General features: G+C 40.9%; 7 protein-coding genes and 1 long non-coding RNA gene across 20 annotated transcripts; 4 read left to right on the top strand and 4 right to left on the bottom strand.

Moving 5' to 3' along the window:
- The first annotated feature begins 2,261 nt into the window (after nt 1–2,261).
- tmem151ba (transmembrane protein 151Ba) lies at nt 2,262–5,527 on the top strand. The gene is made up of 2 exons (XM_015947484.3): nt 2,262–2,544; nt 4,047–5,527. Exons 1-2 carry the CDS (start codon nt 2,404–2,406, stop codon nt 5,487–5,489), a joined length of 1,584 nt encoding a protein of 527 aa, XP_015802970.1. The 5' UTR covers nt 2,262–2,403; the 3' UTR covers nt 5,490–5,527.
- An 8,774-nt stretch (nt 5,528–14,301) lies between these two features.
- Nucleotides 14,302–17,286, bottom strand: tcte1 (t-complex-associated-testis-expressed 1). 2 transcript variants are annotated; one of them, XM_015947483.3, is made up of 5 exons: nt 17,206–17,286; nt 16,781–16,908; nt 16,115–16,674; nt 15,305–15,754; nt 14,302–14,724 (listed from the first exon to the last, which is right to left on the bottom strand). In XM_015947483.3, the coding sequence occupies exons 2-5, from the start codon at nt 16,884–16,886 to the stop codon at nt 14,641–14,643; spliced, it is 1,200 nt and encodes a 399-aa protein (XP_015802969.3). In that variant the 5' UTR covers nt 16,887–16,908; nt 17,206–17,286; the 3' UTR covers nt 14,302–14,640. The 2 variants fall into 2 exon arrangements, with proteins under 2 accessions (XP_015802969.3, XP_054604023.2); XM_054748048.2 differs by lacking the exon at nt 17,206–17,286 and adding an exon at nt 16,989–17,123.
- Nucleotides 17,287–21,229: 3,943 nt separating this feature from the next.
- Nucleotides 21,230–26,168, bottom strand: rnf8 (ring finger protein 8, E3 ubiquitin protein ligase). Of its 5 annotated transcripts, none has more exons than XM_015947479.3 (10): nt 25,915–26,168; nt 25,620–25,748; nt 25,034–25,476; nt 24,618–24,825; nt 24,125–24,187; nt 23,900–23,989; nt 23,717–23,824; nt 23,426–23,630; nt 21,850–21,885; nt 21,230–21,579 (listed from the first exon to the last, which is right to left on the bottom strand). In XM_015947479.3, exons 1-10 carry the CDS (start codon nt 26,035–26,037, stop codon nt 21,410–21,412), a joined length of 1,575 nt encoding a protein of 524 aa, XP_015802965.3. In that variant the 5' UTR covers nt 26,038–26,168; the 3' UTR covers nt 21,230–21,409. The 5 variants fall into 5 exon arrangements, with proteins under 5 accessions (XP_015802965.3, XP_015802966.3, XP_015802967.3 ...); XM_015947480.3 differs by having other exon boundaries at nt 21,230–21,576; XM_015947481.3 differs by having other exon boundaries at nt 24,717–24,825.
- Nucleotides 26,169–26,609: 441 nt separating this feature from the next.
- On the top strand, nt 26,610–30,884 carry aida (axin interactor, dorsalization associated). Of its 2 annotated transcripts, XM_015947476.3 has the most exons (11): nt 26,610–26,854; nt 27,477–27,543; nt 27,625–27,678; nt 28,190–28,244; nt 28,311–28,374; nt 28,555–28,658; nt 28,786–28,794; nt 28,916–29,038; nt 29,129–29,251; nt 30,420–30,537; nt 30,617–30,884. In XM_015947476.3, the coding sequence occupies exons 1-11, from the start codon at nt 26,748–26,750 to the stop codon at nt 30,714–30,716; spliced, it is 924 nt and encodes a 307-aa protein (XP_015802962.3). In that variant the 5' UTR covers nt 26,610–26,747; the 3' UTR covers nt 30,717–30,884. The 2 variants fall into 2 exon arrangements, with proteins under 2 accessions (XP_015802962.3, XP_015802964.3); XM_015947478.3 differs by lacking the exon at nt 28,786–28,794.
- A 2,557-nt stretch (nt 30,885–33,441) lies between these two features.
- mia3 (MIA SH3 domain ER export factor 3) lies at nt 33,442–46,815 on the bottom strand. Of its 3 annotated transcripts, XM_015947472.3 has the most exons (28): nt 46,493–46,815; nt 44,996–45,129; nt 44,821–44,907; nt 42,610–44,710; nt 42,099–42,431; nt 41,699–41,832; nt 39,854–39,985; nt 39,696–39,717; nt 39,512–39,600; nt 39,357–39,434; nt 39,087–39,197; nt 38,934–39,005; nt 38,742–38,846; nt 38,545–38,667; nt 38,376–38,463; nt 38,250–38,302; nt 38,074–38,164; nt 37,856–37,994; nt 37,609–37,771; nt 37,493–37,528; nt 37,345–37,412; nt 37,149–37,234; nt 36,533–36,646; nt 36,137–36,199; nt 36,003–36,049; nt 35,820–35,894; nt 33,895–34,282; nt 33,442–33,784 (listed from the first exon to the last, which is right to left on the bottom strand). In XM_015947472.3, exons 1-28 carry the CDS (start codon nt 46,611–46,613, stop codon nt 33,561–33,563), a joined length of 5,277 nt encoding a protein of 1,758 aa, XP_015802958.3. In that variant the 5' UTR covers nt 46,614–46,815; the 3' UTR covers nt 33,442–33,560. The 3 variants fall into 3 exon arrangements, with proteins under 3 accessions (XP_015802958.3, XP_015802960.3, XP_070399762.1); XM_015947474.3 differs by lacking the exon at nt 35,820–35,894; XM_070543661.1 differs by lacking the exon at nt 36,533–36,646.
- Nucleotides 46,816–48,328: 1,513 nt separating this feature from the next.
- On the top strand, nt 48,329–60,415 carry taf1a (TATA box binding protein (TBP)-associated factor, RNA polymerase I, A). Of its 5 annotated transcripts, none has more exons than XM_070543650.1 (12): nt 48,371–48,532; nt 51,136–51,756; nt 52,015–52,169; nt 53,632–53,795; nt 53,928–54,041; nt 54,120–54,318; nt 54,467–54,585; nt 55,976–56,134; nt 56,261–56,327; nt 56,477–56,600; nt 56,748–56,902; nt 60,082–60,415. In XM_070543650.1, the coding sequence occupies exons 2-12, from the start codon at nt 51,713–51,715 to the stop codon at nt 60,090–60,092; spliced, it is 1,311 nt and encodes a 436-aa protein (XP_070399751.1). In that variant the 5' UTR covers nt 48,371–48,532; nt 51,136–51,712; the 3' UTR covers nt 60,093–60,415. The 5 variants fall into 5 exon arrangements, with proteins under 5 accessions (XP_015802957.3, XP_070399751.1, XP_070399750.1 ...); XM_070543649.1 differs by having other exon boundaries at nt 59,491–60,415; XM_015947471.3 differs by lacking the exons at nt 48,371–48,532; nt 51,136–51,756 and adding an exon at nt 48,329–48,364 and having other exon boundaries at nt 59,491–60,415.
- Nucleotides 60,416–79,399: 18,984 nt separating this feature from the next.
- LOC129165289 (uncharacterized) lies at nt 79,400–81,685 on the bottom strand. Its single transcript, XR_008564662.2, has 3 exons — nt 81,339–81,685; nt 80,843–80,905; nt 79,400–80,728 (listed from the first exon to the last, which is right to left on the bottom strand). It is a non-coding gene; the product is annotated as an uncharacterized lncRNA (long non-coding RNA).
- A 51-nt stretch (nt 81,686–81,736) lies between these two features.
- dusp10 (dual specificity phosphatase 10) lies at nt 81,737–96,565 on the top strand. Its single transcript, XM_015947469.3, has 4 exons — nt 81,737–81,924; nt 82,758–83,588; nt 88,155–88,523; nt 92,023–96,565. The coding sequence occupies exons 2-4, from the start codon at nt 82,805–82,807 to the stop codon at nt 92,286–92,288; spliced, it is 1,419 nt and encodes a 472-aa protein (XP_015802955.1). The 5' UTR covers nt 81,737–81,924; nt 82,758–82,804; the 3' UTR covers nt 92,289–96,565.
- The last annotated feature ends 7,158 nt before the right edge of the window (nt 96,566–103,723 follow it).

The following is a 103,723-nucleotide window of genomic DNA, read 5'->3' as shown; positions in this document are numbered from 1 at the left end:
TTGTTGCAGTTGAATCTGCTGGTTTTATTTATGTTTAAGTCAACTCTTTCTGGACTTCAGTTTGATTCATGGTAATTTCCAGCAGTGCACATTCTCTAGATGTCAGTTTTACTTTTAAAGTAAACTCCAGGGTAGCAGCAAAACCACATATATTATTCAAGTTTCTTATTTTCACAAGAAGCTGCCAAAGCAATGACTGTTTATATAAATTACATCATGCTGAAAGTGACTAAAATAAAGATAAATCAATCAATCAATCAATCAAATTTATTTATAAAGCGCTTTTCAAACAAAGTGCAATTCAAAGTGCTTTACAAAATGACCCCAGATTCCCATAACAGGTTAAAAACAATAACAGACATATGCACGCACACGCACACACACACACGCACACACACACGTAAAAATTATATTTGGCTGAGCCCAGATGAGCCAAGTATGAGCCAAGTATGGTAACGCAAGGAAACGCCATCAGAGGAGCCATCTGTCCCAGAAGCATCAGGTCTTCCACACTAAGTCAGGGCGCTTAGAAATGTCTTTTTTTTTTACTTCACTTTGCTCTTGGAGAAGCCTACAATGAACTCCACAGTATTCATATAGGATGTTTTTATATTTTTTAAACACATTTTATGATTTATTTGTGTGCTTTGGCCTTCAGAGGGCTCACTTACACAGTATGTGCTGCTATTGTGAGTCAGATTAAAATAAATACAATCTATAAAATGAAAGTCCCTTCCAAAGAGACATCTTTATTACTGCCATCTGTTTTAGTGTGATCTACTGTTATGTTAGCTCACTCCACATTCTGCCAACAGTCCAGTCCAATGTCTACACTGGTATGGTAAATTCAGGCTTGTGTCAAGCAGGATTGGAGAAGAAACCATTCGTTAGTAAACAAAGACAGGGATGAAAAAAAAAGAACATTTCACAAACGGCAAATCTTTCTGGTGTTTGGTCGACTGGTCCGTCCCGGTGCAGACAGAGAAGTATAAATTACGCTAGTGTCTACAGGAGGGATTTGTCACTAAATCAAACAGATCAGCAGCGTTCATGCAGGAAATGTGCTGGAAGCAGACTGCAGCACCAGGTATGTCAGCCAAATTTTTCAAAGTCCAACATGTAACGCCCACCAGTCTGATGTTGCAAGTGCGGTATTCTGGCCACAGAGAGCGTTAGGGGTCGGTTTCATTAACCCTGCAGTGTAATTTTAGCGCACACCATCTCAAGAAAATGATTTAAAAAATACAAAAACGTTGCATAGTATGGCTTTAATCCCCAATTTACACCGAGTGCATAAGCAGGGCATTATGGCAGCGTAACAGTGTTTTGTCACAACCTCCGTGGCACGTCAGTCCCCACTGGAGCATGTGTGACATGGAGTACCCACACTGCAAGATCACAATTGCGTCCGTTGTGATTCTCCAATGCCAGGTTAAAAGCGTCAAAGTCCATGCTGAAAAATCTACTGATGCTCTGCTCAAAAGATGCAGGGATCATGACATAATGTAGTTAAGCAATCGCAAATCTGCATTTAATTTTTTTAGAAATTTACCGACAGCTTTGGGGTGACTCTCATGCACCCGGTGTAAATTGGGGGGTTGTTCTGCTGTCATAAAGTTAATGAGATGGTTACCTTGGTGGTCATAATGAGCCACTGGCAGTAGCCTTAACATTTATTTTAATCTTGGTTCTACTTACTTACACTTTAATGGAGTATATATCAAAACGTTAACACTTTGTCAAATATGATTTTAGAACTTTGGCTACCATGGCACGTTTTAAATTTGTGGACATGTTTTCATTGGTTTCTGTTGATCAATTCACCAAACTTAATGAAAAAGTAGATTTTCATCAAAATAATAAGTGTAAAATAAAATTGTTGCAAAACATTTGCAATAGCAGCCAGTTCCTGCAGAGACTAATAGGTTTAATGTTGTGATGATAGTCTATAGGGGCCAGCCTCGTGTCTGTGCGGCTGGATCTCCTCACCAGCACGAACACATGATGATTTAATGGGATGCAGGGGGAGGTTCCCGTGCAGCAGCAGCGCCTCTCTGTGTTTTAACACGGTTCCTGTGTGTGTATTTACACCGTGCTGTGGGGCTGACTGCTCACATGTGCCGCTGTCTGGCGTCTTTGTCCTGATTCACACTTTGGCTGACTGCGCCGTCAGCAGAAGGACGAGCCGCGTTAACACTCTCTGCATCCTGCAGCATTTTATTTGGATCATTGCACAGCAGGGAGAGTCTCTGCCTTTTCTTCGGCTGCACCATGAGCCTTCAAGGCTGCCCACCTGAGAAGAAAGAGACTGGAGAGGGAGGGTGCGTTGTTTTCAGCGTTTCTCCTCTGGTTCCTGCAGGGCTGGTCCGTTTTAGATGACGTGCAGTGGGGTCCTCTGTGTTTATGTTCCACCTTGCCCCGAAGGGTTATCCATGCACCGGCTTTTGTGTTATTTTCATCATGTCCCCAGCATCAGCTGCGACGGCCAGTGAGAGCAGCACCGCCACAGTCCCAGAGGAGGAGGCGGAAAGTCCCAGGGAGGAGGTAAGGGCCAGTGTGGATCCGTTTTAATCAGATTTCAAGAGTGCATGGATTCAGGAATTGTGCGTATTCAAAAAAAAAAAAAAAAAAAAAAGGGCTTTAATGTAAATGAAAAGGAACCGTTACCCTGTTAAGGTGAACAATCTGATCAGTTTGGCATCTTTCCAGGCAGCTGGTGTCATAAACAGGGCCCAAAGACCCATTAGGGGTCTTGGAAAGGGTCCAACTGAAAATGTGAGAAGAGACAACAAAGAAACGTCCTCTCAAGAGCACAATCTGTGTACAAATTTAAAAAAAATATTTATTTTTCAGCATAATTACAAAAATATTTTTCTTCATTGAGAAATTGTTTCTAGTCTTCCTAACAGCCACTGTTTCCCAAACACTCCGAGTTACACATCCGTTACACAAGAGGGCTTTTTATGTAACCTAGCTGGTCTTATTCTGTCAAGAGAAAGTGTCCATGAGTGCAAGAGGCACTTATTTAAAGGCACAACGGTGGTCTTTTCATTCCTAAAGTCTGCATGTTAAGACATCTTCCTTTTGCTGCAACAGTGCTTATGAAATAGTCTTAGTTGAACTGATTTCTAACGTAAACAGCCACAGTAAGCTCATGTTTTACGACATTGTTTTACTTCTCAAGCCTGCACACATCGTTCTTGCAAGAACAACAAATACAAAAATTCTCCAATCAAATGCCAAAAATAGCATATTAAAAGAACATCTTAAGAAGAAATGTTCGTCGCTGCTGCTTGGACAGAGCTTGTAAAATGCAACACGAACCACAAAGTGTGTCACGTTGTATTGATTGTGTTGTGGAGCCAGCACAGGATGCTGCTGGTGAGTTTTCCTCCCACAGCATCTCGGTGGGGCGGTTCAGTGTTTAATCCACTCGCCCTGTGGGATGGGACGTTAGGTTGGCATAACACTTTGGGATCATGTGACCAAGGTGGGGAGGATAATTATGGAGAAACAACATCTATCATTTAAGTTAGTCTCCTAGAGAGCATAGAGCTAACATGTTGGTTTTATTACATGGATGCTTGTTGTTAGCTATATAGACTAAAAACAGATGCTAGTTTTAATATCTGCCTGTTCTCTGTGGCTGTACTCCCATATTGGGTATGACTAGCTCTCCCCTACTGGGCTCTGCTGAGTCTTGAGGTGATCAACAAAAGCTTCAGCTTCATGATGCATATGTCTAATGAATGCTTTTGCTTTTTTAATGGGCCTCAGTATTTTCTTACAAACCGACAATCATCATTATTGTTATTATAACAAGCACAAATCAACTTGAGCGAGTTGCTTTTAGCTCATGCATGAACTGTGCAACAGCACTTACAAAGCAGAAATGTTTCTAAATATTTTATCTGCATGAGACAGTTTATTTATTTATTTATTTAACTTTACAACTATTTAGGTCATGCTAATCATATTATACTCAAAACATTTAGTTTTTTTTTGTTCTTCCTTCATACTTTTTCTTTCCTCTTTTTTTTTTGCAGCAGCATCCTCAGAAACAGTCCCTGGCTAAATCCCTGTGCCAGGAAACACACTGGAAATGCCTGCTGCTGTCCATGCTGATGTACGGCTGTGTCGGGGTGATGGCCTGGTGCCAGGTGACCAAGGTCACGCGACTCTCCTTCGACAGCGCTTACAAGGGAAAGTCTATGATGTACCGTGAAAGTCCCTGCTCCAACGGCTACATCTACATCCCTCTGGCCTTCCTGGTCATGCTCTATGTGGTCTACTTGGTGGAGTGCTGGCACTGCTACGCCAGGAATGAGCTGCAGTACAAGGTGGATGTGAGCAGCGTGGCCGAGCGCATAGAGCGAATGCAGCAGGCTACGCCCTGCATCTGGTGGAAGGCCATCAGCTACCATTATGTGAGGAGGACGCGGCAGGTGACCCGTTATCGTAACGGAGATGCCTACACCACAACGCAGGTTTACCACGAGAGAGTGAACACGCATGTGGCTGAGGCGGAGTTCGATTATGGGAACTGTGGTGCTAAAGACATCTCAAAGCACTTGCAAGGCCTGGAGGGATTCCCAATCACCAGACTGAGGTTCACCAAGTGCTTTAGCTTCGCCAATGTGGAGTCAGAAAACTCCTACCTGACCCAGAGAGCCAGGTTCTTTACAGAAAACGAGGGTTTGGATGACTACATGGAGGCCCGTGAGGGGATGCATCTGAAGAATGTTGACTTTAAGGAATATATGATTGGCTTTTCTAACCCCAGTCACCCTCCCTGGTATGCCTCCAACTCCACTTTCTGGGTGGCAGCTGCTTTCACGCTATCCTGGCCTCTGAGGGTGCTGACAGAGTACCGCACCGCCTGTGTGCACTACCATGTAGAGAAGCTGTTTGGCTTTGACTTTGCGCCAGTAACACCGTCTGAGGAGCATCCATATTGCAGACACATCCCACGAGTCAACACAATTGACAGCACAGAGCTAGAGTGGCACATCCGCTCCAACCAGCAGCTGGTGCCCAGCTACTCGGAGGCCGTCCTGATGGATCTGGCCCAGCTCTCGGGAAGCTGTAACAGCTACTCTGCATGCGGAGGCTTTGGAAGCTACAGGCAGAACTGTGAACGCTGCCACCGTACCATCAGCAGTTCCTCCATCTTCTCCCGAAGTGCTTTGAGCATTTGCAACACAGCGAGCCCTCGTATCCCCTTCAGTGCCAGCCGCTTCTCGTTAGGTCGGCTGTATGGCTCCAGGCGGAGCTGCCTGTGGAGGAGCAGCGGGAGTCTGAATGAGCAGTCCTGTCCCACTGAGAACTCTCGCTGTCTGTCCGGCCAGCAGACGAGCGAGGAGAATCCTCCAGCCTATCAGGACGCTCTGTGCTTTCCTGTTCTCATTGTCCATCGCAACGAAGGGTGCCTCAACCATGACCACCGCTCTCTGCACAGGAACGGCTCCTGTGTGGAAACCTCACTATGACCTGCAGCTGTCTAATGGGCCATTCCCATCTGTACCGGGTCGGCCCCAGCCTGGCCCGGTTGATTCCACACATCCCTGCCTTGCCCATGTGGGCTGATTCTACCCACCAATCAGAGGCTTGCTCTAATGGAAGGTGTGAATTTGTTGTCAGCAGTGGGTGTGTTGGCCCTAGTCGGCCTGAAGCAGACCCCCTCGAGAAGAGGGCTGAGAATGAGCCTTGGTTGGCCCGGAAAAATACCAGGCCACCCAGATATGTAAACAACCTACGCTACCCGGCCCGGGCCGACCCGGTACAGATGGGAATGGCCCATAAATCTGAAGAATCTCTAAAAAGACCCACCCGGAGCTAAAAGAGTATTTTCACCTTGGATGGCAAAACTTTTGTTACACCAGAGTCAGAAAGTCAGAGAGAACCAAGATACCAAAGTGTCGCAGCTATAAAAGAGTCAAATGACCAGGGAACTTCGCTCTAAACAATGCCATAATCGAGTGTATTTCTGCACTAAACATGGCCTTTGACTCAGTGGGAAACCAAGACGAGAACAGTACGCAATGTGATAATTAACAGGTGTCGAAGTGAGAAATAAAAGACACACACACACACACACACACACACACACACACACACACACACACACACACACACACACACACACACACACACACACACACACACACACACACACACACACACACACACACACACACGTGAGTTTCCGTAACTTGTGTGAATCACGAGGGAAAATACAAAGCCATCTGCTTTCTGATCAAGACAAACCTGCTTCTCTAAGAGCAAAAATGCCTCTGATGGCGTTCATGTATGTGTAAAATCCAAACGTGTGCATGCAAAAATTCTGGCTGTGTAAATTTCAAATATCACACAAATGCATTTCAAATCAGAATTCAGTGGAAAACACGTTAAACATCCATTGGAGATCCATTAAGTGGAAAACTGCTTCTCCGCAATGACATTATACGCCGTTTGCTGCCAAATATAACACAAGAGGGACGTAAATAATTTAGACCAGAGGAGCTAAAGGACACAGAATAACAACACGGTGCCACGGAGACGTGCACAGATGGTCTAAACTGTGTACTTTGTGTAACTGGCTTAAGATAGATCGACATGTCTGGTTATGATCTTAAAAACATTTAGACTTTAACATTTTTCAGTATTCTGGTTCAGCCTACCTCTTTCTTTAAGTGCCTAGCATCAGCCGTTTCCTAGAAGAATCAGCTTTCATAATTTAAATCATCCCAAGTTGGCATCTTCCCAGAAAATCAAGAGAATAGTACATATTCCTACGTAAAAAATGCACTTATTCTCATAAATCTTGTCATAATTTTTCCATCTGACAGTAAACTGGTTAAAAATGAATTTTCTGATATTAGATCGGAAGTTGTGTATTGCTGATGCATATCAGGAAGACAGCCAGAGGTCTACAAAGCAAATAAATAAATTAAAGAGGCCTGAATTTGTCACTGATAGTGTTAAATTCAATAAAATCACAAGATTACATCAAAAAGACATATAGTGGTTTGATTTTGCTGTAAAATTGTAAAACATACCGTAATAAACCCTCTGTGTGTGTGTGAAGTGGCCACTAAAACATTAGCTAACTTAGCTTCATCCTTCCTCTGGTTGTTGATTTCAGCTGAACAAGTTCAGGTGTGGAGCTCATTGTTTTATTTACAAGTCAGGAATTTAAGGACTGTTGTGGTGAATTTACTGTTTCAGGTGAGCTGTTATCTTCAGAGCTGTCTTAGCAATATTAAAGTACGTCAAAAATAACAGCAGACATTGGATTTAGTGAGAAAAAAAACCTCAAATTTCAGCGTTTGCATCTATGCAACTCTAAACTCAGGATGGTATTTAAAGCAATGTGTCTGCTTCCAGTATATCATTTCCACTTTTGTTATAAATACAACTTAGTCCATTAAAAAGAATTGCAAAGCCTAAAATTCCTCCAAAAATTCAAACACCTGAGTGATATCCTTTGCAAGAATATACCAAATTCAAAGGCTTTTTTATAAAGACACACTTTTTTAAATGTATGAAAAATGGTAAAGAACATTCATTTATATGGTTTCATGTGTTAACTCTCCCACTGTCCTAATGGGTGTGACCCCATGAGGAAAGTTGAGGTCCATGTGGCAGGGGTGAGGTGGTGCTCACTCCTCACCCCTGCCAAATGGACCTCAAGGGATAAACCATCAGTCCTGCTCAATGGTCAACTTTCCTGGAGGGGTCACCCATGAAGACAGTGGGAGGGTTAAGAAATGAAAATGATCTGATTCTCAGTATGTTCTTAAAGTGGCAGTGTGTCGTTTCCTGGCTCTAGGGGGCAGTACAAACATTTCACGGAAGTTTTACACCATATCGCCGTAACTGTTGTTAGTTTTAAAAAAACATTACAGCATATGCTGTTACCTGTGGAGCAGAAAGCATGCGACCTCGGCGTGACTCCTCAGACTTTGATGGTCCTTCAGGTGATCCCATCGAGAGAATGCAATGTAGATGGTAGTTTTCTGGTGCTGTAGTTACTGGATCTGCTCGGGTTCCTGCGCCTGCCAACTATGTCGAACTACGGCAATACCGCTCGGTCAAAATATCCTGCATTTCTTTTTTGATTTTGTTCTTTCACATTTGTTTTGGAAATAGTTTAGCAGTTTTGGTAATAAATTTGTGTTTCTTACTGCCTAAATGATTTTGAATATGGTAATTTAACTTCTGTAAGTCGTACGTTCAGCAAATCATCTAGACTAGTGACGTCCTCGACAGGCACAGTACCCCGAGCCGGCCAGAAGGAAACATGGTGTGTCCCTCAAAGACGCTAGATCTGCATTTTATGTACATCAGACCTGGTTTTTATGGTTATATGGTACAAAGTTGCCAATATTTTTTAACAAATGCACACCATTTTTTTCATTTTCAACAACATTTCGATGGATATTTCCTGAGATTAATGGTGAAAACTACACATTGTCTCTTTAAAGGCTTCAAATGTAATTTTAAAAGTAGAAAAACACTCAATTCCATCAAAAATAAAGCCAACAAGCAAAAGCTTTGTGTGGAAAACACAAAACGTCCTCTATTTGTTCAAAGGAGAAGGTGTGTGTTTGCGCTAGGGATGGGCTAACGGTAATTTCAAACTAGGGGTAACCCAATATATCAGCATCGGTCGATATACCTCCTTAGTAAAGCCTATTTAAAGACAGGCAAATCCTTGGGCAGCCCAGAGCTGTTGCTGAATTTATATGTATATTTACATTCCTGAATAACATCTGCAAAACAAATGCTCTAAAATGATTTTCAACTAAAATTTCCTTTTATAAACCAGTTTTGAATAATTAATACTAGGTCAGTTCACTGATTGTTTGATTAACATTACTTAGATGTCTGATTTTAACACTGAGCAGTGCTTAAATTTAAGATTTAACAGTTGGTTAAATTCAGTTTTCAAAAACTGATTCAGCTTCAGAAATTGTGTGCATTAACTGATGTTTTTAGTGACATTTTAGCATGAGAGTAAGGTGGAAACGACCAAAAAGGGCAGCACATATCAGCCATCGGCTGACCATGACTTCTACATATCGGCATTGGTATCGGGCAAAAGAAGAAACACCATCAGTTGACCTCTATTTGAAACAATTTTGAGTCTATTAAGGATTATTTTCAAGTTGAGTAATAACAGTTGTCAGTATTTCAAGGAATGGAGATCCCAGAAAGTTCACCTGAAGGTCAGACTGTTGCTGAATGTACCGGGAGATGATGTTTACCCATAAAGAACTGCTCTGAAAAGTACAAACACAAAAAACAAGGGGGAGGGGGGTGTTTTTACCATGCCTGTAAAATGTTTTTGTTGTATAGTGACTGAAATATTTTGGCTTGGGAAACAAAAAAAAAAAAAAAAAAGGAAAAAAAGATTTTTTGGAGACTTGTTTTCTGAAAGGAAATATTAAACAACATGCCAGAATGTGTTATGTCAGATATGTTTCCTACAACTTATACCTCCTGTCTACAAACTTGTTCTCCAAGCGCTAAAATAGTTTGTGAAATTATTTATAGAGACTAAAAATGAGTGTTGATGCCTGATGCAAGCTGCTCTCAATGTCCTTTTTAAAGCTGAGCTCATAAGCAACCTACTGAAAAAGCAGCGGTCTGACTAAAATATAAACAACCCACTGAGATCAATCAAATATCCCTGTGTTACAGCACAGATTAGTCAGTCAGTGGAGATTTGCATGTGTCATTAAACACAGACAACCCCATCCTAATCACACAACTGATCATTTATTTTTTTAAAGGTGTGGAACACTCGTTTAATCAGGACATTTGCAGTGATTTCTAGTAGGAATTAATGCCTTGTAAGTTGTACTTGGGGGCAAAAAACACCAGTGCACCATTTCTAGGAACTAGGAGTGAGCCACATCACAGCTGAGCTTCAGACGGCCGGTTTTGGAGTCTTATTCCCTGATATTTGGACATCTCACCTCTGACTGAATAACAGCAACGTTGATGTTTTATTATCAAGCCACCAATTCTGGCGTGAGGTGGAGTTGCTAATGCTAATGGTTACCTTCTACTAGTGGAGACGTTCTCTGCTGTTTCCTGGAAGCTAAACCAACAACAGCCTTCCCCGTCGTGAGTTCATGAATGCTGAGTAACAAAGTGACGTGGATCTGTTAGGATTTTCTAATCCTAGAGTTTCATCATCTATTTTCTATCAGAAGCTAATGCAGGAGATGGGTGTAGGAGACTATTTTCATGTTCCGCCTGCATAAAAACCTCACAGTGACCTATTAGAATCAGAAATAAGATTTTCAAAATGTTTTTCTGTGTTCCACACTTTAAAAACAAACAAACATTAAATTCATCTTAACTTGTGTAGGCTGAAAAAATGCTGGATTTTTGAAAATCACTCCATTAACTAATTTATCATCATCATCATCATCATCATCATCATTATCATCATCATCATCATCAGCCAAAAGGCCTTAAAGGTGGCCTCACTGTGATATTTAAACATAGAGAAACTGTTTACTGGTATAATGTTTACATCACTATTAGTGGAGGAGCAGAAATGGAACAGACACACTCATAACTCTGACTTTTCCTCTGAAGATGACTGTTAGAAGAAAAGCTTCTTTTCATGCAAAGCACTAAACCCTTTATCGTGTCTGTCAGGTGGACTATATAAAATGGCTTTGGGGCTTTTTACATTTGTATAAATCTTTGTGCAGAAATGAAGGAATTTGTACTGTAAATAAGAGATCTGAGCATGTGGGATACCTGCTGATGATAATATGTGCTTGGCTGAATGTGTCACACACACACGCACGCACAGACTTTTGAGGCTATGGCAGCAGGGAGAGCTGATGTACATACTGTACGATAAGTAGAGTTTGCTACGTTGCAGTTAGCAGCACAGTCACTTTCATAATGTTACTCACTAACTTATTTTGATATTTTAAGCTAAATGTCCTTTTAAACACAGTGGGAACACATTTAAAGAGCAAGTCACCCCCAAATGAACTTTTTTTCCTGATAAACTGTATAAATACGCGTCTAATCGTGCTGCAGACACATGTAGCCAATAGTTTTGCACTTTAGTGCATTTTAGTTAAAATTTTAATTTTCTGCCTAAAACTGTCAGTGTTGTGTCGTCGTCAGGTAAAAACTCTGCACTGCATTTGAATTTAAATCTGCCATCGCTATTGGCTAAGAGGTACCCTAGAATGTCAAATGGTACCTTATGATGTCACAATGTCATTGCGAGCCTGTGTGTGTGTGTGTGTGTGTGTGTGTATTTGTTAGCAGCTCTGCCCTCTTGGTCTGCTAGGCAACAGCATTTGTAGCATTTTTCAAACAGGAAGTGGGAATTGAGTAAGAATCTGGTAGAGGGTGACTTGCTCTTTAAAGACCATCATTGGATTTCTTTGAACATCTTTTGTACGTTCGTTATTGGATTATTCCATTGAGTTAAAATATAATGCACACAAAAATACTTTTAGTGCATGCAGTTTTAGAAAACTTTTTTTAATCAAAATAAAATGTGCACTGCTGAGAAAAAGTATTTTGCCCATTTTCAGACTCTGTTTTTGCTTTTGTGTCACACCTGAATGTTCCAGATCAGAAATACACTTCTTCTAATGATCGTTTACTTCAAACCTACCTAGCTTATTAATAACTGGGAGGAGTCAGAATAGTTTTGTCATGACTTGAGGCAAGTGCCTAACCCAAGACATGCAGAATCAGAACTCGTTGGGCAGATTCAGTAAAAGAAAAGTTCTTTATTAATAAACGGGAACAAAAATAGCACAGGGAAGTCCTGTGGGTGTGAGCGGTGCAGCTCGAGTCCAAGTAGCACTCGGGATGAATGAGGGAGGCGGGGGAGCTGAGGTGAGCGCTGGGCAGAGGGTGAACGATCCGGGATGGGTGAGGTCGCAGAGAGGGGCCAACAGGAACAACGGAGGAGGATGGGACGTGGTGTATGAATCCAGAGTACAAAAACAGCGAGAGTGAAGCAGGTTGAGTGAGGATCCTGAATGAAGAGAAACAAACACCAGGCGTAAGGGATAATCCAAAAACAGTCCGAGGTCAAAGTCCAAGTATCCAAAACGAGACAAAGCGAGCAAACAAGTATGAGAATAAAGGGCTGGGGCTACCTAAACTGGTGCAATCGTCCGGCGTAGTGAGGTGTCTCCATCCTCCTTTTAAACCCGAGTTCCTGACTGGGATCTCCTGCAGCTGCCACCCCCCTCCGCTCCTCACCTGTGGGAAATCAGCTCAATCACAGTTAGAGTGGAGATGGTGTCACTCACCTCGTCTCGGGAACATGACAAGTTTAGGTTGTTTAAATTCAGGATGGTTTTTCAGCTTGCTTAAGATCAAATCTTGGATATTAACCTTCCGGCTCTCGCAGAGTACAGACGCTTCTGCTTTTGCTCCCTTATCTTTTTTTTCCCAAGGCTCTTTGTCCTGTCTGCCCACAGAGCGCTTCTCTGCATTTCTTCTGAAAAACCCTATTTTTTAGAATGGATTTAATTAATTGGTCATTCAACGCGATTGACAAGATTTTTTCTACGATGAGAATGGAGGAGGGGGCTCCCACTTGCCCGCAAGGGACACACGCAGCACGATATATGCTCGATTCCTGGAGGGAGTGGAAGATCGTATGCCTGTCTCAGTTGTCGATTGAGGATGTCGAAGATGTGTGGATATTTGGCCTGATGATCACTGGATTTCTTCTGATTGGAGTGGGAGGATATCTGGTTTTCTGGAAATTTGGGAAGACGGGAGCGATTGGAGGGCGACCCGCACCCACGGAAAGCACCGTCCATGTGGTGACCTCACAGACTGGGACGTTACTCGAGGTGAATCGTAAGCTGGTCAATGTTCTAGCTGCGATACCGGTATTAGTGCGCAAAATGGATGTCATCTCGGAGAGGGTCACTGGACAGTGTGGAGATGTCTTGTTATCCGAATCTGATGCCATGGCAGCCTTGTGAATGCCAACAACAACCCCCCACGAAGGAATGCAGACAGATGCTGTGAAAACCCGACCTACCCCCCCGATGATTGGTGGACTTCAGCCTGGCGAGGTCATCAACCTGCAGGTGTCAATGTGCTCTGCGCTCCTCCCAAGATCTCCCTCCCACCTGTGGCTACAGTTGCTGAGCGCCATAGGGCTGCTCTCGCTGGAGAAACAGGATCCCGCCCCCCCCCCCCCCCCCCCCCCCCCCCAACCGCCTTCCTCTCGGTGTCTCATGTTGTGAATTGTTGATGTTCGTGCTTATATGTTTGAGGCGTTTTTTTGCATAGTAAAGCTACGCCCTGCCGGGAGTAACTCTGGTGTGCCTTTTTTTCTCCTCCCCCAATTTATCCTCATGTAATCCCCTTTTCATCTATTGAAATGACCGCCGTCATGGCTGCTCTCGTGGTCTGCCTGTATCTGTTCTGTCTACATGTGTGTGTGTAACCTTGGTCAGGCTGTGCTGCGGAGTCAAGTTCCTATGCTCTGGTTCGCTGGAGCGCTGGCAATAAAGCTTTTTCTGATTTTCTGATTCAGGATTTTCTTCAGTTACAGCAAGGAAACATACCAGAAACTAGAAAAATACGACATGAGTACGACTAATAAAGTCTGTATATACTCCAGTACTACCACAATGCTGCCTTTATGTTAGGGAGGACTGAGTATCAAATATCTGAATGAATGAATGAACCTGGATTAAAGGGATACTAGGCAGTTTTGTTTGTTTTTAGCACCTCCTAGTGTCCAACATTAATTCACTGTGGTTAAACAGAAAATTAAACTTATGTCCTCCCTGTGTGTTTGTCTTTTTAACGCCCTCATCTAACAGCTGAAATGTCTCCTCAGCCTTCATTAGTGTCTACAGGAGCAGTTCATCACTAAATCAAACACATCAGCTGTGTTCACGATCTAAAAACATTCAGGAAACGTGCTGGAGGCAGACTCCAGCTCCACTCCACGGCTTTCTCCACCAGCAGGAAGCGGACTGGCAACTCTGAAGTTGCAAGTCTGGTGTTCTGGCCACAGAAGGGGCGGTGTGGTCTTAGTAACATTTCATTAACCCAGTAAAGGGTCATTTTTCGACATACTGGCTTAAGGAAATGATTTAAAAATATTAAAAAGTTGCATAGTATCCCTTTAAAGTAATTCTATTCAATAAAAAGAAATGATCATTCAAAGAAATGCTCCATCTTTCTAAATTTACGAATGGATTCTCTAATGAAACATCACATATGAAATATGTATTATCCTATAAACCTATAAAGAGGAAAACTGTGTTGATTAAAAAACATTTTTTATTCAAAAGCTTGCAAAAAATGTTTTATCTTGCCAAACCTGTGGTAAAGTTTGCTGATGTAACACACATTAACGGTGAAAAACTTGGAACTTTGAAATTATTGAAAGAAGAAACATACTGTAACACACATTAACGGTGAAAAACTTGGAACTTTGAAATTATTGAAAGAAGAAACATACATTTTCTCCCAACATTCTGCAAAAATCTACTCATAAAATTAAATTAATTTCAAAGTTAAGAGTTCTGAACACTTTGAATATTTCCTTGACCTTCAGGTTTGAGACGGAGTTGATGACGGTGGAGGAGGACGGCGTGTCTCTCATTCCTTTCTCTGACCCGCCAATTCTAGTTCTTTCTGTATCTTGTTTCTGAACATCGTTGTCTTCAAACCTAAAATTCCACCCTGAAAAACACAAAGGGAATAAATCTGGTATGTCCTCCAGTCGGATGATCCTGAAACTGCTCGTGGCCGTCGTCATTGGTGTTTTGCCTGAAAAGCCGTTTCTATTTTTGCGAGGACCAGACCAGGGTCAGAGATACTGATGGTGCTGCATATTATGTTTCTGCTGTGTGGCTGACTTTTGATCCTCCGTGCGTTTTCCAGTAAAAGAAGAGAGCTTGAAAAAGATTCAGACTCGGATTTGTCTCTCCAGGGAAAACACTTAACTCTGCTCATTTTCACACACTTTCTTCATGTCTAAAAATACCTAAAAGTGATCTCTGGATGCACTGGACATTGCTGGTGATTTTTACTCTTGTAAATAATAGAATTCCATGTAAAAAAAAATGCATGTTGAATAAAACTAATGAACTTTTGTAGATTGGAGGCGTTTTAAGACAGCAACAATGTACATTGGTAACTCCCTTCCAAATAGCTGAATTATCCCTTTTTGAACGGAATTCAAATCAAGTTTAAATAAAAACCCTGGGAGTTGTGAAACGATTGTTTAGGTGGAAATTCAATGAAATATTGAACAACTTACCTCATCGAGCTTGTTGCCAGATAAATCGAGACTGCTCAGAGTTTCATTCTTCTTCAGCATGTCAGACAGAACGGGAACTGTGGCCGAGGTTAACCCATTGCTTCCCATGTGCAGGCGAAGCAGAACGTTGTTTTTCTGCAGAGCTTTGAAAATGGCCTCACCTCCTTTGTCTCCCACTTCGTTCATACGCAGGTCGAGGGACGAAAGAGGAGGGTTCTTGGACAAAGCCTCAGCTATAGCGCTGGATCCCACATCGCCGATTCTGTTGTTGTACATTTTGAGGACCTCCAGTTTACTCCTGATGAGCAGCTTGGCGATGGCACAGCCTCCGATCTTTCCAATCATGTTGTGAGATAAGTCAAGTTCCCTCAGGATGGGGAAGTCCATAAGGTGGTACATCAGCATGCAGCACTTTTCATCATTGATACAGCTTACAGGGAGCCTCAGCACCTGGAGAAGTATTAGCTTGTTGAAAAATATGTAGCTTATTCATCTAAGTATGGCATTTCCTGAGTTTTGCAACTAGAAAGTATTAATACGAGTTTTTCAGTATATAAATGCACATATAGAATAATGAATTATAAACATAAACAAGGCTTTTTGAGACCCTCATATCCCCTCAAATGTGTTTTCTTTTAAAATTCAACCAGAAAGCACAAGAAGTTGATTTTCCTGCTCCATAAATGCTGCAATCATTACTCACAGACAGTTTTTAAAAAATAACAGAGAAGTGCATACCCATCCTCCTTCCCATGCAAGGATGAGGACCTAAAAAAGAACTGCATCGTAGGGAGAAGGATCAATATTTACCTTCAGGGTTTTTGATGATTTGACTGCATTGGCGAGGGATATACAGTCTCCATCAGTCATCTCCTGCATCTTCCGTTCAAAGTTCAGCCCACATTGTTTGATTCTGTAAACCACGTGAAGCTCCTCCAAGTTTGTCAGCTTGTCAAGCACAAGGCCAAAGTCAAAGTGGTCCATGCAAGGCTCATCAAGCGACAGCTCTTCCACATTCACCTCCACCTGAGGCTCCTTTAAAGGTGGCAGCAGCTGTGAGACGCTCAGCTTCTTCACAAAGTTATCACAAAACGGGATTATTTCTAGAACTGTCTTTGGTTCTGTCACACCTGGGATGAAAAGTTCAATCACACTACCCAAGTGTCTCTCGATGTACATCTGTTTCCAGCTGTTGTCATAATCAGTCACGTCACAGACGTACCACCTGTGCTTGCAGCATTTTTCCCAGTAAACACCATCAGGGACCAGTTTGGAAGTGACATGAAGAGGAAGACTCACGGACAGTCGCTCCAGGATGTAACGTTTTTGGAAAGGTGTGACTTTTGTAAAAATCTGTTCGTCTGCAGCAACTGAAAGAATAATAACAATAAAAAGAAAACAAGTTTAAGCCATAAACGTCATAGAAAATCATCTTGTGTGTGCTAATTATTATTATTATTATTACAAACAAAATACCTTCGAAATTTTCCACTATGCATTGCAGACATTTGTGGGACAACCTGAGCGGGTCTGTGACCTGCACAAGCCAGTCTGTGTCTTCTGCAATGATCCTCCTGCTCATCTTTCTGTGGCTGCTTCAGGTTCTGGTGAAGAAAAACACAGTGAATTACCTGTAGCTCAACTAGCTAACTTAATCGTCTGTTCGGTGACAAGATTTCCTGACCTGTTCACCAAAAAGTCAGTCTGATAAGCGACACAACTGGAAGTAGAATCATTTGCTAGCTAACGTTTGCTACGAGTCAAAAACCACGGTCTAAGTATTTTTTTTTTTACTTTTTAAAACAACTGTTAGCTTAATGGGGTCAGCTCACTACTGTCTAAAACACATTTAAAGTGGAAATAAAAATAAACAAAGCAACATTTAGGAGTTTAATACTCACATGAAAGCGTTTTGCGGTTTCAAAATGAAAAAGGAAAAAACCAACGAGGATAACGTTCACCCGTTTCTATGGCAACAAAACGCCCAAACCTTATTTTGCGGTATCGTGAGGTGTTTTTATTTTGTCGTAAGGTGGCTCAGATATGTTGCAAACTGAAGTGACATTAAGAACATTATATAATTGTGTTTTTATATTTTATTTTTATTAACTTTTTATTGATTTTTATAAATATGATAAACATTTTTAAGGGAAAAAAACACAGACACCACCCCATCTAGAAGGGGTGCATAGAATTTCCGAGCTTTGCCTAAATGCAACACAGTTACATTCAAAACAATTATGTGACTATTAAAGCCACTTTTTAAAGAATAATATATTTAACATATTTAATTAATGTGCTGGAATATTCTAAAATAATAAATTGATTGCATGACTTACATACGTTTTTTTCATCATAACAATAAATCAAATCTATAATCAAAGTTAATTTGTTAACAATCGGAAATTTATCTGTGTTTTTCTGCAGGGAAGATGAAAAGCAGCAACTGAAGCCTTGAGGCAGTCCATCACTGCAATTTTGTGTAATTCTGTCTGACACGCACGCGCTTTAATGCACCACCATGACGTCAGCCATCACAGAAGGTTAAACCAGAGTATCTGTGGAATAAACCATGAGCTTTTGCGCACTCTGGGTGAAGTCACTGTAGGAGTGAATCACAGCTTTGAGAGTTTCACCATATGGGAGCTGTACGGTTTCATGAACATGTGTGTGTGTGTCAGTCACCTTTAAGGCTACATGATAAAACAAGTTAGAAATAACGTAGTAAAATGTTGAATAAAGAACAGACCAACCATTCCAAAGCTGATCCAGTAGCAATATTTTGTAATTGTTCATTTTTATTTATTTATTTATTTTACATCAGTAAAACCAAGTGTTAATATATTAAGATATAATGAAATTTCCCAAAACATTAACAGCAATCAGCTGAAATATGTCCAAAGTTGTCTTCCATCCATTCATCATCGTCCGCTTATCTGGCGTCGGGTCATGGGGCAGCAGCCTAAGCAGGGGCCAGATTTCCCTCTCTCCAGCCAATTGGGCCAGCTCCTCTGGGATAATCCTTGCATAGTCCCTCCAGTGTTTCCTGGGTCTTCCTTTAGTTCTCCTCCTGGTTGGACGTACCTGGAAAACCTCACCAAGGAGCCACCTCCACTGGCTCCTCTTGATGTGGAGGAGCAGCAGATCTACTCCAGGCCCCTCCTGGATGACTGAGCATCTCACTCTATCTATAAGGAGAGCCCAGCTACCCTGCAGAGAAAACAAATTTTGGCCGCTTGTATCCGCAAACTCGTTCTTTTGGTCACTGTACAAGCTTGTGACCATAGGTGAGGTTAGGGATGTAGTCAGTCAGTACTGATTTATGCCAAAGTTAACGAAATACAAATTTTAAATTTCTGATTCTGATTCCAAATCTCGTGCTGCTCTGGGTGGCTGCATGTTGGAGTAGCTCTGTTAACTACATTTAAGTTTTCCAGAAGACACAGGTGGGGGCCTCAACTATCGCCTGGATTAAAGACTACCTGACAGACCAGAGTTTGTGAGGCTGAAGAACTGCTCATCAAATCAGGCGATCAGTAACATTGGAGCACCACAGGGGACTGTACTCTCACCATTCCTTTTCACCCTGTACACCTCAGACTTCCAGTACAAATCAGAGACCTGTCATCTACAGAAATACTCAGATGACTCTGCAGTTGTCGGGTGTATCAGAGATGGACAGGAAACTGAGTACAGAGAGCTGGTGGAGCGCTTTGTGGCATGGTGTGGAAACAATCATCTGACCTTGAACGTGAACAAAAAGGAGATGATTTTAGACCAGAAGAAACAGGGTGAAGTCAAACACTGTTTCCATCACGCGAGAAGAAGTGGAGGTGGTTGAGGAATACAAATACCTTGGAGTTCACCTGGACGACAGACTGGACTGGAGTAAGAACAGCGAAGCCGTTTACAAGAAGGGACACAGCAGACTGCACTTCTTGAGGACACTTAGGTCCTTCAACGTCTGTAGCAAGATGCTGCAGATCTTCTACAAGTCTGTTGAGAGTGTAATCTCTTCAGCCATCGTCTGTTGGGGTAGCAGCATCAGAAGCAGGGACCTGAAAAGGCTCAACAGCCTAATAAAAAAGGTTGGTTCTGTTCTGGGGACGACTGTGGAACCACTGGAGGAGATAATGCAAAGAAGGATTCTCCAGAGAATCAAGAAAATTAGGGACAACCCTGAGCATTCTCTTCACAAGACTGTCCGACAATGGAAGAGTGTCTTCAGTCAGAGGCTTCTTCAATTTTGCTGCAACACTGACCGCTACTGGAGATCCTTCCTGCCAACAGCCATACTATAACTCTTTGATGACTTGATTATTATTATTATTATGAGCTACTACAGCAATCAATTTCCCTCTGGGATTAATAAAGTATTTTTGAATGGAATGTTGAAAATTACTAATGTGTAAGTAAAACCTTCCACATGAAAGATTAATACTAGCGTGACATAAATCAGAATAAATAAGTTGTCTTGTGAGAAAAAACTGGTTTCAGTCATAAATAATTAAAATAATCTGAATGTTTGAGAAAGTAGTTTATGCTTCTTAAACAGCACATATTAATTACCTCACATAAACAACAGACTCCATATTGGAGTGCTGGATACATGCAGCCATTATTCATGATGCCATCACACACACACACACACACACACACACACACACACACACACACACACACACACAATACACACACACACACACACACACACACACACACACACACACACACACACACAGATATTTTTGGAAGGAGTAACCACACAGAATAAACACCGTCTGTCCACATCACAGCATGAGGACCCCATGTGTGCCCACACTACAGCCTGTGCCATCATACTTCCATTTGCTTTCAGAGCCTAGAAAAACTGTTGCGTTGGTTGCTAGGCAACAGAGACAGCATTTAATCATTAAAGAGCAAGTCAACCCCTACCAGAGTCTCACTCCACTCCCACTTCCTGTTTGAAAAATGCAATAAATGCTGTTGCCTGGCAGACCGAGAAGGCGGAGCCGCCAACAAATACACACACACACACAGGCTCACGACAGCACTGTGACATCATAATGTACCAGTTTACATCTAAGCATACCTCTTAGCCAATAGCGGTGGCAGATTTACATTTTAACTAAGATGCGCTGAAGTGCCAAATTATTGACTACACGTGTCTGCAGCACGATTAGACACTTGTTTATTTAGTTTATCAGCAAAAAAATTGTTTATTTGGGGTGACTTGCTCTTTAAAGGATAAAAGGGTTTACTGCAAATGGGGAGTTTCTTTATGATTGCTATTTGTGGGGAAAACATTTTAAGCGTAAATGCAGCAAATGTTAATCTGCATTTTAAATGCAACTTTTGTTTTGACACCTTAAAGCTTGAATGCCTTCATCAACACACTAAAAAAGAGAAAAATTACTTCTCATCACTTTTTTTGCATGATTACACAATTGCCATACACTTGTGTGTTTTGAAGAGGCAGGAACAGCCAGAGCTCAGGTGACCTGTGGAGTGTTTCCTTCCAGAAATCACAGCTTGAGTTTGAGACACACCCAGGTGACTCAGCAGATGTCTAGAAAGTCAAGTTTAAGGTTGAACATTAATACTGGATAAGTCTTTATCCTCTGGAAACACAAACCTGTTTCATTTATGCTAACTTAATAGAACATAATTGTTCCCTAACTTACTTTTTAATTCAATTCAAAAATACTTTATTAATCCCAGAGGGAAATTGATTAAATATTAAAGATTAAATGAAAAATTCCAAAACAGCTGTTAGTAACAGGTTTACATATATGACTTTAAATATCAGTCAATAAGAGAATTTATTGAGTCTTAAAAATATTTGTGCAAGATTTTCTGTATTAATCCAGTAAAAAAAGCAGATCCATCTAAATTTTTTCATTTATAAAATGGACTCATCAGCGGTTAGATGAAAAACATGCAAGAAAGAAACTTTATTCCTTTTGCTGAAAAAAAAAACTCATTAACTATTTTACAAAAAAAAAAAAACATCAGCTCTTTATTCTAAACATTCCAGGAAAGCTCAAAAGTTCTTTCACATTTCCACCAACAAGGAGAAAGAATGAAAAAAAAAAAAAAAAACTGTTAATCGCTAAACTCCAAAGAGCTGTCATCAGATTCTGAATGGAGACTGCTGTCGGTATCCACGGAGACCACGGAGCTGAAGCTGCTGTATGTGGACACCATGCTGCCGTCGCTGCTGCTGCTGCTGCTGTCGTCGTCGTGGATCACCATCACCTCGGCGATGGCAGCTGCTGGAAAACACAAGGTGAGCGTCTCTTAGAAAATTATTTAACCTTTACAGCTTTTTTTTTTGGGGGGGGGGGGGGGGTATTTTTCTCGCTACACCTTTGGTGTTTCTCCTTGCTCTGCTGCCATCTTGTGTTTGAAATATTTTATTCTGCTCAGCATCACAGAGGATGTTAACTAGACTGTCATGAGTTTCATTACTCTTTAATCACTATTATTGCCTGAATGAGAGAATGAATCTCAGTGTGGAAAAACCCTAAAGTGTCTCTGCTGACCTGATCGGATGGCGTTGCGCTCACCAGTCGACTCACCTGCAACAAGAAAACAACAGCAAAAATATTATAGAGTGGGAATACAATTCAATTCAATTCAATTCAAAGATACTTTATTAATCCCAGAGGGAAATTGAGAGTTTCAGTACACACAATTCTGAGATCAGACATACATACAACGACATTGACAATGAATGACTTGTAGTTGTAGGGGGAGTGGGAGGTGACAATAAACACCGGTGCACCATTTCCAGGAACTAGAAGTGAGCCACATCACAGCAGAGCTGCGGACTGCAGGTTTTGGAGTCATACTTTCTGACATTTTACTTTAAATCCTATTTTATATATCTTTCTTTTTGCACCAAGTACCGTAGCAGTTTCCTATTGTGACTTTTTGCACATATGGCAATAAAACCCATCTGATTCTGATATTTGGGCATCTCACCTCTGATTGGATACAATCAATGTAAATCTACCACTGACTCCATTTGCTTTGCAACGTTGATACTTTATCTTCACAAATAACACGGGCCTTTAACCCAAGACCTCAAATGGGAGCCCACCATCACCTCTGTCACAACTAAAGCCCATAACAACAGAGGATGTACTTCCTGAGGCAGCTGAAGAAATTCAACCTACCAGTACAGTTGATGAGGCAGTTCTACACCGCAGTCATCGAGTCCATCCTCACCTCTTCAATCACCGTGTGGTATGCTGGAGCTACCACCAGGGACAAGAAGGAGCTGCAGCGTGTTGTGCGTTCTGCTGAGAAGGTCATTGGCTGCAAACTCTCCTCCATACAGGACCTGAACACCTCCAGGATGTTGAGGCATGCAGGTCGGTAACAGCTGACCCGACTCGCTCCCATCTGGCAGGAGGACCAGAACCTCTCGACACAAGAACAGTTTCTTCCCTTCTGCAGTTGGTCTCAAGAACGACAATCCTAGGGCTGCCCACTCCAGTCGCTTGGTTTCAGTCACATGACCCTGTGTTGTTTGTACCTGAACTGATCCGCTCTGATCAGTACCTACACTGTCTTGTATATAGTAGCCGTTTCTCTAATTATTGCCAGTTTATATTATTATTTTATCAAGATTATATTCTTACCTCCTATATTTACTTATCTCTTATTTTTATTGTTCTTTTTGCACCAAGTACCGCAGCAATTTCCTAATGTTTTGATTTCTCGCACATACGGCAATAAAACCCTTCTGATTCTGAAGCCCGAAGGAGTTCTGCCATGTGGTGATGTAGCTAATGCTAATGGTTAGCTTCTACTAGCTAACATGTTCTCTGCTGTTTCCTGGAAGCTAAACCAACAACAGACTTGTTGCTGGCCTAGCAAGGCGCCTTGACATTGAGAAGCACCCTGCATGAAAAACTCGAGAGTGACGGATTATAATCAGAAATAAGATATATATATATATATATATATATATATATATATATATATATATATATATATAAACAATGTCTGTAAGGGTTAAAGAAACGTTCCAACAGAATAAATGAGTGAAGATCAAAGATGGATGATTCATTTCTATGAGTTTGGCGTGGATGATGAGAACACACCTCTCACCTTTCCTTTCAGTGATGAGCGTCTGCCGCCGGGCCTTCATGTCCAGGCTCAGGTTCTCCACCATACGGTTGATGCAGTTGTCCAGGGCCAGACACCGGGTCTGGGACTCGATAGCCTGTCTACAGATGGGACACTCGTTTTTCTTCTTGCGCCACAACTTGATGCAGTAACAGCAGAAGCTGTGAGCACAGTTCAGGATGACCGCCTGTACAGGGACATTTTTTTTTAATTTCAGCAGGTGAAGTCGGGTTTTTGTGAGTAAGATGATCCCAAACAGGTTCCTGGCTCTACCTCGATGAAGAGCTCTGAGCAGATGATGCACTGGAGCTCGTTCTCCAGAACCTCTGTGACTTGTGTTACTACCTCCTCCTTTTGGGCTTTCGCCTTTTCTTTTTCCTCCTGGAGGAAAAAAAATATGAATCAAAGTGACAACCAAGGTAAAAATGTGTGTTTTAAAAAGTGTCTTTCAGGCACCTTTGTTTCTTCTAGTTCTTTGTTTTTCGCAGAGAGGATTTCTTCAAATGTTTTTCGAGAGTCGGCAAGCTCGTCGATCACTTTCTTTTGCTGTTTGTTGAAAAAACAGGCACAAAAAAACTTTTTATTACATTTAATCAAAAACTTAAAGAAATAAACTAAAAAACTGTTAGTTTAAATTAAATGTGTTAACAGCTTTTAATTAGTTTAATTGAACCTTCTTACTTCCTGAAGAGCCTCTTCAAGTTGTTTTTTCATTAGCTCCTCTTGCTGCTGTGTTTTCTGCTCCTAAACGCATAAAAGACAGACGATTCACTTAAATTGAAACTTTATTTTTATGGACATATATATTTTTCTAATTGTAAATGCAGATGAACCTTTTGATTCACATATGTCAGAACAAGAAGGGTGAGGAACGTGTTACTTTCCATATGTGGCGCTTTTGTTTGAAACCCCAAAAAAGATGCTCAATATTAATATGCTCTGGAATATTAATATCGATATGGAATATGATGCAGAAATGTAGCTCTTTAACAGGTTTTGTTATGTTTAAGATCTTTTTTTTGCAACGTTACCAAGATTATTTAAAGTATGGCTGAATCATTTTGAAATGTGGAGAATTAAAAGTTAAACTAACGCTGTAAAATAAAGCAATTGCGGGTTGGGGGAATGAAAATGTAACGATGTTTCAAAAAGAAAAAAAAACAACACTCCTGACCTCCAACTGTCTCCTTGTTTTACTGAAGGTTCTCTCTAAAGTCTTCATTTGACACATTTTGGCTCTAAGGGTTTCCAGTTGACCCTGCAGCTCACGGACCTGCTCCCGTCGGAGAGGATCTGCCCGCCTGGGTTCTCCTCCAAGAGATGATACCTGCTTCTGGGTGTCATCCACCTGCTCCCGTAACAGCAGGAGATTCTGGCTGTACCTGCAGGTTATACATTAATATTTACAACTTTTACACAACAGAACATCAGAATGGACAACTCCTAAAGAGTATTATTTTCATTAAAAGTAGAGAGGAGTCTGTTTGAATATGTGACACATAATTCAGCAAATGTATTAAATAAAAGCTTGTAAAGGAGCAGTGTCTTTGGTTTGATTGAGAACCTTTTTTACGAGGAGTCACACTTTACCTCTGCAGGTTGTCCACTTCACAAGGATCACTGGATCCATCAGAGTGCTGCTCTTGTTTTTGTGTGCTGGATGCCGTCTCCTCCAGGTGTGTGTTACTGAGCCGCTGCTGGCATTTCACCGCAGACAGAGGACAGGGTTTTGCAAAAGATTTCCCTTCTGAATCGCAGCGGTACAGCTTAGGCTTTGATGTAGAAGGCTCGACTTCCTCCACAGTCAACTTCCTTTTGGATTTTTTGGAGACTTGCGGCTCTTTAGCCCAAGTTCTACATGCCTTTGCCAGGTACGGCTGAATGTTTCTGAGCAGTCGCCGGATGAGGATGTAATCAAATTCTACTTTGGTTCCTGATAAAGGAACTCCAAGTCGGATCGAGTCTCCAAGTTTGAGCAGGTAAGGTTCATCGGCAGAAATCCGATTTCCGTTCACCCAGACACCATTGAGACTCTGTGGAAGATAATTAATAATAATAATAATAATAATAACTTATTTACTAAGATTTAACTTGGTATTAGCTGCTGCTGTTAATAATAGCCCCATCATCTGTTAGAGATCAATTTTAGGAGAGTTAGCTCAAGAAATAAGGCTACCTTTTTGTCTACCACTGTCCAGTGACCGTCTTCTATCTGTCTGAAGGCACAGTGCAGTCTGGAGATCATGAGAGGACTACTTGAAGACAGCAGCTGGTAGGTGACATCCAAACCACGTCCAACAGTGATCTGAGCAGTCAAAAACAAACGTCAATTTACAGTTTTTCCATATAAACAGGGTCCACTACGCCGTTAGAAAAAACTTAATGAATAAAATGGCATGCCTATTGTATGTATACATAGCACAATCCTGAAAATGATTTTTTTTAGTTAAGCTAACATTAGCAAACTGTACCTCTGCCTTTTCGAACAAACGAAGCCAGTCTGATTTTTTTCCGACTCTCATCAGACACAAGACCTCCGAGTCCGAACATTCACCGTCCTCAGCCGAACATGAATCCGCCGTTGCACTATCCATGTTAAGCCATTCTGTCACAGGCCAAACACTCCGCTGTTGTTGTGTCTTATATGTATATGTCGATGTGTGTCTTCCGTCACATAACTGCTACATGCTAACGCGGTAGCGATCCGGGAGACACCGGAAAACGGTACAATTCATTTCGAAATAAAAGCGACGGGAAACTGCTAAAATAAATATCAATGTTTTATTTATTATTTCTTGTATAACGGCACGTATCACGTGTTGTAAATCTTTTGAACAAGGCAAAATAAATAAAAAAGTATGAATAGAATAGGTTTCTGGGATACGTTACTCTTTATTTATTGACATTTTTAAACATGAAAGTAACGTTAAAAAGTAAATGCTAGTATTTTGGATGATAAATATTTTAATATATTAAATATATTTTTGCTTTATGAAGTTTAAATTTTTTTTAAAGCAATGAATTTTTTTTATCGAAAATTCAAATTAGAGCACTTTGTTGTTGTGATTTGTTCTCAGTCAGGCAACCCAGCACCCTAAAACGAGTGCACCTAACCCCGGGGCGGGACTTCCTGTCTGCACCGGAAGTCCCAGTGTTGAACAGGCAGAAAGGGCTTGGTCCGTGTGTCACCGGTCTTATCCGCGTATGTCTGGACGGGAGATAACCAGGCTGCCGAAGCTGCGTAAATAAATCTCCACCTCGGCTATGCTGCCCTGAGAGCGCCGCGAGTATCCGCCCCGCCAAAATGTCTGATGTCAACAAGACTATTCAGAAATGGCACGCCAGTTTCAAGAAAGGCACAGACTTTGACTCGTGGGGACAATTGGTAGAGGCTATAGACGAGTACCAAATGTGAGTTACATTCAACATGTGTGTCTTATTTTTGTACGATTGAGTGTAAACATCTGGAACAGCGAGGACGGCTTGTTTAGCTTTTTATTTTTTTGCTGTCTTAAAGCTTGTCAGCTCTTAAACCTGCAGAAGTTAGCCTCGGAGCTGTCAGTCAGCCCCCACAGCAGTAAATAAACCCTTCCCATCCATGACGTGATGTGGCATTGTTGCAGAGGCAGCGGAGTCCCATCCCATCTTCATTCACAGAGGGGAGAAGAACAAAAAGAAACACCCAAAGCTGAATGTCTTGTTTCTGAGCGTTAGGAGAAGAGAATAACCAATATTCCTTAGAGTGTTGGGAAACAGTCAGCCACACCCTCTCATTGTTATGGGTGGGTTTCGTGTGTTCAGTGAGGAAAGCTCTCTTGTTCTCTGAGGAGATCAGACTCCGCAAGTTATTTCAGGATGTGATCATGTTTATGTAATAATTCATTTTAATGACACGTTTTAGATTTCTTTAGTGCAGATAGATGACTTGACAGTGTCCCACGTTGACCAAAAGGGGGCGCAGAACAGCCCACTGATGTGACAAATCGTCTTGGAATTGATTGATTAACCCATCTAACTGTTCTCGTTAATCCAGATTAGCAAGGCAGCTGCAGAAAGAGGTCCAAAATTCAAATTCATCAGATTTCACAGAAGAGCAGAAGGTAATAATTGCATCAGTCTGCAGGCTAAACTCGCCTGCTTTGCTTCAAATCACAGCATCTTGTTTCTTTCTGGACATTCAGAAAACCTTAGGAAAGATTGCAACATGCCTGGAGATGAGAAGTGCCAGTTTGCAGGTTTGTGTTCTTACTTATTTCTCTTTTTGTATGATAGTGGACAACCAGACTTAGATGTGTTTTGTTGTTACTGTGAACTTTTGTTGTTATTGTGCACTTTTCTGGCTTTAGCGTCATTATTTTCAATATTTGTATGGCAGTTTGTCAGTTTTGCATCATGTTTTGTTCTCCTTTTGCAGCAGTTTGTGGTAATTTTATTTCCTGTCTGAGTTTTTGTGTTTGAGGTTTGTAGATTTATGGATTTTTTTTTCATCTTCATTGCTTTGTGATACAATTCTAGTTGTTTTTTCACACTTTCCCGTTTATGTTGCAGTATTTGATATATTTATTTTAATATAAAGACCCTTTCCAACTAAAAAAATAAAAAAAAGCACAAAGGGTGATTAAAATCCTTCAAAACTTAATTTCTGAGCATGTGGCGATCATATTCATGTATTTATTACCAAAGTAAGACATGAACGTAAATCTTTCTCTTGAGTTCTGATCTTTTCCTGTCTGTGTGTCTCCTCAGTGCACACAATCACAAGAAGAGTTCAAGTTAGAAGACCTGAAGAAACTGGAAACCAGTAGGTTTACAGCTACTCATTTTGCAGGAGTTGTCGTTAACGTTCTAACCATCCTGTTTCTTCCAGTAATAAAGAACATCCTCAGCCATAACAAAGAGTTTCCCTTCGACGTCCAGCCAGTGCCATTAAGGTAACATTTATCTTAAAGCTTCAGAGTTAAAAAAAAGGGTTAAATATTTACAGGGGAGTGTGTTGCTATGGATACAGAGGGAAAAAAAGAGAGCATATTTATTGATATAAAGGAAACGGAAAAAACAGCTTTTCCAATGATTTCAGTCGGGTGATGCGACAGGTCTTTTCTCTCCATCAGGAAAATCCTGGCTCCAGGTGAGGAGGAGGACCTGGATCTGGAGGAGGAGGAGGATGCACCTGCAGGAGCCGGTTCTACCGAAGCGTTCCCACCTAGAGCTCCCGGTACTCTCGCTGCTCGATCTCGTGTGTTGTGTCTCAAAACGTCCGTTTGACCGTGCATGTTTCTGTTCTCTCTGTCGGCGCTGTGCTGCATGGCTTCTTCGTTCATCTCTGCCTGCTTCCTCTGCAGCTTCTCAAGGTACAGATTTGTGTGAACACGAGTCCTGATTTTGTCAGGATCACGCTGTGGGTTGTAAAGCTTCTTTCAACAATCTCAGATACAATAAAAAAACACTGAAAACACTAACTTATCTGTTTAGGTACTCTGTTGCCACGGTTACCTTCAGAACCTGGGATGACACTACTTACTCTAAAGATAGAGAAGATTGGGTTGAAGGATGCTGGACAGTGCATCGATCCCTACGTCACCGTCAGTGTCAAGGGTACTGCATCCTGCTGGACTTCGGTTTCGGTCCGTTTAGTAAAAACAGTAAAAAAAAGAAATGGGATTGTTTTTGCATTCTGTCCTCCAGATGTGAACGGTGTGGACTTGAACCCGGCTCAGGACACGCCTGTGGCCACCAGAAAGGAGGACACCTACATTCACTTTAGCGTCGACGTGGAGATCCAGAGACACATAGAGAAATTACCAAAAGGTAAGCGCAGGCGCTAGTCGGGCAGAATGAAATCCGTTCAAATAAAACAGGAAATGGTTCCGCCTCTGCTCAGCAGCGGCATAGAGCCCTGAAAAATCAAAGCAAGGCAGCTGCTTCCTTCATTTATCTAGAAAATAGATGGTGATCCTTTCATTTAAGTGGCAAAAAGTTTTCACAGAGTCCCTTGAGGTGGTACTTTATCTGTGTGCACTCAGTAAAAGTTCCAGATATCCAGGTGGGACCACACACATCATATACATGGATACCCTGTGAGCTGGTGTAACAGCCGGTCGCCATCTTGAATGGGTCTCCGTTCGCCCCCAGTGCATTTATTTTTACTGAGGAATGTGTTTACACAAAAACACATTTTATGTCTTTTCACAAAACCAAACACATTGTATAGTTAAAAATATCACATAAATTGGGCTAGAAAAGTTAATAGTAATCCCACCTGTTCTGTTTTCAATAGTACGCCGGTTGTTACAACCGCTGGCTGCAAAAAAAAAAAATCGGGCATTGTTGCTAACTGCATTGACTCCAATTGGGTTTGGAGAGTGAAGAACCCACTCAATATGGCGGCCACACTGTTACACTCTTACTCACAATGGGGTGTTTATGTATACATGCCTATGGGTGGGACCTCTCTCCGGGGAACATTCGCGTTCTCCTTGTGCGTGTGTTGGTGTTTCCTCAGGTGCGTCAGTATAAAAAACAAAAACAAATCCAGACTTCTTTACTTCCTTGTCGTGAGCGCTTCATCAATGCGAGCTAGTGCTCAGATCCCTTCTGAGGGTTTTTGACGTCTTGATCTACGTGTAGAACATTCTGGTTGCGTTCCTGAAGGTGTAGCTTCCTGTGAAACTGACCGGGGATCAGATTTAGAGCTGCATGGTTAGTTTTGGCGAGTTGAAACCGAAGACAACCTCCTTAATGTTTTGACAAAGATGTTTTTTTATTTTTAAAGAAAGTAAAGAAGTCCAGTCACTCTAGGATCACCACGCCCTGGACGACTAAAACCTTCACCTGCAAGTTTGCAGGCGAACGTTTTCGATTCAAACTCAAACGCAAAGATCTTTGTGGGTTTGGTTCAAACTTTTTTCTCTGCATCAACCTGTTTCTGTAGCTTCTGCCGGTTTTCCACCAATCTATTTTTCACGGATTCTTCCAGGAGCGGCTATCTTCTTTGAGTTCAAGCACTACAAGCCCAAAAAGAGGTTCACCAGCACAAAGTGTTTCGCCTTCATGGAAATGGACGAGATCAAACCGGGACCGATCGTGATCGAGCTGTGAGCATTTCTCAAAGTGATTCGAAAAAGAAAGTAAATAAAATACGAAATAAAATTCTTATTCTTGTTTGGATTTCAGGTACAAGAAGCCGACGGATTTTAAGAGGAAGAAACTGCAGCTACTCACGAAGAAACCACTTTATCTCCACCTTCATCAGACACTACACAAGGACAACTGACTCCTCATCAGCAATACCAAATCCAGGTGGTGGTGTTTTCCACGAGTATGTGAACAAAATAACACTAACTGATCTGGATGTTCCTCACATGCAGCTCAGTAAAACCTTATAAACGCTGTTTTATTTTATATTTTAACAACTTGTAGCACATTAAAGCCGTCAAAACCACCTCATGTTCAGTCTTCCACCTTTAGATCCGATTTTTCTTTTTTAGGGACACTGGTGAGTTTTAGTTTGACTTTGCATAACTGGACTCTGGACTTTAAACCAAAAACCAGCCAAACATTAACCCCTTAGTTGCCATTTGAGAGGGAATAACCAATATTTGCACTTTTATTACAAACGAAGGAGATTTGTTTAAAATGACCCATCTTAATTGTTTGAGGCGCTGATGCCATTCAGCTGAATTTTTTTAATTAACCTTAGGATTTGTGGAAGCTAAGGGGTTAATGTCAGAGCCAGAAGTGTCCTAAACTGTTGATTTAAACGCAAACATCAAGCATTTGTCATAAAGTTCACCATATGTTCAAATTGATTGCCTCACAATGGCTTTGAATCATGAATTAACAGATTTTTAACTGGAATTCAGGTGTAACAACAGTTCATGAATGTATTTTTGTGCACATTTAACATCTTTGTATTGTTTTGCTTTAACATCTTTAGTAACATTTCTGTAGTGGCTTTAATTTATCAACAAATCTTTTTTTTATGTAAATTTGGAGGAAAAAATGAACCCATCTGCTCATTTTAACGTCATCACATCTTTTTTTTATTAAAACATTTTAGCACTAAATAATGGGATATAAATGAAGCCATCTTTTTGTTTAATTTTTTCAAACAACCATAAATACAAATGTATCACTAAACAATTCCCGCCAAACTAGTTTTTACTGGTTATAAGTTTGAATCACGTTTTTATATGTTCGTATACTGTATGTGTGTTTAATTGAGTTGTACTACATGTATTATAGTACCTTAAATCATTTTAAAGTATTTAATACTCAGCAAATGTTTCATAAATAAAATAAATGCCCTGCGAGGACTTTAATGTTCTAATTCAGTATTAAAGCTTTACGTCCTTTGAGAGAAGAAAATAAATACTGGATGGTTTCTGTTTTAATAAAATAATCAGAACAGCAGTTCATGTTGGATCTGCTGCAACTTTTCAGACGGTTTATCTCAGACCTGTGATCAGAAAGTTGCATTAATCTTTACCAGAGCAGAAATGTTCAGAACAAAGCTTTTATTGTGAAAGGTCAGGGCTGTTGATGTGACGTCAGATCGGCTTTTTAGATATAATTTTTCTAACTTAAAAAAAACCCGTGGATGTCGGATTTTTTTTTTACTGATTTAAAATTAACCCACACAATTTAAAAATTAACCCACACATTTGTTTTTAACTTCTAATAAATTAAGATAGTGAATTTTACATGTAATCCATGCAGCATTATGCACTTTTAAACTTCCCAATAATAGTCACGCCCATCTACTTCCGGACCATGGGTCCTCGGAAAAAGATAAATTGAATGAAAGGCGCTATCCTGTTCGTTATGACAGATTTAACAAACGATGTCCATGAATTTTAAAGAGATATTCTGATGTCAAGAAAGCGCCTAGCTTCGAAAGGGCGCAAACAAGAGTATTTTAAGTTTTGTGTGAAAATACGTCCAGGACTACAAGTGTGCATCACCAAATTGACGTCGTCGAACCACACACGGAGAGAAAAACGAAGAAAAATGGCTGTAAGATCTTCTCGTAAGATTTGCGAGCTTTGAATTCTTTCAGGAGGAAAAGAGAACTACCACAAACATTGCCATGTGGCAAGGTGGCAGCTACGTTAAGGCCAGAGAAAAATTGTGTGGTGACGTCACTTATGCGTCATTTTTACGTCTAATTCGTAGTCATAAATACGAATTTTTAGAAACTAAATCTCAAAGTAATGGCGACTGGCGTGGTCGAAACACACATTTACGTTTCGTTTAAATTGAAGTACAACACATGTGCGATCCCGGTGCGTAAAGCAAAGCGGATTAGCAAATAGCTCATACATTTTTCGTTCTTCTGGGGACCCACGAGCTGCCCGGAAAGGGAGGAGACATTAGTTTAAAATCAGCAAATAAAACATAACACACCTACACAGACACACACACACACACACAAAAAAAAAATGAAATTACTTCCCTATTCCTCCAATTGCTCTCAGACACGATGTTGAATTTAAATCTTTAGTTATCCGTGTAAAAATCTCACAGCATTTATGAAAATTTAATATCCAGCTGTGACTGATGAAAGCAGAAATATCAGAACATGCGAGTAAAAAAATACATCAGACTTGAAAAAAAGTGGTTTTATTTTACTTTACTGAAGCTAAAACTTCATCTTCAGTCGTTTTTGGGGTAAATTATTCATGTTTAAATTTGTAAAAATTAAACTAAATCGTATTTTTTCCCTCTAAAGCCCATAAAACAGCTGATAACACTGACATCATTTACAGTCTTTATTATTAAAAGTTTCAACATAGTAAAATAATTTATAAATCTGCCTTTCAAATTACACATTTACTTTACAACTGGAGTTCCTGAAATGCTCAAACTTAAACCTTTGTGTTTTTTAAATTTCCACAGGAAACAACATTAAAAATGTGCCCCTTAAAATTAATTTCCATGTTTAAAAAATGATGAACTGAAGTATTATTGCACAATAAGCGGTTATTTGAGTCTCCCTCTCACTGACGATTCCTTAGATTTTATTTTTAACAACAGAAATTTGAAAACCATGATGACTTATTTTTTTGGACTAAATTCTGGGTCTTGATCGGGTTGGGGATGCTGCGGCTGGTGGTGTTTAAGGCTCGACCATAGAGTCCTGAGGAGCCTCCTGCTTCATGTGTGGGTCCTGGCTGGGGCCGTTCTGAGGGCCCGCCTGGCTGTACGTGTCACCAGGGTGAGCAGGAAAGGGCGGGACACCTCGAGGCATGTCCTTCGGTGGACTGGTGTGATCTCGTGGTCCTTGGTAACGCATGTCAGGAGGGGGGACGGGTGGACGAGGTCCCATAGGCCCTCGGACTCCTAAGGGTGATTAAAATAAAGACACTCAGCTTCTTTTATTAATATGAAACTAAGCAGGTGACAGAAAACAAAACAATCAGAGTTCATTTCTGATCAACGACGGAACGTACCGGGTGGTAGATGCATTGAGGGATGGAAATGTGGTGGTGGGGGACACCGAGGATCACCTAAAGGTCCAGGAGGACCCAACCTGGGGTGGAATACAAGTCCATTGGCAGCTCGAGGTCCAAACTCTCCCCCCATGGGTCCAGGTAGGGGCATACCTGGGTGTCCGTTAGCAGGAAGAGGTGGACCGTGATAGGGAAGAGGGACATTTGGAGGAAGAGGACCAGGTGGGAGTTGGTAAGGACCTGGTCGAGGTGGTCTGTAAGGTCCGGGTGGCGGCAGGCGGACGGTGGGTCCAGGAGGGAGTAGAGGGTCATGGGGTCCAGGTGGGGGTCCTTGGACCATGGGGCCGGGGGAGTCTCTGACTGGAGACACCAGGAAGGACCCAGGTCCCTGAAACGTCATGCGAAAAAAGGTTTTTCTTTCATTTTTGTTCGAGTTTAGACGGATTAAATTGTTAAACCTAGTTTATGCTTCTGTGTCGGTGCAGATATGCACACTGTCATTATCGTCCTTGCGAGGGCTCTCCAGCAGGCTCGCGGGTACGAACCCGCTTTTCTAAACATCCGCCCGGCAAGACGGAAAACCCAAGCTTGTGATTGGTCAGGACGCCGCTTTTGTCAACAGCACCGCCATTATGCCCTCAAAACCATAGAGAGAGCCAAAGATATCTAGCAGTAGACACAAAGCAGCTACAAGAACAGCTTGCGGAAAGACTAAAAATATGAACGTTTTATTCGTGGACGGAGATGACGGGAAACCTGAGTTTAAAGGTGGCAAGTGCATGAAGAGGTGGAGAGAATGAGGGACAAAATTGTCCGTGTTAAAAGTTTCTGAAATACAAAAACACAAAAGTAATCTTGGACAGGATACCCCAAACCAGCGCTACGCCCTCTATTGCCCTGGTGGGGAATTGCTTTGCAACACTCCCCAGGAGAAGGAGGTCCAAGAGCAAAATGTCTGAGTGCATCTCTCCCTAGTAGAGAAGCATAAACTAGGCTTTAGTCGTGCAGTTAAGAGGTCAATGAACCACCAAGTTTACTCCCAAACAAGAAGTGCTTTAAGCCAGAACTCAATCAAATGAACAGGAACCCAGATGGTTGGGTGAGAAGTCAGACCCCCTTTTTGCCACACATACTCAGTTACCCCAAAATTCCACTACCTCCGCCCCGCCCCCGCCTTCCGCAGTCGCTCGCTTCTGAACTAAATTTTTACTGGTACCCGCTCTACAACGGCTCTGCTCCGGTGCGGAGACCTGAGGTGCGCAAACAGGCATGCGCGGGATTTTCGAGATCTTGCGATACAGTCCGAGCAATAAATGCGGAAGTTAGATCCAAACACCCGATGTGTGGGAGAAGCATCGAAATGAACGGTTTAATCTGCCCATCATTTGTGTTGAGAGATCAGCAGTGTTTGGATCAACAAAGTGTGACTACTTTGATAGTAGAAACTGTATTTATGGCTTACTTTGTGCATTTTAAGTTCAACCGCCATTGATAGTTGTTAAAAGTTGTTAAACCTGTGCATATGAAACAAAAAATGCTTTTTGTTTATCGATTTATTGTGAAATTACGGAAGTTGTGCTTGCTCCTTTTCCTGTTGGGCGGTTGTGATTTCTGTCCATTGACTGCGGAGGTGCTCCAGCGTCCGGCAAAAATAGAATCAATCCTATTTTTGCCAGATGGCGGAAGGCGGCCGCAGTAGTGGAACAGCTCTGATTGACTACAACGGGACCGTTTTTGCTGCGGAGTTCGTGCCGGAGCGGAGCGGAGGTAGTGGAATTTTGGGGTTACACATAAACCCACACACGTGCTGCTGCATCCGTCAGCGTCGTACGTGAAACCACAAACTCAGCCAGAAAACACTGTTACATCATTCCCAAAAACGCCTTCAGGACATCCAGGTGGAGTCGGAGCGCCTTCATACTCACAGGCTCTGGACTCTCTGTGGAAGCCACAGCCTGAGTTTCTGCTTTGATCTGTGGATCTACGTCTGTCGTCTGTTTCTGAGCAAAGACACGTGCAACTGGAATTTAAGTCAAAGCTCCGGGTCTATGGGTGGGAGGCGGGTTACTATGAATGAAGTGGTCATTTCTGATAAATGAGCGACTTACAGTTACATCCAGGTTGGCTGGAGACGAGCTCCGGGGACCCATCATGTCTGAAAGGGAAAAAATAAAAACAAAATATACCATTAAGATCAAAACAACAGGGAAGTACGGGGAAACGACTTCAAAAGGACACCTACCCATCCCAGAGATGTGTTTGTTGTCAGGGTAACAACCATGTGGATCAGATGGAGGGCGAGGACCTGAAAAAGGGACATTTATTAGGAGTCTCCATGGAAACAACCATGAAAAGAAATCAGGTCAAATGATTATGTGTACACATTCAAACCATCTTCTCCCACTTGACTCTGCTGTAAGATGGCACAAAAAAAAAGATGGTTCGACTGAGAAAAGGAAATCAGGGAGGAGGTGGGTGCAAGACACGATGCTGACAAGGAGGAAGTAAAGGAAAAGGTCAAAGGGAAATAGCTGAAAAGAAATGAAAACAAGCGAAGAAGAGAAAAAAGGTTTAAAGACGTGGAAGTAAAGAGGGGACGATGTCCAAACTGGAGGTGAAGGGATCCGATCGGACTCACCAAACGGGTCGCTTCTTCGCCCGACCGGGGCAGAAGGAGGGCGTCTGGGACCCTCGATCATTATAGGAGGGGATGGAGCACCCCCACTCACAGGAGAGGGCCCGTATGAATCACCTGTTATGACCAAACCGTCAGTTTACTCCTGACAAGTACAATTACCATCAAGAGTTTCAGAGAGTTTTGTCTTTGTCTGCAGGTCTAGAAGCAGACTCTTGTTCATTGTTTATTTTTGTGGAACCCCCTCCTCTCTCTCCACCTTTTCTCTTCCTTTCTCTTTCACCTCTGTCTCCGTGTCTGGTCGGAATTACAAAGCATTCAAAAACAATAACAATAAAGTTTTAAGTATCAGGCGTGACATTAAAAGCAAACGCTTTGATGCTCCGCCTGAGAATAAATCTGTAAGGCTTGTCACCAGCATTCAGACATCAATTCTGCTTGCTTCACAGCCAGACAGGACACGGTAAAAAAAAAAAAAAAAAAAAAAAAAAAAGTTTCAGAGAGCTCTCCGATCAGGGTTCTGCCCAGTAAACGTGGAAGGAATATAAAACAAAACCCAAAAGCTCTTCTGTCCTGTTGAAAGGAAATAAAGCACACAGCAGCGTGTTTGTGTGCTCACCTTGGCGAGGACCCGCGGGCTGACCGGGATTGGGCCTGAAGAGAGGAGCGCGGCGCTCATTAAGCTGAGAGGTGAGAACAGCCAACCTGAAGTCGCACAAACGGGTCAGAACCACTCGTTACATCCCGAGTTTGATTCCATTTGAACAGTTAGAAATAATATTAAGTTGTTCAAAAGAAAATAGAATCAAACGGACTTTTCTCGCAACTTTGATGACTCGAGCTTCTCCTGGCTTAGAGCTCGCTCTGCATTTCGAGCGTTCACCTGGAAAAAAAAAAGTGAGAAATTAGTCTGAAAAATCTGACAGAACTGGATTTAACGAGAAAAAAATCTACGCAGCTTACCCAGTTGGAGTGGGTTTTATTTTCCTGCTCTTTTACCTGAAAGAAAAGTAAAGTTCAGCCTGGGTTGACTTTTCTGTATCGGCTCTGGTTTATTTTAGGTGTTTATCAGACTCGACCTGCTCTTTATAGACTTCTTCCGTCTTCTTCATCTGCTCCTCCATCTCGTTGATGCGCTGCCGTAAGAGTTTTACCTGCTCCTCTGCTTCCAGAGCTTTACCTCCCACTTCAGACAGCAGGTTCTCTTTGCTGCGTCGCTCCAGCTCCTCCTTGGTAAGTCTCCTGTGAAGCAACAGAGAAAATCACCAACTTCCTAACACAGGAAACTCTAGTAAAGGCACCAAAACCGCGGTTGGCCTCACGTACTGCTGCAGGGCGTTTTCTTTCTGTTGGTACATCTCAACCATGATTTCATTTTTCTGCTGGAGGATCTTAAACTGGCTTTCGACCTGGCTCTTCTCGCTTTTTAACGATCCGATTGTGTGTTCCAGCTCCTGGTGCTTTTCTGACGGTTGAATGGGAAGTGTTTGTTAGCTCGTGTAGATTATCCATCCTCTAAAATGTTCTTTCAGAGACAAACTTACCTTCTAATTCCTTTCTAGACTTTTCTTCATTAAGTAACTTGGCCATAAAGCGGTCCCGCTCTTCTTCGACAACAGTGAGGGTGGTCTGAATCTGCCGAATATTGAAATAAAACTCAGTCATCCAACACTAAAGGGGAACATTTATCATCTTAATTGTGATGAAGAGCGTGTCTTACCCTGGAAACATCCATCATCTGCTTGATTCTGTTTTTTATGACCGTATTTTTATCTGTAAACGACACAGGTCAGACACTTCTAGGGAAAAATAAAGCTTCTTTTGTTTCATCTAGCCACAAACTCACCAGATGCAACTTCGCCGTTCGCTAAAACTTTGGCTTCCCCGTTCTGAAGACCGCAAGCGTCCAGGTCTACCAGAAGGTCCGACAGCACCTAAAGATGAAGTTTTAACCTTCTGTCATGATCCTGTTGCACCAGTCCAGAAACATCTCAACAGTATAAAAAAAACCTGACCTCCAGGTTGTGATCTTTCAGCATCACAGAGTCCTCCAGCTCTTTCTGGGACTTTTGGTAAACTTTAATCTTCTCATTCAGCTCTTTGTGCTTTTCCTCCCAGCTTTTAATGGTTGCTTTGAGCTGTAGAGATGATCAGGGTCAGAGGTGAAACCTCAAAAAAGGTGTTCAGTACTAAGAGAAGCGCGTCATCGTACCGTTTTGTTCTCTTCTTTCAGGGCAGTAAAATCTTTCTGTAGACTTTTCTGTTGAGCGTTTCGTGCATCTTCACGGATCTTAGCCTCGTCCAACAGAACGGTCGTCTACAACAAAAATAGGTTTTTGTATCACAAAGACAGATTATAATAATAATAAAACTAGAGTATTTAAGTTCAAATCAAAGTCTGAACCTTAGTGAGTGCCTCTTGGATCTTTTTCCTGCTCAGCTGCAACTTCTCTTTTGATTTCTCCAACTTTTCAATCTGGAAAATTTAAAACAATCATAAATCAGCCTCCTTTTTCTGTAAAAGCCAAAATAATGAGAAAAGAAATTCAACACTTACCCTACTTTCGGTTTCTAAAGAGAGAGTGCGCTCTTCTTCGAGCAGTTTTGCATATTTATTCTTTTCTTCAATCATCTGATCGTTAATCTTTTCTGATTCTGAAACTTTACTCTGCAGAAAAAGGCAACAAATATGTTAAAAAAACATATTAATTTGTGGGTAAAACTGACTCGTTACATACAAAAGCCACTGAGTTTAAGCTTTTATTCTATAAATAAAATGCTTGACCACAATGTAACTAAAATACACATTTTCGTCCATAATGCTCACCTCCAAGTCTTGAATTCTTTTCATTTTGGAACTAATATTTTCTTTTGATTGTTTCTGACTTTCTTTCAGCTGTTCAGTCTTAGAAAAAGAAAGAAGCACAAGTTTTATTAATTCATTTTTCATTGACACATACTCCCACGTACCCTGTAGCTCACCTGCTTCTGAAGTGCAGATATTTTGGCGAGAGCACTCGTTTTCTCTTTAATAAGAGCCTGGATTTGCTCTTTGAGTTTTTTGTCATCCACTTTTTTTGTTGCCCCCCAACAACAAAAACATGATAAATGAGACTTCACACAAGTTTATTTTGTGATTAAATGTAAAAATGAAACAACAACTCACCAAGGTATTCTCTCTTCTTTACCTAAAATAAAATTCAAAAAGGTCAACAATGATTTGGCACAATTACCTAATTTAATGTTGTTTTGGGCAAATTAAGCATCAAAGACTAGCATATCAATATGGTTTTGACATAAAAACATAAATATACCAACACCTACTGCCAGTATAGTCCTCCAGAAGAAGAGGATGAAGGTGAACACTCCAACAAAAGCAGTGATTACAACAGCCTGCCAGGGAACACCGAACAACGTCTCCCCTGGCTTCCACTCCTCGGGTAGCAAAGAAATCATCTGAAGAACAACACCAACTTTTACACTAAATAAAGCATGCTTACAAAAACGGTTCAGCGTTTAAAAAAAACATTAACATCTTTGTCATTTTTCTTTTCATGCACCAAATCTGAAGGACATTGTCAAACAAACAAGGGCAAATGTTAAAAGACAAAGAAATCCACTTAAGGCCAACCTAAAAGAGAACTCTCAATATTTGAAAAAACCCTTAGACTGGGATAAAGTGTATTTATGAACCAAAATGCAAACAGTAAGAGGTCAAGTAGACCTTTACCTTAATTGTACCATGATCACATCAAGCTAGCACCCTAACTGAAGCATTAGCATACAAATTACTCACAAAACTTCTAGAAAATATTTTTTAAATCCTTGTCTGTATGTCTACAGCTTCACTTAAATAACAATTCTAGTTTTTTATTATCCTAAAAGTGTCAACACCTCCTGGCCTGTGCATTTTGGTTCAGCTACACTTTTGAACCTCTTTAGACATGAGAACACTCCAGTAAAGTCCACATATTACAGTTCAGCTAACATAACACATGCAATATCCAACATCCTCTTTTCAGCATGCTCACCAAACACGCTTGAGCAAGTCCCCTTGTCCAAAACGTAACTATTAAAATGATCATCAAACTCGGAAAACATCATTGAAACAAGAAATTGAAAATATCAAATATATTCACAATGTAAATCCAGCAGCAACAAGTCTGTTTTCATCAGCCACATGCTTAGCTACACGTCAGCAGGCCAGACCAGCATTAATAATATTGAACACGAGTGCTCAGATGAATAAAATAATAACTTACATGCTGCAGCTCCCTTAGAAGGAACACATATATGTGATCTGGCTCCATTAAAGGTGGTTTGGGGAGTTTTTCACTCTCCACGCTCATGTTAAAAACTAGAGAGCAAGCCTAGAGCTTCTCTGGCAGATATTAGCTCTCTTGCTAGCCGGTTAGCTATATTCGAAGTAATCTCTATAGCTAAATTAACGCTAGGGTGTGCGTGGCAGTTAAGTACTACTTGCCCGAAAAACAAAATAATGTTCATACGAGCACTGCAAATGTTAAAGCAGCCGATAACAGATGCTAATCAACAGCAGCTCCGTAATCAGCAGTCATTCACCATTGCTAGCAAAACAAAACAAACATTAGCTTAGCTAGGAGTTCAACTATCTACGAATGTTATGGCGAATAAAGGCAGGAAATAAATAAACTATCCGACAGGCAAAATTATGTAACACGGCGGTATATTCGTAGTACTGCCTTCCAAAATAAGGCCCTCCGTAGTTCCACTAAAGCCAGCTCAGCACCGGCTGTGTTGAACTTCAGCCTACACGACGATGGTCAACTGGCAGGGGGAGGACGGGAGGCGTTCAGGGGAAATCGGAAGTTCCAAAAACAAACAAAAGCATCTAGAAAAACAGGCAATTCGATGATGCGTTCAAAGCAGATTTGTAATAATAGCTCATCAACCCTAAAGGGATTATATTTCACTTCCTGTGATATCATTTGCCAAGATGAACCTTCATTAACCTAATGTGTTTCCTTGACCAAAATCTTCTTAAACTCTAACCACAAATCTAATAATAATTCAGATAAACAAGCAACACAGTGACTCTCACCCAAAGTCAAATCACAACCATTCTGACACTTCCTGTATAAGGGCATGTTACTGTTGCATGACAAAAGTGCAAGTATTTCTCAAACTTACCACATCGGTCCACTTTGCAGTTTTATTCTTAACTACAGAGAAGAGGCAGCCCACGTAAACAATTCCAGTTGTGAACAACCCACTTTCCTCCTCGTGTGTATCACTCTCTGTCCTCATCGAATCCACGGATCCTTCTGAGAGAAAAGTTGCAGTTAATTTATGTTAGTCGTTGTATTTACTCTCAGCTAAACATTTCATTTAAAATGTTAAGAATAATCTCATTATGGCTATATCAGTGGGGGATTCAGAATGTCACATACAAGCAGAGAGCTTGGCAAAAAAAAAAAAAAAAAAAAAAACTGAACTACTAAACAAGGAAGCAGCTTTGCTTTCCTGTAAAACCAACTGACTTCATAAAAAATAAATAAATAAATAAACTAACTACGGTCAGATAACCAACCCAATGGGAAGTGTTCAGTTTCACTTGGAGCCTTGAGGGTTGCATCTAGTGGTGTCTCCACGGTGGCAGATGGGGCCTCTTGCTCCTCGTCAGGGACGGTGAACGTCGGCTGATCGTTTTTGTTTTCATTAAGGTGTTTGTGATCCTCCTCTACGCTGACATCTGGTCTTAGAGTCACTTCCTCCTGAACTTTTTCCTCCTCTGCAAGCTTGGCTGGCTTTTCCTCCTCATACGTTGCAGTGAGATTGTCATCAGGAAAGATTTCAGGGGGGTTGTTGACGTTTTCTTCGATGAGGTGGGGTGAGTCTTCTTCAACATTCAACTGAAGTTTATCTGAAATTTAAACAACATAAAAAAGAAAAACTAATTACAGGATTAATCACAAATTATTTTTCAAATCTTAAAAGTCTGCCTCCACTTAAATCTACTTTCTGACTAAATCACAGATGGACCAACCTCACAACAGCCCTAATTTACACGGAATCAAAAAGAATCTACAAAGCAGACCAACCGTGCACGTTGTCCAAAGAGATTTCTGTTGCTAAAGGTGCGCTGTCGGTTAACGTGGAGTATTTTCGTCGCAGGCTGAAAGCAAGCTCTTGAAAGTCATCAAGTAATTCCATTTCCTCATCCAAGTTACTCGTGTCCATGCTGTGCTCATCCATCTGTTTTGCATCCCGGTGATCCAGCATCTTCTCAATCTCGTCCAGTATGGTGTTTTCAGAGGCTTCCAGGATGCTGTCAAGTACGATTTCGATGTCCTGCATTGTGCTTGTTTGAGCCAAACGAGTAGCCTGCAACTCTGTGTCCAGATCAGAGAACATGGCCTCGATTCTGTACAGATTCTTTAGACCCAGAAGCTTCTGAACCAGCTCCATCCTCTCTTCTGAAAAGTGGTCTCTAATCAGAGTTAGTCTCATTATGCTGTCACTGTACTCTGGCTCTGACTCAGCTGGCTGCTTTGGTTCAGATGGGGGTTCATCGGCATGTGGGTCATCAGACTGTGACTTAAAAAGTTCATTTTCATCTTCAAGTAACTCCTCCTTTTCTTCATTATCATCCTGCTCCATCTCTGTTGCTCTGACATCTTCTTCCTCTTCTGTTTGGGATTGTTCTTGGATCTCTGCCTCCTCTACAGATAATCCTATTTGACTTTTGTTACCTTCCACAGAAATCTGATCAGGGAGCTTGTCATCTACTGCATGCTGGTCAGTTTTGACTTCCGAATCAGCAGAAGGCTCCTGATCGATTTCACTTCTGGTAACGACCGATTCTTGACCAATTACAGTGTTTTCATCCAACGAGTTATTTAAGTCCTGCTTTGCCGTAACGCTACTGCCCTTTATATCATCGTTCTCATTTACTTCTGTATCTTTTGACTCCAGTTCTTCTTCGATGTCTTTTTTGTCCTCATTGTTTTCATGAGCCGTTTTAATATCAGATTGTTCACCATCAGGTAGGCTAACAATGTCCTCTTCTGATGCCATATCCATGGACACGCTACTATCTTCGGTTTGGTGGTGCTCCGGCTCCTCGTCAGTTGGTTTTAATGTTTCGTTTAAGGCTTCTTCACTTTTGATGACTTCATTGACACTTTCATCATCTCCTCTGAGCAGGTTTCGGTCAGAGTTGTTTGTATTTTCTGGAACTTCCTGCCCCATGTTGTAAAAATGAGAAGGATCTTGGGGAGCTGGTGTTGTGTTGGCGTCTTGGGATTCAGATAAAAGTGGTTCAGCTTCTGTTTTCTCTAAATTCTCTTGGATTTCCGATTTAGTGTCCTTCAGATCCTCCTCCTCGTCGTCATCTTCTTCATCAGAACTCTCATCTCCTGCTGTGACCTCTCCTCCGGTTACAACTGAGAACATAGTATCTCCGATTGAAGTCCACAGGTTCTTCTTCTCTTCTCCAAGTGGTTCATCATCCTGTTTCTTCAAAAGATCTATTGCTGGGTCCTCCGCGGAAAAAGCCAGGAGTGGAATTTCCTCTTCATCATCCGTGACAGCATCCTGGTGATCTGCCGTGTCTTCCTTGTCCTCTTCTTGCGGAGTGACTTTTGTGGTTGATTCCTCATGAGTGACGACTGCATCAAAAGTTGATCCAAGGGAAGTTTTCAATTCGGGGATCTGCATTCCTTTAGAAACGGATACTTGTTCGTTAAAGTCGCCTCGGAGCACAGATTCCACTTCGGGTGTAGAGGGTTCTTTTTTGGTTTCGCTTCTTTCAGACACATTTTCCAGAGAAGACTCTACTCCAAAATGTTGCTGACCTTTTTCCTCTTCCACAACATCAGGCACAAGCTCTGCACCAGACTCTACGTCTCTTATTAAAGGTGATGATGTGTTGAGTTCAGCTTGAGGTACAGAGGCACTTTGATCATCAGGAACTTTCCCAACATCCTCAGAGTTATCATGATGCTCTATTGGTTTTACAATCTCAGTCTCTCGTTCTTCTGATGGCTGCATTTCTGTATCTGTGCTCTCTGACTCTTGGTTTTTGACAGATGTTTCATTATTTTCCCCGTCGCTCTTCTCCATCGACGGGGCTAAGAGCGCATCTATGTCGTAAATGTCAAATTTATCATAACCAGTCTCAAAACAGACAAAATCTGTTTCCTATGAACAAAAAGAAAAATACACGATTGTTGAATGTTTTCAGGTCAAAATTTAAAAGCATGTTTCATTGAATCAAACTAAAAATCTGCAGGTTTTCTATTTTCTCACACCTCTGCTGGAACTTCAAGTTCTTTGTCAGTATAAAGGTGGTTTACTGCAAGGAGGTCCTTTGGAAAATAGCCAAAACTGTTTCCGACCTTTAAAACAAGAGACAGTGTTGATTATTAGAACTATATGTTAATCTAAATGAAAAACACAAAGCAGTAAATATTACTGTACACTTACACTTCCAGCCCACATGTCAGCCCTTCTTCCAGAAAGTTTGTAGTAAACATATATAGTTTCAGATTTCTTGAACGAAAGGAACCGACAATCAGGTCCTGAGAAATCTTTCACAGCTCTCCCTCGACATAGAAGCACTGGAAAAGCAAAACACTGTTATTAGTAACATTAATGAAAAGGGGTGCACCGAATGCAGTTTTTGGCTGATGACGAGCAAAACCTGACTTGCCGATACAGATTTTGTATCAACTAAAAGCAGATTATGTCAATGTTTCAATTTCCTTTAATTGAGAAAACCAATATGAATACTCATGAAACAATACCAGTTTCAACTGGACATGAGGTAATGTTCTCAAATATAAATGAACATATTTAGCATTGCTGTTTGAACGACAAAATCATATTTGTTCCTTTAGACTTTAATTTTTCTAATTTTGAAAACCAAACTTTTGTACCTGTTTTGACACACTTGCTCAAAATAGATATTATATAGCAATGATTTGCTTTAACATAAACTAGCAGTGCACAGATTGCAGTTTTTGTCCGATCACTGATCTTGAAATAAAAAAAAAAAAAAAAAAAAAAAAAAAACAGCGATCGCTGCACTCCTATTAATGATTCACATATATTTTGAAAATGGAAGACCATGAAAATTAGCAAATTGTCTGTCTCTATACTGTGATGTTGAAGGGATTCTCTTTGTGTGGTTAATTAGAAAATTAAGTTTCCTTTTAGATCATCAGCTCTTGACAACATTTTTAAGGATTTAATCAGTTAGCATGATTCCCTATAGCTAGACATTCAAACAGATTCAGCACAAAATCAGTCACTTCCAGTTAAAATTTTAACTCACAAAACCAGAAAGGTGTTGGGCAAGTAAATCGCAAAAAATAAATAGCAAAAATAAACATGTAACATAAAATAGACTACTAAAAATTTGATTTAGAAATCAACAATCAACTAATTTGCTTTAAAAAGTCAGCTTTTTAATTCATTTTCTAGTCGACTTCTGATTTTGTTTCCAAAGTGGTGAAATAAATTTAAAACACACACATACAACCAGACTAAACGAACCAAAGGTGATAAATAAAGGCTGGACAGCGATTTCTGACTGAATATTAGCTAACAAAGCAGGATGAAAGTGCGTGTCACAGCAGGGGTACAGTTTTCGCTACAACACCTGCCGGTGCGGTGGCTAATTTGTTGCTAACGTTAGCTTTCGCTTCCACCACCCAGCGAGGCAGGCCGGAGCTTGCGGCTAAACATTGTAGGCACTAGGCAAACAAACGACTTTATAAAGCTAAAGTTACCCGACATTCACCATTTATTACACAACTAAACGGCCTCGGAACAACCACAGGAGGCGGTCAAGGTCGCACTTATCGACTGGCAACACGTCAAGAGATAAGGCGCAGTTTATGACTAGCCGTAGTGTCGGGATGAGAGAAAAAGATGCATCCTTGAAAATTCCCTCAATGGCTACGTAGAAGCAAAACTTACTGCTGCACTCCATGTCGGCGCATCTTTTAAAGTCGGAGAACTTTCTCTCTAAGCCCGTGGCTGATATAAAGTAACATAAAATTAACAAGCAGCCCTGTAGGTAAAAATGTTTTGCTGCCATGTTGGCAATTTTGGTAGCCTGGCTTCTTGACTCCGCCGCTGGAGCGCGAGGCGATCTCAGCTCTGCTCTGCTGCAGGAGCCAGGAGGAGCGGACACGTCAGCAGATCGGATCCGGCTGGGTGTAGACCTCAGATCGCTTTTCACACGATCCAATGAGGGGGTTTGATTTGGGTTCTTGTCAACAATCTCAAGTGCATGTGGAGATATGATTAAATAACAGCTTGTTGGTACATCTTACTACTTATAATAAATGCAGAATTTTCCGTCTATGGCCCATATGGAATTTGATGCATTTTATTTAGAAGTGTTTTCTCTGCAACGATTTAGAAGAAAAATGTCAAATGTAAAGTATGCATTAGTACAATGTAAACTTGACTTTACTTTTATTTACAAACGGAGCGTTAAGATAAAATAACTTTCATTTTTATGAGAAAGTTTCTACATTTCCATATTTTACAGGATACAGTTTACATGCACATGTACCATGTTTCATTCCAAGTGATACTTTGTGTCATATTTTACACTTTAACAAAACGTTGTTTGATATTTAATACAGAAATACTCATCCAAGGTGCAGCTAAGTATTGGTCTTTGGGTGCTGCCATAATTTTTTGTGCTTTTATTTATGTGACAGTGTTTTATTGAGGCTTTGTTTGATTTGCATTTGTTCTCATGAACTGTATCCGTATCTGTTTTTCTAAGGTGGTTCTCCCCACACACCAGGATTTGTTGGCTTTTATCCACACTTTGGTTATTTCCCTGAGTGCCAATGTGATTTTTTATTTACAGATTATTACAGATTAGTTTTCTCCCTCCAAAGGCAGGAGTTGGAGTCTTTCCAGTTTTTGGTCACACTTAATGATGCCCACATTAGCAAAAAATGACAACATTTAGACATAAATCATGAACTAATGGCCCCTTCCAAACTGGTTGATAAGCATAAAAATGTTTCTTGAAACTAAGGAGGCAAATAATGGACGGAACTCTTCTGTTTCAAGTAATCATATTTATATGTTTGACATGGAAGTAATATGCATTATTATAAAAGTAAAAAATAGTTGTTAATCGTGGTACAACTTCTTTTTATTTATTTATTTATATATTTATACATTTATTTATTATTATTATTTTTTACCTTTGTCAGTGGATAAAGTTAAAAGCACCACCAAAATAAAAAGCCAAAATGTCAACTTTTTTACTGTTGTATCTTTTTGTCATTTTCACAGGATTGAGAATCGATTGTTTAACAAGTAATTAAAGCACATCCTACTACATAAAAGCTTGTTACTCTGCATATTTTTGTTTGAACTTTCTATGATAGACCAATTGCTTGATTTAAATAGTTTTGTAAGATCATCTTTGTAGATTATTTCTCATGTTTATTAGGCCATTTTGGAACCACTATTTTTCCATTTTGGGGCGTTTTAGTCCTCCTTATGGCAACTATTTCTAGTGATTTCTTTTAAAAAGCTCGGAACATGTTTAGTCTGGCTTACCTCCCTCTTCCTCACCAACTTCTTTTTATGCTAGTGTTTATGTATTTTTCGGCCTCCAGTGTTGTTCAGTTTTATTCCTATGTTTAATCTTGAATTTTTATTATTATCTTTTTAATCAAATGTTTAGCGCTTGCAAAGCGTGTTGTGACTTTTATTTAGAAAAGCCCCAATGTAATATCAGCTCCGCCTTTTCCGGTGTAGTTAACCAATAGCATTGCAGCTTTCTCCCCAGCTTCCTTTAGCCGTACTTAAAACGTGGGTTTTACAAATAAGTCATATGAATATGTATCTCGGTTGTATACACTGATATTATAACACACTTTAAGATATTTTCCGGCATTTGTAGCTCACTTGAATTAGCTTATATAATTTGTAGATTATTCAGCAATCCTTAGAAACACCTAACTTTACTCCTGAGAGGAGGTAAGCTAACAAAGGTTTGTTTACATGTGATCCTGCTAGAGGATGGTTGATTTTTTAAAATCCTGATTGGCTCTTTTTGGATAACAAATAATTTCAATAATTTTGGAAAGTTTTACTTTAGTAAAAGAGGGGTAGATTCCCAGTCTTTCATTGACAGCTATGCTAAGAACGCTAACTAGCTTGTGTGTTAGCAGCACTCTTGAGCAGGTGTCACCAACACAGAGGGCTACCATCCTGCACATGTTAGCTGTTTCTTTGCTCCTACACACCTGATTGAAATGAACGAGTAAATAAAAGGTCTATGCAGAGTTAAGGAGATGATTAAATTACTTCATTCAGGTGTGGTAGAGCAGGAAACAGCTATTTTTGAGAAAGTTGATGATAGGTTTGGAAAATCTCTATTTGCAGATGACGGTGCCATCTGGAGAAGTGGGAGGAATTTTAAGCATTTGTTTTCTCAGACACCGAAAGCTTTAGATCAAATTGTGCAGTGGGCAAATAACGGAGGATTCAAGTTATCTATAGTAAAAAGTAAATTTATGATCTTTGGCTTAAAAAGGAAAATCCCATCTATGAATATTCATATTTATGGCTCTGTGATTGAAAAGGTTTAAGTTTTTGGGTTTGTGGTTTGATGAGAAATTAATCTGGAAAACACATAGAAAGATTAGTAAGCAAATGTGAAAAGGTAATTAATGTCATGAGGAGTTAATCAGGTAGCAGCTGGGGAGCGGAGAGAAGTACTTTACAGTTAATCTATAGGGCTATGATTAGGCCTGTTTTGGATTATGGATGTGTGGTTTTTGGGAAAGCTTCTAAATCTGTGTTGTGTAAATTGGATTATGTGCAGTTTATGGCCCTAAGAATCTGTTGCAGAGCATTTAGATCTACTTCAGTTCCAGCATTGCTGGTTGAAACGGGTGAGTACCCTTTGACAATGAGGAGGGGAAAACTAGGAGTTCATTATTGGCCGGGTTTAGTGGCAGCTTGGCGTATAAATGTCTCATAGATGATTGTCGGGAGTCCAGTGAAGATCAGGATAAGGACAGTTTCCTAAATCATATTGTAAAACTAGTAAATCTCCTAGGACTACAAAAGGAAATGGTGGTGGGGTTAGTGTGGTCTCCAATACCGTTTTGGAAATTACCTGAGCCAGAAGTTGTTTTGGATTTACTAGGATTAGAAAAAGCGGTTGCCATTAAACTGTTAGAAATGTATTTAAGTGTTCAAAGATGCTATCCAAATTTATACTGATGGATCTAAAGAAACTACATTTCATAGAGCTGGTTTTGGGGTTTATATTGTCGAGCTATAAGTTAGGTCAAGTGTTTGTGTGACAGATAAATTATCTGTTTTTTCTGTTGAGCTTTTGGCTATTTTGTAGGCAATGAAGTGGATAGTGGAGCATAAACCATCTCACACTATTGTCTGCTCTGATTCTGCTGCTGCACTGTTGACTCTAAGTAACGGGACATCTGAGGCATGGAATGACTTAGTTTTGGAGATTTTGTGTTGTCTAATGGGCCATTCCCATCTGTACCGGGTCGGCCCGGGCTGGGTTGCGTAGGTTGTTTACATATCTGGGTGGCCTGGTATTTTTCCGGGCTAACCAAGGCTCATTCTCAGCCCTCTTCTCGAGGGGGTCTGCTTCAGGCCGACCAGGGCCAACACACCCACTGCTGACAGCAAATTCACACCTTCCATTAGAGCAAGCCTCTGATTGGTGGGTAGAATCAGCCCACATGGGCTTAAGGCAAGGATGTGTGGAATCAACCGGGCCAGGCTGGGGCCGACCCGGTACAGATGGGAATGGCCCATTAAAGACGCTGAGAATGCGGGTTCTAGGGTGGTATTTGTCTGGGTCCCTGGACATACTGGAATTTTGGGAAATGAAATGGCAGATGCATTGGCCAAAGACTCCATCCTTAGAAATAGCATTGATCATCATCTTCCTCTGGGAAAAAGAGAATGTTAATAGTATGTGCATGCAGTAACTATTTAAAAAATTTGTGGCAGAAAGAATGGGAAGGGGAACGTAGAGGAAGACTTTATTTTCCTTGTCAGCCGTCAGCTCATACTAGTTGGCAACCCTTAACCTGTTGTCGTAGAGATGAAGAGGTGATTGCCAGAATGAGATTGGGGCACTGTGGTCTGGCGGCATGCTTATTTAGGATTGGTAAACATGTAGATGGGTTGTGTGAGTGTGGTAGTTCCAAAACTGTTGTTCATGTATTGTTGTCATAGCCTGGCAAGCCAGACTAAATAAATGTATTATTTAAGATAAGGATTAGCAAACTTTGCAACACAAGGATTTGGTCTAGTTCACTAGGCTATTGTTGTCATGCAGGAAATACAATAGTGAGAAGCGGCAACTTTTTTATGGGGCTGGTGGATTTGGGGATGGAATCTTTTTCCTTTTTTTTTTTCGATTAGTGCAAATTCCCAATGTGTATATAGCTTGATTGTTCAATTCCTTCATCACACTGGCATTTATTCGAGGATATAATGTAGCAGTAATATAACTGTGGTGGGCAGCATTGCACATTCCAGCGTATAGTCTGCTGGAAATTTATTATTATTATTATTATTATTATTATTATTAGAAGAAGAAGAAGAAGAGGAAGAAGAAGAAGAGGAAGAAGAAGAAGAGGAGGAAGAGGAGGAAGAAGAAGAAGGAAGAAGAAGGAAGAAGAAGAAGAAGAAGAAGAAGAAGAAGAAGAAGGAAGAAGAAAGAAGGAAGAAGAAAGAAGGAAGAAGGAAGAAGGAAGAAGAAGAAGAGGAGGAAGAAGAAGAGGAAGGAAGAGGAAGAAAGAAGAAAAAGAAAGAAGGAAGAAGAAGAAGGAAGAAAAAGGAAGAAAGAGGAAGAAGAAAGAAGAAAGAAGGAAGAAGGAAGAAGAAGAAGGAAGAAGAAGAAGAAGAGGAAGAAGAAGAGGAAGGAAGAAGGAAGAAAGAAGAAAAAGAAGAAAAAGAAAGAAGGAAGAAGAAGAAGGAAGAAAAAGGAAGAAAGAAGAAAGAAGGAAGAAGAAGAAGGAAGAAGAAGAAGAAGAGGAGGAAGAAGAAGAGGAGGAAGAAGAAGAGGAGGAAGAAGAAGAGGAAGGAAGAAGGAAGAAAGAAGAAAAAGAAAGAAGAAGAAAAAGAAAGAAGAAGAAGGAAGAAAAAGGAAGAAAGAAGAAGAAGAAGATGGAAGAAGAAAGAAGAGCAGGAAACAGAAAACTAGCAGGATGGTAGCCCTCGAGGACTGGAGTTGGTGTTCACCTGCTCTAGTTTAGATGTTTGTGTTCTACATTTAGAATTAGATACTAATAGAAAGCAGTGCCATGTCTCTCTAAAAGAATATAGAGTTAAACAAATTCTAGTAAATGGCTCTAGTGTTTAAATGTATGGAAATATTCATGTTTTAGATGCCTTTGATTATGTGTACGTTTCACACAATCAGCTTAACTGGAAAATGGCTTTTTCAATGTGTTAATTTCTTTGTGCAGGTGCCAGAATTTCATACTGAGTATGGCGGATCTGGATGACCAGGTTAGAGACTTCTCAACTGTCAAAAACCTGGATGATGGCAGTGATTCTTCAGACAGAAGCTGTAGAAAAGGGCATAAATCAACGCTTCCTCTGGTTAAACCTCTGTCTGTAGGTGAGAGGCACAGCACACTTACATTCTTTTCTTTTACATCTTAGTAATACTAATAAAGAGACTGTGCAGACGTGGAATGTATAAACCTTTTCCAGATCCGCTGATAGGACCTGTGTCATGTACTACGAAGAAGGATTAGTGGCTTATCGAGGTGACTTTAGGTTGTAGTTTGGTTAATTTCTAACTGATGCTGGTACAGGTTAGGTTACCAGATAAGAAACCACATATTGGTGTACCGCCTCAACCAATCCATTCTCAAAAAACAAACAAACAAACAAAAAAAAAAAAAGCAATCGGTTTGTAAAAAGGTGCTGCAATGGCAGCTTTAAACACACCTGGAGAACTAAGGGGTTGCTCTTCAGAATAAGATCATCAACTGACATTATATTCGTATACACTTGAACAAAGTTTTATGTTCTTTTATTTGTATATTTTAAGGAATAACTTCAGACGCATGTATTTCATCACCAGTAAACCATCCGTCCATTTTCAGCCACTTATCCAGAGGCCCAGACTTCCCTCTCCCCAGCCACTCGGGCCAGCTACTCCGGGGGACTCCTAAGGTGTTCCTTGGACAGCTGTGAGACAGTCTCTCAAGCGTGTCCTGGGTCTTTCTTTAGGTCTTCTCCCAGTTGGACGTGCCTGGAAAACCTCACCAGGAAAGCATCCAGGAGGCATCCTAACTAGATGTCTGAGCCACCTCAACTGGCTCCTCTTGATGTGGAGGAGCAGCGGGCTCACTCCAAGCCCCTCCCAGATGGTCGAGCTTCTCACCCTTTCTATAAGGGAGAGTCCAGACACCCTGCAGAGAAAACTCATTTCGGCCGCTTGTATCCACAATCTCATTCTTTCAGTCACTACCCAAAGCTCGTGACCATAGGTGAGGGTAGATTGACCGGTGAATCATTGGCTCAGCTCTCTCTTCACCACGACAGATCGGTATAAAGCCCACATCACTGCAGATGCAGACCAATCCGCCTGTCGATCCCGTGTTCCATCTTTCCCTCACTTGTGAAGGAGACCCCGAGATACTTGAACTCCTCCACTTGGATCAGGACCTCATCCCTGACTCAAAGTAAACTTTGTCCTAAAGTCAAAAATTTGTATAACTTAAATTTTCCGATTAGTGATGTCTAAAAATGTCAAAATTACTATATTTTAATGAGTACAGTCACCAGTTTATGTTAGCAAGTTGCAGAGTTGCACTGTTGGGAATTACTCTTAAATTTATTACACTAGAATCAAAATGGACTTACATTAAAATGCAAAACCAGGCTTATTTATGATGAGAATGAAATTTTTTTTGTAACCTTCAAACATCAGTTAAATAAACTCCCAAAGCAAACAGATGAGCTTGCTTTAAAAGTGGAGAAGAGCTGCAGTAAGTGTGAGTATTTTTATATTTAAAGAGCATAAATGCCTGGAAAGGGTTTTAGTGGTCAAATAATATGAATGTTTTCAGAGATGGACAAAGAAACTGGGTTCAGACGAAGTGTTCAGATGTGTTTGGAGCACATCAGAGAAGCCATGCTGCGTCATAGATGGCAAGAGGCAGCGGACTACATGGCGTCCTACCCTCAAATCCTAGAGGACCGGAACGGAGCCACAGCTGTGCTGTATAAAGAGGTGACTTAACTTTGTTTTATTATATTTGTTTTGAACCAACATTCACACTGAAGTTTTTATATACAAAATCCTCATAAAATATTTGACCACATTTAGCTTTTTAATTCTTTATTTTGTTGATCTTTACTCCAGGTTGTTTGGAGAATCTGCACCGAGATCCTTCACCATCATCCCAGAGCAACGATGGAAAGTTGCAACATCACCTATGAACGGATGAAACACTCTGGGGTTAAACTTTACCTGACGGTATGCTGGCCGACATACTTGATGCAATGCACTTTATTTAGCTTTTTTATGAAAACACCGTTTTGTCTGTGCGTTTAGATTTGCCTGGAGCATTGCTTCCACCTGCTGCTGAATGGTCAGATGGAAGAGGCAAAGCAGCAGCTATCAGTCGCCGAAAGCTGGCGATATGGGAAGGAGTCGGCCACTCAGCATCACAAGGTTCAACTGATCCAGGCCTACAGGAGCTTGTTGGATTATATAATCTGGTGTGACAAAAGGCGCACACGCTCTAAAAATAGTAAGAAGCGGCATCCTTTATGCCTGTTTGACTTGTTTGATTTGTGGTCCTATACTGCCCTCTAACGGTTAAATAAAGTAACTGCATGTGCAGCAGACAAGCTGCAGAGCTGGCTGTAAAAAAATTATTTCTTTTTTTTTTTTTTCAGATCCATTTGACTCTGATCACCAAGACTTGCATAACTATTTCAGACAAGCTTCTGTGCATCTACAAGAGATTTTGAAAAGTCCAGGAGTCTGGGATCCGTTCATTCTGAGTTATGTCGAGGTAAACGCTCATCTGTCGCAGGCGTTGTAAAACAGCACGATTGGATTGATTAAAATGCAACTGCAGTGTGTTTTAAAGTTTCATTTAGAAGGCGGCCAGAGCTAAATGATGCTAGCTGACACAAAAATAGCGACGTGCATTTTACAGATGTTAAGCTAAAATTTGTTGGTAGTCGAGTCATTCACATCAGAGCCCTAACAGATCGCATGAGTTTGAGTTTGATCTTGTTGCACCTCCTTAAGTGTTGGAGATGCTAATAAGGAGCTTTTGGCCCAGTGTTCTAACGGAGCAGCGTCCAACTATGTCATGTTATGTTCGAGGAGCTGTGAGTCAAGCATACAAACGACAAAGTACAAGGAAAATGTTTATCGACTGTGTTCATAATTTTTTACCACAAAAATGAACTGATGATTGTGTATCACACTTTTATTTTACTACCTTCTAATTCTAAACATTTAGAAAATAAAGCTTTAAAATTTATCAAATGGACAAGTCAAGGGATCGTACGGTCGTTTTAAACAAGTATGATTATCTGATGGACAAAGTGGCCTATCACATTGTCATATAGCTTAAATGTATGATCTGACAGACATGTGCTGTCAGGCGTATGCTGTAACACGCGTATGCTAATCTTGACAACGTATGGTGATTGGACAGAACACCATTTCACGCCAGTTTCTTTCCCAATTCTCCTCCTGACCATCTCAAGGATCTGCCTGATTATTGTAACAGATTTAAAGATAGTTTTATCAGATATTCCTGCCGTGTGTGGTGTGTTAATAGCTCTCTGGTCTGCTCGGAAGGACTGCAGGACTGCTCCCGATCACAAATCGGGATATTAAACGTGATGGAATGTCTTGGTCAGACATTCTGCCGGTTGGATGTGACGTGTAGCCAGTCTGAAATTGTGATCTCGATTGGTCTGAGCTAATCTTGAAATATTTGACGATTTTCTCATCTGTAGTGTAGATTTTGCCGTGTAGCCAAGCGCCAAACACTAAAACTGGTAAATGTGATTTATTTATTTTTTTTAATGCCACACGTGGGAGTCTCTTATTTTGAAAATCATCCAACTTTGGCAGTGTGAGTGTCCTGTCACAATGTCCCGCTTGATGATGCGCACTGGCTACTTGGCCAAGGGGATGTCCCTTTGGCTGACTGGTTAGAGCGTATGACTCTCACCTGGGAGTCTGGGGATCGAATCCCGCCCGGGCCCTCGTTTCTCCAGCTTGCCACACTACCAGGACCATATCGAAGCACTTACCAACTTCTGCAGTCTTTAAGTTGTTGTAATGGTACTTTGTTTTTTCAGACACATCTTTTCTGTTATGCTGACCGTTAATCCCATCGTTCGACCGTCCCTGCCTCTTGTCTCACTGTATTTTGGCAGATGTTGGAGTTTTACGGGGATCACGTGGAGGCTCTTAACGTCTTGAACAACTACGCGTTAAACAAACGTTTTCCACCCAATCCAAACGCACACGTGTTTCTGTATCAGTTCCTGAAGAGGCACAACACTCCTGAGAAGAAGCTGATCAAAGTGTTAAAGGTAAAACAGCCCATGAAACTTATATTTTACAGATGATTATATCTCATATATTCCTAAGTATTAGCACTGATATTTAAGGACACATCTGCTTGCAAAACTTCCAAAATAACCTGTTTCCTGTTGTAGAATCTCCATGTTTTAGTCCCGAGCCACGAGTTGATGCTGGAGTACAGCTACTTCCTGCTTCAGTCGGGTAAAGTTCGCCTAAGAACACACTTAAATGAATAAAATAATAAAAACACATTAAATGAGTGTATCTTTTCAGCTTTTTAACTCATGATTTTGTATCCATATAACAAATGTTTGACCATAATTAATTTTATGTTTTGTTTTTGTTTTAAGAGAAAATAGGTGACTCTCAAAAAGCTTTAGGAGTCCTCCTTGAGATGCTGGACTTTGCCTGCTGGAGGAGCAACCTGGACGTGTGGAGGTGCTTGCAGGCCGTCGTTCAGGACCTGAGGTTACGGTACGCACAGATTTATGAAACTTTTTACATTCTCATTAGTTTTCCTGTCATAAATAGGAGCTAAAGCCTGATTAATTTCCCTCTGGGATTAATAAAGTATCTTTGATTTGATTGATTATCTGAGTTTTTGCTTGGATTTTAAACCAGAGACGACTGGGAGAGAATTGTCCAGGAACAGATGGCTTCAAGACAAGATTGGTGGCCTGTTCTGCATTTCACAAGCTTCCACGCTGCTAAAGACTCAAAGGAAAACCCCCAGCTTTGGAAAGTGAAGTCATCGCTACTTAAAATCCTTTGTCCAGGTGAGTAAATGCACGTGAGCAGAGGGCCAAATGCAAAAGTCATCTTAGAAAATTCTTTAATTTTTTCATATGAGCGAAACGTCTGTTTCAAAACATCGTAAATCTTTGTCTCAGCTTTTTATTTTTATTTTTTTATTCATCTTAAAATAAAACTAACTTTTAAAAGCTGATTGCAGCATCTGATTATCTGTAACTTCATTATCAATAATCTTTCAAATAACCGTAATTTCCTTTAAAATTTCAAGACGGATACATTTTCTAACAGTTTGTGAAATTATTTAAAGTTTTTGTCTCATAAAACGTTTGTAAATAAATGCACGATGTTTCCTGCCATCATGCTAGGCAGGCCCAAACGTATCGTGAGGGTCTGCTGGGAACGTCTGGCAGAGTCTCCTGTCAGAAGGAGCTTCAATTCTCACCTCCGACAGAACTTCCAAAATGTTCCGGGGGAGGCGGGGGACATTGAGTCTGAATGGACCCTGTTCCGTGCCTCCATTGTTGAGGCGGCCGACCGGAGCTGTGGTCGCAGGATCGTCGGTGCCTGTCGTGGTGGCAACCCCCGAACCCGCTGGTGGACACCGGCGGTTAGGGATGCTGTCAAGCTGAAGAAAGAGTCCTATCAGGTCTTTTTGGCCTGTGGGACTCCAGAAGCAGCTGACGGGTACCGGCAGTCCAAGCAGAACACGGCTCGGGTGGTCGCCAAGGCAAAAACCCAGGCATGGGAGGAGTTTGGTGAGACCATGGAGCAAGATTTCCGTATGGCTTCGAGGAGATTCTGGTCCACCATCCGGCACCTCAGGGAGGGAAAGCAGTGCACTACCAACAGGGAGGGAAAGCAGTGCACTACCAACACTATCTATAGTGGGGACGGTGTGCTGCTGACCTCTACCCAGGACGTTGTGGATCGGTAGGCAGAATACTTCGAAGACCTCCTCAATCCCATTGACACGTCTTCCAGTGAGGAAGCAGAGTCTGGGGACTTTGGGTTGGCCTCTCAAATCTCTGGTGCTGAGGTCACTGAGGTGGTTAAAAAGCTCCTCTGTGGTAAGGCCCCGGGGGTGGATGAGATCCGCCCAGAGTTTCTTAAGGCTCTGGATGTTGTGGGGCTGTGTTGGCTGACACGGCGCTGCAATATCGCGTGGACATCGAGGGCAGTCCCACTGGACTGGCAGACCGGGGTGGTGGTCCTCTTATTTAAAAAGGGGGACCGCAGGGTGTGTTCCAACTACAGGAGGATCACACTCCTGAGCCTTCCTGGTAAGGACTATTCAGGGGTTCTGGAGAGGAGGGTCCGTCGGATTGTTGAACCTCAGATTCAGGAGGAGCAATGTGGTTTTCGTCCTGGCTGTGGAACACTGGACCAGCTCTATACCCTTAGGGGGATCCTGGAGGGTGCGTGGGAATTTGCCCAACCAGTCTACATGTGTTTTGTGGATTTGGAGAAGGCGTTTGACCGCGTCCCTTGGGGGGCCCTGTGGGGGGTACTCCGGGAGTATGGGGTACCAGGCCGTCTGATACGGGCTGTTAGGTCCCTGTATGACCGGTGTCAGAGCTTGGTCCGCATTACCGGCAGTAAGTCGGGCTCGCTCCCAGTGAGAGTTGGACTCCGCCAAGGCTGCCCTTTGTCACCAATTCTGTTCATAACCTTTATGGACAGGATTTCTAGGCACAGCCAAAGTGTGGAGGGCATCCGTTTTGGTGGCCTGGGGATCAGGTCTCTGCTTTTTGCAGATGATGTGGTCCTGCTTGCTACATCAGAACGTGATCTTCAGCTTTCGCTGGAGCGGTTCGCAGCTGAGTGTGAAGCAGCTGAGATGAGAATCAGCTCCTCTAAATCTGAGACCATGGTCTTGATTCGGAAAAGGGTATAATGCATTCTCCGAGTCAGGGATGAGGTCCTGCCCCAAGTGGAGGAGTTTAAGTATCTCAGGGTCTTGTTCACGAGTGAGGGAAAACTGGAGCGTGAGGTTGATAGGCGGATTGGTGCTGCATCTACAGTGATGCGGGCGTTGTACCGGTCTGTCGTGTTGAAGAGAGAGCTGAGTCAGAAAGCGAAGCTCTTGATTTACCGGTCGATCTACGTTCCTACCCTCACCTGTGGTCATGAGCTTTGGGTAGTGCCCGAAAGAACGAGATCACGGATACAAGCAGCCGAAATGAGTTTTCTCCAAAGAGTGGCTGGGATCTCCCTTAGAGATAGGGTTAGAAGCTCGGTCATTCGGGAGGGGTTCGGAGTAGACCCGCTGCTCCTCCACATCGAGTGGAGCCAGTTGAGGTGGCTCGGGCATCTGGTCAGGATGCCTCCTGGACGCCTCCCTGGTGAGGTTTTCCGGGCACGTCCAACCAGGAGGAGACCTATAGGTAGACCCAGGACACAGTGGAGGGACTATGTCTCTCATCTGGCCAGGGAACGCCTTGGGATTCCCCCGGAAGAGCTGGCCCAAGTGGCTGGGGAGAGGGAAGTCTGGGCCTCTCGCCTTAGGCTACTGCCCCATGACCCGACTCCGGATAAGTGGATGAGAATGGATGGATGGATGGATGGATGTTTCCTTCTAACTTTGTTTTATTTATTATTTGCTTCCCGACAGGTCGGACTCTGGGATATAGTGGAAAAAAGAGATGATCAAAAGACTTTCAACACATTTTTATTCAGGAAAAGGGTTCAAATCCACAAAAACTTTTGTATTTCTGGAAAAATCTCTAAGCTTATTTCTTTAATTTTAAATTTTATTTTCTACACATTAAGGTTAAAGACTGTATACCCAAACCTTCATGCAATAATCTGTTATTTTTGCCTTTAGTCTGTATTGTTGTATCACCACCAGGTGGAGCTCTTGTTCTCTTATTAAATTACTTTCTGTTAACATTTTAATAAATATGATCTGCAGCTGCTGATTGGAAGAGTTTAATCTTTTTTCATGGCTGCTGCTAAATAGTTTTGGTTCAATTTAATTTCAGTCAGTGGAAAATATTAAGTACAGCCTCTAAAAGAGCTCTGTGCCATTTTTAATTTTTGTGCCTTTTTAAAAGAATTGTGAACATCTTCAGTAGCATGACTTGACTCTGGCCTTCAGACACACACCCTTCCCCTTAAACCAGACACGAGCCCCACATTCGGCTCGCCGCGGCGATGGCCGAGCTGCAGCTCACTCAGCCATACTGTGTGTGTTGCTTTGCAGTCGTTGCATAAACAGAAGCCCGAAGCGTTCTCCCGACAACAGGAGCAGCTGGGGAAGACATCTGGGAACAAACAACACATGTTTTATGAAAATTTCCAAACTCGGGGAGCAACAAGGACAATGGGAGTCTGGATCTGGGCCCTGCTTGTGACATTTGTCACGTGTTGTGTTAAAGAGGACTTCTGAGCTCGATTAATTATCTACACAGATGTTCTCAGTCAAGTCGGTCATTGAGTCACTCCTTTGGGATTTCGGCTCAATTATGGTTTGTCACTCTTCGACACGTCCTGTTGGATGTTAATTTTTTTCTTTTGATTAAACTTTGTTTCCTGAAGTTTGTTTGTGGTGGTTTTTGTTCTCCCTGACCTCAGAGGTCTGACTTTAGATGTTGATGCAATCGCTCGTTGGAGAGCACTGAAAGTTATGAACAATAGAAAGCGTCCTCGATGACCTTTGTTGCTTCCTGAAGTAGCTGTTTGGGTCCCAGGCAGGTTGTTGGAGCTCAACAGTGTTAATAAATTATCCTAAATCAAATAAAGGGTTATTAATGAAGGCTGATCCAAAAACAAATATTTCATGAAATGGAAACCCCGCCTCCTGCACTGCAGCTAGCAAAACAACTATATTAAGATTTAAACATAAGTAAACAAAGTGATTCATGAGAAAATTAAGTGTTTATTTCAGGACAGCAGAGAACCTTCTCATTTTCTGTCATAAGTCTTTTTGCTCATCTCCTTTCCCCAAATGTATACAGGAAAACAGCTAGCATGAATCAGCTAGCCACATAAACAAATATGCTTTATTAAACCTGTTTTTTAAGTCATTTAAGTTTGTTCACACATAGTTTTTTACATCATATATATTAGAGGGATGTTATGTAGAATTTGAAGCCAAAAGGAACAAAACTACCCCAGTGCCTGGCTGCAGTGTGAGAGTTTAGCCCCGCCTCCTCCATTTAATTGATTAGGAGATGGTCCCAGCTAAAAAATAATAAAAATTAACTTCAGATAATTTTTTCCTGATTTGAATTCAGAGAGTTCTTACCTTGCTGCTACATGTTCAACCGATCATTTTTATTTACTAGCTAAAATAGTTTCTATCATAAAAAGGTGAACATGATGCCGACTGGTGACTAGTTAGGACTCCCAACCTCTGGTGTTGAAATATGACACTGATATTTGGACTTCTCTCCTCTAAATGGCTAACAGCAATGCGACTATACCACCGACTGCTTACTTTGCTACATTGATGTTTTATCTCCACAATTAACACAAGCCATGTGGTGGAGTTGCTAATGCTAAGAGTTAGCTTCTACTAGCTAAGATTCTCTCCTGTTTCCTGGACGATAAACCAACAACAGCCTTCCCTTTGATGAGCCAAGATGGATGAGTCCATGAATCTTAAATGACAGTGTGAGGTAGATCTGTCAGGCTTTTCAAATCCTAGAGTTTCACCATCTATTTTCTATCAGAAGCTAATGCAGGAGATAGGTGTTGGAGACTATAGGTGTTTCTCAATGTCAAGGAACCTCGCCTTGATGCATTGGTCCCGCCTAGGAGATATGTTATCAGGAACCGCCAAGGCGTTTTCCAATATTCATGTGCTACCGAGACCTCTGTTCTCCGTTTGTTAGCCGTTTAGCTAGCAGACCAAGGACAGACGGGAGGTGTCTTGTAGCCTGGCCTTAGTCAAAAATGTCCCACAATATTTTCAAGTTCAACCTCCAAAAATGACTAGCACATCAGACTCCCTTTCATCACTGGCAACGAGCGAAGAGGTAAATGGTGAAAGTTTTTTAACAGCAGGTCGGTGTGTTTTGTCCTCATGTAGAAGGAAACATCGTTTCTTAGACCTGCTCCAGGCCTGATTTCATATGCTATGAAGCTGCTGGGCATCATTTAATTCCTTTTCAACAACATTTCGATGGATATTTCCAGAGATTAATGGTAAAAACTACACATACTCTCTTAAAAAAAACCATTGCATGCAGGTGAGTGGGCCGGACTATGCCTAAATTCACAGACTCCTGTTCTAGAAACAACATGGCAACCCCCTCAGCAGATGTCATGCAACATGCAGTGCTCAGAGTAAATTAGTAAATTAAGAAGCCTAATTGCTCCTCCTCTATCTAGTTGAATCTCAGATAGAGGAGGAGCAATGTGGTTTTCGTCCTGGCCGTGGAACTGTGGACCAGCTCTATACCCTTGCAAGGGTGATGGAGGGGGCATGGGAGTTTGCCCAACCAATCCACATGTGTTTTGTGGATTTGGAGAAGGCTTATGACCGTGTCCCCAGGGGCACCCTGTGGGGGACACTCCAGGAGTATGGGGTGGGTGGCTTTCTGTTAAGGGCCATTCAGTCCCTTTACCAGAGGAGCGTGAGTTTGGTCCGCATAGCCGGTAGTAAGTCGGACCTGTTCCCAGTGAGGGTTGGACTCCGCCAGGGCTGCCCTTTGTCACCGGTTCTGTTCATCACTTTTATGGACAGAATTTCTAGACGCAGCCGTGGTGTGGAGTGTGTCGAGTTTGGTGGCAGGAGAATCTCGTCTCTGCTTTTTGCGGATGATGTGGTCCTCCTAGCTTCATCCAGCTCTGACCTTCAGCTCTTGCTGGGTAGGTTCGCGGCCGAATGTGAAGCGGCTGGGATGAGGATCAGCACCTCCAAATCTGAGACCATGGTTCTCGACCGGAAAAGGGTGGCTTGCCACCTCCGGGTCGGGGGAGAGGTCCTACCTCAAGTGGAGGAGTTTAAGTATCTCGGGGTCTTGTTCACGAGTGAGGGTAGGAGGGATCGGGAGATCGACAGGCGGATTGGTTCGGCGTCTGCAGTGATGCGGACGCTGAGCCGATCTGTCGTGGGGAAGAGGGAGCTGAGCCAGAAAGCCAGGCTCTCGATTTACCGGTCGATCTACGTCCCAATCCTCACCTATGGTCATGAGCTTTGGGTAATGACCGAAAGAACGAGATCGCGGATACAAGCGGCCGAAATGAGTTTCCTCCGTAGGGTGGCCGGGCTCAGCCTTAGAGATAGGGTGAGGAGCTCGGACATTCGGGAGGGACTCGGAGTAGAACCGCTGCTCCTCCGGATCGAAAGGAGCCAGTTGAGGTGGTTTGGGCATCTGGTCAGGATGCCTCCTGGACGCCTCCCCGGGGAGGTGTTTCGGGCATGTCCTGCCGGCAGAAGGCCCCCGGGTCGACCCAGGACATGTTGGAGAGGTTACATCTCCAATCTGGTCCGGGAACGCCTTGGGGTCCTGCCGGAGGAGCTGGTGGACAAGGCCGGGGAGAGGACGGCCTGGAGCTCCCTAGTTGGGATGCTGCCCCCGCGACCCGGACCCGGATAAGCGGAGGAAGACGAGACGAGAAGAAGCCTAATTATGTAATTAATAATCAGTGCAGGTTGCAGATGGATTAATTTGCTGACAAACACAAATTTAGGGGGAGAACTGTTTAATTTTTATATGAACGCTTCAGATGTTTCTTTGCTGATGTTAATGGAGTTTACCCTTCTCTCAGGCTTACTTGCTGCTGTCTTCATGCACACCTAGCAGCTGGTAACTCAAAGTCTCGCTTGGTTGCTCTGCAGGGGTCTGCTGATTTCAAACCTAAAATTCAGAATGTCTGCAGCGACATTGTGTGATATCTCAGCAACTCTACAATACATTTCAAATGTGGTGGGATTTGGGACGGGGTGTGTGTGTGTGTGTGGGTTAGAATAAGAAATAAGTCTGATAATTCAGCCATGCAATTTGGACTTAACATACCGATGTGTTCCACAGTGCTGCAAGGACGGGAGGAGATAAGACAGAAAAGAAAAAAAAACCCAGACTGAAGTCAAAGCTGCAGCTGAAAATGTGACTGAACATCAAACTAATAAATTAAAGGGAATTTTATAAAGGCCATAAATGAAAATCCCACATTCAGCCGCTTTAAGTTTCATGACGTTGGTGCAGAGCGGCCAGCGTGTAATGGGGTGTATTCCAAACCTGTTTGAACAACATTACAAACAAAGGCTTTTACAACACTGACAGCTGCTGGAGGGGAGTCAATTGTTGTAGAACATCAGGGAGACATAAAATAAATAAGTAATCCCAAAATATCTTCTCCGTTGTGTCTGTGAAGCTGCAAGTGACAAGTGATACCTTTATTCTCAGAGTGCAGCTGCAAAAATAGCTTTCAATAATGTAGTAGGAGAAAAGAAAGTGTGTGAGCATGATTTCTGCTCAGCTCTATGTGTGTGTGTGTGTGTGTGTGTGTGTGCCAACACCTGGAGCTTTCTCTGCTGTGCAACAACCATGAGAACAGATCCAGCTTGTGAAGACTTCTTGTGCTGGTCTGTTTTTATCCAGCATGAGGTGAATTAACATCCCCAGAATATACAGCTTATTCCTCCACAAACATTTTAACATAATCTCAGAATGTCCGGGGAGAATTACTTTACCAGGATGATTGGTCTGGGCTAATTTCTGGACACAAACCGCTGCTGTTGTAATGATGCTGATACGCAAAAGCGCCCTGACCAATGGAGCGTCCACCTGAGGCTGTGGCGGTTTAATTTCTTGAGTGCCTTGGTGTGATAAATTGCAAACCAAATGTTGTGACTTTCCTTCAAGCTCCGTGGAAGCCAGCCAAGTGGAGCACAAGCGAAGAAGTTAAACCCTTTAGTGATCAGAAACATTAAAAAAAGGAAAGCAGAACAGAATTCTGGGCAGTCATTAATTATTAAGGCGTGGATGACAGCCGCTTCTGTGTATCTATACGGCATCTAGAGGAGAGAGATTCCACAAAGGAAGGTGAAGCACCACTGTGAAGATGTGATGAATTCAAACCCAAGTTGCTCCTGTTGTGCTGGCATTGACTGCTGCGCAAACGTTTTTTTTATATCTTAAGCTTCCTTTACATTTGTGCACCCATATGGGACTTCAGCCAGCAACATTTGCACAAAAGGAAGCACAGATTGCAAAATTGAGAATAGTAACTTGACACGTAAGACATAAAAAACAAAATCAAATGGATTGGCTTCTTAGAGTGAAGGCAAATGGAAGTCTCTTTTGCATTGAAAACCATTACTGAGTTAATGAGTAAATGAAGAGATATCAAACATTTTGTCTTAAACGAGCACTTCCAAGCTCTTTAAATGGTTCCCTTTAGAGAATTAGTGCTAAAGACTACTCCCATTGGGCCAAGACCCCAATTGATTTCCCACTCCAGTCTCAAAATGTTCATAGCTGTTCAGGCAAACACTGTAAACATCACATCACACTGATATTAATCTATATGTTTTCAGTTAATATTAACAGTGTCCAATCTATACTACTTCCTGTTTAGTGTTGCACACTTCCTTTTTTATGTTGCTGCCTTGTGAAATGGCAAAGTTTAGTGATCTGGAAGGCTTTGTTAGCTGCTTTCAAGGACAAATAAATTTTTTAGCTGACTCACTCTTGGCATCTTTGAAAATGTGGCGAAAACTCCCCCAAAACCCCAGTGGTAATAAAACTTAACATTCTTGCTGCAAGGTAGCAGGTATCAACTGTGCTACCGTGCAGCCCTAGGAAAGAAAAGGGGCGTGTAACTGGACATGGACTCAAACATTTTTTAAGTCAAAGGATAAAGAAGTTAAAATAGATTTATGCGTTCTTTCTTTTTACTTTCTCATCTACTTAGAATAGGTTGTCATCCATTCCCATAGGGGGCACACTTGCTTTTATATTGGAATTCGCCTCACCTATCTACTTGCGGACCACGGGTCCCATACCGCCACAAAAATGAATGAGAGTCTACGGGTCTACGGGTCGAATAGCTGATCCCGTTTATTATGTGCCATGAATTTTACGTAAGATAGACAGTAATTAGCCTGTTTTTGATAAAATGCCAAGATTCCTGGAACCCCCCCAAGGTGCTTTACAACACAATCAGTCATTCACCCATTCACACCCTGGTGGTGCTGATCTACTTTGTAGCCACAGCTGACCTGGGGCACACTGACAGAGGAGAGTCTGCCGTACAGGCACCTCCGAACACCATCAGCAGGGCAAGGTGGGTTAAGTGTCTTGCCCAAGGACAAAACTTCACAGACAGGCTGAGCGGGGCTTGAACCTGCAACCTTCCAAATACAGGGCGAGCACTTAACTCCTGCGCCACCATCGCTCTGAACTACACCACAGAATGTATCGTCACGTTTGCTATTCCAGTATTTTAACTGGATGATCTGAGCTTGGGGCTGTGTGCTTTGTGCCTCATCGACGTTTCACTATTAATCAAACACTCACGGCCCCAATCTACAATTTAACCTCCTGAGCTTGTCAGTTTTCTGACAAAGACTTAAACACAAATGTTCATAACAGACTCTTGTAAAGTATTATTCTAAAGCAAAGTTCTTTTGCACTGATCATTTTAAGTGAGCATAGAGCTCCATAGCGACATCAGTGTGACCCAGCTCCAAACGCAGACGCCACAGGTTACCAGGCAAGATGAATGATTTTGCAGAAGCCTCCAGGTTAGCTGAACAAACCACAATGACTCATGTAAGCGTACATGAACCCACTGACTCACGTCGTCCCCGTTCATCTGTAGTTCTCTGTGATAAACAAAAAAACAAAACAACCAGCTCAGCCTAACCCCATAAAGCCTTGTTGTTCTCTGTCTAGATGGAGGGGTGGGGGGTACTGTGGTTGGAAAATACAACAAAGCTTGATGCATTTTTGAATGAATGTGGGTGCTGCTGGGAGGGGTAGAGGGGGGGACCCATCAGTCTGTATTTCCTTGTTTACTCACCTCTCGCTGAATGAGAACTTCCTTTCTCCCACCTTGTCTGCATGACTCTTAAGAGAGATGGTGCTTTTGACATTGCAAATTGGTCACACAGATATTTAACAGGTAAAAGCTGACAGGCTATTAAATGAATTAGTGTAAAAGCTTTTAATGTGAAGCCACATTTTAAAAAATCAACAATTTGCTATGCAGGTAGGACACATTATCTGGTCATCTAACTTCCTGTTACATTAGATAAAACAATTTAAAACATTAAAACAATCAGTGGGTATGTCACTTTGTCTTTCTTTCCATCCATCCATCCATCCATCCATCCATCCATATTTTACCATCTAGCTAGGGAAGCAGATTCAGAATGAAAACCCAGACCTCTACCCAACAGCATTTCTCGTCTCCTCCAGGGATCCCAAAGTGTTCCCAGACCAGAAAGGATAAATACTTCCAACAAGTTCTGGTTCTGCCACAGGACCTCCTCTCAGTATCAGATGCCTGGAAAACCTTAAAGTCATCCCGTACTCCAGATCCCCCCAGATAATGGAGCTCCTCTCCCTATAAAGGCAAAATCCAGACCACCTTAAGGAAGTTTATTTTAGCTGGTTGTTTCCAGGATCTTTGTAACTTGGTCATGAACTGATGACCTTTGGTCCAGGTAGGAACGTTGATGGACCAGTAAATCAAAAACTTTGCCTCCCAGTTCAGCTGTCTTCACTGTGACAGACCAAATGTTACGGATGTTTGTGTTTTTACGTGGTTTTGAGATAACTGCTTTAATCCAGCAAATGGCAGCAACGTTGACGTTTAGTAAGCTCGTGTGTTTTATGGAGAATAACTTTTCCTGCCTGATCTCACACAAAACCTCACTTTTGTTTGTATCCAGAAGGCTTGTGATGGTGTACAACAAGCTGACTTTTCACTGCTGACCTTTAAATTAGCTGTTTGTGTGTCTTTGTTTTAACTGTGTGTTAGGTCAGATTAACAAATGGTAAGGCCGGTGGCAGGCTGAATAAAAGCATTAACCAGCGAACAATGGGAGTGTGGGACTAAGCCCTTTCACAACCTGTCTGACAGCTTGAAGCGTTGATGTCATCCTCTGACTGAGGCAGTTACTGCCGCTGCTGTCACCCTGGACATTTGGATACATGACATCACCAATGACACATATCACTCTTATGTGGCTGTCTGTCTATTGTCTCTCTACCAATGTAAATTTGCATGATCATCAGCTTCCCTGCACTGTGGGTTTCCACAGAACAAAGCAAACATCTGCCCATATGCCTAAGTCTAAATGGTCCAAAATTGATCCCATTCCAGATGAGCGCCAATCCTTAACTGACCACATCTTTGTTGAGACATTTTTGTTTTTTTTCCATCCCTGCTCAAGCGCTAAGCCCACCCAACAACTCTACAAACATAAACCCTTTAGACTGGCCCAACTGGCAGGTAGACCTGCTGAGGCTACAATGGAGCATAGCTAAATCGACCTGCATAGCAAGGTCTAGGTCTAGATTTCTAGGCCAGATGGGAAACTCGTGCATTCCTTTCCCTGACAACACTCTCCAGATCTTGGACTCATTTGTTCCTATAGGCTAAAGAGGATATACTGTGCAATACCTCCAATGAGTTCTGGATCTGCTCCTGGTTCTCCTTCCAGAGGAAGGGGAAGCATGCTAATCAAATGCTAGAATTACCTCAGTGGACTCTTCCATGAGGAGAAGCAACCAAGATCTCCACGCTTTACCTCTTAAGCTGAGCCTTTTGGTCACATTCGGGTTCAGGTTGGGACTGACCTCCTTTACAACCCTCTCTTAAAAAAGAGTTTGTGTTATGAATCAATATTCAAAAGCAGTGTATCACTTTTTATAGATAATTTACATGAAAACATTTCCTGTATTTCTTTTGTGCAGTGCAATTCAAACTCCGACTGCTAGGTGGCAGCAGTTTTTATTTCCTTCATTCTGATGCAAAACTTTGATCTTGCAATAACTGGATGTGATTGGCCTGAGTTGTCCTATTTAATTTAGCCTTCCAATATTTAAAATATTGTCTGGGTTTTATCGTATCACAAAATCTCATATCGTCTTCCCTGTATTGTGATTTATATCATATCACTGGATTCTTACCAACACAAACCCCTACTCATTACATAGACGAGGGGAAAGATGTATTTATTGGTTGCAAATGGCCTTAAACTTGGAGGAGATGACTCTGGATGATGTCTGAAGATGTTCCTATGACTTCATCTTGAGGTCCTGTCAACGCCACAAACGAGTTGAAATATCAACAATTTACCAGCAATAAGAATCTTTTCAGAAAACCTTTAACCACTTGGTGGTTTGAGCCAAACTGCATCTTCATGAGTGTGAAAACTTTAAAACTAAACAGTATCTGACGCCATCTGATCAAAAACTGTTGTTCTTACTCTTCTACCCACCTGGCATTTTTATCCTCTGCAAAACCTTGCTCTGTCACACAGGAAGTGAACTATTTAACATTTTTGACAGCCCTAAAAAGTTAGGTAACCCCCCCCCCCCCCCCCCCCAACCCCCACATCTGGTCCTGAAAACTGTTGCTATTTAGACATGATTACTCCAGAGTGCCGACGGAGTAATCGTTATTTATATTTTTCTATCCTTCTGTTCAGTTTCGAGGTTGAGGGCAGCTAGTACATCTGATAACTTTCTCCGCTTGAGGGTCGGAGTGGAGAGGTGTGGCTTTATAACCTCAGAGCAGATGCAAAGAGACACTCGCTGAGGGAAGTGGGTATAAATATCAGGGGACATCATCAAAAACAGCCCCGCACCCTCCCACGTGTGAATGACATGTTTCCACTTTGGGTTAAGGTCAGAGTCAAACCAAGAGTGAAAATATGTGCTATTTTAGACATGATTAAAGCATGGGGTGAACCCAGACAGACACCGTGACACTTCCTCGTTTACCAAATGCTTCACGACTGCGAGAAAAGAAACCGAGAGTGAATGTTTAAATGATTTTATCATCAACCAAACAATATTTGGTTGTTCCCTAGTGACCGAAAGGATGAGTCACCGCTCCTCTGGTGAAGAGACATGCCAACATGAACACTGAACAGACTGGTCCAATGTGGAGGAAACAGGCTTGTTATGAGTTCAGTGATGGAGATGTTATTGTTAGGCATAAACTGAATGTCTTGTTAGTAATCTGTCACAGACGCCGGCCTCCTCACAGAGACAATGCACGGAGGAGAAAAATTCCCATTTAGAAGATGATTTTTTTCTTTTACTTTTACTGTCCACAACCTGCTAATAAGCTAGTATCAGAAGTCCTCCACCTTTAGCTGGAACTCCCCTCTGAAGTGGTTTCTGAAGAGGTGCGGCTTTTAAAACTTATAAATAAATCTCAACCATTTGGATGTTAACCCTTTGATTAGCAGGGACATTTTACATTTTGTTGTAGCGTGATTGAACTTAACTTGTAAAAAAATAACAAACAAAACCTAAAAAAACAGATTAAAAGCAAAATATTACTTTAAAATGTTATTCATTTTATTTTACCTGATCTAAATGCTTTTTAAAATTTGGTGTGGATTTATCAGACACATTTATGGTGTCACTAGGGTAAGAAATTTAATATTTTATTCCATTTTTTCAGTTAGCGTTAACCAGAAAGTCAATAAAATTCAGCGACAAAATAGAAAAACCAACCTCACATAAGTTTATAAATGCTGTTAAAATGAGCGGTAACACTTTACAATAAAGGTCCCTTCATTAACGTTACATAGTACTTTATTAAGCATTAATAAACTACTTAAGAATGTACTAACAACCGCTTAATCGTATTATGTAATGCATTACTAAGCAGACACCCCCTGGCCCTTTGTGATGAACTTAAGAACACTTAATAGTTAGCAAAACTGGGAATCTTTGTTTATTAATGCCCATCCATCCATCCATCCATCCATCCATCCATCCATCCACCCATCCGTCCATCCATCCATCCATCCATCCATCCATCCATCCATTTTCACCCACTTATCCGGAGTCAGGTCGCAGGGGCAGTAGCCTAAGGCGAGAAGCCCAGACTTCCCTCTACTCAGCCACTTGGGCCAGCTCCGCCAGGGAAATCTCAAGGCGTTCCCTGGCCAGGTGAGAGACATAGTCCCTCCACCGTGTCCTGGGTCTACCTTTAGGCCTCCTCCTGGTTGGACATGCCCGGAAAACCTCAGCAGGGAGGCGTCCAGGAGGCATCCTGACCAGATGCCCGAGCCACCTCAACTGGCTCCTCTCGATGTGGAGGAGCAGCAAATCTACTCCGAGCCCCTCCCGGATGACCGAGCTTCTCACCCTATCGCTAAGGGAGAGCACAGCCACTCTGCGGAGAAAACTCATTTCGGCCGCTTGTATCCGCAATTTCGTTCTTTCTGTCACTACCCAAAGCTCATGACCATAGGTGAGGGTAGGAACATAGATTGACCGGTAAATAGAGAGCTTCGACTTCTGACTGAGAGAGAGAGCTATTAATGTGTAATAATGCACAATGTAATGTTAACAATGAGATCCTTATTGTAACATGTAGAGACCCAGTGAAATAAATAAATTATACTACAAAACATTTACGTCCAGATGTGTTTTAAATTAGTTGAAATACTCTGTGAGATGAGTTTCTCCAGATTTAGGTGTTTTTTGTGCTCACTCTAAGAGGCTGCATATTTAATTAATTTATTTTTCACCCAACTCAACATGAGTTTCTGGTACAATCAAAAGATGAACTCATCTTGAAGTTCAGCATGAGCTACGAAAACCAAACGACCAGATAAAGCTGTGTCTAAGAAACAAAGGCCGTTCTCTGTAGCTGATTGTTCACAGGTACATGAGATTTATAGTTGAAACGGGGAAACATTACAGAATGAAAGTGAAAAAAGCAACAAGTGAGGTCAAAGTTAAAAGTAAAGTAATGATGTGAGCTTATCAGCAGATGACTAATAAACCCCAAAGTCCCTGTTGCTAAACCTGGTCAAGAGCACGAATAAGCACATTTAATATAGCTCTTGGTTATGATAATAACCTTTGCGGTACCATAAATGTTTTTTTACATTAACCTATTAGTATTTACTGATCAAAAATAAAGTTTTCTAAAAGAATTTTGATTAAGTTTTAAATGAAAAGGAGTGTGAAGTTTAAAACATTATCTGCTCTAACATGTTTTAGTTATTTTAAGATGACAGAAATCCTTCTGGTCTCTGGTATCGTTTGTCTAGTCTAGTCTAAACTATTTCTCTAAACTGAGGTTGTCCAAAGAGCTCAACAGACTTTCATTATCTGTTTCCTTTCTGCAGTAACCCACTTTAAAAGATTTCAATTATTGGAATCATCATGTTATATAGACGAACCCTCAGAAAACCAAAATGTCCCTTGAATTTGGAACTTTTTGTCATAAAAGTTTAACCCAAAGTATTACATTTAGTTAAGAGCCGATTACACTACTTATGTAGCCTAGTGAACTAGACCAAATTCTTGCTTTGCAACGTTTAATAACATATAAATATATAATATATTTATTTAGTCTGGCTTACCAGGCTACTACTTATGTGATTATAAATAGAATTTAGGATACAACCTCTAAAAATGTAATGCTAACAAAAACAATTGAAAACTGATTTTCATTTACAATGATGAGCTGGCCAAGGCTGGATAATCCTTGATTTAAGTTTGGAAATGATTGTATTAATGTGCATATCAAAGGAAATTGAGCTGCCAAGCTAGATACCCAGATACTTATAGGAGCTGATTAGTTGGCTGAAGAATCCAGGGAGAAGAAGTTGGGAAGACAGGAAAACTGAGGAAAGTTATGGTTTGATATCATGAGTTTGATTTTGCTTGTGTTTAAACAAAGGTGAAGGTTGGAGAAAGCATTTTGAAGACTGTGATGTCATCAGCATACAAGTGGATAAGAGTTCACTGAGAAAACATTTTTGACTTATTTTTTAAATATGATCATTCTGAGCTTCACATGCAGGCTAAACATGAACAACATCTAGTTCCACAGCTTTTCTGTTCTTATCTTATACACAGAGTAGCAGCATTTTGTTTTTATCTTATTTTGCTTATTTTGGGGATGAACATAGTCTTCTACCTCTTTTTACTCCATTAGCCACAGATAGAAAATAGACAGGGAAACACTCAAATCAGGAAAAGCAACACAGATCCACGTTACGTTGTAAATTTTGCATTCAGCTTGGCTTACAACAGGGGAAAGTTGTGTTGATTTTTATAGCCAGGAGAGATCAGAGCATGTCTTGACTAGTAGAAGCTAACTGTTGGCATTAGCAACTCCCCAATGTGGAGGAGCACCTTCAGACGTGTGTTGGAGATTGTTGTGACTATTTGGTCAAACAAATAATTTGTAAGCTTTTACTTACTTTTTGGATTCATCAATAAATTCGTAAATATGGAAATATTTACCGATTAATTAATTAATTTGGATATTAGAATATCCATGGGGCACCACCCCTTTCAACAGGGGAAAAACTGAATCCAAACCTCTTATCAATCTTGTCTAAATGTTCCGTGAATCTTAACGAGCTGCAGTTAAATTTCATACCACACAAACAAACTCAATCTGAGACAAAAATCTTAATTGGCAATACATTTATTAACTAATAATCACTTCAGCTCCTCCTGAAGCGTTTAGCCAATCAATATTAACCAACTTATTTTATCAACAACAATTAACAATGAAACAATGAAATGATCCTGTAAAACAATCTGACCCAATAAGTGTGTTTTAGTCTTGTGTCCTCCTAAACACTGAAAACAAGTATGTGTGTGTCTGTGTGTGTGTGTGGGTGGGCAACTTGCACTTTAAAATTTAACCGGAACACTTCAAATCACAAAGCACAAAAGGAGAATAACAGATCAAAGGTAAAATTGAATATCTAACGATCTGTTTATGCTGTGGCCACAGCTCAAAACAAATTAGATATTACAAGTAAAGAAAGATCTTACTTCAAGATGGTCTGGATGACGTATTTGGTACGGAAGATAGGAAAGCCGTTGTTCTATTTTGAAGCAGATCACGCGGTTTGATCGCTTATTTTGAACTATAGGAGAAACGGAAGAAGTTAGAGAGAAACTTTGAACGAGCTAACAGTGAGGCATCCCCCAATGTTCAATCGGCGTTCTCCCTTGATTTGATGGTTTTCCGCGTCGTCCACTTCAGCCGTCAGGCCTCGTGCCTGAGTCCGGAGCTGGAAAACGAGTGCCTCTTCACACCAGTTGAACTGGAACAAAAGACGGAGTAAAGTTTCGTTTAGCTGGGATTTATAGCTTTCAGCGGTCTGGCGGGAAGACTGTGTGGTTCCAGCACATGCGCAGAACTTGTGTTCTGGGGTTCGACGGTGACGTCATCACGTTGCTTCCGGCTCAAGGAATCATGCGAAATGAAGTCTCTTGGCACTGGGATTTATTATCTGCTTTCTCAGAGCGCAGATAAAACAGTTTTCGGAGAAAATGCTGCGTAGCAATTTTCTCATGAGGGTAGACGCTCCAGGGCAATTTTGGCACAGTCTTTTGGAGAAATTACTGCATAGTAATTTCCTCATGAGGGCAGACCCTCAACAGAGATGATTTTCATGTTTTTTTTATTATATTCCTGTTTATATATATGTGTCTTAGCCCAGATGTATTTAATTTGCTGTGATTTTTCCGTTTATTGTTCCAACTTTTTTAGCACTTTTCTTAGCTGAGATGTGTTTTATTTGTTGTGTGTTTTTACCATTTATTGTTTTTAATGTTTTACACTTTGGTTGACACTGTTGTGATTAAAGTGCTCTATAAATAAATCTGGATTGGACTGGATCGTGAATACTAATGGGTAATACTCCAAAATTCTGCCATCTTCTGCCCCATACTCCTCTAACTAACTTCTAATTCCAGAAACAGAAGAACCAAAGCATTTTCCCATATACGACTCACAAAGGCATTAATTTATACTAGCGTCCACAGGAAATGCATTGAAACAACAAGTGATTGAGAACTTTAATAAAAATCTTGAATAGTAATGTACCTAGTATAGACCCTTGGGGAACACCCATGGATAGAAGTGTTTGGAGCAGACATTACACATTTTTAGACTGTTGTCATGTCCGTTGACATACAAGGCATTTGATGATAAAATACATCCTAAGTATGTTTTCCACATAGTATTTGCACAAAGGTTTAGACAGGAAATCAAATTTCCACCCAGTGATAAAGAAAATAAAAGCCTCGTCCTGGTGTGACAGCACTTCTGAAGGAGGCACCAGAATGCTCTAACAGACTGGACTGACTGTTTTCAGTTTTTTTTTAAGAATAGAAAGCTCAAACAGTTAGTAGAATAACAATCAAATGTCAAAGCATTTATTTTGAAAGCTTTATCCGTATTTTCATTGATTTAGATCTCTCGGGGAGGCTAATGAGATCAGTTTCTGAGACGGTGTATTGTTTGATGTTGAAGAACAACAAAGAAGGAGCTGATAAATATGCAGAAATTGAAGAAGCATAGGTCGACAGGCTGAGTCTTTGGCAGTGTCCCTGCTTGCCATCACTGGACATGTTGCTTTTCAAGCTGTTGAGTCTGCAGTGCGCCCATCTGCACCGTTCCCTCCTGGAGACCAGCGTTTTCCCGTTTATTAAATCCCAAGCTTATGAAAAGTAATGAAGATGACAGTTTTTATTAAACCCTGAAAGGAGGGGGCATGTGGCTTTCTGCATATTTAAGACTAAAAGCAGCTATTAGGAAATGGGCTTATTTGCGATTCAGTCACCTGGGCCTTTCTGAATGAATTTATGTATGGCAACTTGTTTCCAAGGTTATTAAAGGTTGAGCTTGTCCTGCACCACTGTGAATGTGACACTGCATCTGCACCCTTGCTGAAGGCAGGAAGCGGTTTGGGTCTTTCATCTGGGCCGGCGTATACCGCACCACGATCAGTCACATTTTCCATCCTTAGCAGACAAAAAAGCCTAACCACTTGACTGTGTTTCACATGAAGACTTGACATTATCTACTACCTGGTATAGAAAACCACCATGTGTCATGTTTTCCACAGTCTGACATTTAAATGAGAAAAATAAAAAAAGGTCCACGCTGAGATCTCACAATTGGGAGCGACTGGTTTTAAGATGAGTTTTCTCTTGCTGAGCAGTCAAAATGAAATGATGGGAAGCTTTTATGAGATGTTTCCAAATCCACCTGCTCCCCTGTCTCTAATGACAACTGGCCTTTATGTGCTTCCATGGACACAACCAACATGAGGACCGGGTGGGGTGTGTGTGTGTGTGTGTGTGTGTGTGTGTGTGTGTGGGGGGGGGGGGGGGGGGGGGGGGGTTGGGATCAGATCTGTCAAGTACACAAGTGGCAGTAAAAATAAAACTTTGATTTTCACCTTGTCATTGTCACCATTTTACGCTTATTTTTCAATTCAATTCAATTTTATTTATATAGCGCCAAATCACGACAAGAGTCATATCAAGGCACTTCACATAATAAACATTCCAATTCAGTTCAGTTCATTAAGCCAATCAGAAATACGTTTCCTATGTAAGGAACCCAGCAAATTGCATCAGCAATCCTCATCCTAAGCAAGCGTATAGCGACAGTGGAGAGGAAAACTCCCTTTTAACAGGAAGAAAGCTCCAGAGAATCCTGGCTCAGTATAAGCAGCCATCCTCCACGACTCACTGGGGATCGAGAAGACAGAGCACGCACACACACACACACACACACACACACACACACACACACACACACACACACACACACACACACACACACACACACACACACACACACACACACACACACACCAAGTAATGTGTCTATAGTTATATTGTGATTTCTTAGTAAATATTCTATTTGGTGAGAGATAAACTTTATTGTATTTATCCTAGTGGATCTATAATTAAACAGATTAACTAGTAGTAGCACACCCAATGTCAAGGAAAGCAAAAAGTTATTATCAGGAGAGGGAGAATGTTTAAGTGGTTAGCAGCAGTGTGCTAGACGATGGCCCCCTCCATGAGGCCACCACAGCTCAGCAGAACATCATTGTAGCTTCTTCTGGGGAGAAAAACACTTAGAGAAAATAAAGTTAACAGCTGAAATTGCAGGAAATAATACAGTTAAAGAGCAGATCGTAGAAGAAAGTAGTCGAGTGTGAAAAGTGGTCAGTGTATCCTCCAGCAGTCTAAGCCTATAGCAGCATAACTACAGAGAACTCTGGATAACCTAGCCTTTTTAGATGGAGGCATGTTGGAGGCAGGGCAAGGGAGAGCCGTCTTTACCGACTGTACACTCCACCTCCCTCTACTCCCCCACTTGTCCAGATTTAGGCTAACATCAGATTTTAACCATAGGCCCCATCAAATAAAAATGTTCTAATCCTAGTCTTAAAAGTAGACAAGGTGTCTGCCTCACGGACTAAAGCTGGGAGCTGGTTCCACAGGAGAGGAGCCTGATAACTAAAAGATCTGCCTCCCATCCTAATTTTAGATATTCTGGGAACCACCAGTAAACCTGCAGTCTGAGAGCGAAGTGCTCGGTTAGGAACATATGGAACAATCAGATTATTGATGTATGATGGAGCTTGATACTTGAAATAAAGTATTTCTAGGAACCAGCCTGCATTTGGTCCGAAGTCCGATTCATAAGCACACCATCATAAAAAACAACTCAGTGGTTTATCTCTTGGCTTAAATAATGCTCAGTCTTTGTTAAATAATTTGATGCAGTTTCCTGTTTATCTTGTGTAGCAGCAGCAGGTTTTCAGCTCATGATGGAAGCTAATAAAATTCACCCAAGACCTCAAGTCAAGCTACAGCACATCCAATATCCATCTTCTGTTTGATCTTCAACTCAAACTTTTGGAGTCAGCCCAATGCAAGATGGCCACCGTGGACTGTAATTTTGCAGGTACTGGTGTGAATGTAGCTGAGAGTCATGCACAAGATTTTCAGTTGTTGTGTGGGATAAAACAGTTTTAACTCCATCTTTTCTCAACATAAGAAGGTTTAAAACCGATGTGAAAGGTGTCAGGTGATGTGCAGTCCTTGGAGAAGGTATTTCTCAGGCAAAAGCAGATCTAAAAAATAGAAATATTGTGATTTTGTTTCTTTATGTAACCCCAGACTGCATGTCTTTACTTTCTTCTGCTCCATTTTTATTGATTTTCTTATGTTATTACAAATAATTAAAGGTGAACTTCACTGAAAAACAGTTAATGATTATTTCTGATAAAAATCTGCCACTCTGAGTTCAATTTGCAGGCTGAACATGAAAATAGTCTCCTACACCTATCTCTTACATTAGCTTCTGATAGAAAACAGACGGTGAAACTCTAGGATTAGAAAATCCTGACAGATCTACGTCACACTGTTACTTAACATTTGTGGCCTCACCCATCTTGGCTTGCCACGAGAAAGGCTGTTGTTGTTTTAGCTTCCAGGAAACGGCAGAGAATGTCTTGACTAGTAGAAGCTAACTCCAAACTGTAAAGCAACTCCACCGCAGCAGAACTCCTTCAGGCTTGTTTTACTTGTGGAGATAAAATGTCCACATTGCAATTCAGTGGTAGTCACATTGCTGTTATCCAATCCGAGGCGAGATGTCCAAATATCAGGAAATAAGACCTCAAATATTTTCCGTCCACAAACAGGTGCACTGGAGCTTTTTTTCCCCAGAGTATGACATTCATTGCTAGACCGCTGCAAATGTATGAAAAATATGAGTAAAGTTTACTTTTAAAATAGGAATTTATCTACTCTTTACAGGCACCTGATTGCAAAAAAATGAGGACATTAATTTTCACCAATTTAACACATATTTCTGATTCATTTAAAATGGATTATAAAGTTCTTGTAGATAGATAAATAAATAATAAAAATAATTAACTGGACTTCTGAGTCTCTTCTGTTGGCGTGTCGTGCCTTTCCCCCCTCTCACCCTTTAACGCATGGTTGAAATGAGTCGCCCTGAATCCTATCAGCTTTGATCAGCTGTGTCCACTTATAAATAACTGCACAGAAGTCTAATAATAGACGCAATAACAAATGCCCCATGTTGTTGCAGCTTGGCGGTGGGAATAAATGGAGAGCCGGGATTATATTTGGGGTTTGGAGCCAGCGAGACCCTTTAAACACTGTTCCTGTCATGTTGGGGCTGTGCTGTCAGCCAAGTTGGCACTCGTTTAACAGCCAGGCTGCCAAACACACCTATTTATTACTACTAATAATGTTCCCCCTCCCATCCTGCACACAGGTCACTCGTGTTGTCTTACACAGGGGAGATTCTCTTTTCTGCTTCTTCAAGTCAGAAGTCTTCATCACTCCGCTGTTTTAGGAGAGATATGATCTCATTTGTTTATTTTTAAACAGTCTAAAGTTATCGAGAAGAGGAAGAAAATAAACTTCTGCTGTCATAAAAGTGTGAATCAGACCTAAAAACAAAACACTGACGCTGTCATGGATTTTATCAATATGTTTATCAATAACCCATTCCAAAAATGACCCATTTCCTATAGTCAGGAACATTTGTGGTGAGAATATCAGCTAAGCTCTGCTGGCATAGCAGCTTTAAAAGTATAATTATCTTTAACTTTAAAAATAGTTTTACTGATTTTAATTGGAAGATAAACAGGAGTACTGCTTCTTCATACAAGCACATCTGAGGTATACATACAAAAATTAGGATGTGCTTGGAGTGTAGAGTGCTACATTAGCGCCAATTTCCCATCATGCAGTTTAGAAGAGAGTTGTCTGGATCAGCACCATTTTTAATTAGACTTTTTTTTGGCAACGCTGGTTCTCTACAGAAGATTTAAGAAATTCAACAAGGTTTATTTTAACTTGGTTGTAAATAAACTGCAATGAACACATGAAGTAGTTCAGACGGACTTCCTCTTATGACTAGTGATCATAACACCACTCTTCCTCATTCTCCTTCGATTACATTGCAAGTGTAATTTTATTTTACTGAGAAGAATAACAGATTTGTAAAGTGTAAACATTATTTTAAAATGTTTGCACCAGTTGATTTAAATTAAAAGCAAAGTCATTGCTCATGAGTAATAATAAACTTATAACCATTAAGTAACTTCGTAAACATTGAAATGAGATCAGGACATATCCCCAGGAAGATTCTGTCATCAGTTCTGTGCCCCTGAAACCCATAATGTCAAGTGAAAATGTAATAATAAGGGGGAAAAAACCATTTATATGAAAAACAACATTCAAGTACTACTGGTTTTATGAATTTTGCAAAAGCTAAATCCAGCTACAGTCACACATTTTGGCTAAACACCACACTGCAACCATAGACACTTATAACACTGTATTTTGCTTTCTTTATTTATAGGGCTAAATTTACTGAGTAAATTAAGAATTTGTGTTTATTTTTTATAATCAACAAACAATGTTCTAAAATAGCTGTGCATGTTTACACTGTTAACTGTATGACTTGATTTGATCTGGAGACCTGCACATTGGCTAATGCCACAACTCTGGAACAGGGAGCAGTGGTAAGATTTGCTAAGTTAGTTTCAGTTAAAGGTTTACACACTGAAAACCCATTTTTAATGATTATTTCTAAATATAATGAGTCACTTTGAGTTTTTTATACAGGCTGAACATGTAAAGAGTCTTCTACACCATTCTCCTGCATGATAGAAAATAACATTGAAACTCTAGGATTAGAAAATCCTGACAGATCTACGTCACACTGTCACTTAACATTCATGGACTCACCCATCTTGATTTATGGCAGGAAAGGCTGCTGTTGATTTAGCGTCCAAGAAGCGGCAGAGAACGTCTTGCCTAGTGGAAGCTAACCGCTAGCATTAGCAACTTTACCACATGACAGAAGCTCACCTATTTGAGGAGATAAAACATCCATGTTGTCAGTGTCAGTGGAAGAGTCACGTTGCTGTTATCCAATCTGAGGTTAGATGTTTAAATATCAAGAAATGAGATTACAAAACCTACCATCTGAAGCTCAACTGTGATGTGGGTCCCTAGTTCCAAATGGTGGTATATGACCATATTCATCTGGGTTTAATAAATAAATAATTAATTTCTTGATTAAATAGTAAAATAATTAAAATGTACTAAAATCTACTATGTGGGTACTCATGTACCACAGTTTGCTAACAAATTATATAGTTTGCTAACAAATGAGCAGGGTTAAAATAGTTATTGGTGAAGCTTAACAGGAATTTTAAAACACAAAAAATTAGACTTTGTGTGTATTCGGTGAAAATTTAAAATTATTGCCAATCTAAAGATAAAGAATAGAATACAAAATCTCTTTATTGTCACAGTAGCAAGCAAAGCAACACAGTGCAGATACATAACAGGAGAAAAAAACAATAAAGAGAAAAAGGTTGTATAAAAGATGCAAATTTTTGACTTTATACACATTTTAAGATAATATGCTGGGCATTTTCTAAACTAATATTTATAAAATATTAAATTTTTTTACCTTTAGCTTTTCAGTGAGAAGGAAAAAAACCTGATAGCTATTTTACAGTTGTTCAATCGTGTCTAAACACAAAAAAATAGTTCTAGCTGCTTTGTTCTAAGATATTTAGGTCAGTTGTATATATTACTTGAGACGAATTGACGAACGTTTTTACAGCAGCTAAATCACCAGATCACGAGTTTACGAGCTGTACTTGAAGGCACCGCGTCTTCTTCCTCAAGCTCCCCGCAGAGAATTTTGATTGGCTGCCAGTGACATCATCCCTCCTCGTGTTCCGGGCTGGAGGCAGCCCCCCCCGCCTACCTCCGTCCGCGGCTCTTCCAGGCTCCTCCCACCGCGGGGCTGAACCAGACTGTACGCAGAGCTTCCCGTTTAATATTAATGAAGCCGCGCATTGGCTCCGAGTCGCGTCAATTCCGCCGAGCGACCTCAGTAGGCTGGCAGACTTCCTTCAGTATTATTTCTAAAGGGGAGCAGGGAAAAGTGCTAAAAAATGTTCCCGATGCACAACGCCGGGACGGACTGAATGGAGTCAGCTGTCAGGGGGGATCATAAATCCATCCGCAGCCAGGGGTGACACTCACCGGTAAGTTATCAGCAGAGTATTAAGTTGTTATTTTAAAGCAGTCAGAGGTTCTGACGTTTATAAATAATGAAGAGCAAAATGCTGCAACCATTTTTTTATTCTATCTGATTTTTCCCCATCGCTTGTGCTTATTTCCCTCTTCTTTTAATACGTGTCTGTAAGAAAAAGGGGTTTTTCCTCCAGTCTGCATCATCTGTTCTCCGCCTAGAAGCAATATCACATTCTCGGCACGTTCTCATGCCGGTTTCTTCAATGAATTTTGGCCATGAATGATCTCCACTGCTTTCTGTTGAAGCTGCAAGGTGCTAGGAGGATGGCATGAAGCGGCCGGGACAGGCACAGCTCGGCAGGCGTTTTTATTTACATAATGCAGCAGAAAAACCCACCAAATCCACCGGATTAAAGGAAATTACCACATCAGTTTATCCTGACATCATTTTAGGAGAGACTAAACTGCAGTGTGGCGGTTTGATGCAGCATTTTCTCCCCTTTTTTTCTATCTTTCTTTTTTTCATCACACACACACACACACACACACACACACACACACACACACACACACACACACACACACACACACACACACACACACACACACACACACACACACACACTCTGATGATTCCACTGTTTATTATTAGTGGGCATGTCTGTCACTCCTACATTTTCCCACCGACTGGGTGTAGCTCTGCAGGTGTTGACACTGCTAACATTTGGTTCCGGCCGTCGTTTTCTTGTTTGCATGTTGAGGTCCGCCTGTTTAAGGTCCCTGATCAGAGCACACGTGCATTCCCCCAGAGCTGTTTTCATGCTCTGCTTATCTGTCTTCACAGAGCGGCTTGTTGACTTCTCCATAAACGTCCCAGCCCTCAGCATCCCCATGCCTCCATCTCCCCTCGACGACAGAATTGTGGTGGCGCTGCCAAGGCCGATCCGACCTCAGGAACTCAAACTGCGCCTGGACACCAGCTACCTGGACTCCATCACCAGCAGCAGCAGCAGCGACACAGTCATCAGCACCACTGTGGTGAAGATCCGGGCGACGGCCAATCTTGTAACGTATATGCCCTCATCCAAGGGTTCCACGCGCTCATTGTCGTGTGGATGCAGCAGTGCCAGCTGCTGTTCTGTGACTACCTATGAGAAGGACAGCCAGAGCCTCAGCCACAGCCAGGTGAGCGCCAGCAGCCCCAACCTCAGCTATGCTGGGCCCCCCGCTCCTATGGTGAGCAATCATGAAGCACTTAGTGCCCCCAGTCTGGTCCCGGGCACTCTGAAGGCCCTATCCAGCCTGAGGGTCATCCACCCCCATGAGCTGGCCAAGCGGATGACCTGCTGCCCGTTGGGGCACCCCGTGGGGCCCGTGCCGGTCATCATCGACTGCAGGCCCTTCATGGAGTACAACAAGAGCCACATCCACGGGGCCGTGCACATCAACTGCTCCGACAAGATCAGCCGGCGGCGGCTGCAGCAAGGCAAGATCACTGTGCTGGACCTCATCTCCTGCCGAGAGGGGAAGGACTCTTTTAAGGGCATTTTTTCCAAAGACATTGTGGTTTATGACGAGAATACCACAGACCCCAGCCGGCTTACTTCCTCGCAGCCTCTGCATGTGGTTCTGGAATCCCTGAGGAGGGAGGGCAAGGACCCCATTATCCTCAAAGGTAACAGTGATGCAGGCTGGCCAAAATAAAGAGAAAGCTTATGAAAAGGGTTAAAAACACAATTTCAAAGGCTTTAAAGGAGCTAAACATCTTTATAGAGTTGGCATAACAAAGGTTGAAGCTTTGAGACTTTATAATCTGATACAAGGTAGTTGTTGTGTGTTTAAACTTTATTGTTCTGCTTGGCTCATGCTTCCTGTCAATGCATCATGTTAGATCTGCCAAACCAATATTCAAACAGCCCCACTCAAATATAGACGCATGGTCACCTTCTTTCTCTACGACACACATTGAGCATTCAAGCAAAGAGCGACAAGCAGCTGTTAGTAAATACGACAGTCTGTTGAGATTCTTGGGTTGCTGCCATGTTTTCCATCCCTGGTTTGCATGTTTGAAGCCGGAGCGCACATGTTGTGTTCAGGGGTTGGCTGGATCAGAGCACCTTGATCCCTTCTCTTCTCTTCACGTCTGTTCTCCCCTCCGGTCTTCCTGTGGGCTTTGATGAACGAGGCTTCTCTCCAGTTTTCTCATCCTGTTCTGGTGTTTGTCTGAAGCTCGTCTCAGTGGGAGGAACAACCAGATGTTCTCTTCATAAAAAAAAAAAACCAAAACGCGCTCTTCTTTTTAAGAAGATGGCATCAAAAGGCTCTAGCTCAGCTTTACATGCTTATTTTAATACTGAGTCCATGCATTTATTTGCATTTACATGCTTGAATTAATAAAGAAACTACAATTTATTTTCATTTTTTCTCTAAAAAGACCAAATTTTGACTAATTATTACTTCTAATCTGATATTTTGATCTTTCATTTTACTTAAAATATCCGAGCTATGACGAACATAGCAAGAGTAAGCAAGTGACACATCTGGGGCACGCTGGTGTGGTCACTGCTGAATAATTTACACTCACTTCATCATTTGCTCAGTTACTACCACACACAAGTCAGCATTTACAGTCAACGTAAGAAGATGATGAGATACTTTTGCATAAATACTCCTTTACTGCTCCGCAGCAGCCAAGATCAGTGATCGTTTATATTTTGTCCAACAGAACAGTGGTAACCAACACTCTAGTTTGAGATAATGATCAGAGATGTGGACTCGAGTCACATGACTTGGACTCAAGTCAGGCTTGAGTCATTATTATACTTCTGACTTGACTTGATAAGTTCTATAAAGACTTACGACTTGACTCAGACTTGAACGCCAATGACTTGTGACTTAAATTGATTTGCATCCGTTGACTTGATGATGACTTGAGGATTATTGACATTTTAGCACAAAAGTGACACGACATGGACAAAAATCATTCTAGGTTTGATTTTGTACTGCTAAATGCAGCAGCGCTTTGTTTATCTGCTTGTTTGAGCAAAGGAATGAAGCTTTAAGAAGCTTTATTTCTGGAATTTATTTATGATCATTGTCATTAAAATGAAGATGGACTGATGACTTGATTATGACTTAAAAATTCAAGATTTAGGACTTGGACTTGACTTGGACTTCCACATCACTGACTTTGGACTCGACTTGGACTTGGTTGTCTTTGACTTGGACTTGACTCGAGACTTGACTGGAAAGACTTGTGACGTACTTGTGACTTGCAAAGCAGTGACTTGGTTCAGTACTCCACCTAAAGGCTTCAGAGAAGTTCTGAAAGCAGTTTATTAAAACCACACCTGACTTGATTTGGATCAAAGCAAAAACAACAAAAGTTCCGCTTCAACCAAACCGGTTTTCACAGCTTGCTCAGTGTTTGAGCTAGCCAAATCACGTTCCCAATTTAGAAAAGATAAGTACTTGTTTACTGTCAGGAGCACGTGCTCCAGTCAGGGTTTAGAAATAGAAACAGTTTTAGGTAAAGTTGATTATCTACTTCATTTATTTTTGCAAGTAATACTTTCTGGCCAAAGATTGTTTATATATTTCAAAAAGTACAGAAAAAAGGGGATTTATTAATCCGGCAAGCAATCCTATATGAATATATAGTCTGGCCATGGCCCGTTCATGGCTCAGTCTTGGGGCGGGATCTACGGTTGTCTTTCAAACTGTTTCCACATACTCACCACTACGGATGTCAGTCAACGAGGCAGTCCACCATACTCCGTCAAGGAAGATGCAAATACATCCTTTTTCTAAATTACTTTAAGTACCTCTATCTCCTCCTGACTCAAAGAAAAGCCCTAGTCAATATAGTCGAAAGTTGATGTCACAGCCGTTTCAAACGAGCCGTCGCCATCTTTGTTTTTTCGCTCAGTTGCATTAACCTCCCGCTCACTAACAGAAGGCTGTGATTGGCCCACCAAACCAATAGAGCGGTGTGATTGGACCGCTACGGAGCTGTGGCCATCTGGGTTTTGCCCAGTTGCACTAACATCTCGCCCATTGGAATGTTACGGTTGTCAGTGAACGGGGTATTCCACCATACATCCTTGAAGAAGACACAAACCCAACTAATAGAGCGTTGGGATTGGCCCGGCACCAGATGACCAGTGTTTTGGAGGTTCCAAAGAAGCCAAAAGGGTTCAAATGAAGGCAACTGGACTTATTTGGTTTCTTGAAAGTTGCCTTCATTTGAACCCTTTTGGATAACCATGAGCTGGATGACTGAGAACCTTCACCAAAGGAGTGTGGCTAAATCATCCTTTTGCTTCGGCAAACTGATGGTCTAGATTCCTAGGCTAGGGATTTATATGAGAAATCAATAAATGGACCAATGTCCTATTTGTTGGCAGGAAGGGGGCGGGACTTAAACGGTATACTGGAACCAGCTACTAGAGGAAGCTTGTTTCGGCTTCAACTCAAGTTTGCTTGGGTGTCTTCCAGTCAATGGTTGAGCCCAAATCATAGCTAAATCTTATGGTACGGTAAACTTTCTTTGGTAGTCAAGTTACTCATTTTGGATTTTATGTAGGCCTCTAAAATAGCTTCATGATTTTTTTTAAAAAATGTTCTTCTCTATTCTTGTTGAGATTCTGGAAACACAACAAGAATACCTATTTGTGTGAAAATTCATTTTTCTCTAACATGTTTGGTCAAAACTTCCACCAAAACTTCCCTCTTTTTTCAAGTGTAATATTAACCGTGACATCCCATTTTCTTAAGGTCATGTGTTCAGGCTAATGTCTTTTATCAACAATCTGGTCATTCGGCAGTTGGCAGGAAATTCCCACCTGCTTCTCACCACCTTCCCAGTGGTGGGATTACTTCTTGCGGCATGATGTCACCTCTCGTGTGGTTAACTGATACCTAGACCCCTCCCCACAAACCAAACATTGACTTCGCCGTTACAAACAGGTGTTTTTGGAGAAGTGTGTTTCCCTGCAGAATAACAGGGAAACACACGTCTGTGTGTGTTTCTGTAATAGAAACCAACTGCTAAACGGTGCTTCTCTGGTTTTTCTGGTTCATTTAGACATGGACCCTCCTTATAAATTGTTATTCAAATGGGGACATTCAAATCAGAAACAAATTTGTTGGTGTAGTCAGGCGTTTGGAGGTTGGTCTAATGTCAGCAGCTGCTTTTTATCAGATGTGAATGCAAGCTTTGGTTGTCTCACTCAGCCGTAACGTTAGCGATGTGGCACTCAGAAGCATGAATGTGTGTATTTTTAGCATCAACAGCTTCTGTGGGAATTAAACCTTTAACCTTTGCTTGGCCCGCTCAGAACAAATGGGTCAAGTATAAAATTAAACATGGTGGAAGAAACTAAAACAAAGTGAGGATCATGTGCCGATTTTGTTGTCCAATTTTTGTGATGCTCCCCCCGCTGGTTCACATTTCTCTCCAAGAACTACAATTAAGAGCATATTAAGTAAGACTTTATTTGAAAAACTAACTTTTTCTCCAATATGGCTCCAGGTTTCATGATTTTCTTTGACTATCATTAGAAATCTAACGCTAAACTACTGATGCTACAACTCAAATTCACAAAACAGCTCTGATGTGTTCTTGTGGAAAAATTATTTTTAAGTGCTGGTGTTACGATCCAGGCTGTCTAGTGGGCCTGGGGTAACAAGGAGGACACATGCTCGGCTATTTAAAAGCTAACAAACAAATTTATTTACACCAAGGAAAAATAAACACAACTGGACTAATCGGCGGCAACTAAAATAGTAAAATACAATCAACTCTACCTAGCCAATATACCTTCAAATCAGGGAACCCCCTGCACATAAAAAACAGAAGTTGGCTAAAAAAGATTAAAACAAAAAGCACACCGAGGAGCCAACAGGACAGAGACCACATGTCCAGCCTGTTGCTCCCTGACGATGAGGGCTGGGTGGCATTTATGCAGTGAGTCCTCATTCAACTGCTGATTGTCATTGCCACCAGCTGGGACTTCAGGGTGGAGCCGGACAAGTGTGGGAGAAGCCAGGTGCTGCAAAACAGCTCCTCTCACACTAGAGGGATAAAACAGAGGAGTAAGAAATGAAATAAAAACATAAATGGCACCAGCCATAACAGCTGGATCTGCTGATCACCTGACAAAGAGTTGGTGCATCCCTACTGTCTCAACTCTCTAGTTTGGTAGCCAGACAAAAAGTGTGTCTTCTCTGTTTTCCACAGGAGGCCTTAGCTTTTTCAGGCAGAGCCATGAAAACCTGTGCGAGCACTCGCTGCACCTTCACGAGGGCTTGGACGTGGGCGCATCTGCCGGCCTGACGGGGCCTCTACCTCACTCCCTGCCATCCACCCCGGACATTGAGAATGCAGAGCTGACGCCAATCTTGCCCTTTCTCTATCTGGGGAACGAGCACGATGCTCAGGAAATCCACCTGCTGCAGCGCCTGAACATCGGCTACATCCTGAACGTTACCACCCACCTGCCGCTCTACCACTACGACACGGGCCTCTTCAACTACAAGCGCCTGCCTGCCACTGACAGCAACAAGCAGAACCTGCGTCAATACTTTGAGGAGGCATTTGAATTCATTGGTAGGGGATCTATAATGTTTTTTTTTTCAAATTAGCAATGTTCTAAACTTCTTTTATTTACAAAAACAGGAAGAATCACAAACAGTCCTCCTGACATCGCAGTTTATTTAGATCTCTTTACAAATATGTTTAGTGTAAATTTAGTCTGACATTTCACTTTTTAACCAAAAACAACCATAATAAGCTCAGTTTTTTAGTACTTTGTCTTTGTTTTTACTGAAATCAGAGGCTTTAGATGTACTCTGGTCTTTAAAATCATCAAAAGTTTACAGAAAGAAAAAAGAAAAAAAACTTTCTGCTGAAGTAAATGTACAGAATCACTTGCAGAAAAAGTCTGTTTCCAGATAAGTTAGTTAACTGTTTAAAGTACAATAATTTCTCATAAAGTTATAGCCATGCAGCCTAAACCTATACACATTAATGGTATAAATCCAGTTTTGCTAAAGCGGCTGCTCCTATGCCCTACTGGTTGAAAGTGGAATTACACCTGTCCTAAACAAACCTGCAGCAGCCTGCTGTTGCTAGAGCTAACAGCAAACTAATGCTAACACAAACCAACGAATACTAAATAAGCCACACATTAAAAAATTGACACTGTTGAACAAAAAATACTATTACTTACAAGTTCAGTGGCAACAAAGCCAGGTCATCATCAGTCCGTGATTTCGTAGCCTCCTTTAGGTCCCTCAAACGAGTGTAGGCTGCATCGAAGATCACTTTGTTTTTACTTCTTTGATTCACGTCCCAAAAATCATTCTCTAACTTTTACTTCCAGGCTCTGCCATTATGCCAACAAAGAAAGTAAAATTCTTTTTGTTGATGGTCTGCGAACAGAATAACAAACTGCTAGCCTTTATATTAGCTACCAGTGCAGTGATCATACCGAAAAGCTAGTAGAGACCTCCCACTTGTACTTGAACCACAAAACTGTTATGTGCAGTTTTTGGTCAGCAGAGGGCAACAGAGTGCTGTTCATAGATTAAAGTGTTAAAAATGCTTAGTGTTTATTCTAAAACCACCCGGAAGAACTAAAACATACACGTTAGAGCTCAATGGGTTATTTTTGTGTAGTCATCTAGACATTTCAGTTTAGGGAAATGATGACTCTAAACACATGATTTGCCTCAGCGTTACAGATATGATTCATAATTGCAGTGGCAGTTTTACCATTAGGCATAGGTCGGCGGCTGCCTGGGGCCCCCTTATGTTGGTGGGCCCCCTAGCCCTGACCGCCGGCACCCCTCTGTTAATGCCACAATGGACTATTCCTTTAAGACGCCGATGCACAAACAGGACGCGAATGGTAGTCATTCCACCCCAATCCAGTTGGTGGCAGTAATGCACCAAATCGTTGTTTGCCAAGTGCCATAACACCACAAATAAGAATAAGAAGAGAAAGCAGAAGACGAAGAGAGGCAGAAGCGTTCGTAACAAACTCGAAGCGGCAGTCAAAACATTAATGGAACTTTACGGAGTTTTGAGTTTTTATGCTCGCGATTGCCCCCTCAGGCCAAAAGCGTAACGGTAGCTACAATAGTAGGCTCGTGCACGAGGCGCGCATGCTGTACGTGCACACTCATTAACGAAAATAACAGCTGAGACAGTCCCTTGTGTGTGTGTGTGTGTGTGTGTGGCCTGGAGGATAGAGGACAGGAGAACGCGCAGCTAATTAATTAAATAACTTGGTTCTGTACCTTTCTCTTCAGCACAGCCGACAAAGGTTTATGACGGGTCAGTCCTCCTGCATGCTCAGATCATTCCCTTCCCTTGCTTGAAAAATTGTTCCAAAATGAAAGTTGAACCCACATCTTTTTTATCTGTGAATTCAATGCCGTTCGGCGAGTCTCAAATAAAAATTTGGGCATCTTACTGTAAAAAAAATATACCATTCATGTAAAAAAAGAAACTCTAAATAAACTATGTTCACGTCCAGAATCAAACCCACAGCACGAGAGTCTGACGTCTTACTAGGTGAGCTAAAGCGCCAGTGATGTAATTTGTATCTGTAACATTTATATCCTTGATGACAGCTGAAACAACGTTCAAAGAATGGTTCGGAGCTAAAATGGCTATTTTGTTGCTAATTTGCAGGAAATATCTAGAAGAAAGTTCTACAGAAAGTAGCTAAGGGTCCTCAGAAATGTAGCTAGCTTTGTTACTAGGCGTTAGGAACAGCGACAAAGACTAAAGTTACAAATAGCAAATGCTACGGGCGATGCCTGAGCGTGAACGCGCATGAAGCAGCCTGCTCGACCCGAGCAGCTCTCTTTTTCTGTGATTTTACAGAAAAACAGGCAATCACAGTAAAAATGCCAGGGCTCATTCTACAGGACCAGGACAATGCAGGAGAATGTATGAAGAAGAAATTTATTATTTCTATGCATGTTTGGCTGTCAAACTTCCATAATGCCCCTTTAAGCATGAAATGGAGTTACCCTAGTGGCTCCAATAAGAGAAAGAAGCAGCTTGCTTCAAAAAAGCTTTTATCTTCACTTTCGAAAGTGACGTCGTTTTTCTAAGTAAACATCAAAAGGAAGACAAAAGGAAAGACTATAGAAAATGTTTAAAGGGAGGAAAACATGGACCAAAATGGAAAATAGAAAACAATAAAAAAAAAATAAAGGCAAAAGCACAGGAGCACTGACAGGAAGAAGAAGGCACTCAAAGGGAGAGAAAGACAGGAAAAAAGAAGAGGACTAACAAAAAGGGAAAATAACTAATGTCAGAAGAGGGGAGAGTTTCGCAAATCCAGTTGAAGGTAAGATTGTCGAAAATTTAGTGTAAGGGGGCCATGTCTGTGTTCGCCTTGGGCCCCCAAATTGCTAAATCCGCCACTGCATAATTGCAGCAACATTGATTATTTAAACTGAAAATGTGCCACAGCAGATCAATAAAACAGCTTTTCTCACACAAAGATTATCTATTGATTTTTTGCTGTTCTCTGAAGAAAAGACACTTCTAGTTCTACGTCTTTAGGAGAAAAAGATGTTTCTGTTTTTCCGCAATACCGACAGAAAAGCTGAATATAGGGGTCTGCTTAGTAATGCATTACTTAATACAGTTAAGCAGTTGTTATTACTTTATTCAATAGTTTATTAATGCTCAATAAAGCACTAATCCTAGTGTCAGCATCAATATTGTAAAGTTTTACCATTATTTAATATTGAGTTTAGATAAACCTTTTACTACTTCAACAAACTGATCAGGTAGGAGTTTTTTAATGTAATAATGCTTTAATAAGTTTACTCAGTAGCAAATGTGTAGTTAATAAATACTGCTAATTTCATTGATAGTTTTGATATATTGAGATTAAATTGTTATCTTGTTGAATAAAAAACCCATTTTATCTGATTGCGGTTTCCTGCAGAACTTTTGATTGTCTAAAAATGATAATGTTCTAGATTATTCTTGGATTAAGGATTAGATTTAAGGTCCAATACAGATGGAAAACAGAAGTAGGAATATTGTGTTTTGATGTTAGTTTTCTTCTTTTGTGCAGAGGAAGCACACCAAGCAGGTATGGGCCTTCTGATCCACTGCCAGGCAGGTGTGTCACGTTCCGCCACCATCGTGATCGCCTACCTGATGAAGCACAGCTGGATGACCATGACGGACGCTTACAAGTTTGTCAAAACCAAGCGGCCCATCATCTCCCCTAACCTCAACTTTATGGGCCAGCTGCTGGAGTTCGAGGAGGACCTCAACAACGGAATAACGCCACGAATCCTCACGCCAAAGCTGATCGGTCTGGAAACTGTCGTCTAAAATGAACCCTCGACTGCTGCACAAGCCAGTTTGAGTTCAACAAAGATCTGAGATGTTGCTTGAACTCACCTCATCCTGGACCTTTTTCAGACCAGAGCCCCCGTGGGGAACGGAGTGAAGAAGAAATGCCTACATTTCTTACAGAGAGGACTGGGAGCCTGGAGGAAATGACGAGTCAGGCAGAGGAGAAAACAACAAGGAAGTATCGTTTTTATGTGATCAAGGAAGATATTTACAAAACAAACTCTTAAAATTCACACTGTGGCGCACAGTTTGTGTATGCAGATTCAGGCAGGGTTGGCCACAGCAGTGCCTGTCAAAAAAACCAGTAAAGGACATGTTTAGCGTGTGAATCTTGTTCTATTTTTATACCGCGGGTTTAAGGGGATGGCCACAACGAGCCCACGGCGGCTTACTGTGCAATAATTTCAGTGGAATGCAACTGATCTTATATGTGTATATATCGGTATTAACGAAAACATTTCCAGCATTTTGCTGAAGAACCATTTTAATGTTGTCCAGCTCTATCTGTCAACGGTGCAAACAGTCATTCTGTAATATTAGACGCTGATCTGTGTGAGAATCGGGAGGGGTTTGCTTTAAAGTGCAGCTTATGGGAATTTTTTTTGGCTTCATGTTTTATTTGTTCACTTCAGCATCTTCGTTCTGCCATTCCTGCGTCCACATGTATTTTTAGCAATACACGTATTACCAGGCAGCCATAAGAGCCATCTTTATATGCATGGCTGCTGGCAGAGGGAAGCACGCTGAAATTATTGTTGAATATTGTAAAACAGGGCTACTGGTTGATGTTTAATGTAACACGAGGGAGGATTTTTCACTGCCTGCTTCTGTCTCCTCTGTTTGTTTTTGCTCCACTTCACCCGTTAGCCTGCGCCATGCTTCCTTCCTCGCATACTGTCCATGTTCACTCACGTCTGATGTTCCTGGCAATGCCCAACTTTCTAAGCAATTATTTAGCCAGTTTTTAGGTAGCAGCGCTGAAATCCACTCCAAACGAACATTTATGTCCTCGTATGGGTTGCAGTAAGTGTGACAGTAGTGGTTCATTTGAGCAGGGTGACCTTTTCTCAGCGTTTGTTCTGTTGCTGCCCCCTTGTCACAGTTAAGTGAGCTCTTCTGCCTTTCATATGGTAGACCATCACTGCTGTCACCTGCCACTTCGGTGCCTCAATCAATGCCTTAATTCATGCGTCACACATTTGGAGCTTTATCAGACACTTCCTCACAGATCGACGTAAACCGGACTAAAACCGGACAAATTTAACTCTGCACATAATAATCATTTCTGATCATGCACACACTAACAGAGCAGCATTTAAAGATATGAAAGCATGAAACTATAACCTCATGTAACCCTGATCTAGTGGTTAGAAACAAAAAAGCTTGGTGTCATTGTGATCTTTGCACACAGAACACTTACACTTGTTTTCCAACAGAGTTTAATCAACCATGACCCGTATTACAGTACTGTTAATATACTGTAGGTATTATAAATAAAAAAGTACGATGGTTACAGAAAGTTTTTGGGATTATTACAATATTGGGTGAGTAAAATGATGCATTTTAATTGATTAGGTCATAGAAAATACATGGAATTATTTAAAGAGACAATGTGTCGTTTTTATCATTAATGTGGAAATATCCATCAAAAATGTCGTTGAAAATTAATTGAATGAAGCCCAGTTGTTAAAATATTGACGACTTTGTAACATATAAACATAAAAATCGGGTCTAAAATACATGGGAGAGTTTCTAAGTCTCTGGGCGACGTCGTATTAGATACCATGTTTCCTCTACGGGAACCCGTGAGGACAATATTCATTTACAGATTTGTAACAAACGGTTACAAAACTTTCACCATTCATACCTTTTCACTCCTTGCCAGTGATGAAAGGGAGTCTGATGTGCTTGTCATTTCGATGGAGGTTGCACTCCCAGGAATTTTTGACCCTAACGGCAGTCTGTAGATAAGGTCTTACTCAAAACACAAAAGTACCGCTTGCTTGCAATGATTCAGGTATATACTGTCCCCTATTGCCAGGGAAAATACACGTCGCTTTAAAGACCAAGTTGACTGAAAACCTATTTTTTTACTTGTTAGGCAGGCTAAACGTAAAAATAATAGTCTACCCCTATTTTCTGAGCCAATTTAAAATAGGCGGTGAAACTCTTTGAACAGATCTACGTCACACATAATTATCATTCATGGACTCACCCACCTTGGCTTGCGATGGGGAAAACTGTTGTTGGTTTACCGTCCAGGAGAGAGAAGAACACGTCTCTGCTAGTAGAAGCTAACTCTAGATCCTGTCGTCTTCTGCTTCTCTTTCCTCTGGCTACTTTCTAAATCCTGAAACAGGAACACCAGAGTGTGTCTCCCCCCCACAGACATCAACTCAAAGTCTGCTGAAAATGTGTTGGAAAAAAAAAGTGAACTTGCTCTTTAAAGCAAAAATAAACAATAACTATGTTTTTTTATCTTTGCATCAAACAAGAGATTTTAGCATCTTGCTGGGCAAGTGACTGTTGGTGACAACTGCAAACAGCACATGTGTGAGTTTCTAAAGAAGCTTCAAAATGATCACGATTCTAAATTTGCAGGTCTTTGGTATGTCGCTGAAATTTATGAATATTTTTCAAAAATGTTTCTTGAGAAATTTACTCTAAGCAGCTGCAGAGTAACTAGGGGTGTCTGGAACCCGTCTGGAACTGTTCTCAAGTCAGTCTCTGTAAAATAAAACAAAAGTAAGAGAAAACGGCTTTTAACTAAGTTTAGACTGTTTGGAGGCTTAAAAATGTTAAAATGGCTCATAATATGAAGGCAAATTACAAAATTTCCATGACATTGCACAAACTTTGCGCAAATTTCACAATTTCTTTGCAGCTTTGACGAGCAAAACAATCTTAAATCAAAATTTGTGCATTTTCACACAATTCTGTGTCTCCAACCCATCGCCAGCGAGTTGGAGACACAGATAACAGTTTACCTGTGGGATATCAGATCACTTAGACCACTTATCAGATTTGATCTTTTAAATAACCTAAAACATTTATTTAAGCGTCCAAATAGTGGATTGGGTTTGATCTGCCTGCACATAAATGACTAATGCCAAAAAACAAAAATATATAATCAAGCATCTTTATTCACTAACAATCCCAAAAACGTTCCTTCTGTTCCTCGGGTTCCATTTCGGCATAAAAACGAAGCACAGGGCCAACAATAACTTTGTCAAGGTGCCAAAACCCCATCGTCTCTTTCTCAACACACCCTCTGCAAACATTTCTATCTTTTAAAAGTCAACCCAAAGGAGGTTGAAAGAGGATGCAAGTACATCACATCACATTCACAACAACTAGCTGGAACAAAGCTGACCTTGGTGAAAAGTCATGCTATGCAAACTGAAATTGTAACAGGATGTTTCTAAAGGCTCCGGACTTTTTGAAAGCGAGCATCGCATTGGCGTCCTTACATGAAGTAAAAAATAAATCTATTTTTGTTGCAGTCATCACAAATGTCTAATGGTGCTTCAGTCTCTAAGGATCAGAAAGTGGAACATTGCTTATTATCTGAGCTGTTTTTACATTAGAATAAATCACTTTCATTCAAACTGCTGCAATCAGTGAAACATGGCTTTTAAAAAATTTCATGGGTCAATAACTGAACTTTGCTCTCCCGCCGAAGTGGAAGCAGGCTGTGTGCTCCTGGTGTCAGAGGGACAGGGTGATGGTGCTGTCCGGCTTTCTTACACTGCTTTTTCTGTGCAGGTCATGTCCCGATGACAGCTCCTTAAAGATCGTATTTATCCAGAATCACAGTTCTGGACCAGAACAGAACCGAGCTGTCAGGTTCCACGTCTCTACAACTAAGACTTTTGTACGAGTCTCCGCTTTAGGCTCGGAAGCTCTGATGGAAACCGGGCTTTGCTCCACAAGTCTCTGTATATTTCTTCGTGTCTGTAGTCAACAGTCAAGTATTTAAAGTATATAAATATATATATTTTCTTTGTATGCATATATTCATTACTATTTTTGCACTGACCTAATGAGAGATTTATTTATTTTTCCTTTTCCACAAAAAGGTGCTACTATACTGGAGGCCTTCTCCCACACCTTTTGCATGACTTGCTCAGAATTCCTCAACTGGTCTATCATTTCTCCTCCTATTCTCGAATACTTAACGAACTGTTGCAACCTAAGCACTGTAATTTTGTAATCCTTACTTGTGAGCTTTGAAATAAAGACGGAGGCTTTAACTATGGTGTCCTGGAGGCTTATTTTCCAGTTCTTCCCAATTAGTCACTTACTTGTTTCCGATATGGTCAGTTGAAGCACATGAAAGTAATCTAGAGATGAATCCACGTAAATTACCGTCTGACTCGACACTAGCTTTTAGCTCACTGTTTTTATGACTGGTGGTTTTGATTCATAAACTCCTCACAGCATTGTTTGCACGCTCAACACACATCCATCTGCTGCACACACATATCTGAAGTTATACTCTAATGCCAAGACAGAAAACGGCCACTAGTTTCAGTTTACCTACAAAGGATGCAAGATCTTAGTAGCCTGACCTGCCAGACTTCTCTGTTTAATTCTGGACAGAGAAAAGGTCTGGGAACTCTTCTATTCCAGTAACCCCACCCCCTGAGAATTTTAACCGAGCCAATAAGCGCTGAGTAACTTACGTCACACACCATAATGCTGAGTTTAACATAAACATGAAGACTAAAGCGATGTTCGCTGTGGCTCTTTCCTCTGTTCTAAGTGACTTGGACACGTCTTTAAAACCACAACACGTAGAAGCGTTAAAAGCCTTTCTTCTAAAGAAAGAGATTTGCGCTGTCGCCAAACGCCATTTTTGACTACAGCTAAAAACTACAGCGTCGCGGACATCACACACAGCGACGCTCAGTTTCAGTTTATGAAATTAATTTCAGAATTTTGATGTTAATCTCAGAATTGTGGTGTTAATTTAAAAATGTTGATGTCAATCCCAGAATTCTGACTTCTTTTTAAGAATTCTGAATTTTTTCTCAGAAGTCTGACAGTGTCCTCATAACTCTGATGGTAATCTCAGAATTAAGATAGTAATCTCAGAATTTAGATGTTAATCTAAGAATTCTAACTTTAATCCCAGAATTCTGTCTTCAATCCCAGAATTCTGACTTTTTAAGAATTCAGATATTTTTCTCAGAACTCTGACTTTATTCTCAGAACTCTGACGATAATCTCAGAATTATGACGCTAATCTCAGAATTATGACAATAATCTCAGAATTATGATAATAATCTCAGAATTATGATGTTATTTTTAGAATTTTGATGTTAATCTCAGAATTTTGGTGTTAATTTAAGAAGTTTGATGTTAATCCTAGAACTCTGACTTCATTTAAAGAATTCTGGATTTTTTCTCAAAAGTCTGATGCTATGCTCAGATTTGCGATGGTAATCTCATAATTATGATGGTAATTTTAGAATTATGCCAATAATCTTAGAATTATGATGATAATCTCAGAGTTATCGATGTTAATCTCAGAATTCGAACTTTAATCCCAGAATTCTGACTTCAATCCCAGAATTCAGACATTTTCTCAGAACTTTGATGTTAATCTCAGAATTCAGAATTTTTCCTCAGAACTTTGACGCTAATCTCAGAATTATGACAATATTTTCAGAACTCTAATGATAATCTCAGAATTATGACGATTATCTCAAAACCATGATAATCTCAGAATTATTACATTAATTTCAGAATTTTGATGTCAATCTCAGAATTTTGGTGTTAATCTAAGAATTTTGATGTTAATCCCAGAATTCTGACTTCTTTTTAAGATTTCTGAAATTTTTCTCAGAAGTCTGACGTTAATCTCAAAATTATGATGTAATCTCAGATTTGTGACAGTATTCTCATAACTCTGATGGTAATCTCAGAATTCAGACAGTGATCTCAGAATTTGATGTTAATCTCAGAATTCTAACTTTAATCCCAGAATTATGTCCTCAATCCCAGAATTCTGGCTTTTTAAGAATTCAGAATTTTTTCTCAGAACTCTGACGTTATTCTCAGAACTTTGATGTTAATCTCAGAATGACAACAATCTCAGAATAATGACATTAATTTCAGAATTTTGATATTAATCTCAAAATGTTGGTGTCAATAAAATTTTTTGATGTTAATCCCAGAATTCTGACTTCTTTTTAAGAATTCTGAATTTTTCTCAGAAGTCTGACATTACTCTCAAACTAATGATGGTAATCTCATATTTAAGACAGTATTCTCATAACTCTGACAATAATCTCAGAATTATGATGGTAATCTCAGAATTATGACAGTAATCTGAGAATTGTGACTATAATCTCAGAATTATGACATTAATTTCAGAATTTTGATGTTATTCTCAGAATTTTTGTGTTAATTTAACAATTTTGATGTTAATCCCAGAAGTCTGACTTCTTTTTATGAATTCTGAATTTTTTCTCAGAAGTCTGACATTAATCTCAGAATTATGATGGTAATCTCAGAATTATGATGGTTATTTTAGAATTATGGTTATTTTAAAATTATGACACTAATCTTAGAATTATGATGTTAATCTCAGAGTTATTGACGGTAATCTCAGAATTCTAACTTTAATCCCAGAATTCTGACTCCAATCCCAGAATTCAGAATTTTTTCTCAGAAGTCTGACGTTAATCTCAGAATTATGACAGTAACCTCAGAATTACAACATTATTCTCAGAACTCTGACAATAATCTCAGAAATATGACAGTAATCTCAGAACTCTGACAATAATCTCGGAATTATGACGTAATCTGTGATTAATGACAGTTATTTATGACAATAATCTTAGAATTTTTATGTTAATTTCAGAATTTTGATGCAAATCTCAAATTTATGCCGTTAATTTCAGAATTCTAATTTATTTCTTAGAGTTCTGACTTTTCCCTCAGGATTCAAAAAGTCAGAATTCTGAGAGAAAAAGTCAGAATTCGCTTTCTTGTCTTTTTTTTTTCTTTAATCCTTTTCTGTACTACGAACATTTGACACAAGGAACTCTGCAAACTTTACTAAAAGTTTTGCAAAGTCAAACTGGAGAAAGAAGCAAAAGATGAACCAAGTGCAGCACATCATTATTAGACCCAACAACAACAAAACAGTCCTCGCCGTGTGTATTTTCAGAGGCATCCTTTGCCAGTCTCCTGACATTTGATCATCCAGAGTACACATCCAAAGTTGTTAATTATCTGCACTTGCCTCCATTCAGCCATGTGTCACATAGCAACATTAGTTACGAGCCTATATTTACTCCACCTTTGCAGACATCTGCTGCCTCATGCCCGGTGGGGAACAGGCGTTTATAGGGGGCAGCCTGAGGGTCAAGATCCCTCCATAGGAACAAGTACAAAAATAGGTTTTAGCGTTGCTTCTAATTACAAGTGATGAGTGACTCCCGCCTCATTAATCCTTTCCTATCAGCACTCGGGCCGGCTGGCAGAACCAGAATAGCCCTGATCTTTGTGCTGCTGCATGCTGCTCTCCAGTCAGCTCTGCATGCACGTATTAGGTGAAAAAAGGGAGGCCAAAGAGGAGGATCTACCTTTTTTCTGCAGATGCTAACTCATGCATTCAAGTGTGTGCATGAGTCTAAAACAATAAAGGTGGTGAAATAAAGCAGCGATGATGTATAACCATTACGACTGCTGCACAGGTTACATTTAAGCTTTTTTTACAAAGTCCTAGTAAAATTTAAAAAAATACGATTAACATCAAAAATGTCTCTCTTGTTTAGGAAATTTCTAAAATACAATTTTAAAGATGACAAGATAAAGAATTGATGAATACCATAACTGAGCATGGAGACGGTTATGTAATTTGTTTTATTGATCTTTTCAAACAAACAACAGTAAAGCTATTAGTGCAATTTAGCTCATTTTTGGGTTGGATTTTCTTCTCATTGCCTCTGTGATATCGATAAAGTTCTTAATTTGTAAAGTGTAGATTATCTATTGGGAAAGAAATCTAATATATTTCTGTATAAATGATGAAAATGGCTGGTACTAGCTCTGATGTGCAGATAGGACTCATTTCAAATAGCTATGATTAACAGAATTCATGTTTTTTGGATGAATCTGTGATTATGATTCTGCAAATAAAAATGTTACATTTTAAAATCCATTCTTTCTAGCGTGAATTAGACCTTAGCACAGGAACTTGGATGGATTTGCGATCTGCCAATCACAGATTGAGATGCAGAAATTAATCAGATTCCAATCATCGGTCAATTTTTCAGTCCATCTCTACAATTTAATGCACCACCCATGTTCTGTTGGGTGACTACATCTGACCGTACCATCCCTGTGACGTGGAGTAATTTGGATGAGCTGTCCTACTCACTGGGATGCCCTTGTGCTGCAAACATGTTCTGGCCTGTGGTCCTCTGCATCAGTTCTGAATCATAGATGAAGATACAAACTGGAGTGTGAGACAGGGATGAGGTCGAGGAGTAAGCTGCAAAGAAAATCAAGGCCCATTTCACAGAATGCATGAAAAAACATTGCAGTCACTCTGCGTGGTGGGCGTAACCACGTCTCTGTAAATTAGAGGATGTAAAGATGGATGGGTGAGCAAGGACAAGGAAAAACAATGGCTTTCTGCAAGATTAGAGTGATATTGAACAATAGCTCATTTGGTCTATGCAGAGACTAGATAAAGCGCTGGTCAAACGTGTCTGCTGAGCCAGGACTGCAAAATGAAGGGAGTTTATTCTGTTAGATTCTCTTGTCAGGTGTCATTACACCTTAGACACGCAGCAGCCACAGCACGACAAACAGGTCAGTGCTCGGTGAGGTGACACAACGCCATACGTTGTACAGTTTGTTTAGACTCCTTCAAGTACTTCAAAAGGAAATAACATCATTAAAAAGGAAAATATTAGGATTTTAATCTTGTTTTTGAGAATTTAGGTAACAGTTCAGAAAAAAGTTAAACGATTACGATAATAGTCAAGAATAGTTATTTATTTGAGACTAAAAGGCAAATTAAATACTAAACCAGCCAGGTGTAAAAGATTTAAGCACTAAATATTAATATTAATGACAACTCTACAAAGTAGAAAATAACAGTATTTCAATCTACATCAGCAAGTTAAGAACTACACGAGTCAGTACCTGAAAAACAAAATTTTCTGAGCTGTATTTATTATATTTTAGTCCAAACAATGTCCCATGTGTTTACATGGAGGGGGCGGGTCTTAAACTGCAGCCAGCTTCTGGGGGCATTAGAATTGCTTCTGGGTTACTTCTTGTGTTTATTGTCTATACATGTCAATGGAATCATCAGAGTAATACTTTTATTCGATAAACACACTCAGGATGGTGGAAATAAAATGAAAGCAGCTGCAGCTATCTCGTTAGCTAGCTAGCTAGTTCCCACAGCAATTATCAATAGAATTCTAACAAAGGCTAATGTAAAATTCATGGTGGTATATAAGTTATAAAATAACTTTTGCATAAACTGTGATGACACTTTTGAGCTGTTTTGAGACTGCAGAAACACCTTTACAACTGGCCACAGAATTAATCTGTATTTCTCCAAACTCAGGTTGTTCAAAGGGCTTTTTACAACAGGTAAGATCTTCATGACTCATAACTTAATAAGGTCTGAATTAAGATGAAATCTAACCCAACTACTGAGATTTTGGACCACCACATACAATATATGTTATAACTGGTATACATTTCAGAAAATAAAATACACATCCGAGTATTTTACTTTTCACAATTCCCTTTTAAATAAGTTCAAATAAAATTTCTAGTTCACATTTTACAATACATTGTCAACAACAGCTGATTTAATAAAGTTCTGTTTTAAATACTCTTATAAAGCTATGCTGCACCACAAAGACAGTATCTTACAGAGCTGCAACTCTTAGCAGTAATACGCAAGCAGCATTTGCCAGAAAGATTCAAAAATGTCTCAAAACCTTTGCAAGTGTGTCTCAAAGTTTTTTTATTTTATTTAGAAGGTCTTGTAGTGTGGCTTGAAACAGGCTCTTTTGAATAATCAGTGCGATATATTGCCTCAGAATAATCACAGACCAGGCATGTGGATTTTATTTATGGATCTAATTTAGTTTCTGCATCAAGAAGAAAGAAACGTGAGACAACTTTGGGAACAGTTTGTAACTCTTTTGTAAATTGTAAATAAAATGAAACGAAGTCGACATGCTTTGCGACTTTTCTTTTGGTCAGTTAGATTTCGACTGAAAGTTTGCTGATCTTTTGGCCACTATGTCTTTAACTAGTTGTCAGTCTGTGGTGGCGTCGGACCCAAATGCAGGTGAGACCTCCTGGAGGCAGGCATGTAAATGAAAAATATTTAATAAAGTGTAAAAAAAAAAAAAATCCAAAGCAAACAAAACATTAAAACCCAGGATTTGCCATGGGCAATGGAGGATGTAACACAAATGAATGAAACCAGGATGCTTAAATAGAGAGGGAGGAGCTTCCTAAACAAAGACAGGTGAGCTAATGGGAAACAGGTGTGCATGATCAGTGACTAGGGAGCTGAGGGAAGGTGAAGAATGAACCAGAACTGACACACAGGAAAACAAAAACACAAGGAAAGCAATATTAATTCAAAGGAAATGCAAAATAACAACCAAAAAGGTGCAAAACCTACGACTCAATAACAGTCACAAAAGTAAACATAAAATAAAACAAGAAAACACCCGCCAGTCCAAAATACCCACAGTTCACAGGCCAGTGAGACAAAAGCCTAAAATATGAAAGAAACATTATTAATTATAATGTAGCTTCCAGAAATTGTCTGTTTTTCTGTCTACAGGTCACCTCTTCAGTATCTGGTCATTTGGAGACACAAGTCTTAACTGATGCTTTAATCTGCAAGAAAGATACTGTTGCTTCGCCAAGGTCCCTCGCAAGCTCCCTCTTATCTAAGACTGCTTTGCTTCACAGAACAAGAAGGATGAACTTTCATAATTAAATCATATAATGACCAAGATGAGTAAATAATCATATGATTAAATGAACAATAATTGTTGAAGAATAATAACAAAGTTTTGATTAATCTGTGCTTAAATTACTGTGGTTGAAATGAATATTATTATGTTATGATTGGTAATTTTAGATTTAACAAGTGAATCACCATCTCTGACAACTCACACACTCAGACACGTGACGATGACAAGGTTAAGCTAATATCATGACACATTGCTTTCTGTTCCACCAATCAGAACTCCTGTATCTGACGTGAGGCGTGTTTTCTGAGGTTTGTTGGTAAAACCCATTGTACATGTCAAATTATGATTTGTTAGTAAATCAAAATATGACGATCATTAAAACAGAGCTCCCATCACCATGAGTCAGTTTTAGTTCTTGTGAGTTCTTGA

This window comes from Nothobranchius furzeri, chromosome 2, assembly GCF_043380555.1.
Source record: "Nothobranchius furzeri strain GRZ-AD chromosome 2, NfurGRZ-RIMD1, whole genome shotgun sequence".
Classification (NCBI taxonomy): Eukaryota; Metazoa; Chordata; class Actinopteri; order Cyprinodontiformes; family Nothobranchiidae; genus Nothobranchius; species Nothobranchius furzeri.
This window is presented reverse-complemented; position numbering and strand designations above follow the sequence as displayed.

Excerpts from the sequence above, each read along its gene's own strand:
- tmem151ba (XM_015947484.3), top strand. The coding sequence starts at position 2,404 with ATGTTCCACCTTGCCCCGAAGGGTTATCCATGCACCGGCTTTTGTGTT. Across the intron at positions 2,545-4,046 it reads CGGAAAGTCCCAGGGAGGAG|CAGCATCCTCAGAAACAGTC; the intron begins GTAAGGGCCAGT and ends TTTTTTTTGCAG.
- tcte1 (XM_015947483.3), bottom strand. The coding sequence starts at position 16,886 with ATGAGCAGGAGGATCATTGCAGAAGACACAGACTGGCTTGTGCAGGTC. Across the intron at positions 16,675-16,780 it reads CATAGTGGAAAATTTCGAAG|TTGCTGCAGACGAACAGATT; the intron begins GTATTTTGTTTG and ends TTATTCTTTCAG. Across the intron at positions 14,725-15,304 it reads CTGGCAACAAGCTCGATGAG|GGTGGAATTTTAGGTTTGAA; the intron begins GTAAGTTGTTCA and ends TGTGTTTTTCAG.
- rnf8 (XM_015947479.3), bottom strand. The coding sequence starts at position 26,037 with ATGGATAGTGCAACGGCGGATTCATGTTCGGCTGAGGACGGTGAATGT. Across the intron at positions 25,477-25,619 it reads GGACAGTGGTAGACAAAAAG|AGTCTCAATGGTGTCTGGGT; the intron begins GTAGCCTTATTT and ends TATCTTCCACAG. Across the intron at positions 23,990-24,124 it reads TTGAAGAGGCTCTTCAGGAA|CAAAAGAAAGTGATCGACGA; the intron begins GTAAGAAGGTTC and ends TTCAACAAACAG.
- aida (XM_015947476.3), top strand. The coding sequence starts at position 26,748 with ATGTCTGATGTCAACAAGACTATTCAGAAATGGCACGCCAGTTTCAAG. Across the intron at positions 29,039-29,128 it reads CGTCACCGTCAGTGTCAAGG|ATGTGAACGGTGTGGACTTG; the intron begins GTACTGCATCCT and ends TCTGTCCTCCAG. Across the intron at positions 29,252-30,419 it reads CATAGAGAAATTACCAAAAG|GAGCGGCTATCTTCTTTGAG; the intron begins GTAAGCGCAGGC and ends GGATTCTTCCAG.
- mia3 (XM_015947472.3), bottom strand. The coding sequence starts at position 46,613 with ATGGCAGCAAAACATTTTTACCTACAGGGCTGCTTGTTAATTTTATGT. Across the intron at positions 39,198-39,356 it reads AAAGAATTCAAGACTTGGAG|AGTAAAGTTTCAGAATCAGA; the intron begins GTGAGCATTATG and ends CTTTTTCTGCAG. Across the intron at positions 36,050-36,136 it reads CAAACACATCTCTGGGATGG|ACATGATGGGTCCCCGGAGC; the intron begins GTAGGTGTCCTT and ends TTTCCCTTTCAG.
- taf1a (XM_070543649.1), top strand. The coding sequence starts at position 51,713 with ATGGAAGAAGAAAGAAGAGCAGGAAACAGAAAACTAGCAGGATG. Across the intron at positions 56,328-56,476 it reads CTACTTCCTGCTTCAGTCGG|AGAAAATAGGTGACTCTCAA; the intron begins GTAAAGTTCGCC and ends TTTTGTTTTAAG. Across the intron at positions 56,601-56,747 it reads GTTCAGGACCTGAGGTTACG|AGACGACTGGGAGAGAATTG; the intron begins GTACGCACAGAT and ends ATTTTAAACCAG.
- dusp10 (XM_015947469.3), top strand. The coding sequence starts at position 82,805 with ATGCCTCCATCTCCCCTCGACGACAGAATTGTGGTGGCGCTGCCAAGG. Across the intron at positions 83,589-88,154 it reads GGACCCCATTATCCTCAAAG|GAGGCCTTAGCTTTTTCAGG; the intron begins GTAACAGTGATG and ends TGTTTTCCACAG. Across the intron at positions 88,524-92,022 it reads GGAGGCATTTGAATTCATTG|AGGAAGCACACCAAGCAGGT; the intron begins GTAGGGGATCTA and ends TCTTTTGTGCAG.